The 142,227-nt window shown below is 39.2% G+C and overlaps 8 protein-coding genes, 5 long non-coding RNA genes and 2 pseudogenes across 19 annotated transcripts; 9 read left to right on the forward strand and 6 right to left on the reverse strand.

The window, feature by feature from the left end:
- Window positions 1–13,509: 13,509 nt before the first annotated feature.
- Window positions 13,510–15,833, reverse strand: LOC117498112. Of its 2 annotated transcripts, XR_004557540.1 has the most exons (4): window positions 15,750–15,833; window positions 14,237–14,284; window positions 13,759–13,914; window positions 13,510–13,565 (listed from the first exon to the last, which is right to left on the reverse strand). It is a non-coding gene; the product is annotated as an uncharacterized LOC117498112 (long non-coding RNA). The 2 variants fall into 2 exon arrangements; XR_004557539.1 differs by lacking the exon at window positions 15,750–15,833 and having other exon boundaries at window positions 14,237–14,650.
- Window positions 15,834–20,085: 4,252 nt separating this feature from the next.
- Window positions 20,086–42,317, forward strand: casq1b (calsequestrin 1b). 2 transcript variants are annotated; one of them, XM_034150010.1, is made up of 12 exons: window positions 20,086–20,483; window positions 34,503–34,535; window positions 35,933–36,026; window positions 36,756–36,856; window positions 37,321–37,432; window positions 37,531–37,604; window positions 37,730–37,860; window positions 39,642–39,687; window positions 39,784–39,838; window positions 39,978–40,078; window positions 40,221–40,295; window positions 41,450–42,317. In XM_034150010.1, the coding sequence occupies exons 1-12, from the start codon at window positions 20,247–20,249 to the stop codon at window positions 41,729–41,731; spliced, it is 1,341 nt and encodes a 446-aa protein (XP_034005901.1). In that variant the 5' UTR covers window positions 20,086–20,246; the 3' UTR covers window positions 41,732–42,317. The 2 variants fall into 2 exon arrangements, with proteins under 2 accessions (XP_034005901.1, XP_034005902.1); XM_034150011.1 differs by lacking the exon at window positions 34,503–34,535 and having other exon boundaries at window positions 20,088–20,483.
- Window positions 42,318–42,836: 519 nt separating this feature from the next.
- LOC117498027 lies at window positions 42,837–44,334 on the reverse strand. Its single transcript, XR_004557522.1, has 3 exons — window positions 44,250–44,334; window positions 43,961–44,123; window positions 42,837–43,491 (listed from the first exon to the last, which is right to left on the reverse strand). It is a non-coding gene; the product is annotated as an uncharacterized LOC117498027 (long non-coding RNA).
- Window positions 44,335–48,927: 4,593 nt separating this feature from the next.
- LOC117498022 (complement C1q-like protein 2) lies at window positions 48,928–50,430 on the forward strand. 2 transcript variants are annotated; one of them, XM_034150070.1, is made up of 4 exons: window positions 48,944–49,068; window positions 49,102–49,254; window positions 49,388–49,519; window positions 49,604–50,430. In XM_034150070.1, the coding sequence occupies exons 1-4, from the start codon at window positions 48,993–48,995 to the stop codon at window positions 49,882–49,884; spliced, it is 642 nt and encodes a 213-aa protein (XP_034005961.1). In that variant the 5' UTR covers window positions 48,944–48,992; the 3' UTR covers window positions 49,885–50,430. The 2 variants fall into 2 exon arrangements, with proteins under 2 accessions (XP_034005960.1, XP_034005961.1); XM_034150069.1 differs by having other exon boundaries at window positions 48,928–49,254.
- Window positions 50,431–52,992: 2,562 nt separating this feature from the next.
- Window positions 52,993–54,441, reverse strand: LOC117498029. Its single transcript, XR_004557523.1, has 3 exons — window positions 54,357–54,441; window positions 54,062–54,230; window positions 52,993–53,876 (listed from the first exon to the last, which is right to left on the reverse strand). It is a non-coding gene; the product is annotated as an uncharacterized LOC117498029 (long non-coding RNA).
- Window positions 54,442–57,999: 3,558 nt separating this feature from the next.
- Window positions 58,000–59,697, forward strand: LOC117498021. Its single transcript, XM_034150068.1, has 3 exons — window positions 58,000–58,254; window positions 58,727–58,895; window positions 59,078–59,697. Exons 1-3 carry the CDS (start codon window positions 58,035–58,037, stop codon window positions 59,400–59,402), a joined length of 714 nt encoding a protein of 237 aa, XP_034005959.1. The 5' UTR covers window positions 58,000–58,034; the 3' UTR covers window positions 59,403–59,697.
- Window positions 59,698–66,790: 7,093 nt separating this feature from the next.
- Window positions 66,791–80,493, reverse strand: LOC117498030. The gene is made up of 2 exons (XR_004557524.1): window positions 80,396–80,493; window positions 66,791–66,848 (listed from the first exon to the last, which is right to left on the reverse strand). It is a non-coding gene; the product is annotated as an uncharacterized LOC117498030 (long non-coding RNA).
- LOC117498020 (myosin-3-like) lies at window positions 70,983–73,105 on the forward strand. The gene is made up of 3 exons (XM_034150067.1): window positions 70,983–71,819; window positions 71,908–72,039; window positions 72,294–73,105. Exons 1-3 carry the CDS (start codon window positions 70,994–70,996, stop codon window positions 72,566–72,568), a joined length of 1,233 nt encoding a protein of 410 aa, XP_034005958.1. The 5' UTR covers window positions 70,983–70,993; the 3' UTR covers window positions 72,569–73,105.
- A 6,051-nt stretch (window positions 80,494–86,544) lies between the features above and the next one.
- Window positions 86,545–87,381, forward strand: LOC117498026 (annotated as a pseudogene).
- Window positions 87,382–88,571: 1,190 nt separating this feature from the next.
- Window positions 88,572–89,947, forward strand: LOC117498025 (complement C1q-like protein 3). Its single transcript, XM_034150072.1, has 3 exons — window positions 88,572–88,845; window positions 88,988–89,119; window positions 89,310–89,947. Exons 1-3 carry the CDS (start codon window positions 88,638–88,640, stop codon window positions 89,588–89,590), a joined length of 621 nt encoding a protein of 206 aa, XP_034005963.1. The 5' UTR covers window positions 88,572–88,637; the 3' UTR covers window positions 89,591–89,947.
- An 8,313-nt stretch (window positions 89,948–98,260) lies between these two features.
- LOC117498024 lies at window positions 98,261–99,674 on the forward strand (annotated as a pseudogene).
- A 1,357-nt stretch (window positions 99,675–101,031) lies between these two features.
- LOC117498023 (complement C1q-like protein 3) lies at window positions 101,032–102,506 on the forward strand. The gene is made up of 3 exons (XM_034150071.1): window positions 101,032–101,276; window positions 101,386–101,517; window positions 101,688–102,506. The coding sequence occupies exons 1-3, from the start codon at window positions 101,072–101,074 to the stop codon at window positions 101,966–101,968; spliced, it is 618 nt and encodes a 205-aa protein (XP_034005962.1). The 5' UTR covers window positions 101,032–101,071; the 3' UTR covers window positions 101,969–102,506.
- Window positions 102,507–103,933: 1,427 nt separating this feature from the next.
- On the reverse strand, window positions 103,934–105,696 carry LOC117498031. Its single transcript, XR_004557525.1, has 3 exons — window positions 105,597–105,696; window positions 104,935–105,106; window positions 103,934–104,744 (listed from the first exon to the last, which is right to left on the reverse strand). It is a non-coding gene; the product is annotated as an uncharacterized LOC117498031 (long non-coding RNA).
- A 16,958-nt stretch (window positions 105,697–122,654) lies between these two features.
- On the forward strand, window positions 122,655–123,846 carry LOC117498090 (complement C1q tumor necrosis factor-related protein 3-like). The gene is made up of 3 exons (XM_034150159.1): window positions 122,655–122,968; window positions 123,102–123,233; window positions 123,426–123,846. The coding sequence occupies exons 1-3, from the start codon at window positions 122,791–122,793 to the stop codon at window positions 123,704–123,706; spliced, it is 591 nt and encodes a 196-aa protein (XP_034006050.1). The 5' UTR covers window positions 122,655–122,790; the 3' UTR covers window positions 123,707–123,846.
- Window positions 123,847–128,022: 4,176 nt separating this feature from the next.
- Window positions 128,023–135,571, reverse strand: LOC117498081 (E3 ubiquitin-protein ligase TRIM21-like). Of its 4 annotated transcripts, none has more exons than XM_034150146.1 (10): window positions 135,546–135,571; window positions 132,420–132,569; window positions 131,836–132,123; window positions 131,533–131,655; window positions 130,752–130,847; window positions 130,567–130,670; window positions 130,355–130,463; window positions 129,593–129,737; window positions 129,355–129,381; window positions 128,023–128,763 (listed from the first exon to the last, which is right to left on the reverse strand). In XM_034150146.1, the coding sequence occupies exons 1-10, from the start codon at window positions 135,567–135,569 to the stop codon at window positions 128,216–128,218; spliced, it is 1,614 nt and encodes a 537-aa protein (XP_034006037.1). In that variant the 5' UTR covers window positions 135,570–135,571; the 3' UTR covers window positions 128,023–128,215. The 4 variants fall into 4 exon arrangements, with proteins under 4 accessions (XP_034006037.1, XP_034006034.1, XP_034006035.1 ...); XM_034150143.1 differs by having other exon boundaries at window positions 132,375–132,569; XM_034150144.1 differs by lacking the exon at window positions 135,546–135,571 and adding an exon at window positions 135,113–135,389 and having other exon boundaries at window positions 132,375–132,569.
- Window positions 135,572–142,227: the final 6,656 nt, after the last annotated feature.

The raw sequence follows: 142,227 nt of genomic DNA on the forward strand, positions 1-142,227 counted from the left end.
TTTGTCGTGAGGTCTCTGGTCCTGAGGCAAGGAGGAAGTCTTTTTTGTAACACCAATACATAAAAACACACATGCATGTACTAAGACACACATTTATGAAAACAAATCTAAGCCTTATGACTATATTTGATTTTATGAAATGATATTGACTTTATTTTTAGATTACTTTACGATCCTCACTCACATGATCAGCCATAAAAGATGGTCTTTGTGTGTCTGTGTTGGAAAAAGTGACCTTCGATATGTCTTCAACAACAAAACGTTTAGAGGCCGACTCTTTGCAACAGCTATCAGCTTTTAATGAGGACATGATGTGCTTTGCTTCAATGGTGATTCAGTACAGTAACATATTTGGTTTTAAAGACTTGTTTGTACTTCTAGTTACCGTCAGCGGGAAAAAATAAACGTGATTAGGACCTATTGGGTTTAAATGATATTCCTAACTAATTGTGTTTGGTTTCTTTAATTTATTTTGTGATATAGGGTTAGGGTTAGGGATAGAGGGCTACAAATATACTGATAAAACATCCAGGCAAATACTATTCCATCTTATTTAATTACTAAGAAGAATTCTGCTGAGTAATCACCTTGTTTACTTCCATTCTTTTTAAGTGCATTTCTGTAAAGCTGTGTGTTAAATAAACTGCAGTGGAAACACTTGAAATACTAGTAAAGTTTAAACCCTTTTTATGCCCGGATGAGGGTTAAAAGTTGGTGCATCAATGTTAACAGATTAAGCAAATGAATCATGAAACATGTGACATGAAAACATTCCTCATAGTGTTGCTAAATGAAGTCCTCTCACGGTGTGAATGACCTCCACCTGTGACCGGCTGAATGAAAAAGAGCGCTCTCACCGTCTGTTCCTCTGAGACAATGGGCACATTGTTGTTGCTCTATGCAAATAAGTCATTTGCATAGAGCAACAGAAATGACTCCTTAGATTCACATGGACGCTGATACACAAGCATCCGAATTTACGTACGCATTAAAAATCACATTTTTTGGAGGGTTTAACTTCGCCTTTTATAACGAATTAGAAATGCCAACATGTGTCCAAACTGAATACATGATGTATTGAAAAACAAACTATTTTTCATCAGATATTCAAATAGCTCTCCGTGGGAGATGTATGAGTCAGTTGATGATCTGTGGCTGCCTGCGAGGCCATATGTTGATTAGCATGCTGGGATTTATGGAAATGCTCTCAAGATTACAGACAGACAGGAGATCACAAACTTTGTAGAACAAGGAACAGAGTGAGATCTAAAAGGTATACAACCTGATTCTGCTACTGTATTAGCACGTACGGAAAAAAACTGTACATTTGTTCAAGCTTGCTTTTGTAACAAAAAGCTTCCACGTTGAGTTTGATTTATAGAAAGGGAAGTGTGAAAAGGGAACCTTACAGTGGAGAAAACACTGGCACAGTATGGAGCATTGATCCATTAGCCGCTCGACAGGAGTCTCACAACATGCTCAGTTTACAAAGGAGCGACTAAAGTTCCCTCTCTGCCCATTTCAGTCTTTCTTTAGCTCTTTAAAGCTCTGTTACCATGGGGAAAACAATGCTTATGTGTATAAAAAACATGCAGAAGACATCTACAATATGGTATTTTGATATCTGTGATGCAACCATGAAACTATGGACTTCCAAGTCTGAATATTTCTGGTAACAAAATGTAACTTCAACGGCTTAACCTAGCGTTTTGAAAAAATGAAACCCTATATTCATGTGTTTTTAAAGATTCATATAACAAAAACTAAGAAAATGGGCACTACGTTTGTAGAGGGGTATTTAAAGGGTCCATCCAATATTTTACAGAACTCTGGAACAAAGGAAAGCTATCAAGATTTCAATATCAAAAAAGAAAGTTCAGAAATAAACAAAGCATTCAATTCGTCCTATCAGAAGTGCTATTTGCACATCAAATGGGATGTGAGTGCGTGTGTGTGTGTGTGTGTGTGTGTGTGTTTACATCCTTGGGAATGTGGAATTAGCTGTTCTTAATGCCAAACAGGAAACATATCTAATACAAGCTCTCTTTCGCTCATACATAAATGACATTTAAAGGGGCCCTATTTGTATGTAGTGTCTCTACTGTGACATGTCTCCATGCTTTAATGTTCAAAAAGCTCTTTATTTTTCTCATACTGCCTGTGCTGCAGCACCTTTTTTCACCCTCTGTCTGAAACCAGAGCCCAGTCTGCTCTGATTGGTTAGCTGGGCGGCGCTGTTGTGATTGGTCAACTGCTTAGAGATGTCCCGCCCCTTAGCCTATCACGTACAATGTGTTGAATAGTGATGACACTATTCCACTTCACAAAGGAATCCAACAGAGGAAGGACCGTTTGGGGATTTGAGCTTTTGCAGACGATTCACAAAAACAAAATAACACACTACAGGAAAGGGAAAACCACACAAAGCATAATAAAGCCTGAGGAGTTTGGGTTCAACCACATTTAATAGAAAAGCACATGTACTGTGTGTGCCTAATGGCTCTTGAGTTTGTGTGTTTTCCCCCCAAAAAATAGGGAAGTTCCTGTTTTCTCATCACAAGACCGGTTCTTCTAAAGGAGGCGAGGAAAAAAGAGCCACAGAAAGGAAGTTCTCCCAAACAAAACAACTCTGGGGATTCAGCTGGAGAGAAAGGACGGAGGGAAAGAGAGAGGGAGATGGAGAGAAGCATTCAAGAGGAAGAGACGACAGGAAGGATGGAGGAAGGACAGAAAGAGAAAGGGAGACGTTGTGTCAGTGAGGGTGAATGTGCTCATTCAAAGGGATGAGTCACGAGAAAACAAAGAAAATGCAGAGTCACTGCACTTGTTTTTATTCAAATCTCTTATTCTGCTGCTCTGAGTTTCTCTACATCTGTTTTTTTTATTTTCTGTTGATCAAAGGCTTTACTCAGAGCTGAATGCTTCCCAATTTGGATTTTGTACAAAAGTTGCAAGTCATAGCAGGTTGAGTCCTATTTCTCCATTTCTGACTGGGCTCAGGTGGAAACCAAAAATATACCTTGACTTATATCACCTTTGGTCTTATAATCAGGCATGTCCTTTTAAATCGGGGTGCGCTGTTACCATTTGGACCTTTTTGGTTTGAATCAGTGATGGAAATGTCTAAAAAATTATGATGTGCTGATTCCTTAATTCGTGTTCAGGCCTCTAGTGTTCATTTTATCAGTTATTTATTTATTTCTATCCTTTGGTCTCTGCTTAATGTATTAGATCAACCTCACCCTGTTTTAAGCTGACCAAAAGTTTCGGTCTTAGTCCATTAGTCGATGAAAACCCTTATCATTTTAGTTTCACTCAATGAAATCTGATCATATTTGAGTCTTCTTTTAGTCATCAGATGATATTGAACATTTCAGTCATTCTAGTTTAGTTCAAATATCCTCTGTCTTCTTTCTCCTAAGCCTTTGTTGAGTTAACTTTGAGTTATTAAGTTACTCTGTGTCAACAAAACAAAGTAAGATAATGGTAACATTATTTTTAATAATCACTGAGCATGGCGCCTACATTACCCACAATGCAACTCAACCGCACCGCAGACAGTTTCCTAGGAGACTATTTGTAATGCTAGCAGCGGCTAATGAAGCCTCAAACTGCTAGCCTTTACCAGATGTATATCATTTTCAACTTCAGCCTTAATCGACGCTGACTAAACTGACATCACTCGAGGCAATTTATCTAACCGTATGCAGACAAAATACTTTTTACAACTATCACACATTCAGTAGGACTCCCAAATACCCATTGTAAAAATAAATAGGGTGTTTTAATTCAAAAATATAAGTTCAAGAGCTACCTTACATACATGAGTTGACTTAAAGGGGACCTATCATGCAAAATGCACTTTTGTACGTCTTTTATACATGAATATGTGTCCCCGGTATTCCAGGGAACTCACCAAGTGTCAGAAAACACAACCCTCTCTATTTTCCTCCATACCCAAATCTCTAAAAAAGGCGCTGCAACGGATCTGATAAAAACTGATCCAGATTTGAACACTGTCCTGACGTCAGGACGGTGGCGCTACGGCTATTGGGCCAATTCCACCAATCAGGAGGAGACAGCCACGGCCATTGCCGTTCGAAAGCGCTGGAGACGCTGTAGTACATATGCCAGGCCAGTAGATGGTGCTGTTCTCACAGAATCTGCCCTTGCAAAAACAGAGCTAAAAAATGTCAAATTGAGCAAAATGAGGCATGGCTAAAATGCATGATCTGTTTGGTATTTAAAAAAAAAAAAAGTATAAATATGCCTTATATAGGTATGGTGCTACACTATATTATTCAAATATAGCATGATAGGTCCACTTTAAAGTCAAAATGTACTTTGTTTCAACTCACTAAGTTAAGTTATACAAGTTGTTTTATTAATGATCATCCATTGTTATAACTTAATACTGAGTTAAAGAAACTTACAATTTTACATTCGCGATTCAAGAAATGTTCATTATCTAGTCAAATCAACTTTACATTTTACCTTATCTTAACTCACAATTTTAAGCAAGGAGAACTTGTAACTATATTTATTTCCAATTCACACATTCAAGGTATGTTGCCTCGTGTTTTTAAGGCAGCAATTGCACTTACATTTTCATACTAAGTAAACTAGTGTTTTTATATTTCCAACTCTTATTATAATGATAAGTTCACCAGTTTCCTTAAACTTCTTACTGACTCAATTTAGAAAATTAAACATCACCCAAATGTATATAAAAAGGAGATCAAGGCTTGAAGTTACTGCAAATGCATTTTTATTTTTGAAGTAGAACAAATAAATATACAGTACAAAACTGATATACATACATACACATGAATTATAACATTTCATTTTACAAATAGGACAGAGGGTGAAAAGAGGGCAGTATGAGAAAAATAAAGAGCTTTTTGAACATTAAAGAAGAATAGAATCCTATATTGTCATTAGACGGGTATGAGATGAGGAGAGCTACTCCTTTTTTTAAGGTGCCATCAAAAATACAAAAACCAACCAGAGACGTACACACTCAGACTTTAATGTGCAGAATTGACGATGCTCTTCTTTAAGAACATGCACAACAGCGATACAAATCATAAAAGGAGCGTTGGTTTCAGCATCATCAGGTACTTCGTCACACTGCAAGGAGCGTATCCCTTCTCTCTGTCATTTATCATTCTGCCATCCCGCCTGCCCGCAGTCATCACTCACTGTATGTGCCTTTTAACCCTCCCTTATAGAAGTTTCCCCCCGTTTTACTCACTAGAAATTCAACGTTTCTTAGCAGTACTAAGAGTATCTAATCTTTGTTCGCCACCTCATATTTTCATCCCCCGCCTTTCCAACATGATGACACGACTGCAGCAGATATTAAAGGCCGAGGTATAATGACTGACGGTACTAAGTGCAGACCAGCAGCTCAGGACATCATTCAGACCCATTATGAACACAGAGAGCGTCGGTAATGACAAACCTCACCAAGCAGTGTTCATAACAGAGAGACAAACATCCCTTGTTAAGCCGTGACACCGTTTAATGCTTTCTGCTGCGCTGCTTCTGCAATTAAATACAATATACTATTATTATGCACAATATAAAACGTTCTTGTAAATATGGCGCCCTTTTGAATTGGTATATTTACCAGGTGTGAATGTGAAGGATGATATTAAACGTGGCTATTTTGGTCGTTTTTCATAGTTTAACCCTATGAGGAAAAGCACATATTATCAACATACAGTAAGTAAGTCTTCCAGTTCAATTAACTGCAGCTCCACTTTCGAATAAAGCCTGATCAAATGAGTTATTTTAGGGATTAACATTATGCCTTTCTCAAATGATCGTCACAAGTCAAGATCAAATCCTCCTCGGGTCGACTTGAGTCATGGAGAGTTTAGTTTTGCCTCCTGAAATACTCGAGCCTCGTCTAAATGTGTCAGGCTCCTCGTTGTACTGTAGTTTGCTAATTGCATCCCTCTGACGCTACAATGAGTAATGACTGAATAAACTGAAGGATATTTATTTTGGGATCGTGTCATACAACGGGCCTCATCACACGTGACAATGAGGATATTTCGGGGGGGTTTTCTTCCATTGATACTTGGATTTGTATCCGTTTTTGGGGTTATTTTATGTTTTAATTGTACGCCAAATCAAAGTCAACTTTATTGTCAATCTTCCGGTTTGTGTGTACAGACAGAGAGATAGAAATACGGTTTCCCACAATCCCAAATATAAAACAAATATATATACAAATATGTATATATAAATATACAGAATCAAAGACACATTTTTACATGTGCTCACATTAAGACCTAAATAAAAACACAACAATCAATATACAAAATAACAGTCACTTCAATATTTGAGAATGTACATTAGTGCACAATTGTACATAGAAAGTGCAAAAATATTAGTGCAGGCCTTTTTTGACGTACTTTATAAAAATAATCTACAAGACAAACTGATTTGGACAAAGAAGTCAGATTTGATGATTTCTCCCGCTGTTCACATGAATTCTCGACACTTTTCCGAGCCTTTTTTCGTATTTATGATGAGTGCCTCTGCTGGCTCTGTCCCCCGCAGTGAGACCGCTGCATTAGGCCAGTTCGGGGGTCAGACATCTCTGCAATGATAACAGGTCTAAATTACCAGCAAGATTCTTAATTGTACCATCCCCTCAAGGCCAGTTAGCCAATTACAATTTGCAGTAATGGCCTGAAAAGGGGTGTCGCATTAGGTGTTGCTCCGAAACCTGCAGAGGTATTGATAGCAGCTCATTAATCACAACAGAGAAATGGCTGCTGCATTTTGTAGCTGTGTGTCTGGGGGAAAGGGGGTGTGTTGGAGAAATAATGTGCATTGATTCAACTTGTGTGTGTGAAAAGAAAGACAAACTTTAAGTGGTTGTCTTTTTCTGAACGAACAAGACTTTGGTGTTGGCTGATATTTATACCATTAGGTTCTCATAACTCATCATTAATGTTAAGCTAGCTACTGTTATACTTTGTTGACCTGATGTGTAAGTGTTTTGTATCGGACATTACGAATAGTTACTTTTTGATAATGGACTCATCTGCTGATTCATCTTCTCTCCGTTAGTTGCTTTATTTGTTTGGTTTGTAAAAATCAAAAGATAATTGAAAAGGAAAACAAGATAATAATCACACTTGTGAAGCTCGAACGACACGTATTTTTGGATGAAAAATGACTTTTGGAATAGCAGCTTCTTTCGCTTAGTCCTCAGCCTGGAACTGATACCAGCCAGCAATATGTGAGATGTTGGAAAACAGTCACTCATTTGTGTGAAAAATCTTGAAAGATGGAGGGTGTTGCTTCGGGAACCAATTTAAGGTTAACGGTATTCTAGATCGGAAAAGATAATAACACACCAGGCGAGCAGAAAGCTAATTCTGCATTATTTTCATTATTCTTTTTCAGATTCAAGACTATAACATCTCATCACCACATTATAAGTTTCCCAAATACAAAAATACATCTCTGGCTTCTGATTGAACCACCATCTTTCTATTGATTTTAGGCTTTTAAAAAAAAAAGTATTTTCTTTGGTTTGTAGTTTTCAGAACATTGGGACCAAGTGAACACAATGGCGGCCAGATTGTAGGCATTTTAAATGTTTGTATTTGCCCCTAAATGTCTCTCTACATTATTGCTGCATAATAATTGAACTTCGCAATCGCAATATGGACTAATAGAATGTTAAAATCGCAGGAAGTACGATGTTTGTTAAAGGCTTATTATGTGTTAAAATATGTTGGAGTTGCAGAGATATACCAGCCTTAAAATCATATTCGACAAACTAGGCAAACACGTATTTGTTTGGTACAGATTCTCCTGAGATTCTTTTTATTTTTCAATGATAGAGTTATTTGTAGGAAAAACAAGAATTATAATTGTTCAATGATAATGAGAGATATTTGTAAGAATGATCAACCCTTCTTAAATCAACTATCATATTGAATTGCAATATCAGTCATGTATTGCAGCACTGCTTCACACATTTACACAGCTCACACAGAACATGCACACTTACTATATACCCACACACATCAACACACACACACACACACACCAACTGTTCAATCTGTCAGTCGGTCACGTTTCTCGGTTACTAAGCAACATCTCATCCACCAACTGTCAGAGGCTCTTTTCATATTGACTTTTATTGACAGAGACTAACTAATCTCTCAGTATTACAAGAAGGAAAGACGCTAGAGAGTCGGAAAGTAACTTATGGCTCACAGCCTCACACACAGATGTCCTCAAGCATTCATAAAAAGATCATTATAAGCCACTTGAACACCTCAGATGAGGTTCGCTTTTAGTTCACGCTTCATTCACCGACTGACCCAATATTCATGGTGGATACAAATGCTGAAATGTTGCTGAGGTTTGCTGAGGTTTTCATCGGTTCTGCTACTTCTGTTTCTGGTCTGGACTGAGGTAAATTCAGGTCTTATTTACACGCTTAAATGTAGTATTGAATATTTCATAACGTCTAACGGCACTGCCCTTTCATTCAGTGTGATCCTGAAGGACAGGTGAAGTCTGGCAGATGTTCAAAAGCTACTCACCTGAAAGACTGAGACTTCTGAACTGTAAATAATCTCATTCCCTCACAGCCGCTGCACACACACTGCTTCCATTCTTCTGGAAATGTCAAGGCCTTACCTGCTAATGATACAAAATTGCACGTTAGGAAATCTTTACTTGTACGTCCTTGATGTGTGTGTGAAAGTACACTTGTTCTGCCCTGTCTGGTTGCTTGGATACCGAGAGGATTGTGTTTTACAAAGATGTGTGTGTGTGTGTTTTATCCTGTTTAAATATCTGTGTTGTGCATCCATGTGATTTTGGAACCAGTGCATCTTGTTCCGTGATTCCGTGAGGGAACGCTGGTGTGTGTCAGAGCAGGAGAGTGTGTGTGTGGAGACGCTGAGCAACAGTTATGGCAGCATACGGACCGTGGGAGTGGTGCAGAGAGGGAGTGAGCACCAGGGCCAGACTGTGTGTGTGTGTGTGTGTGTGTGTGTGTGTGTGTGTGTGTGTGTGTGTGTGTGTGTGTGGTGTGTGTGTGTGTGTGTGTGTGTGTGTGTGTGTGTGTGTGTGTGTGTTTGTGTGTGGGATCGTGACTCGACAACCCCACACACACACAGATCGTCTAATTTGGAAAAGTTACTCACATTTAATAGACAGCAGGTCCAAATCAAGTAAGAGTTTCCATCATCCACCTGCTTTTAAACTAAGGGGGATTCCGTCATTTCTCCTATTTTACTGTATTGATATTTTCCTACTGTTTTTATGTATATAGTTTTTGTTGTTCATGTTTATCTTTTTTTATATATATTTTCAACACAAGTGTAATGCCTGTTTAGATGCTTCCGTGTCAGAGAATTTCCCAATTTAGGATGAATAAAATCGACTTATAATTACTTGCGCTCCTATTGGCTAGCGCTCCAACACATTGTACGTGATTTCTAAACTGTTGACCAATCACAACAGAGCCGGCCAGTTAACCAATCAGAGCAGACTGGGCTCTGGTTTCAGACAGAGGGTGAAAAGAGGTGCTGCAGCACAGGCAGTATGAGAAAAATAAAGAGCTTTTTGAACATTAAAGCATGGAGACATGTCCCAGTGGAGACACTACATACTGATATACACCTGAACATCAGCAGGAGAGGACTCTTTAAAGTAGAGACACTACATACTGATATACACCTGAACATCAGCAGGAGAGGACTCTTTAAAGTAGAGACACTACATACTGATATACACCTGAACATCAGCAGGAGAGGACTCTTTAAAGTAGAGACACTACATACTGATATACACCTGAACATCAGCAGGAGAGGACTCTTTAAAGTAGAGACACTACATACTGATATACACCTGAACATCAGCAGGAGAGGACTCTTTAAAGTAGAGACACTACATACTGATATACACCTGAACATCAGCAGGAGAGGACTCTTTAAAGTAGAGACACTACATACTGATATACACCTGAACATCAGCAGGAGAGGACTCTTTAAAGTAGAGACACTACATACTGATATACACCTGAACATCAGCAGGAGAGGACTCTTTAAAGTAGAGACACTACATACTGATATACTCCTGAACATCAGCAGGAGAGGACTCTTTAAAGTAGAGACACTACATACTGATATACACCTGAACATCAGCAGGAGAGGACTCTTTAAAGTAGAGACACTACATACTGATATACTCCTGAACATCAGCAGGAGAGGACTCTTTAAAGTAGAGACACTACATACTGATATACACCTGAACATCAGCAGGAGAGGACTCTTTAAAGTAGAGGACACTACATACTGATATACACCTGAACATCAGCAGGAGAGGACTCTTTAAAGTAGAGACACTACATACTGATATACACCTGAACATCAGCAGGAGAGGACTCTTTAAAGTAGAGACACTACATACTGATATACACCTGAACATCAGCAGGAGAGGACTCTTTAAAGTAGAGACACTACATACTGATATACACCTGAACATCAGCAGGAGAGGACTCTTTAAAGTAGAGACACTACATACTGATATACTCCTGAACATCAGCAGGAGAGGACTCTTTAAAGTAGAGACACTACATACTGATATACACCTGAACATCAGCAGGAGAGGACTCTTTAAAGTAGAGACACTACATACTGATATACTCCTGAACATCAGCAGGAGAGGACTCTTTAAAGTAGAGACACTACATACTGATATACACCTGAACATCAGCAGGAGAGGACTCTTTAAAGTAGAGACACTACATACTGATATACTCCTGAACATCAGCAGGAGAGGACTCTTTCAAGTAGAGACACTACATACTGATATACACCAGAACATCAGCAGGAGAGGACTCTTTAAAGTAGAGACACTACATACTGATATACACCTGAACATCAGCAGGAGAGGACTCTTTAAAGTAGAGACACTACATACTGATATACAGCTGAACATCAGCAGGAGAGGACTCTTTAAAGTAGAGACACTACATAGTGATATACACCTGAACATCAGCTGGAGAGGACTCTTTAAAGTAGAGACACTAAATACTGATATACACCTGAACATCAGCAGGAGAGGACTCTTTAAAGTAGAGACACTACATACTGATATACACCTGAACATCAGCAGGAGAGGACTCTTTAAAGTAGAGACACTACATACTGATATACACCTGAACATCAGCTGGAGAGGACTCTTTAAAGTAGAGACACTACATACTGATATACACCTGAACATCAGCAGGAGAGGACTCTTTAAAGAAGAGACACTACATACTGATACACACCTGAACATCAGCAGGAGAGGACTCTTTAAAGTAAAGACACTACATACTGATATACACCTGAACATCAGCAGGAGAGGACTCTTTAAAGAAGATGCATCACACACTCAAAGAAATGATATGTTAGATTTACTTAATCTAGTTATGTCAACCGGCTGCACGTAACAAGGCTAAGTAAATAGGAAACAGACTAGTAAACTAATATTTACTTCTTGCATTTAAGTAAATCTTACCAAAGCATCTTAATTAAATGCTACATCATACAGTTATGTTGTATTTGCTTAACACAGTTATGTTGAATTTACTTAAAGTTTGCACTGATTTACCTAACACAGTTAGGTTGTAATTACTTAACACAAATTAGTTCCATTTATGTTGTAGGATTGTGTTATTTGCACTTAACATAATTTAATCCAAATTGCTCTATCAATATAAGTAATTCAAATGACTCCAACTCAGTAATTTGTATTCCGCTCACTTTATTTTAAATGTTCATTTTACACTTATAACATTGCATTTTGCAAACAACCATCTGAATTGCCACAACAATTCAACAACAAAAAAACACTTAACTCCAACAGCCCATTTGTGGTAGGTGCACATATTAGAATTTTAAAGCTCTTTGCGTAAAAAACCCATGACAGCTGCTGAACTTGACAGTGATGAGAAACACGAGTGACTCAAGAAGTTAACATGTGGGCTGAAAAGCTACAATAATGACTTATTATCTGAACATTTTATAAAATGCAACTTTACTATGAAGTATGGTGTTTTTATGTCTTTCCAAACACTTAGATGAAACGCATCACATAATATTGCTCAAGCACATAATGTGTTACAGTAGATCTTTGCCTCTGTTATACACATGAACATATGTCTTGAACTTTCAAAAGCAGAAATACAATTGTGAGTGTCTGTGTGTGTGGTGTGTCTCTCTGTGTGTGGTGTGTGTCTGTGTGTGTCTCTGTGTTTGTGGTGTCTCTCTGTGTGTGTGTGTGTGTGGTGTGGTGTGGTGTGTGTGTGTGTGTGAGAGAATGTACCGAGATGGAAATGAACTGGACGTTATCTCTGTCACAGTATTTTGTCCTTGGGATTACTCTTGTAATCTGTTTTTCAGAACCTGCACCTTGGTTGACAGTCTGTTGCCATCCAACCCCATCAATACTTTTTGAATGAATTCAAATGTATGTTTCAGGTCCTTGGGGTAGCTCAGATTGAGGCTGTAAATCAGTCCAAGCAATACTGCCCATCCATTTGCCAAGTATTTCAGCTCTCGCAGCACTCCAACACCCTCGATGATGGTCCATCATCCAACATCCGCAAGTGGTTCCCCGGGTTCTGCTCCTTCGTGTTTCACGAGATAGAGTCCCAATACCATTGGCTCCATTTGGGTTGTTGCAAGTTCAACATCCTAAAGTGGGATTAGAACATAGTATTCATGATTATCAGTATGAGAACCCTGACACACATCATTTTATAATATGAAACAAATGAGCAAATCCTTTTATTGGATCCATTGTAAATAAATACATGTAGTTGTAAATGTACATGAACAATATAACCAAAGTAGCAGCAAATACTTTGAATAAAAAACAAATTCAATTATTTTTATTTAAAGAGGACATATTATGCAAATGTTCAGGTTCAAATTAGTATGGAGTGTCTCTACTTTAAAGAGTCCTCTCCTGCTGATGTTCAGGTGTATATCAGTATGTCGTGTCTCTACTTTAAAGAGTCCTCTCCTGCTGATGTTCAGGTGTATATCAGTATGTAGTGTCTCTACTTTAAAGAGTCCTCTCCTGCTGATGTTCAGGTGTATATCAGTATGTAGTGTCTCTACTTTAAAGAGTCCTCTCCTGCTGATGTTCAGGTGTATATCAGTATGTAGTGTCTCTACTTTAAAGAGTCCTCTCCTGCTGATGTTCAGGTGTATATCAGTATGTAGTGTCTCTACTTTAAAGAGTCCTCTCCTGCTGATGTTCAGGTGTATATCAGTATGTAGTGTCTCTACTTTAAAGAGCCCTCTCCTGCTGATGTTCAGGTGTATATCAGTATGTAGTGTCTCCACTTTAAAGAGTCCTCTCCTGCTGATGTTCAGGTGTATATATATATATATATATATATATCTGTGTTTGGCTATGTTTCAACTTACCAAATATTCCTTTATGAAGCTCTCGGAACTTTCATTGAAGTAGACGCAGAGCGCTTTAAGGACACAGTCCCGTCGTGTTTCAACTGTGGGATCCTGAGGGACAAACACATTTTCAAAATCTTCACACAAGAATACTGATTATGCTTGTGTGCTGATTTTTGGCAAGTCAAAGAAAGGGGGTCAGAGAGGTTAAAATATATTTATATGAGAGGGACAACAAGAGAGAGAGATAAAGAGAATATGGTGTTGCAGTGCCCAAACTACACAATTTATTACAACTACATACCTTGTCCATGGCTGCCATGATCAGGCCCAAATTGCGTCCTGCTGTTCCCCCCTTCTTTTTGAAAACCTTCATCAACTGAGACGAATGGCGATCCAGTTGAGACATGAAGGTAGGCAGCAGCGGAACGGTGGTGATGCGGGTGAATTCTGCGTTTACCTGCAACACATTGTGATACAGGTTCAAATGTTTTGTTTAAAGCTAATAATATCCATCAAGTGTCATAGCAGAAAGGACAGGACATCTACTGGTGTAAACCAAACAAAGAATTTCAGCTGAGGTTCTTTTCTTATACATGTGCATCTATTAAAATAGCTCTGCACTTAATACAGGTAAAGATTCAACATGACATCTACTTAAATGTGTTTTAAGAGCATTCCATGTTTTGAAAGAGCATGGGCATTCATAGTATGTGCATGGATATGGGTGTCTCTGACCAAAATGGCCGTGTTTTAATTTATAGTGCTTCAGTAATTGGTACCTTGTAGATTGAGTCTCAGTACACTGTTTGCATCTCCACATTCAAAACCTAGAGAAAAAGAGAAATGTGTTAATGATCCAAATGTATTGTAAATAACAACTATTATTGCAGCCATTAACATAATTCAGGGTGTGAGGTGCAGGATATAGCAACCCATTACTGGATCTTAAGCAGTGGTGGAAAAAGTACTCAGATCCTGTACTAAAGTAAAAGTATAAATACTCCATTACTTGCTATAGTCCCAAGTTCAAAATAATACTTAAGGTAAAGTTCCAAAGTGTTATTAGCCAAATATAATAAAGTATCAAAAGAAAAAGTACTTTGTGCAGAAAGCCTTTTGTAAAAGGGTTGCATCATAGAATAAAAATGAATGTTCTTATAATAAAAAATCTACATATATACAAGATTTTTTTAATGTTGTGATTTGTTAATATAGAGCATATTTTGGAAAGAACCGAGTAAATTAGTAGTACATGTATATGAATATAAACATTATCTAAAAAGGTAACTACAAGTGTCAAATAAATGTAGTGTTGTAAAAGTACAATATTTCCCACTGAAATGTAATTGAGTAGAATTACAGAGTAGCAGAACATGGAAATACTTTTCCACGATAAATAACTGTTTAAACACAAGCAGTTGCCACGGCAGGTAAGTGGCAACTGCCACACACATTCGCTTGGCTCGGCACCCAGAGTAACACCCCTTCAGCAGCCGCAGTTGTCTCAGCAAATAGTGGCATCTGCGGCTGAAGTACCTGCCACTATTTAATCTTGCTCTCTCTCTCTGATTATTATAAAGAAACACGTTTTCGGGTGAATTACGTGTCTATTTAAGAGCTGTCTTAATGGAAGATGTGCTTGTTGAGTGTGTTCCTGTACATGCTTTAAATAATTCACACTTTGATATTCCTGGCCGACATAATTAACGTAACGACCAGGCACGGCTCCGGCTGACGCAACAGTACAGTGCACAGATGGGATTTTTATTTCTTCCAAATAAGCTTTACAATTGAACAAAAAAACCTCCCTCAGGGCGTTACACTTGATGAAGTTATTTTTAATAGACTTAGAAGACCTTAACTGACTATGACCTTTTTGGCACTGGAGATGTTTGCAACCAGGCTCTCAAATCTTTAAATCAAGCACATTTAAAAAAAAAAATTTAAAAAAAAGGAGGGAAAAAACGTGTCCACTTACTTTTGGTAAGAGCTAACATTACTATTATAACCACATCAAGCTAAAATCATTAAATACATAACGATTGACTTATACAGACAAAGCTTGAAATGTCACCTCTTTTGTGACATATTCTAACACTTTTAAGTGCAAGGGAACATAATTAAAAAGTGACCGTTAAGCTAGCTGTTAGCTAGCTGTTAGCTAGGCTGCACCGCTTTTCAAATCTATCATCAAAGTATACAGTTGGTAGCAGGGAAATCAAAAATACACATCAACTTTTGTATTTCAGGGACCGTTTGTGTTTAATATATGTTAATATTTAAGAAACTTACCATAACATCGCAGGATGGCACAGGAAAGGGAAAAAATGCGGTTCTGTCATCTCACAGTCACAGGATTCAAATGACACATGTCCCCAGTCTTACAGCGCATGTGCTGAGAAAGTACGGCAAGCACTTTGGGACAATCAGTGCGTTTTAAATAACTTTACCATTTAAATACAACACAACATGGTAATGTAATCCCAAAACTTTGAACTTTTACATAAATGCAATTAAAGTCTCTTGATTTAATTGTAAAAAGTGCATTTACTTAGTAGTTTCAATATAAAAAAAGCAATTAATGCAAACAACATCCATATTTCATTTCTAAGAGTGCATACATCGAGTCTTATCTTCATTCTATTTCTCTGTTGTTGACGTCAATCTTTAAAATATCTTTAAAAAGGAGAGAATATCGGATACTGGAACTAAAATATAGTGCTTTAATTTTACCTTCTGTTTTTTTACAATTGCCTTCAAGACCTTTTGTTTTTTTTGTGCAATTTAACTATTCTGCACCATTATATCCATGGAGCACAGTTACCCTGCAGTTATTATGCAGATGAATAAAGGCCTAGTAATTAGTCACACTGGCACATTTTCCTTTTTCAGACTCCCTTATTTAATTCCTCTCTCCGTCGTCACCGTGCCGTTGTTCCTTCATTTCCTCTTCTATACATGACTTCCCCTCTCAGCTCATTTTTCAATTTTGCCATTACACCTTTCTCTGTTCCCATTCGACCCCCCACCTCCACCCCGTTACCCCACGGACTCTGTCTTCCTGCCACGGAGGCTTCAGATCTCATTAGTGCCCCGACTCAGACGTGTCACATTCTCACCCTTCTGTCACGGCGGAGGAGGTGACGCATGACTTCCAGACCTGCAGCGAGGAACCGTTCAGTCATTACTGTAACAGGACGAAGCAATAAGGACTGTAATGTCATCTTAACCTCTTGAATTACAACTTAAGCTCTTATATGAAAGCCTGTACCATTTAATTGATCATGTTCTGATGAATAAATGTCCTTTTTTTTTTATCTAATCATGACAAATTGCTCAAGGTTAAAAACTAATAACACCTTCGTTTTTTCAGCCTGATGGATGGATTTAATTTGCTTTAATTGTATTCATTTTAATCTAATTTCCATCCCCCGCATGAAATTAATTTCCTGTTTGTGGGTCTCATACAGTCTATGGTCTCATCTAATAAAACAAGATGTTTGAGTAAACCCTCCGGTCGCCAAAACACACACACACACACACACACACACACACACACACACACACACACACACACACACACACACACACACACACACACACACACACACACACACACACACACACACACACACACACACACACACACACACACACACACACACCTTGTTTGTACCCCTCTCGCTTGAGGATAAAGAGATAATGCAACAGGAATTAGTTATTGCAACCGCCAGAGGAGGGTGCTGTTTACCTCAGAGGTCACACAGTTTCACATACACACACACACACACACACACACACATGCATACACACTGCCTTTAAAGAGTGGGGCCCTGAGCTGTCACATAACTGTTAATATTTGAGGGGAAATGTCAGTCAGAGTTCAGTTTTCAAACCTCTTTCTCGTGGCGATGAATAAAGTAAAAGGAGTCTATTTCTATCTCTGTGTCAAGTCTCTTCCACTCTCTGTCAGCATGCACTCTCACAGGTCTTTGAAATATGTAAAACCCTGCTGCTGTCTGCCACTCCGGCCTGCTGTTTGTCAAAAATGTTTCATACAGAGTTGTGTAACCTGAAGCCTTTCAGGCAGCTGAGATAGGAGAAATCATTTCTGTAGGAATAAAGACAGCACAAAGTAAGCCATCATTATATATCATTTGATATTGTACAATATACTGCACTATTAAATCATTTGGTGCAGTTTTGTTGAATAGATCTTAATCATGTTTCCATTGCTTTGTCAAATCACCTTATTCAACACTGTGCGACACTGCCATTTGTTTATATCCACTATCTTTTTCTTCTTTTCACGTAATGTTTTTCTATAAGGAAATGCTATAAATAGATACAGCTGATTTTTTAGGAAAACTTCTAGAAGCTGTAATAATATTTGCGGAGGTTGAAGTTTGCATTTTGGGTTCATAGCTTTAGTTTGTATTATATATGTATGACGCACTAGTCGTTTCAGGTATACGGGCTAGTTTTGCTTTGACGCTATTATGATCATAGGGCGGCTGTGGCTAAGTGGATAGAGTGCTGGACTTGGAATCAGGGGGTAGCAAGTTCGAGTCCCACTGCGGTCAGCATGTCGTTGTGTCCCTGGGCAAGACACTTCACCCCAAATTGCTCCTGTGGGGATTGTCCACAGTACTGAATGTATGCAAGTCACTTTGGATAAAAGGTTTAGCTTTCAAATTCTTCAATTTTAAAGGCTGTGAGTCGATGAGATAAAATCTAAATAGTCTTTGCAAAGATGAGGCATAGAGTACAACAACAAAAAACTACTGCTACCATAATTGCATCATGGGAAATGTAGTACGATTCTCAGTTTTTGAACTTTGTAAAGTCACTTAAGGTCACATCAATGCACAAATGATTAACTTTGTAATCCAACACTTTGACAGACACAAACGAGGAGATAAATATGTGTATATATACCTCACACAATCCTAATACTCTAATAAAGACCCCCAACCAATGCCCAGATCCCACCACTCCCTCACTGGCATTTAAATAAGCCAACACCCTTTCCGACCCACCATGCGGGCCGATCATATTACACCCCGTTATTAATAGCCCCCCACTCCCCTTCCTCATTGTAAACTAATAGCTGACATGATCTCACACTGTCTGCGTCTCCGTGCTCACATCAATCTTTCTCTCCCACCCCGGGTTTCTAGCTCTCTTTTCTCCGCTCAGATCAGGTCTACCAAAATATGCTCCACATGCACAACCTGACGTGTGCAGAATCATGACATACATGACATGTGTCTCATCTGTTTCACATGACACGGGGTATGACGTCTTTCTTCAATCTAACACAGAATTAATGTTGACTGTCTGAATTAATGAGGCCAGAAATGAGTGTATCTGAAATATAATAATGTAGTGACAGCATTGTGCCTCTGGTTTATTATTGGCAGGCCAACAGCCGGGTACAGCCCACTCGACATTAATTTATTTTCCAAAAAATTATTGCAATTGTACCAAAATGTGATAACTTAATTATTGTTATAGGCCTGACTTTCTTTTAACTACATTACTACATCATATTTATTTTTGATGAGGGATACAAGGTGCATTTTACAAGCATTTAAGGGCAATCTTATTGTAACTATTGGATTTATTTATAATTATGTCTTACAGAGTCAAAATAGAATCATGGTACATTAAAGTAGACAGATGTTTATAAAAACACAAAAGAATTATAAAAAATAATGTTAGACGTGCTATGTTTTGGGCGGGTCCTGATTTGTTGTCGTCTGTCTTTGGTTTGTTTACAACCAAACCTTATTAAAGTAAATTCAATAACAGTGTTTAAAACCAAGTTGATTAAATACTATCAGGGTTTTAGCTTAGCTTAGCTCTAGCCATGTATATATTTTGGCTTCAGAAGACCTTGCTAAAACTGATAAACAACGCTTAACATAATAAAACAAATGGAAAATAAGCTGTTAAAGCTATTCAATTTCACTGGGCCACAAGACACACATCCTGCCTGTATTTTCTTTAGCTGCACAAACAAGTGTTTTCATGACTGTCTCCATGTCTCTCCGTCCATCTGTGCCCACAGAGCACATCTACCCTCTGACCCTCTGCCTGGACGCCATCTTGTCCCCAGCGCTCTCGCCGAGGCCTTATTTTTAGCGAGAGCCATGCTCCTAATGCAAATCTTAATATGGGAATGGCATCTTGGATCTCTTCTTTCCTCAAGCTCCTGTCGTACATCCATCGATACCTTCAGTCCACCAAGACACTGAGCTGGTATCTGTAGGTCTCCAAACACCTGACACAACCGCCGCCCCTTTTCAGAGCCACCGCTTCAAAACAGGTGGCCCTGTGACCTAAGCTCGCTCCTCCCTTGGTACCACCCATGCTATTTTCCTGACTACTGCTTAGTAGTCACCCCGTCCCCCCCCCCCCCCCCCCCCCCCCCCACCGCTCTGACTGTCTGTCCTACTTTTTTGGCAGCCCTTCATGCTTGTGTGCTTTTGTACGAGTGGTGATCAGGGTCTCGCCTACTCGCATAACAATTTGTGTGCCCGAAAAAGAGCCCCTCCCCATTTCTTAGGCCAGAGGCGTCAGCAAAACCACGTGAAGCTCTTTTTTAAAGGGGGGGTCTCACTGTCGGACCCGCTCTTCTCTAGCCGGTGGGGAAAGGAAGCGGACATTGTTCCTAACTCTCCCTGTTTGACACCAACTTACCTTAGGGACAACGTTAAACCTCTAAAGTTTACTTTTCCCCCCGTCTACTTAAGGCTCTGAGAACAGGCGTTTTTCGCGATAGCCATGAAGTGGGGCTGGGTGTTTTTGGGGGTCTTCCTATCTTTGGGGACCCTGTCCTGGGGGGAGATGGGCTTGGAGATCCCCGAATACGATGGAAAAGACCGTGTCCACGACCTCAGCGTCAGAAACTACAAGTCCGTCATGAAGAAATACGATGTGATGGTGATCTACTACCACAAAAACGTGGATGGGAACCGCCTTGCCATGAAGCAGTTCGAGATTGAGGAGCTGGCTCTGGAGGTGGGTCTCCGCCAAAGCATGACAGTGGATGGATTTGTGGCCCAGGTGGGGGAAGGGTCACAGTATGGAAGATAGGAAGGAAGGGAAGGGTTTCACATGGAGAATTTGGCTCCAGTCAGGGATTCCTTTGGCACTTCTGATAGGTGGGTTCACAGCTGTTGACAGGTGAGAAGAAATGCAAACAGAACAAGTGGAAAAGATGGGGTGAGGTCCAGTTGTGTACCTGCCACGTGTGATGCTGACCTGAAGGAGGTAGATTGGAGAAGGTGGGAACTGGAGACACAGGATGGGCGAATTGACTGGTGATGGCCAATAAAATGGCCGAGCTCAGAGTCTTCCGCATAGTTTTTATCCTCCGTTCAAAACCTCAAGTCAAACCTGTGGTGAAATAATGTTGCTTACAGCATTTAAGTCTATCTATTGTGTAAGTTGTTCATCTCCAAGCCAATCACTGCCAACCAAAGTCTCTAAGCATGACTGTATTTCTGGGATAGGTTACCTACTTTACATTGGTTAAATATATACATCCATATTTACTGTAAATGGGAATCATCAACGTTTGCTTTATGGGTACAATTGGATCAAGGCGTGTCACTTCTGGATGGCCTTCAATCAACAAACTATTGTTTAATAAAATATATAATCCCACATTTGTCACATCATTAATCATACCTTGTAACACCTTTAAAATGAGCAAAAGGCCAGAGCAGTCTTCAATATGTTGTACTTCTTTAGTAGTTGTTTGTAGATATTTGCCGATATTGTGGGTCGCATTAAAGCAAGTTAATTAGAGACTGTATTATAGGGGGTTGTGACCAGTTTCTCTGTCACACTTGGGCAAGTACTGTAAATGGCAAGTGTTTATACTTTGAAGTTGCTCCAGTGGTAATCTAAAGAGTTTGCACGTTCTGGGAACTCTAATTGGATAAATAAATCGGACTCATTACCCTCGATGCACCTGGGCCGCACTGTCAGCCACTGTATTCACCACAGCAATTCTGTGCCTGTCAGAGCAGCAGTGTCTTCTTTCAGAGGCGCAGTGTACCTTACACTAGCCCACATAAGTCACCTCTGTAAATAGCCCAGGACAGCTCTGCATGCTTAGCAAGATGCTAAAAGCCCTCCTGGGATGGACACAGAGTTTAAGGCCATTTCTCACCTCAACTACTGCTGCCATTGCTCCGTCAGCTCTCTCAGGCAACACACCCTCTTCAGTCCGGTATTACGACACACATTTGGGTGCAGGCTGGTTTCCTAAACCATCATTTACACACACAGGTCATTGGATCTGATCAATTTCCTGTCTGTGCAGCCAAGTTGGGCGTCTTGGCTTGAGAAAGAGATGCATATTAGAGTAGGTCCCTGATGGACGGTTACTGACTTCCTGCCAGTTTTGAACACACACAGCCAATCAGAAAATATTGCAAGAGGTGCTAAGAGGGCACGCTTAAAATAGCTGGTCATTAACACAGATGAATCAGGAAGTATGAATTATTAAAGTGCAGCACTCGGGGAATTAAATCATATCTGCTTTTGTTTGGAGTGTGGCCCTTACATCTATGACGTCTTTCAACTTTAAAACCCCATACTGAGTATATGTCTTGCTAAAGAGGACGACTTGAAGTTATTCTGCCTGTAGCTATTTCCTTGGGTTTTAACTCATACTGCCAGACACACAGTAAATTAAATGGTCTGTCCACAGCTTCCTCTTTGATATTATTAGAGAGGATAAATCGTTGAGGCGCTGCCACAAGTAGAGGGTTTCATTTCCCTGCACTTTCCAGTAGTGCAATATTCCAGTAAGTATTTTATAGGAGACGTGTCAAAGGATTACAATATTTTAAATCCTTCAGATAAGAAAACTCACACACAATGTATAAAATCATTGAGTAAATGTGTGTAACTGGCAGAGATGTCTAGGTCCATTACAGGAAGACAAAACTGTTTAGCTCACAAAAACCTCACACGCTTACTTAAACAGATTTAAACTGCTGTCAATCTTGACTTCATGGAAATATGATGCCTGCAGAAACATGCTCAGTTTATGATACTACTGTGTGAATTATTGTGTATTTGTGTTTCTTGCAATAACAGAGTTAAAATTAAGACAGGACAGAAATGTAGACAGCCAAAACAGGTAGAGAAATGTCAAACTCAAAATGCTTGTGTGTTGAAAAGAGACACCCTGTCACGACCAAAATATGTCACCTTTGACCCCAGCTGGTAAATATCTTAGTCTGTGAAAAACAATCTAGTGTAGCCTCATAGCTACGATAGGCTAACGCAAGGTCAACTTTAGACTCCCTTGAAAGGTGTGGCAATATATTTTAATACAAATAAACCACTGATGGTGAGAAACTTGAATGAATTGGCCACTTTGCGTACCCTTTTTACAGAAGACATTGCCAAAGCAGGAAAACAAAGGTTAAATAATGATGGCTATATTCCATTCATGTGAGCCTGTTTAATGGCATGGTATTGTGAATGCTAATTTCATAACATGGCTTACTCAGACACTAAATGATGGTAATCATCGTTAATGAGATATTAACACCTGCACTTTTTCTGATTTGACAGGCCGAAATGCTGTTAAAAAAACGTCTATTTTGAATAAACAACCGCTTTCTTTTGTGTAGCTTCACCAAAATGGACCAATAGCTACAAATGGCGTAAATGTACTGAAGTCTGTGGACACTACAGCCAGTGCAACACATATTATATAGCCACAACAAATAGCCTTATTATAGAGTAAAATACATACTACCAAAACAAAAGCCTATAGCCTGAACTCCACATTAGATACAGCCAGAAACACATATTACAGGATGACACTTTGCAGTTTCTGTAAACAAAGCGTACACACACTACGATTTACAGTTAAATAAAGAGTGTGTAGTTGTACTCACCTGTATGAACGCAATTCTAGTTAACAGCAAAGTCCTCCAAAATAAGTCTCTCTGTCCCAGTATAACAAGTCCTCTTAGCCTTTAGCTGCATTGTTAACCTCTCAGTGTTGTAAAACAGTAGAAAAGTCTCAATAAATAAAGAAGTTCCTCAGGTAGAAAGCACCTGGAGCATCCCACATTAGCATATTATCAATTAGCATATCTAGCGTACACCTTGTCAGTGACGTAAACAAGTGGGTGCGTTTGTTTTTTTCAAAATACCAAACAGATCATGCATTTTAGCCATGTCTCATTTTGCTCAATTTGATATTTTTTAGCTCTGTTTTTGCAAGGGCAGATTATGTGAGAACAGCATCATCTACAGGCCTGGCATATGTACTACAGCGTCTCCAGCGCTTTCGAACGGAAATGGCCGTGGCTGTCTCCTCCTGATTGGTGGAGTTGGCCCAATAGCCGTAGCGCCACCGTCCTGACGTCAGGACAGTGTTCAAATCTGGATCAGTTTTTATCAGATCCGTTGCAGCCCCTTTTTTAGAGATTTGGGTATGGAGGAAAATAGAGAGGGTTGTGTTTTCTGACACTTGGTGAGTTCCCTGGAACACCGGGGACACATATTCATGTATAAAAGACGTACAGAAGTGCATTTTGCATGACAGGTCCCCTTTAAGTAAAAGTACCAGAGTGTAGGAATACTCTGTTACAAGTTAAAGTCCTGCATTCAAAATGTTACTCAGGTAAAAGTACTAAAGTATCATCATCAACATATAATTAAAGTACCAAAAGTTACTAATTTTCCAGTATGTAGTGAAGTAAGAATAAAGTAGCATAACAGAGAAATACTCAAGCGAAGTACTTTAAAATGAAGTACAGTACTTGAGTAAATGTACTTAGTTACATTCCACCATTGATTTGAAATAAATCTTACACAGTTCAAATGACTTTTTCATAATATTAGCTCAGCTGGGAAAGAAGATATTAAGTTTTAAAGAACTTTGAAGGAAGTTAGAATAGAGGTTTTGTGTTTGGCATTAATATCCCAGAGAGTAATTATAAAAAAGGTGTCAAATATTCAATCTGTGCATAATCCAAATCTTATAAAGTCATCCAAAGAAATTATAAAAGATTAACAGGCACGGTGCAAAATTAAAAACCATGCGCCAGAAGGCTGTGACTAAAAGAACGAGCGCTAAAAGCTAAACGCATTACTATTATTACATTTGCAATATAAGGAATGTCTATCCTCGTAAAATTGTGTGAATGCTGGTACTTAATATGTTTGTGACCCGTCTGCTGGCTGTATATTTATATTAGTTTTCTGTCTCTCAGTTTAAACTCTGACCTTTGACATACAGCATACTGTAAATGCCCGAACTCATCAATCACTGCACTCCTCACGGCTCAGATTGCAGGGATCTTTTACCTGTCACCCTCTCTACCACACACACACACACACACACACACACACACACACACACACACACACACACACACACACACACACACACACACACACACGCACACACACACACACACACGCACACACACACACACACACACACACACACACACACACACACACACACACACACACACACACACACACACACACACACACACACACACACACACACACACACACACACAAACATTTGTTGCCAAGGTTGCTGCGTACCATTCAGTAAACGATAGACTATGCAAATCTCTTGATGTTATTATGAGGTCAATTACATGCCTTCAAATGCAGTCCCTCTGCCATTTGGATAAGATAAGGCGAACAAGGCGGACAACTACATAAATGTACAGCAAGACACACCGAAAAATAAACATGATGCATCATAATATAGTGAATGCATAATCATCACATGCTGTATTGTATGTGATTACTTCCTTTAATTACTTATTTGAATAGAAAAAAAAACCATTTACATACATTTCAGGGTTTCATCTTCATCGTATTCATCTTTATGTCAGTCGGATGGTCCACCAGACTATTTAGCAGAAAAGTACACTGGGTATAATAGTAAAAAAGCTTAATTCATTGATTATAATCGCCACAAAACAACCCATTGTTGAAATGTTAAGAGAAGAGCTAAAGGGAAACACGTCTCAGGGCCTGTTTTTTCACCCATTTTTCTCCTCGGGTGGTAAACATTATGTTAATAGCTGAGAAAGGTGACACAGGTGCTCACAATGCAAGTCAACACGCAGTCCCATAATGTGCAGGGGATCTTTTAGAAGGGGGCTTTGTCTTTTCTAATATGTACAGAGAGATCTGGGGAAAGGTCAGACTGTCGCTGTGGAAACCGTTATCCAAACTGACTGTCGAAGCCCGTGTCTTTTTCTGCGACACAATACGTTTCATGTTCACATTTTTAATGGTGCTGGATGGCATTGATAGACAGAGGGAGATAATGTTTAATGTGCCTAGTGAGTCACTTTAATGTCGCTATGCTATGGCTACTGTTTGATTGTCTTCCAACAAAATACAAGCCGAAGATGTGTTTAATTTAAAGGTGGGGTAGGTAATTTTGAGAAACCGGCTCGAGATACACTTTTTGTTATATTCCATGGAATGCTCTTAACATCCCGATAGCAATGAATATCTGAAGTGCTTTGACAAAAAATCCATAAAAAAATGTCATCTGTGGAAGCCTTAGTACTGTAAAAAGCACGACCAATCATTTTAGCCGGCCCGGCTAAAATAACTGGATGTCCTACCTGCCTGTCAGCCTTCCATCTGTGCACAGACTTATCTCGTGCCCTCATTGGTCATGTGCACGTTCGTGTGTGTTGGAGGAGGGGCTCTGTGAGGAAGTGGCAGATTTTCTCCGGTTGTGTATTTTCAAATTCTAGCGATCTCGAGCTGGTTTCTCAAACTTACCTACCCTACCTTTAACTTATGTTAAGTCATGCTCCATTATTTGGAAGAATGAGTCATGAAGCTTGAAAGAAAACAATATTTTCTTGGCAGTATTTTACAGCTTTTTATATCAAATGAAAGAGAGAGAGGAAATGGATCAGATGTTTCTGAGTCAGGTTTCGTCGGAATGATATTCCATTCCTTATTTTTTCTGTGGTTGCGGAAGTGACTCAACACCAGACTTTCACATTTTGGGTACAGTTGAGTCAATTTACAGATTTCAGTTCGTTTTGAAAAGATGCTCTTCCCTGCATACTAATAAAAAGGAGTGAAAACTGTAACTACAATTGATTTTTTTAGGGTTGTCATCTGTGGAAGCCGTAATACTGTAAAAAGCACGACCAATCATTTTAGCCGGCTAAAATGATTGGATGGCCTACCTGCCTGTCAGCCTTCCATCGGGGCACAAACTTATCTCGTGCCCTCATTGGTCATGTGCCCGTTCGTGTGTGTTGGAGGAGGGGCTCTGTAAGGAAGTGGCAGATTTTTTCCGGCTGTGTATTTTCAAATTCTAGCGATCTCGAGCCGGTTTCTCCAAAATTACCTACCCCACCTTTAATCAAATGTAAAGTCAAGTTCTACAACAATTTTGTTTTTCAAAATAAGATGCAGATCCGTGAAAAAAGAACGTTCAGCTTATAGTTTGAGTTATGTATCTGAAAAGACTAATGCTTACAAGTTAAGGTTTGTTCAAAAGTCATTTAATTCTGTATTAAAACTTGAATGTCCAGTGCTAAGTGACTGAGTGGGATTCAATAGCAATTTGTTGTTGCATTACTTATTTCAAGATTGTAGAAATCGTATAATGATAAATAAATGTGTCTTCTTATATTAAGCGGAGGCCATCTAAGTGTGTTTTTCAATGTGCAGCGATGAGTAGTAAGGCAAAATCCAAAAAAGCAACATAAAGAAATTACTGTATTATGTATTGACGGGTAGTGAATTCGTTCTGGACGCATTTTGATAACGTTTCTTCATGTCGTTAGCAACATAGCAATGGAAAACTCCACCGTGCCATTTCAAGGCTAGCCGCTGCTACTGTAAACAGAGCAGAAAATCTGCCAGCTTTGCAATTTTTAGCCGACACAAGGTGTGAATAAGGGTCAATAATAACTCAAACGTCCTCCAAAGCAAGTCCATCCAATGCAGTGACCTCACAGAAAGCCAGATAGCTTTCATTGACTCACGAGTTATCTTGGAACCGTTCCCCTTGGCCCTTTTTACATCCTGACCTCCCAGATTAAGTACTTTAAGTTCAAGCCACTTTTGTTTCCTCCAGGATAAACTGTGAGGCTGTCCGACATTGTAAAGAGCTCCTTTTACTCCTCAGCCCCACACTCACAGTTTCACTCTTCTCCATCCACAGTTGTCGACACTTCACATCTCACTCCCGTGAAAGTGCCACCGCTATCACGTAGTGTGAGAGCAACATCACATCTTGATAGATCTCCTCTTACCCTCCCACATCTCCACATTTAACAGTGTGAAAGAGGCGCTAATTTAAGAACTAATTTGTCACATGTGATGGCATTTAATGTGACAGGAGCTATGTTTGGATTAAGTGTCATCGGTCCGCACATGCCACCTGTTTTTCTTGGCAGATTGAGGTATTGATTTGAGGGTCTCAGCTGCCTGATGCACACACAATATGGTTAAATGCTTCATGTGATAGTGCTAAGCTATCCAACATATTGTCTCTTCCTTTTTTCAAGTATACACCTCATTAATCACAAGCATGACTCTGCATCTTTGTCGTAAATAATGTATATCGCCTGAGGATACACACAGTAGAATTTGACACTAGGATATTTTCAAAAAATTGAGGAATCTCTCAAGTTCACGAAACTCTACCAGACATGAAGTCATCCCTCTGGATCTTTCTGATGAAGAAAGATGCATGAATTGAGATGTATCTATGTAAGAAGGGTTGTGATTTTATTATAAGCATCCTCTACAGAATACATGTGCACATTTGCCATCTAGTTTGGGAAAAACACTTAATGGCTTTAGTGCTCTATCAAGCATAAATGTTGCTCTTCAGTATACACTTATTTTTATTTATTTTACTTATTTTACTTATTTGATTTATTTTGTGATATAGGAGTTACAAGACAAGTGCGTACACGTACAGTGTCACATATACAGAAGACAATAAGGAGCATTTACAAGTAAAGACAAAATAGACATGGAGACAAAAAGAAAACAAAGACAGTGTGTGTGTGTGTGTGTGTGTGTGTGTGTGTGTGTGTGTGTGTGTGTGTGTGTGTGTGTGTGTGTGTGTGTGTGTGTGTGTGTGTGTGTGTGTGTGTGTGTGTGTGTGTGTCTGTGTGTGTCTGTGTGTGTCTGTGTGTGCGTTTGAGGGATTCGACACAATTATTAAAATGTTAAATTAAAATCATATGAGTAACAATATAATAGTCATGTATCCTGGGGGGGGCATGTCAATAGTAGCATGACCTTGATGCTAAAGATGTTAACATTCCTATAAAAGTTGGTACGAACCATGTCTAGATTAGGGGAATTGGATAAATAAATGATAACACTTTGGTGATTGCATTATGTAATTTAAATCAAATTTTCCAAAAAAGAGTCACATTTCTTCAACATTAGCTGAGGAGGGATCTGTCAGCAGCTCCCAACAGTTAACAGGCCAAAATAGTTCCTGTTGTGCATGCAAGAAAGCCTGCATGCCGTTTCTGTCGTGCTAAATTTACCCCACCGCCTCCCGACCCACCCCAATGTGGACTGACTTTCTTCATATTGAAATCCAATGTGCGCTATCCAAAAACACCAGGTGACAGTTAGTTACAGTATTTGTACTTTCTTGCTGTAATCATTAATAAATGGCCGTCTTAAGCTTGCTTTCTCCCTCAACATTATTTTATTGTTCCCTTTTTCCCCCTCATGTTCTGCTTCTTCTCTCCTTCTTAAACCAGTATCAATTATTCATGGGAGACAAATGTCAAGGAAAGGCAGGGGATCAAGGTGCATTATGACACATTTAAACAGGAAGGTTTTCAACGTTGAAACCCTGACCTTACGACTTTAAACCACCAAGTGATGGCCCTGATTAGATATAGCACAGTGTATTAGTGCTTAAAGGGAGCCTATTATGCTATTATGCTATCCTATAATGCTAATTTTCAGGTTCACATTTGTATTTTGTGTCTCTACTGTGACATGTCTCCATGCTTTAATGTTCAAAAAGCTCTTTATTCTTCTCATACTGCCTGTGCTGCAGCACCTCTTTTCACCCTCTGTCTGAAACCTGAGCGCAGTCTGCTCTGATTGGTTAGCTGGTCGGCTCTGTTGTGATTAGTCAACCGCTCAGAGATGTCCCGCCCCTTAGCCTATCGTAAAATGTGCTGGAGCGATAGCCAATAGAAGCGCAAGTGTTACGTGGTGATGTCACTATGTTCTTGAAGTATACAAAGGAGTCAAATGGAGGCGATTCAGGCGGGGGCTAAAAACACAGGGATTTAAGCCTTAGCAGACCATTTATGGCGCGTTTCCACTACAGCGCGAAGCACGGTTTAAGAGGGCTGTGACGTCAGCGGCCCGTCTTTGGTTGCGTTTCCACTTGGCCTAGTACCGGCCGGCGGGTCCTAATTCACAGTTTTTCTGGCCTCATAAAATCGCGGGTCTAGGGCCAGAGACAACGAGGTTGAGTCGGGCTGAGTATGCTAAACTAGAGAGAGCATCTCTGGCAAGGGGGCTACAACTACAACAAGATGGACATATTTGACCGTGATTTAATTGTAATACACGTTTTAAAATGATGCCGAAGTAACAACATACTGATACCGGTTAGTAAAAACCATGAATTAATGCTTTGTCAAGTCTGCAGACAGACGGCAGGCGAAAAACCTTTTAAAATGCTTGTTTTCTAAATGGAGATTGGCTAAGCTAACGCAGTATATGCTCCGACCGTCCACACTCACAACAACGGCCTATACAGACATAAATAAAGCAGCGACTGTATTCACCATGACACAGGCAGTCTGTGGTTTGTACTTGTTTAACTTTTGTCTAGTTTCTGAACATATATGAGGAGCTGTGAGCTCTGAGTGCTAACAGCTAACGGCTGTGTTGTTTTTCTGGGGTTCGCTGAAGATCACGTCACGGCTCCGCCTACACTGCGTTACTATAGATACTACCCCAGTTCCTAAACTGTAATGGAAATGCGCCATAAAGTGAGCCAGTCCTAACGAGGCCCAGCCATACCGAGCGGGGCCGAGCGAGGCCGTGTAGTGGAAACGCGCCATTACAGAACATGCACACAAACCTATATTAAAGAGCTACAATTTACCTTTTTTGTTTAGCGTATTTAACGTATATACTTGAGGAGAACACGTCTAATAACATTACATATCTCAATGACTTTGTTCCACGTCCCCAATCAAATCATAATGACTTAAATCAAATAAACAAGACTGTTTGTCTTTCGAAAATTGTGGTTTATTTAACACCTGCTGGCTTTTTAGTGACTCACAAAAACAAGCTTGAGAAACGCAGGAGTTAATTAGCCGAGATCGTTATGGGACGTGCTTGTAATACGGCTTGTTGCTGTCAAAGTGAGTCATTCACAGATGGTCCCGGACACTTCTGCCCTCACAGTGTCTTGTAGTGAGTCAGCGTGTGTGCCTGTGAGCTTCAAAAAGCTTTCCATCACATTGCCTGAAAGACCGTTTAAAAAAAAATGAGATTCTCAAAGTCTAAACATACAGACAGGATTTAATTAAAAACCTATAGGACACACACTCTTATTTCTGTGCAAAATCCTGGATGGCCTCCTTTAAAGCGACTCGGAGCGAGTGTTTTATACACCGTTGTGTCTGAATCTTTCATGACCGCCCGGGCGCAGTGTTATGTAACCGCCTGGTGTTGAACGTCCTGATGTGTTACAGCAGACATTATTAATGTACCTTCTGGCTGAAGGAAAGCTGGCTGAACTTCTAATGTTGCACAGACCCCAGGAAACCAGGAGGAAATCGTGATTGCTTTGAAAACCATTTGAATCATTCTTCATTTTACAGAATCAGGAATTATTTAGGGGTACATGTCAGAGAAATGTTGTTGAGATGGTTTTAATATGAAAAAACAAACTAAAATACCTCAACATAAAGTCATCGCAAATGTGCTTAACCTTGCAACATACAGTACATTGTCATCAGTTTACCTGCATTCATGGCTTATGTATAACCATTGCACACTGTAAATTGAATATTTACTACACAAATATAGATGCACTCTCCTTCACAGCTCTGAATATTCATGCTTTTGGTCACAAACATTAATGACAACAACGCTAACTGCAAAGCTAGCTGTTTCTGCAGCTGGTATGCAAGCGTTTACGACATGTGTGTGTGTGTGTGTCCCTGGGCTCTCACTGAGTGACTTACATCATACATAAGGTGACGCACACATACACATGTCTGACTCATAGACTGCTCTGTTGTTCAAACACACAAGGCCTACAACAAGCAAACTGAAGGACTTTGATTTAGATCGATGAAGCCGCACTGCATGTTCTTTACGTTAATGTTATATCAGCTTTCTTCAAAGTCCAATGACTGGCTTTGTTTGGGTAAATAACAGTGCTAGGTGGAAGTATATATACATTTGGCTTGTATGTCAAGTATTGGTACTCTTCTGGTATTTGGTGTACCATAGGAAAAACAAATTCTACTTTTTGGACATGCTTTACTTGAATGACAGAAAATCAATCAATTCCTGTTTGCCCTTTACAATGAACATTAGTCTATGGTTTATAACAGACATAATTATACATCCGATTTGTATCCTTTCCCCTATCATTTGTCTATGTTTAAAGGGGAAATAATAACTTAGATTTGCATCCGTGTGTATAGCAAAGAGATAGAATGTATTCCTTTTTACACCTGTGTTTGGACTCTTAGGGTTAGGGTTAGGGTTAGGGTTAGGGTTACGCTAAGGGTTAGAGTCTCCTTTTTAGAGTACTTTTTCCTTTTTACAATTGTTTCTCTTAGAAAAATGTTACTTTTCAAAGGTCCTCTTTGGAGAATTTGTGCAATTTTATCACTTATCATCGCTGGATCTAGTGTAGTTTGGATTTCACCTAATTTCTTTGTCTCTTTGAACTTAATCATCCATCAAATAAATGCATGTAAAGGTGAAATTTATTCTGAAGCTGACTACACTGTTTTCTGTCCAACCTGTTCTGAAATCAGTGAACAGTAGCAATGACAGCTACCACTCAAGTCCATTTTTACCAAATAACCAATACATGCTCTTGGCCAACTTGCAGTGACCAGTGTTGAGTAAGCATGTCAGTGGCTACATTTCAAGAAATGTGACGCCTCTCCTTCACTGTGACCCCTCCACCCTCTTCTACCTCATCATTGGGTGCAACCGCCAAGTCCAGCAGCGACCCCCGGGGCACGTTTTGGACAACTCACCATGGCACCCTGCCCTCATGTTGGGTCAACCTTCAAGCTGACACTGACTGGGCATTGGGAGACAGAGCCAAGTAATGACATCTCCCTTGGCGCACAAACAAATCGTAGACTTCTGGACCGTGTCGGGATGATAGCGAGGGAACAGACGAGGAAGGGTGTTCAGAAAGGAGAGATGTTTGAGGGGAAGGACACAACGAAGAGGAGATGAAGTGTTAAGTCGCGTTTCAAGTGTCTTCTTTCATTCATCAGCTGAGTCTGCCTTCCCCTCCTTTCCTTTCCACACCCATTTCTATATGTAACGGATCTTCTTTTCCTTTCTTACACGCCCTTAAATAGCTGTAGCACTCCCTGCTTCGCCTCCACCCCACTGCAAGCACCGAGAACTTCACCTCTTTTAAAAATACCCCAGTGTCACTTATATGGCCATACGCTGTGGTAACAGGGAGGGGGACCGATCTGAAAATTCAATCTGGAATTATAATTTTTTTTGCAGTATTGTTGGCACTGTGTGGTCAATTTTTAAAGATCAACTTTGCAGCAGTCCAATGTTTTATTTACAGGTTTTTGTTCGAAAATGTTTGAATTGTTTATGGGTTTAGTGTAACATACTGCAGAAGAACATGCAAACAAGTTATTGAATTTGTGTCTGTTGTGTTTCTCTATAACCTGACACACTTCTGCTTCCAGGCAGTGATTGAAAAGAATTAAAGAAATTCAAATTTTTCAATCATTGACGCACGCTACACTCAAAATAATTAAATAATCGTTTGATATCTTGTGTCAAGCCCTATTCACACTCAGCTAGCATTACCACAGGACCTCTGATACTGTTATACAGCAAAAACAAAGTCATATCTACCGACTAAATCCCATCCTTGTAGATTATCTATTATTATGTATCATATAAGTATTAATTTGTAATCAAAACTTCTTTCTAAATATTAAAAAGGACAAGGATTATCTGAGAGAGGTTAAATGAACTCCCATCTCAACATGTACATATCTTTTTGCATTAAATAAAGAAGCATTACCAATCTTGTCTGCTGATAAAACATGAGGTCCCCAGGTTATGGTAATCCAGTAACACTTGACCTTAAATGTACCTATTCAGCATTTACAAGCAGTATACACATATTTGATAAATGGTTAACAACCCAATGTATAGTATAATAATTTATTGGCAGATAGATATCAAGATGGTCTTTATTGTTTTTTATTTTTAAGGTCAGTACCATATTAACAGACAATACAACACGTAGATCGAGATAGACATCGACACTACAATTAACAAAAAAGAAAGAAAGAAATGATAAAGTACTGCCCTCTACTTATTAGGTGAAAACGTAAGTGATATGTGTGTTTCATGTTAATGAAAAAGCACTCATACTGTAAGTGGAGGCCGCTGTATGAAGGGATAATAATAGGAATGTATGATGAAACACAGTTGTAATAATGCAAGAAGTGGGGGGTTATTATTGCTAAGTAAACACTTACATGTCATTATTGAGTACATCTACATTATAAAGTGTTATTAAATGTATTATATATATGTGTACTGATTCTAAATGCTGAATAGGGGGACTTAAAGTAAGGTGTTACTTATAGACGTGTGTGAATGGGGTTTTAATGACCTGAGTACATTTTCAGTGTTTAAGTTTGGACCTATTTTGTCTCCTTTGAAGGCCACTCCTATTGGTTGTAAACCTGGAGGATGTGACTATTGTGCTCTGCCCTAAAGCGTTACCTCTTCTTGCAGTTGATCCCAGACATAGCAGCAAATACCTTCCAGGTATGTTAAGGTCTGCCTCCTTGTGCCTGTGAAGCTGGGCTGCGAAAAACACAGAATCTGACAGTTCTCTTCCACTCCTTGACTGCAGTTTAGTTTTAAAACAGGGACTATTAAAATAAGCAACTGAACTGCCATCAACGTCCAAAGAGAAAGGGAAGATAGTTTAAAAAAATGCTCCGCTCTAACTTATCTAACTTTAACATCCATCCATGCTTCCATCCATCCATCCATCCATCCATCCATCCATCCATCCATCCATCCATCCATCCATCCATCCATCCATCCATCCATCCATCCATCCATCCACACATCCATCCATCCACAAATCCATTACAAAGCAGTTAGTTTTGGTTTTATGTCAGCCGTTAGTCATTTCTATTTTCATTTTCTGCTGCTCAAAGCATTGTTAAATTACATGTGAGAAACTCAATGGTCCCAATGAAAACAGCACAAATGACACCACATTGACATCTATTGTAATGCGTTGGCACATAAATCAGAGAAATGTATAAGATTATTATTATAAGTATATTATTATCCATCAGCTGTTACATGCCAATTAACTTGCTTTAGTGTTTCAAGGCAAGTAGGCCAATCTAGTCAACTAGGTGAAAGAAAATTTGGCTTAGAGTCGAATCATGATCTAATATGTCTGGACTCTGGCAACAAAGATAACATTGCACATATTATACAATACTATATATACAGCACAGGCTATATTTTGCTGGTGCTATTTTGCAATGCTGCTTTGCAAGGCGCTAAATAACGCTTTTGACTCATCATCCAAAGTGTAACCTCACATTTAAAAGGGCTATCATCTCCCCATAATCCGCAAGCGCTAAGGCAATAAAATGGAGGGTACATTTGCATTGAAACGGAAACCTGTAAGTGTTTTTTTGAGTAGATCTTTGAGCAATACAGCCTATTTATAACTCTGTATAAGTGTATATTTACAGTACATATGCGCATGTATGCAGCGACTTCACTTCGCCAAAGTGTGAGCTCCTCTCCTTTCCAACGCACCTGTTGCAGCGTCTCTTCCCTTCGACATAGTTGGCTCAAGTTCTGCCCCTCTTGTTCTTCTGGAAACCCTGCTGTCTGTGCTCCTCTCACGCCGGCTATGAGGGCTGTCAATTGTTGGCTTCAGTTTCACTCCGATTTAGAAAGTGCAAGGCAGCAATCCAAAGCTTTTGCTTTTAAGGCTCTGAAATTAAGATGAAATGCCATGGGGTTGCTCGTGTAAATGAAGCTAAAAAAGTGTTTTCAATGAAGTTCTGAGATTATAAAATGTCGATCAGGGATGTACCATGATCAGTCTGATATCGAATCGTTTGATATTAAAAAAGACCTCCTGTTTATCTCCCCCATTTCCCCACCTTTTTCTTTTCTATGTCTAGCTTGCAGCCCAAGTTCTTGGCGATTTTGATGATGAGGACATTGGATTCGGCCTGGTGGATGAAAAGAAGGGCGCTGCTGTTGCTAAGAAGCTTGGTAAGCTTGCCAATCACTGACAGACACCTTGAAAACATGGCTTAGTTGTCAACAATACCCACAAAGAAAATCTTTGGCTAAGAACAAATCATCTCTTTCAATCACCACTTTTCTCAGGGTGTCTAATTGTGTGCAAATTATGAAGATTCTTTTTCCAATTAACACATAAATTATTGAAAAATAACAGTCTCCAGTCATATAATCAACATATAATCAGTATTCACGGGATTAGTGTTGATTGAAGTCTGGGGAAAAAAAGTTGTTTAAAGACATTCAAACTGTAGCATATGTATGGGTTTTCGATGTTCCATAATGCACAAGGGACCAATCAAAAGATGTTTGGATGAAAAGTACAATAATAGGTGTAAATATATTTTTAACATGGGGTTCTGCAGTCATAACAGACGGTAAATGAAGAAAGTCTGCCCTCAAGTGTTGACCAAAGATGTCACAGCTTCTTTGAAACAACAGCTGGGGGAAACCTACAAACATTACTTATTTTGTGTTAGATAAATTAGGCGTTTGATATTGACATTTGTCTTCTTTTTTGCAAATACTGCATCACCCATAGCACATTTTAATATTCAAATGGGAAGGTTATTTACAATGCTTATAAAAGAGTTCCTTTGCAACTTTACAGCAACGGAATTGTATAAATAAAGACTTGTTTTTTAAACGCAATTTAATGTACAAATATTCTTTGTGTTATAATGGCTTCTTCTTCTCCAGGTCTGGATGAGGTGGAGAGCATCTACATCTTTGCTGACAATGAAATCATCGAGTACGATGGAGAACTGGCGGCTGACACCCTGGTGGAGTTCCTCTATGATGTAAGTCGTATTTAAGTTTCAGGAAAAAAGATTCTCTCTCTTTTTGTCCTGATCCATTTATATAAATACCTGTCTGAAAATGAGCTGATCAGATTTTGGCCACTTTATGATGTCATAAACGATTTTGTTGTCTTGTGTAACCATTAGCCAATCACCAACCAAGGTAACCCCCCCCCCCCCTCCCACCTTATCACCTGAATCTCCTCCTAGAGTACCATTGTGTTATTTTTAACCAAATCTCTCTCGTGGGGAGGGGCTCCTTATTTTCATCTAAAGTAACAGACAGAGAATCAGCACTTTTGAAACAGGGCTGAAACAGAGGGGATTATGGGATGCTGCAATGATCTGTTTGGTGTTTCAGCCAATCAGAGACATGTTTTGTATATATCTGAGACCTATAATATATTGATGAAAAACAGTATAATAGGAGACCTTTAAAATATGATATAAACGTCTCTTGTCAGGTGATCGAGGAACCCGTGGAGGTCATCGACAACGAGCGCGAGCTGAAGGGCTTCCACCACATCGATGAGGTCATCAAGCTGGTTGGCTATTTCAAGAGCGAGAAATCTCCTCGTAAGTTTAATGTTATGATCTAAACACTGAGCTTAGAACAGACGATTATAAAAGAAACTGCTTCTATAAACTGACAATTTCCTTTTTTCTCCGGCCAGACTACATTGAGTTTGATGACGCTGCTGAGGAGTTCCACCCCTTCGTCAAATTCTTCGCCATATTTGACCCCAAGGTTTGAATTGTTTATTTGCAGTATTTCAATTGATTCTTTTGTGTTAAAAACTCTGCAGTGTGCTAGCTAACATTGTTTGTATTGTAATCATTGTCTGATTCTGTTCTCCCTTAACATGTTTTCAGATTGCCAAGAAACTGCAGATGAAGCTGAATGAAGTCGACTTCTATGAGCCTTTCATGGAGGAGCCCGTCACTATTCCAGGAAAACCCTACATCGAGTCTGAGCTGGTTGAATACATCGAGCAGCATGACAGGTGAGAGCCTGTGTGGTAGGAGGGCTAGGTAATGCTAGCTGTTTGCAGCCGGTGTGTAGCAACATCGACAAATAGCTAACGGCTAACGCTAAAGTGGGTAGCGTAGAGTTACAGTATATCAGTGGCGAACCGTGTCTATCACAACTGGACCTTCTGTAGACACCCTGAAAATGTGGGTGTTCTGGTCAGATGGACGGAGGCAGTCACTTTGCGTTGGATGTCCATCTTTTCACTGAATGATCGTCTTAAAAAAAGGGTACTAACAACAATCCCGGAACAACATCATCTTTACCTGTTGCCATTTCGACGTAAAAAAAACAATAAAACTTCATATGAATTGCTACGTAGCACTTACGCTGGATCCTCTGTCTCGACCCAGTGAACTACCGGGCCTTCTAGAGCAGTGGTTCTCAACTGGTTAGGCCTCGGGACCCACTTTTTACTTGGTCAATACATCGCGACCCAACATTTTCAAGCACTCAAATCTATTCAACAAAAAATCGTGCTGTAATATATACGCTTTTGAGCATACAATATTAATAAAAGTGAAGTACAGTGCATATATCCCTTATATCCCTTCACAGAACTAAAGTATGCTTTTAAAAAAGGTTTAATGAGATAATGGAATCAAAGCTGAACTATATAAAAAGGCACACATGCTGAAAACCCAACCCCAGCAGGGGGGTCTGGTCTCCCCCAGGAGATTTTTAGAAATACTAACATACTACGCATTCTGGTACACTCTGAGAAGAAAATAAATAAATCTATTACTACCCGACATATTAATAATATTTTATTTTATTTTTATTGTTAGTTTTTCACTTTGTTCTGACATCTTGCTGCGAGAAGAGTAAAGAGGAGATAGTCTGTGTGACTTACTTTAAATTGTGGATAAGGGTAGATAGCTCCCATTGTTCTGTGACCTGTCAATCATCAAACCGGGGGTCATATTTCATTATGTGTTCATTTTTTTCTGAAGTTGTACCCATGGATGTATAAAGATGTACAATCTTGATTCTGATTGGCCAGAAGACTCTAAAATATATTTTATTGAGAAGATGATCGTGACAGAAGTTTTCCAAACCGTTTATGGTCTCCGGTACTTCCAGTCCAACGCCGACTGCATGCACAGCGTTAGAAAATCGGGCCTTCAAAATAAAAGTTTGACTTTTTCCCCCAAAAAAAAAAAAGAAATTCCAATTTTTTTTTTAAACTTTTTTTTCTTCACTCACACATCCGCGACCCACTCGAAACGGGTCCGCGACCCACTTTTGGGTCGCGACCCACCAGTTGAGAACCATTGTTCTAGAGTACCCTGGAACCGAGGGAAACTCTGAAAGAATACGCCCATTGGCTACAAATCAAGATATGATTGGTTGATCAAACTGTCAGTCCAAAGGTACACTCTCATTCAGTGTAACGGCCAGGGCATTCTATCAAGGATATAGAATACCTTGGTTGAAGGATATTCTACCCAGAGACCCAGAAAAATATCTGATTGGTTGCATTTTTTTCTACCACTAAAATGCGTCGTGCATGGACCGAGAAAGACAAACAAATCAACGTAACACAGATACGATTCTCATGTATTCATTTTATTTACATTTTATAAAATTGTATTTATATAATTAATTCGATTTTTTGTTTGTTTTATCTGAGTGTTCCAGGGTATTCTGACGGTTCACCACTGCAATATATTATTACAATTTTCAGTTAAAATGTGTAGGTAAGTTATAGGCTAACGTTATCATGGCTTTATCTTTGATGTTTGAATGTTTCAGGCCCACACTGAGGAAGCTCGAGCCTCACAGCATGTATGAGATCTGGGTAAGAGATATTTCCTCTATCAAAACTTGTATTTATAATCAGTCAAGTGAAAATATAGAACATCCTTGTCTAATCTTTCTTTCTGTGGATCCACAGGAGGATGATATTGACGGAGAGCACATTGTTGCCTTTGCTGAGGAAGATGACCCAGGTACATTTATACCTTAGTGCCTCTTTATACGCTATTTTAGCATTAATATTATCTATTAATAGTGATTGAATCAGCAGGACGATCCAATATATAGCTAATTTTTTTGCACACCATATTTGACAATTGAACTTTTCTTTAGACGGTTTTGAATTCCTGGAAATCCTGAAGGAGGTGGCACGTGAGAACACAGACAACCCCAACCTCAGCATCATCTGGATCGACCCCGACAACTTCCCCCTGGTACGAATTTCTTTCACTTGCACTGTTTATTGTCTAACAGGCATTTTAAACTGTCGTGTTTGTTGCCTTATGTCTTCAAAAACATAATTGGAATTGCACCAGTATACATAAGCCTTACCATTTGTCTGTACTTTTCTTTTAGCTGGTGCCATACTGGGAGAAGACCTTCGGCATTGACCTCTCTTCTCCTCACATTGGAGTTGTAGACGTTGAGGATGTAAGTCACCTCTCCTACCCCTTTCAAAAACCTTAAATGATTAACTAATGTCAAGTTTTATTGAATTCCCGAACATTATACTGATGCTCTGGAGTGTTCTCTCACTTAAAATGTATTGAAAAAAGTAGAACAAAAACTCATAAAGGAACCCTACTATACTGTTTTTCATCAATATGTTATAGGTCTCAGATATATACAAACCTTGGTTGGTGATTGGCTAATGGTTACACAAGCCAAAAAATCGTTATGACATCATAAAGTGGCCAAAATCTGATCAGCTCATTTTCAGACAGGTTTTTATATAAATAGATCAGGACAAAAAGCGAGCGAATCTTTTTTCATGTAACTTTCAGAATCTTTTTACACAGAGGGGACACATGTTGATGTAGAAGAGACATGAAAGAGTGGATTTTGCACAATAGGTGACCTTTAAAGGGGACCTATCATGCAAAATGCACTTTTGTATGTCTTTTATACATGAATATGTGTCCCCGGTGTTCCAGGGAACTCACCAAGTGTCAGAAAACACAACCCTCTCTATTTTCCTCCAAACCCAAATCTCTAAAAAAGGGGCTGCAACGGATCTGATAAAAACTGATCCAGATTTGAACACTGTCCTGACGTCAGGACGGTGGCGCTACGGCTATTGGGCCAACTCCACCAATCAGGAGGAGACAGCCACGGCCATTGCCGTTCGAAAGCGCTGGAGATGCTGTAGTACATATGCCAGGCCTGTAGATGGTGCTGTTCTCACTGAATCTGCCCTTGCAAAAACAGAGCTAAAAAATGTCAAATTGAGCAAAATGAGGCATGGCTAAAATGCATGATCTGTTTGGTATTTTGAAAAAAAAAAAGTATAAATATGCCTTATAGGTATGGTCCTAGACTATATTATTCAAATATAGCATGATAGGTCCACTTTAAGCTACCTTTAAGCTACCTTTAGCAGCGACTTATCTAAAGAAATGGCCCTTTTTTGTAACCATGAACAACCTGTAAACAATACTATTCAACTATTTAGTACACTGTAAAAACACAAACGTTTTGGATTGCGTTAAAGGTTTATTACTATGTATATGATACGATATGTACAATTAACCTAAGTCACTATTTAAAGGGGGCTATTTTACATATACTGTGACTATCATTGGCAGGCTGACAGCGTGTGGATGGAAATGGACGATCAGGACGACATGCCCACAGCTGACGAGCTCGAGCAGTGGATCGAAGACGTTCTGTCCGGAAAGATCGACCCAGATGATGATGATGAAGACGATAATGACGATGATGATGACGATGATGACGACGATGAGGACGATGATGAGGACGATGATGATGAGGACGACAATGACGACGATGAAGACGATGATGACGACGATGATGATGATGATGATGATGATGAAGATGACGACGACGATGACGACGATGATGAATAAATGTTTACTACCATCTTCCACTTTACTTTAATGGAGCCAAACATGGCCGAAACCCAAAGGTAGCAGTTTTTTTCTTGCAGCAAACACATGTTGTGTAGTTTGCCTCCTGTATGGATTTCTGTAAGGGACAAACATAATGACCCTATGGGAATCTTTTACCGTGAGTCAGGGAAGGAGATTGTTAAAGAAGCAGAGGATTTGCATCTATAAGGGAACGGGGTGCAGCTAAAATGTTACTGTTACTGTTTAAAATGCTAATATCTCACCTCTGTGGTTCATAATGAATGCGAGCTAGGAGGCTAACAGAGGTTAACCTTCCTGACATTTTATACCTAATGTCACAAATTTTCCAATTTCTCCAATTTACTGATACCCTGATTCAATGTCATGTTTTCTACTTGATGAAGAGAAGAAACAAAAGTTCACTTGTACTATTTTCAAAGTGATTAAACCTAAACTCACTGGACAGTCTTAAGATTATTACAATCTTGGAAACTATTAAGAAACCGGAAAATGAAAAAAATACAAAATAAATTGTTTTCTGCTCTCATATTAAAAATGGAAGTTGAAAATATTTTAAAACCATTGTTGTTTGTTGTTGTCCTTTCTATGGGAAAAACATTACTTTTTATATGTGTGTGTGCTATGTGGGTCATTAAGTTTAACCATACATTTATGTGTCGTACTATTCAGGAATTAAATTCAATCAATATGCAACTTACTTACTTTTACAGTTGTACAGCTTATGAATAGACTTGTCTATTTAGTTACTTTGTTTCCTCACAAATTGAAGGGAAACATAACCCTAACCCTGACATTTCTAAGATGAAAAGTCAATACAATATCATACTTTTGGGTATAATTGGTAAAAAAAATGATCACCATTTAAACTGTAATCTTACATATAAAAGGTGACTATATTATTTTCCTATTTTTGCATTTTTTGAACAATAAACCAAGTTTAAAGCTTGACAGTGTTCATCAAATAGTTTCTACTTTCTCTGTTGTACTTACATTTGCCTTAACACTAAAAATTAGCTGAAAGTCGGAAAACTACAAAATTCAGAGGTAGAAATGTTTCTGTATCGCACAAAAGTACATACAGTATTGATAGATGCAGCTTCAAGCCCTTTATTTGACAATATTTTAAGAAACACAAACAGGATTTGAATACAGCTTCACAAACATTTTCAGTAACAGAGAAAGTACACACAGTTGTGGGGAATATTAAATTCTTAGAAAGGAAACTTTGATGGTGCTTGGTAGATCCTTTGATATGTGACCTTTTTGGGTCAAATAACGCTTAGTCTAGTTTGATAGATTTTCACAGACTGACATTTATCTGAATTGGCACATCACAAAAAATGATAACCAACAGTTTAATATAGACAATCAACCAATTTACTTTGAGGTAAGATGATGATAAACTTTCAACAAACAGGTGTGTGTACAGTTTCTGATTAAATTGAAAATAGCCGAGAATCTACGTGTTAATCCCATGTAGCCACAAGTTATAATGACCGAGGTCAATAAGTAACCGGTGTTATAATGCAGCATAAGAACAACATAACATATTGTCATGTAAGCAAAAAAGGCCTAATTAAGCTAAGCTTGACAGAGGTTTGGATCTGGACTCCAATGTCTTCTAACGCCTCTAAAAATGTTTTAACTCTTCAAGTAAGGACAGTGTGGACCAGTCCAGGTTGGCTTACTTGCGGTTTTCTTCTCCAAAATGGACAGGACGCCATTTGGTTTCAGATCTTGAAACATAAGATATTTTACAAATCAATACCACCTCTTTTTGCTTCTCTTTGTCTACACTTTTAATCGGGCATTCGTCGTCCAATGTGGCTTCGTCCAATTTGACTTCGTAAAGTACGGCCACGGTTGGCTTACTTCTACATTTTCCATGTCCTTTACATGAAGCACAGAATGTCAACACATTTGCAACAAAGAAAGACCTATTCAGTCCTTCATGACATCCACAGTCATGAAGGACTGAATAGGTCTTTCTTTGTTGCAGAGGCCATACCTCTCTAGGTACCTGTATAAACAAGATCATTGTTTCACTGCAAAGTAAATGGCATTGATAAAGTACAACACTTATAACTGAATCAGTAGTGTGGTACCTAAATGAAACAGTCCTGCCTTTAAATGCAGTTAATATGAATATCCATCTTATGCAAATGCATTTCTAAATAAGTGTATTGACTTAACCATTTAACTCACGTTTTCCAGGCAGCGTCATCTTTAGGAATGCTCCCCTGAATGTAGTGTTTGCATCGAAATTTGACGAACACATCGTTACTGTCTCTACAAGATGCAGGATTCAAACCATCAACAAGGGCAAGAGTGGCCATGAAGATGATAAAGACAGCGATGGTCATCTTGTCTAGAGCGGGAGAACGAGAAATATAAAAGTAAAATGTTAATGTATGAACATACAATAATGTATTAATTGTATTAATGTATCAAATAAAACACAACATATATTCTTCAATATGTTTTTATTACTTACGTGTTTGTAGGCGAGCGAGTAGAGATCTGTCCCACTTCGATCAGTCAGCTGGACGATTGAATCCTCAGCTGGATGGAGCTGCTTTAGTAGTTTCTAAAGAGGAAGTAGCCTTCATCTTCATCTTCTCAAACAAGCTGAGTCACTTTGTTCTAGTGAAAGACACACTAATACTGGGTTCCTCTTATCCCTCGCCTTGTCACGTAGTTAAAATGGAAAGAAAAACAGGCCCTTTCTTTGCAAGATTTACAAAGGAATAACGAGGCGTTCCAAAGCTTATTGAGATATTACATTTTGTAGTCCTGGCTTGGATAGGACGTGCCAGAGCTTCTTCTCCGAGCTCCTTCCTGATGTCTAAGCCCCTTTGAGGTGAGCCTGTCACGACCAAAAGACTGTGACCGTTGTTAATGATTGGAAGGGATAGGGTGAGGTTAGGAAAAAGGGAATCGCTCCTCCAGAGCTGCGTGGGGCACTGGCTCTCGGGGATAATATTATGGTTAAAAAACGTTCTAAAAAACTCCAAGAGAAATACATGCAATGTTTCTAAAAGCCCTGTTAAAATTAAGAATAAAAATAACTAAAATAAATTAAAAAAGTAAGAGGGGACCAGATCACAGAAGAGGCAGAGCAGCGGGACCTCGAGATCTCCTAACCTTCCGGGGACCCCTAAAGGATGTGGCTGACGAGGACCCGTCCTAAGGGAATCCTTCAAAAGGCCTGGCAATGGTGTAAAAACATTCATAAGACAATATCTTAAAAAAGCATGCAGGTAAATGATAAAATTAATAGAAAAGTGCTTAAGGTAAAAAGTGTTTTGTAAAGAATTCACACAACAAATCAAATTGATATTGAATAAATAAGTAAATAAATAAATAAAGAGATAGGAACGAATTGTCATAAAATGAAGTGTGATTAAAACCAGCATGACCCAGGTTCACAAATTAAAAGATTCCACATAGGACAGGCCGCAAGTATTTAAAATTACTTCTCTCTGCAGGTGGTTTTGAGGAATCCAGTGAAGGCGGAATACAAGGATAAAATAATAAAATGCAATACACAAAAACATTTTATTAAAAGAAGCAGGAAGAGGGAGGGATGGCCTCCTCATATGGACCCTTTGTTATTTGAAATCAAGCCATGCAAACAAGTGGTAAAATTAGAATAATTAAAATTAAAACTATTTACAAAATATATAAATATAAATAAAAACAACATATTCAAAAAGGCAAACCATGCTGGACAAAGGGTCCGGGTGAGGAAGGTCCCTTTATTCCTGCACGGATGAAACACATAATTCATAAATAATTAATAGTTCCATAAAACAAAAAATAAATAAAATTAGATAAATATTAGTATTCAAATAAATAAAAATGTAAAATAATATATTTGATAAAATTAATGGATAAAATATCAACAAAAAAAACAACTGGATATTGACTCGTGTCGCAGAGAGGGGAGTTCAAAAGGCCACCCAGAGGAGAGATAAGGGATGCAATGGGAAGGTTAGGAGACCAAAATCAGTTAAAGCGAGTTAAAAACAAGGGGAGGCGGATCCATCACCGGTACCTCTCGTTTAGACCGTTGGGGTCGATTGTTTTCAGTAGATTAATCCACCTCCTCTCCCCCGCCTGTCTCTGGACCGTGCAGTCCCTGTTGCTCTCCAGGCCCAAGGATTGTACCTTATCTGCGCCGTGGAGTTTAAAATGTGCATATAAAATGCTTGTGTCGTCACTGCTATTTATTTTATAAATGTGTTTGATTCTGAGACTGATCTCATTTTGTGTCTCCCCCACATAGAGTCTGTGGCAGGCCCTGCAACTAACAGCATACACTGCATTCTTTGTGTTAGGTGTCAGGGCCTGTCCAAGGTTTGCACCGGCTCTACTGAATGGGTTAAAAATGTGGGGGAGGCGGATGAAACCAACCTCAGAGACTCGAGGCGCCTCCCTGTTTGGTGTTTTCTTGTTAAAATTGGTGTGGACTAGGAGGTCCTTCAAGTTTTTATTTCTGCGGTAAGCGGAGATCAGCCGACATTGCCGCAACGCATCACTGTCCGCCCTCGCCCCCTCAAAGTTGGACCTGAGGTCGCCTAAAAGGCGCCCCAGGTCCTTGGAATAGGTGGTGATCGGGGGGACGAGTGTCAGACCGGAAGGCTGGGTTGAGATGGTGTTGTATTTATCTTTAAAAGTTCGGCCGACCTCCGCTTTGAGGCTTCTTCTTCTCCTAGCTCATTCCTGAGGTCTAAGCCCCTTTGAGGTGAGCCCCTCATGACCAAAATACCATGACCGTTGTTAATGGCTGGAAGGGATAGGGTTGGGGTCCGGGTTGAGTTTGGAAGGTTGATCAATGGGAAAGTTAAAATCTTTGCCTTCTGGCTCAGCTAGCTTTATATTCCCCAAAACTGTTCAGTGCAACGCTCCCACCACTACAGAAGCCAAACCAATTCACCTGTCGATTTTGCAATGCAACTATCCTCATCATGACCCCAGGATATTCAAACTCCATGATTTGGGGAGGCAATTGCTCCCAGTCGTCACAATAATTGGGAACAACCCTGAAGTTTCCCGGGAAGGACAGTTTTGTAAAATAATATATTTTGTAGTTGGATCTGTGTGAAAAAAAAATACCCAGCAGGAATTACTACTTTTTTTGGATATGTATTACTTGTCTAGATAAAATACATGTACTAAGTTATATCTGCATTTTGTTTTGCAACCCCATCTTGCAGAATGACAGCTGTAAAGTGGGGTTTCGTAACGTTTTTCACTATCATAAACCGTCAGCTTTTGTAGAAGTTGTCTGGAGAGCAGTTGATGTTACAGATTAACCGTTGAGCTCGTAGGAGAGATCTTAAAGATACATCTTGACTTGTTTATGGTCAGTCTGTAATTGGCCCACAATCTGCCTGCTATGCTCACAAGTGCGATTTTCCTTATTAATAATACCATCACCTTCCCTGTCAGAATCAGCATTGGGGTTGAGGGGGGTCCAGACAACTTGACTAAGAAGACAATATTTGGTCTAGACGGACAAAACAACACTCATCGTTGGGCAACCCCACATTGCAGAATCTTGGCTTGTTTTTGATCATGTTGCTGTTTTGCAGCCTTTCATTGGACCACAATCTGCCTATCATCCTGACATGGTTGATCTTTATTATTGATACAACCATCAACTTCCCTGTCAGAAGTCAGCATTGTGGTTGAGGGGGGTCCAGACAACTTGACTAAGAATACCATATTTGGTCTAAAGGGACAGTGAACAGTGAACAGTGAACAACTCCAAAACAACAGTCTTACTCAATAATGTTCTCGAACAAGTTTCTCTCAGGCAGTAATCGTCAGCTTTCACAAGAAGATGAACCCTGTGTCCTTGCATCAACTTTATCTTGGGGCAGTGGTGGAGAAGTCCGTGTTTTGGGACACGAAAGGTCACCGGTTCAAGTCCCTGAAAGACTAAGTGCTACAGAGGTGTCCCTGAGCAAGGCACCGTTCCCTACACTGCTCCCCGGGCACCGTACATAAGGCAGCCCACTGCTCCTAAAACTAGGGGGGGTCAAATGATGGTAAATGTCCCCAACTGTTAAACTGGACAGTTAACAGTTTGATTTTATTCAGTACGGCAACAAAAGGCAAAAGTCAACCCAACTGGATAGAAATGATTCTCATAGCTTACAAAGAGGTTTATCATCACGCTTGATCTTATCCTAAAGAGAGCAAACACTGCATTTATGTTGGGGATCTGGGCCTCCTTAGAATATATAGGTATTAAGTATTTAAATAACATCCTCAAAATATAAAGTAAATCAATTCTGACTCCCATTATGGTTTTTGAGCTTTAAAGTTAGGGGAGAGTGACTTTTTTTTGTTTGTAAAGGCAGGCCAAGTCTCCTACCTGCAAACCAAGGTCATTCCCTTCAGACTAATCTGTGCTTTGCACTGTACAGTTGTAGAATAATGCAGAGTATTGCCCAGATGAAGAATTGCACTGGTTATGTAGTCTCAGTATAGAAGTTATGTCTCAAAGCTGTGTCAGAACAAATATTTCCACAGGTATCAATTCACTTGTAATATGTTGCAAATGACATAACCACGTAAAACTAACTCTCCTTGAGAGAAATCAGCATATTGTGCCGACCTTTGACCACAGCACATTGCATGATGGGGCAGATAACTGGGCAAATACAGGGTTCATGCATCTGTAGACAGACACAGGACTAGTTGTTGGTGAACTTAAGTGCAAATACAAACGTTTGGGGAATCAATGACACCACCTTTAGTGTTTTTTGGTCAAACATAAGTTCCAGAAAAGAGTGAATAGGGATATGCAGCACAAAAAAACATAAAATATTGTGTCTGCATCTAAAACAAATTAGATGCAGACACAATTCTTTATGTTTTTTTGCTTCATGTCATTAGTCATATCTGTTGTCTGTGTTCTGTTTATGTGCCTGACCATAATCTACTTAGAGTGGATGAGCAGATATAGGGTTAAGGGAAGGGAGGGATAAAGGGATGTCAGAAAGTCGGGTTGAAGCCATTTGTTTTTGTTAACATTTCTCTCGGCTGTCAATGATTAACGGCTTGCCAGAAAATGCGGTCAATAGTATTTTCTTATTGCAAAATAACTCTTTTATCAAAACTGATGTTAAACATTAACAGGTCCCTATAAACAACATAAAAGCAGCCAGAGGGATCACACCATTTAAAGTTCAGGGGACTTAGCGACGTTGTATCAACTTACAAAATGAGATTGACCATTGTGCTGATTGTGTCGCTGTTTAGTGGCTTAATTTTGGCCCAGGAAGGTGATAATGTAAGTGGTACACAGTCATGTGATGCTTGTGAAGTAAGTGAGAAACTAAAGGCTATGGAAACCAGACTGGTGAACAGTGAAACCAGACTGGTGAACAGTGAAACCAGACTGATGGACACTGTAACCAGACTGATGGACACTGAAAACAGACTGAAGGAGAGTGAAAACCAGATTCTTGAACTGAAGAACAAAGGTAACGTGAAACTTTAGTTCTGATTTAAAGACCTCATACGGTAGAATAATGTGTGGTGATGGGATTATCAAATGAAAAATTGTTGAAATGCTAAATTTAAATGATGATGAGATTACGATGTGTCTTTGTATAGAACATAAGACGGTCATATTCAGTGCAGCAACAGGAGGAGGAGGGAATACCATTGGACCCTTCAACACAGACACAACTTTAATCTACAGAACCTTGATCACAAACATTGGAGCCGCCTACAGTCCATCCACAGGTAAAACTACTCCCATCCTGTTTAGAGGTCTTAAAATGCATTGAATGACCACTGATGGTGTGCGACACCCTGTTGTTTCCACAGGTATCTTTGTTGCCCCGGTTCCAGGTGTTTATTACTTTACCATCTTCTTTCATGTTGGACGGGACCATGGCACCATCTTACGGCTCTACAAGAACAATGAATTGATTATAAAGACACATGATTTCCCTTCAACCTCTGACCGGGCTGATAATGGAGGAAACACAGTTTTCCTGCAGCTTGTTCAAGGAGACCGGGTGTATGTGCAGCTGGGTGCAAACAAACATGTTTGGGGAACTGACTATGATACAACCTTCAGTGGTTTTTTGGTCACTGAAATGTGAGAATCTGTATCTCTGTTTTCATTCCTGCTTGAGGGTGGCTGAAAAAGATCTGAGCTCTCTATAAACTGAATATCTATCACAATGAAATGTTCAAATGTAATGAAACACATAGCTGTTGCTCATAGAATCATAAAATCAAGACTAAGTATGTCTTCTTCAATCATTGCTTTATTAAATTCATTATGCTGCAAAGTTGACAGTGAATTTCTTGTTTTCTGTTTCCTGAATATCTTAATATATTGAGTGTTGTGCATTTCAATTCAAAGCTCCATCTCATTGCAACAACCTCTCAACTTAGATGTCTAACCTGCCTGATAATGCATCAATGGAAGACACATGGAGCGAGAAATGAAGACGTGGAGAAGTTCCCATTTATTCAAATGTCAAGAAGTGCTACTTTGATACTAGCGAACCTATTTGCATTACAGTATTCAAAACTCACCTGCTTCATCTCAAACTTGCAAAGGTGGCTCGAGTTGTATCAGATAGAGATTCACTGGACTCTGTCCCTTAAAGGATCTTGGTAGATAAAGAAATACAACATCAGTCATGTTTTATTCATGTATTTTTTGGCAAACCTCTGAAAATATCTAGTAAATAGCCCTTTAACCCTTAATAATAATAAATGATCCCTAACCCTATGTCATCTCACTTTATACCTTAAGACATGTTGAATAAGGGAATTAAATACATAACTTGATAATCAGTAGACAGAAACATTTAATAGACTCATGATGATAAAATGATACATGTTACATTATATATAGATATGTGGTGAAATGAAACCTGCTACATTTGCTTTTAGAGAAAATACATTACCACATTGTTAAGGATACCTCGAGAAAAAATATTTGTCTCTTTCTTTTCTCATGGTCTCTCCTGGTGTTATTACTGAAGCTTAATGTGCAGATTTTAAATAACATATACATTAATGAACCAGTGGCCAGTCATATACTGTAAGCATAGTACCGGTGATGATTGTAACACAATCTGGATGGACAACATCTGATTATAAGTGCAATTTTGTAAGGAATATCCAATTGGGCATATGTTAATAAAAAGGCCTAATAGTACATGACAATGGGTTCTGAAGTAATGGTAGACAGTAAATGAAGAAAGTCTGCCATCAAGAGGGCAGAGTTTAGAGCCCTTATTTCGTGAGTAACTACTGTCCAACGAAAGACCTGATTTGTCCTTAAAAGACAAGTGACTGCTGTTTGTCTGTTTTTAGAGTGGGAGCCAAGCTGGAGGAGCGGGCGGTGTGCAGAAGTGTCCCCCCCTCATCGTGTGCCTGGATTTTAAAGAAAATACTTTTAAGCCCTTTTAGCTTGTGAAATTGTTTTGATTGTGTAGTTTTAGTTTTTAGTAAAGTTTTTATTTCCAATAATACATTATTTTAACCTTTTAAACTTGAGTAGTTTGGCTCTTGATTGCCCATCACGCTCTCTCCTCGATTTAGAAGAACCCTTCCTCTCTTCCTACATTTCCCCCCTTCCCCCCTCCTATATACAGTGTATGTCACATGCTGACACTTTTCTTCTTTTTTTCCAAATATTTCTCACTCACTTCTAGTATTGTAGAAGTGTAAATTCCAATAGCAAACTTATTTACCTTGCTTATAAAAGAGTGCCTCTGCAACTTCACAGCAACAGAGCAGGAAATCATAATCTGAAACCATAATCTTTGTAAATATTCAAGAACAAGTTCCTCTCAAGCAGAAAAGCGTCAGTTCCTCACAAGAAGTTGAACCTGGGGTCCTTGCATTAAACCTTATTTGCTGGAATGTGGTTTGTGTCTGTCAAAACGTACATGAGCGATAACATTGCTCATGTACCCACCCCTCCAACAGCCTCTTCAGCCTCCTGCCTTCAGGAAGAAGGTTCCTCAGCCTCAGCTCGCGCACCTCCAGGCTGGGCAACAGCTTCCTCCACCAGGCGGTCAGGATGCTGAACTATCTCCCCTCCCTCCCTCTCTCCCCCTCTCTGACATCTCTCCCCTGAACTCTCCACCCTGCCTCCGACCTTTCTCCCCTGCCCCAAATGGTCCTGGACTCTAACCCCCTAACTCACTTTTCTGCCCATCTCCGCTGCTACTGCACTGAAACTGTACTTTGAACACTTAAATTATATTATTAACATTTTAAACTGTATACCCCGGTTATCTAGGCCCTTTGTTTTGTTTAATGTATACCATGTTTATCTAGGCCCTTTTGTTGTTTGATGTATATAAGTCACACTGTAGGACTGCGGGAAACGATATTTCGAGATTTCTGGATGTACAACATGTAGAATTCTTGACAATAAAGCTGGCTTTGACTTTGACTTGACATGTCCCCGGTGCTTTGGGGGCCAACTTCATCTTCTTCACCTTTAGCCTTTCTCTCTGCAGCCGGTTGAGAAATATACCGTCCATGTCATCTTTGATTTAATATTGACACTTCTGTCACATTTGGCATCCATTTTGATGATAAGGAGAATAATGTTAAATGATTTTGGTTATACATTTTCCTTTTGAGTCGCCCTTAGTTACCTGTTGTCTTTCATTTCTCACACCCTTTCAGTCTTTTGAATTGCCATGTTGTTGAAAGGTGCAATACATATACATCTGTTTAGTGAGATCAATGTAATACTGAAACATTTTCAATCTTTGACCCCATATTAATGATAATAACATACATTTTCCAGAACATATATTAGTATTTCCTTATTTTCTATTACCTGGATAATAAAGCTGATTGGTTACCTGGCAGAATATGAAGTAAATACTGTTTCCTCATTGCAACATGAGCCTTGTTTCAAAGGGGATTTAAATAATTAACACATCATCATTTAAAAACATATAAAAGCAGCCAGACGAATCATATTAAAAAAAATGTGTCACCATTAATCTTTAGTCTTACATCTAAAATATGAAAATATTATTATCATATTTTTTTAACAATAAACCAAGTTTAAGGCTTGACAGTGTTCATCAAATAGTTTCTACTTTCTCTGTTGTACTTACATTTGCCTTAACACTAAAACAATGAGCTGAAAGTTGGAAAACTACAAAATTCAGAGGTAGAAATGTTTCTGTATCGCACAAAAGTACATATTACTCATGAACATATTGATTGATGCAGCTTCAAGCCATTTATTTGACAATATTTAAACAACACAAACAGGATTTGAATACAGCTTCACACAATTTTTCAGTAATAGAGAAAGTACACACAGTTGTGGGGAATATTAAACTCTTAGAAAGGACACTTTTTATGGTGCTTGGTAGATCCTTTGATATGTGACCTTTTTTGGTCAAATAATGCTTAGTCTAGTTTGACAGGTTTTCACAGACTGACAATTATCTGAATTGACACGTCACAAAAGATGATAACCAACAGTTTACTTTAGAGAATCAACCAATTTACTTTGAGGTAAGATGACGATAAACTTTCAACAAACAGGTGTGTGTACAGTTTCTGATTAAATTGAAAATAGCCGAGAATCTACATGTTAATCCCATGTAGCCATAAATTATAATGACCGAGGTCAATAAGTAACAGGTGTTATAATGCAGCAGAAGAACAACATAACATGTTGTCATGTAAGCAACAAATGCCTAATTAAGCTAAGCTTGACAGAGGTTTGGATCTGGACTCCAATGTCTTCTAACCCCTCTAAAAACGTTTTAACTCTTATAATAAGGACAGTGTGGACCAGTCCAGGTTGGCTTACTTGTGCTTGGGTTTTCCTAAATGGAAAGGACGCCATGTGGTTGTCGTAGGTTGCCCACAAATCACACCCACCGTTTTGCGGACCTCTCTTACATTTGTAGCATCGCAGTGGTTGTTGTCGAAGTTGACTGTGACAACGTAATGTGTCACGGTTGACTCACTGTAACATGGATTCCCTGTACATTCAGCACAGAAATTCGCATCACGTAAGCTTTGGCTCGTCATGAAGGACTGAGGAGTTCTACTTTTGTCGTAGCAGAGGCCATAGTCATCTAGGTACCTGTATAAACAAGATCATTGTTTCACTGCAAAGTAAATGGCATTGATAAAGTACAACACTTATAACTGAATCAGTAGTGTGGTACCTAAATGAAACAGTCCTGCCTTTAAATGCAGTTACTATGAATATCCATCTTATGCAAATGCATTTCTAAATAAGCGTATTGACTTAACCATTTAACTCACGTTGTCCAGGCAGCCAACTCGTTTGGGCGAGGAAAGGCACGCTGCAAGACATGCTTGCAAAGAAATCTCTTGAACTGATCTAAGTGTCTGTCACACTCTTCAGCAGTTAAACCATCAACAAGGGCAAGAGTGGCCATGAAGATGATAAAGACAGCGATGGTCATCTTGTCTAGAGCGGGAGAACGAGAAATATAAAAGTAAAATGTTAATGTATGAACATACAATAATGTATTAATTGTATTAATGTATCAATTAAAACACAACATATATTCTTCAATATGTTTTTATTACTTACGTATTTGTAGGCGAGCGAGCAGCGATCTGTCCCACTTCGATCAGTCAGCTGGACGATTGAGTCCTCAGCTGGATGGAGCTGCTTTAGTAGTTTCTAAAGAGGAAGTAGCCTTGATCTTCATCTTCTCAAACAAGCTGAGTCACTTTGTTCTAGTGAAAGCACTAATACTGGGTTCCTCTTATGCCTCCCCTTGTCACGTAGTTCAAATGGTAAGAAAAACAGGCCCTTTCCCCAGCAAGATTTACAGAGGAATACCGAGGTGTTCCCAAGCTCATTGACACATTACATTTTTGTAGTCTGAGCTTGGATAGGACGTGCCAGAGCGTCTTCTCTGAGCTCCTTCCTGAGGTCTAAGCCCCTTTGAGGTGAGCCCGTCACGACCAAAAGACCATGACTGTTGTTAATGGTTGGAAGGGTTAGGGTTTTGGGGAACGTGCGGCGCTCCGTATTTAAACCTATTTAAAAACTCCTGTAATAAAACCAATAAAAGTTTATAAAAGCCCTGTTTGGTCTGTGTTATTTTTTTTTAATGAAATAAAGAAAATGCAATAAAAGGGATAGAAGAGAGCAGCGGCTGAAGCACAGAGCGTATGCAGCGGGGTTAAAACCTGTACTCCTGCTCCCCCGGTGGGGTGTCCGAGGCTGTGTCCCACAACATCTGGTAAAAGACCTGGTAAGTGGCTTAAAAACATCTGGCTAAAAGTACCGAGGTTGACTTTTTTTTAAATCGGCATGCAGGTAAAATGAGTTTGAACAAATAAATGATAAATAAATACATAAAAGTGCTTAGTAAAATAAGTTATTTTAAAAGTCAGTGCTGGTAATAAAAATCACATCAACCCAAATGTTAAAATATGCAAGATATAAAACAATATGTAAATGTCAAATGTAGAATATAAAATATAAAATATAAAATACACACGTGTAGGCACACGGGGAGGGAAAATATTTTTAAAATAAAGTCAACCAAGTGTCCCTAAAAGTGTTTAAAACCCAGGCCGAGGTCTAGAGAGGTGGTGCAGGTGAGACATGGGACACGCCTCGGATGATGTTTAAAAATACTTTATTAAAGGGGTTATTTCAGGGTGTTTCCCTGCAGGAGGCTTCAACATCCATTTAAAATCAATTATATACCCCACAACTGTTCAGTGCAACGCTCCCACCACTACAGAAGCCAAACCAATTCACCTGTCGATTTCGCAATCCAACTACCCTCATCATGACCCCAGGATATTCAAACTCCATTGGGAGGCAATTGCTCCCAGTCGTCACAATAATGGGGAACAACCCTGAAGTTTCCCGGGAAGGACAGTCTTGTAAAATAATACATACATTTTTTTGTTGGATCTGTACAAAAAAAAATACCCAGCAGGAATTACTACTTTTTTTGGATATGTATTACTTGTCTAGATAGAATACATGTACTAAGTTATATCTGCATTTTGTTTTGCAACCCCATCTTGCAGAATGACAGCTGTAAAGTGGGGTTTCGTAACGTTTTTCGCTATCATAAACCGTCAGCTTTTGCAGAAGTTGTCTGGAGAGCAGTTGATGTTACAGATTAACTGTTGAGCTCGTAGGAGAGATCTTAAAGATACATCTTGACTTGTTTATGGTCAGTCTGTAATTGGCCCACAATCTGCCTGCTATGCTCACAAGTGTGATTTTCCTTATTAATAATACCATCACCTTCCCTGTCAGAATCAGCATTGGGGTTGAGGGGGGTCCAGACAACTTGACTAAGAAGACAATATTTGGTCTAGACGGACAAAACAACACTCATCGTTGGGCAACCCCACGTTGCAGAATCTTGGCTTGTGTTTGGTCATGTTGCTGTTTTGCAGCCTTTCATTGGACCACAATCTGCCTATCATCCTGACATGGTTGATCTTTATTATTGATACAACCATCAACTTCCCTGTCAGAAGTCAGCATTGTGGTTGAGGGGGGTCCAGACAACTTGACTAAGAATACCATATTTGGTCTAAGGGACAGTGAACAGCTCCAAAACAACAGTCTTACTCAATAATGTTCTCGAACAAGTTTCTCTCAGGCAGTAATCGTCAGCTTTCACAAGAAAATGAACCCTGTGTCCTTGCATCAACTTTATCTTGGGGCGGTGGTGGAGAAGTCCGTGTTTTGGGACCCGAAAGGTCAGGTTCAAGTCCCTGAAAGACCAAGTGCTACAGAGGTGTCCCTGAGCAAGGCACCGTTCCCTACACTGCTCCCCGGGCGCCGTGCATAAGGCAGCCCACTGCTCCTAACACTAGGGGGGGTCAAATGATGGTAAATGTCCCCTCTGTGGGACGATTAAGAGTTCCTTCTTCCTTTGCTGGAATGTGGTTTCTGTCTGTTGTCAGAAAGTCTGAGCTCTCCAAACATCTATTAACATGAAATGTTCAAATGTAATGAAACACAAAGCTGTTGCTCAAACAATAAAGAGTCTGAAAATGCCTTCTTTAGTGAATGCTTTTTTAAGTTCTTTATGCTGCAAAGTTCACAGTGACTTGTCATCTTTTACCCAGGATATCTAAAGCAACTGTTAAAAATGGACAGTTAACAGTTTGATTTTATTCAGTACGGCAACAAAAGGCAAAAGTCAACCCAACTGGATAGAAATGATTCTCATAGCTTACAAAGAGGTTCATCATCACGCTTGATCTTATCCTAAAGAGAGCAAACACTGCATTTATGTTGGGGATCTGGGCCTCCTTAGAATATATAGGTATTAAGTATTTCAATATTATCCATTTAAATACAGTATAGCACTTTGAGTTTTGTTCACGCAAATGAAAAGAGCGCTTATAAATACAATTAATTATTATTATCCATAAAATGTAAATTAAATAAATTCTGACTCCCATTATGGTTTTTGAGCTTTTAAAGTTAGGAGAGACTAACTTTTTTTTGTTTGTAAAGGTAGGCCAAGTCGCCTACCTGCAAACCAAGGTCATTCCCTTCAGACTAATCTGTACTTTGCACTGTACAGTTGTAGAATAATGCAGAGTATTGCCCAGATGAAGAATTACACTGGTTTTGTAGTCTAAGTATAGAAGTTATGTCTCAAAGCTGTGTCAGCACTAATATTTCCACAGGTATCAATGCACTTGTAATATGTTGCAAATTACATAACCACGTAAAACTAACTCTCCTTGAGAGAAATCAGCATATTGTGCCGACCTTTGACCACAGCACATTGCATGATGGGGCAGATAACTGGGCAAATACAGGGTCCATGCATCTGTAGACAGACACAGGACTAGTTGCTTGTGAACTTAAGAGCAAATACAAACGTTTGGGGAATCAATGACACCTTTAGTGTTTTTTGGTCCAAATAAGTTCCAGAAAGGAGAGAATAGGGATATGATTTATTTAGATGCAGACACAATGTTTTATGTTTTTTGTGCTGCATGTCATTTGTCATATCTGTAGTCTGTGTTCTGTTTATGTGCCTGACCATAATCCACTTAGAGTGTTTTTGTTAACATTTCTCTCGGCTGTCAATGATTAACGGATTGCCAGAAAATGCGGTCAATACTATTTTCTTATTGCAAAATAACCCTTTTATCAAAACTGATGTTAAACATTAACAGGTCACTTTAAACAACATAAAAGCAGCCAGAGGGATCACCTCCTTTAAAGTTCAGGGGACTGAGCGACTTTGTATCAACTTACAAAATGAGATTGACCATTGTGCTGATTGTGTCGCTGTTTAGTGGCTTAATTTTGGCCCAGGAAGTTGATAATGCCAGTGGTACACAGCCATGCGATGCTTGTGAAGTAAGTGAGAAACTAAAGGCTATGGAAACCAGACTGAATGACACTGAAACCACGCTGATGGGCACTGATAACAGGCTGAAGGAGAGTGAAAACCAGATTCTTGAAATGAAGAACAAAGGTAAAGTGAAACTTTAGTTCTGATTGATTTAAGGTATAAAGGGAGATGACATAGGGTTAGGGATCATTTATTATCATTAAGGGTTATAGGGCTATTTTCTAAATATTGTCAGAGGTTTGCCATAAAATACATGAATAAAACATGATAGAATATAATATAGATATAGATATAGAATCGGAGGGATTAGTAAATCTGCTGCTGTTGGGTCTTTATCTTTCAATGTGAAACAAGGAAGTGCAGCTTCAAAGGCCATGACTGGGTCCTTTTAAAATCTTCAACCCTTCTTATAATGAACCTATTCCTTATATATCATTAGGATGGTTATTTGACATAATATATAATTATTATACATTGGATTTCAACTTACACCTGGTATTTGATTTCAGTTTTGAGGGAGACTAAACAAATTGAGTTCTGTTTTTTTAACAAACACTAACTTCCTTACTTAAATATTCTCCTTCTCCCGCTCTAGAAAGCATGATCACCACTGCCCTGAGCCTCCTCACGATGGCTTTTGCCTTTGTTCATGCAAACAATCCACCTTGCCGGACGAGAAGGAATAACAATGCGTACAACAGCTTTTCTAGAAAACACATCCTTCGGGATGAATTTGACTACATGAACTACAATGAATGGGAAAGGTGAGTTAGGTCTTATGACTTATGTGAGTTCAAGTCAGTGTGTTAATTTAATATGGTTTTTAATAAGATCAAGATTCATCATGTAAAGTGAGTGAATTGTTTTATAACACAACTGCTTTATGAACATGCCTTGTGTTGTACTTTGTCCACGGCATTTACTTTGCAATGATCTCGTTGTGCAGATACATCAGGAACCATGGACTCACCGACAGACCTCTGCAGTCCTTCTTCACGAGCGGGGATGACGAAAGAGTCACGGACATCTGTAATGGCAAAGGACAACCGTTAAAAAGTAGTAGATACCGAGCTAACTTATGTATCAGTCACAGAACATTTCCGGTATTTCATGTCAAATTGGATCAAAATAACAGGGTTACAAATGTAGATCATGCCATACAATTTGTGGTTTTGGCTTGTGATGTTGTGGAAAACCAATGCCTTCCCGTTCATTATGAGAAGTACACCAACCAATTGCCAAACCGGTCAGTTGCACCCTGTCAACCTTAGTAGAGTAGAAACGTTTTTTGCTTACATGAAAACATGTTATATTGGATATCTGTTACATATTTGAGCCTGGTTATTATAACAAGTTGTTACATTAAGGAGATGACTTGTGATAACCGTATCATATTAAACTTATGTTACTGATAATTACATTCAGTTATTCTCAAGTCAGAAACGTTACACTTGTGTGTTCATTTACTGTCTATCATTACTACAGAAGCCTATGTCAAAAAGGTATTTACAATTAGGAACATTATTAACATATATGCTGCACTTATAAATGGATATACATTTACAATACACAGACGCTACTTCTTTCTTTGGGCCTTATGTTTAATGTTGTATTTCTTTATGTGCCAAGATCCTTTAACCTGTTAAGCACCAAGCCTGTTTTTCATGTTTCAGGCTCGAAAATGACATGCCCAAAACAAATGACTACAACTTAACTTCTAAAAGGGTTATATGAATAATTTCTTTTATCAAAGCAAGGCTACATCTGTGAGTTGGATGTAGAAGTGTCAGAATCAATATAGATGTTTTTTATTTTAAAGAAAATTCAGATTTTACATAGTAAAAAACTGTAAATTATAGTGTCCGTCCAAATATTATTGTTTACAGATAGTGAAAACTACCCTTGGATGATGGGTTAGTGACTAAAAGCTTTAGCAATCCAAAGTACAACATATAATAAGTACCCTGTATCAAGATTGATGCAAAACAAGTGACATTTGACCTTTTTAGAGAGGTTTAGCCAAAACCACCCCACCTCTGAGGTGATTTGGGTGAAAATGTTTTTTTTTCCATATCTCTGGGCCCCCTTGGTCGATTTGGATGGTTGACACCTCTTTCTGACCGTTAGAGCCAATAGAATCGAAGGGGGAGTCCCCCACACACACACGTTGTGAAGAGAAGAGGTGGAGGCTTCGCGCTAGAGATGGCAAATCCGGATCCTTTTACGGACTCAGGGTCTTCTGAGTCAGTCATTGAAGAGATCCGGATCATACGAGTCATTTGAGTCATATGAGTCAGCATCACCAAGACCGTAGAAATCCTATCGGTGAAACCGAAAAGTTGTTGCATTTCACGAGCATATTAAACTGACGTTATATTAACCTCCGCTACACAGTGTATTTTGCTTTAATAAAAAATGTTGATCACAAAAAAAAGGGTTATTTTGCGATTTGGCAAATCTGAGTCTGCTGTTGACTCGTGCATGAGGACGAGTCTGCTGGATCTCTGGATCTGCTGCTATATGGCTACGGCTCTGAGTCCGCACGAGTCTGCTGTGTTTTGCACAGTGAGTCAGGATTTGCGAATCTGAGTCTGTGAATTTCCGCTGACTAACTCGTAGGCTACTGGTCTCTCTCGATCATTGACCTGGATTCACGGATCCCGCGATTTTGATTAAGTCCATTATGTTTCCGGCTCTAAATGAAGTTTCAGTGTAGACTTCTAACAAAATTGTCATGTTGTGCAACAATGACAAATGATAGAAAATTGCAAAACAGTTAGAATATATAAAATGTCTTAATTATACAATTATTATTATTAAACATATAATTATATCTAATCATATGCCCCCCATATTTTCTCATGGACTGCGTAATCATTGCAATACTGGTGTTTGTATGTGTTAAATGTGTGTAAAGTGGTGTCTTTTGCCTTAATAAAACATATTGATCACAAAAAAAAGGTCATTTTGCGATTTAGCGAATCTGAGTCTGCTGTTGACTCGTGCATGACGACGAGTCTGCTGGATCTCTGGATCTGCTGCTATACAGTTACGGCTCTGAGTCCGCACGAGTCTGCTATGTTTTGCACAGTGAGTCAGGATTTGCGAATCTGCGAATCTGCGAATCTGCGAGTCTGCTGTTGACTCGTGCATAATATAGCCGCGGGAGCCGGGTGCTGGAGGAGGGGCTATGCTCGTGCACATGACGAGTATGGATCTCTGGATCTGCTATGCTATTACGGTTAGGAGCCGTCGGCTCCTCTGAGTCCCCACGAGTCTGCAGGAAGTTTCACTGATCCGTGTCCCCTCCCCTGAGCCAAACGATCACTTCTGGCAGCTATCCTACTTGCTAAAGGGTGGGCAGATGGACTGGGGTACGTTGTAATGTGATTTTACATGTTATAAAGAGAGTAGCGAGTGACGCAATTTATAGTTTTAATTTGTACGTCACACCAAGTGTGGGACTCAAAGGACTCGGGTTAATGGAGAGGGGAGACTCGTCACGACCAGCTCATTTCTAGGATCCGGGTTAATGATCCGGATGAATCAGGACTCGCCCATCTCTACTTCGCGCATGTAATTTTGCAGCAGGGTGGACCGATCTCTCGCTCTGACATTTGGAAACGAAAAAGCAGTTTTATTGCTTATGGATTATCAGAAATCATTTCAAAGAGGACACAGACACATTGGATTAACCCCTGGATTAACTGCAGCATCGTTTTTTTATCGTTTTAATGCCATTGAAGACCAGTTTTGAACAAAGTAAGCCATGTTAGCGTTTCTAGCTACCTAGCTCCACATGTTATGATGTACGCTTTCGTTTATAGCGTCGCAAATGTTTATCACTGAGTGTTGAGGTGGGCACCCCCAGATTTTGTGTCTCCAGGAGATGCAAAACGTGGGGTTGGCTGTGCATCTAGGATAAGTAATAAGGGAGTTATGAGTGAGTTTAGGTGCAGAGATAGGTTACATTTTTTCGCTCGTGGATAATTCAGAGGCTGAGTGCTAGCATTGTGGGGTTTTTTTGGAGAAAAAAAATTAAAAAGATCAGTTAGCTGAGTTTCTTCCCGTTACATGGATATAAAACATTCATAGTTTATTAAATATTAAGATTCCTTAGACGTTGTTTCCTGCAAATGACGCGTTTATCCGCCCGGTACCAGGGGGGGGGGCGGTCCGTAACAGGTTAAGGGACAGTGTCCAGTGAATCTCTATGTGATACAACTCGAGCCACCTTTGCAAGTTTGAGATGACGCAGGTGAGTTTTGAATACTGTAATGCAAATAGGTTCGCTAGTATCAAAGTAGCACTTCTTGACATTTGAATAAATGGGACCTTCTCCACGTCTTTATTTCTCGCTCCATGTGTCTTCCACTGATGCATTATCAGGGAGGTTAGACATCTAAGTTGACAGGTTGTTGCAATGAGATGGAGCTTTGAATTGAAAGGCACAACACTCGATATAATATATATAATGCTTGGCATTGGCAGAGGAAATTTGTCCCATTTTTCATGGGCGCAACCCACATACTCAGCTCTGCTGCTCATCCCACAAATGCTTGTTCCTCACAAATGTGACACCATTTGAAAGGTAAATAAACAGTCTTTCCAATGGCATAAGATGTATTGCCAAGAAGCATTGCTACAACAAAGAAATAATCGACCAAATACAGATTTCCTTACTTTTTTCGTTAAGTTTATTAAGATATTAAGGAAAAAGAAAACAAAATATTCCCTGTCAACTTTGCAGCATAATGAATTTAATATAGCAATGATTGAAGAAGGCATTTTTACATAGTAAAAAACTGTAAATGATAGTGTCCGTCCAAAAATTATTTTTTTATTTTATTTTTTACTAAATAATAAGGTTTTGTGAGTGATTTTCGGTGCAGTAATCTGTTAGCATTTTTCGGTCGTTGCTAATTCAGAGGCTCAGTGTTAGCATTGTGGGTTTTCTTTCGAAAAACAAATTTAAATGATCAGTTAGATGAGTGTCTTCCCGTTACATGGATATAAAACATTCATAGTTTATTAAATGAACATGCCCTCAGACACTGTTTCCTGCAAGATGTTGTGGCAGTGCCCCGGTACCGGGGTCTCTCGGGCTTAACAGGTTAAGACATGTTGAATAAGGGAATTAAATACATAACTTGATCATCAGTAGACAGAAACATGTAAGAGACTCATGATGATAAAATGATTTAACAGATGAGAAGTAAAAAGAGTGAAAACACAATGTTTATGTTATGAAATATAGATATGTGGTGAAATGAAACCTGCTACATTAGCCTTTAGAGGAAAATACATTAACACATTGTTAAGGATACCTCGAGAAAAAATATTTGTCTCTTTCTTTTCTCATGGTCTCTCCTGGTGTTATTACTGAAGCTTAATGTGCATATTTTAAATAACCTATACATTAATGAACCAGTGGCCAGTCATATACTGTAAGCATAGCACCGGTGATGATTGTAACAACATATGGATGGACAACATCTGATTATAAGTGCAATTTTGTAAGGAATATCCAATTGGGCATATGTTAATAAAAAGGCCTAATAGTACATGACAATGGGTTCTGAAGTAATGGTAGACAGTAAATGAAGAAAGTCTGCCATCAAGTGTTGACCAAAGATGTCACAGGTGCCACAGATGGAAACCCATAAGCATTACTTATTGTGTGTGAGGAAATACCAGGTGTGTATGTCACATGGTGAAGTATTTTAATTATATTGCTTGGTTTTTGTGTGTTTCATACTTTTTATTTTGTGCTTTTATTCTGAAGTATTTGCACTGTTGATATTTATCTGGTTTTACTTTTAAGCATGAATTTATTTATTTAACCTACTTCCACCATGATGACTGGGACGATTAGCAGCACCTGCCAATCATGGCCGACCTATACAGAGAACACAGGAGAGCAGGAGCACAAAGGAAGAAGACAGGAGGAGACGCAGCCGAGCAGACAGAAAATATCAAGAGACAAACGGCAGTCCAGAGTGTGAAGCCAAGGACAGAAGAGGGCAGAGTTTAGAGCCCTTATTTCGTGAGTAACTACTGTCCAACGAAAGACCTGATTTGTCCTTAAAAGACAAGTGACTGCTGTTTGTCTGTTTTTAGAGTGGGAGCCAAGCTGGAGGAGCGGGCGGTGTGCAGAAGTGTTCCCCCCTCATTGTGTGCCTGGATTTTAAAGAACTTTTAAGCCCTTTTAGCTTGTGAAATTGTTTTAATTGTATTTTAAGTAGTTTTAGTTTTTAGTCAAGTTTCTATGTCCAATAATAGATTATTTCAACCTTTTAAACTTGAGTAGTTTGGCTCTTGATTGCCCATCACAATCTCTCCCCGATTTAGAAAAACCCTTTCTCTCTTCCTACATTTCCACCCTTCCCCCCTCCTTTACATATATACAGTGTATGTCACATGCTGACACTTTTCTTCTTTTTTTCCAAATATTTCTCACTCACTTCTAGTATTGTAGAAGTGTAAATTCCAATAGCAAACTTATTTACCTTGCTTATAAAAGAGTGCCTCTGCAACTTCACAGCAACAGAGCAGGAAATCATAATCTGAAACCATAATCTTTGTAAATATTCAAGAACAAGTTCCTCTCAAGCAGAAAAGCGTCAGTTCCTCACAAGAACTTGAACCTGGGGTCCTTGCATTAAACCTCATTTGCTGGAATGTGGTTTGTGCCTGTTGTGGTAAAAACTGTTAACCAAAACGTCCATGAGCGATAACATGTACCCGGTGCTTTGGGGGCCAACTTCATCTCCTTTATCTCAAGCCTTTCTCTCTGCAGCCGGTTGAGAAATATACCGTCCATGTCATCTTTGACAATAATGTTATATAATTTTGGTTATACATTTTTATTTTGAGTCGCCCTTAGTTACCTGTTGTCTTTCATTTCTCACACCCTTTCAGTCTTTTGAATTGCCATGTTGTTGAAAGGTGCAATACATATACATCTGTTTAGTGAGATCAATGTAATACTGAAACATGTTCAATCTTTGACCCCATATTAATGATAACAACATACATTTTCCAGAACATATATTAGTATTTCCTTATTTTCTATTACCTGGATAATAAAGCTGATTGGTTACCTGGCAGAATATGAAGTAAATACTATTTCCTCATTGCAACATGAGCCTTGTTTCAAAGGGGATTTAAATAATTAACACGTCATCATTTAAAAAATATGTAAAAGCAGCCAGACGAATCATATTAAAAAAAGGAAATTGTAACCATTCGTCTTTAGTCTTACATCTAAAATATGAAAATATTATTTTCATATTTTTTTAACAATAACCAAGTTTAAGGCTTGACAAATAGTCAAATAGTTTTTACTTTCTCTGTTGTACTTACATTTGCCTTAACACTAAAACAACAAGAATGAGCTGAAAGTTGGAAAACTACAAAATTCAGAGGTAGAAATGTTTCTGTATCGCACAAAAATACATATTACTCATGAAAATATTGATTGATGCAGCTTCAAGCCATTTATTTGACAATATTTAAAGCAACACAAACAGGATTTGAATACAGCTTCACAAACATTTTCAGTAACAGAGAAAGTACACACAATTGTGGGGAATATTAAACTCTTAGAAAAGAAACTTTTGATGGTGCTTGGTAGATCCTTTGATATGTGACCTTTTTGGGTCAAATAACGCTTAGTCTAGTTTGACAGATTTTCACAGACTGACAATTATCTGAATTGACACATCACAAAAGATGATAACCAACAGTTTAATATACACAATCAACCAATTTACTTTGAGGTAAGATGACGATAAACTTTCAACAAACAGGTGTGTGTACAGTTTTCTGATTAAATTGTTAATGCCATGTAGCCACAAGTTATAATGACCGAGGTCAATAAGTAACAGGTGTTATAATGCAGCATAAGAACATCATAACATGTTTTCGTGTAAGCAAAAGAGGCCTAATTAAGCTAAGCTTGACAGAGGTTTAGAACTGGAATCCAATGTCTTCTAACCCCTCTGTCGTTAGAGTTTAACCCTGTCGTTAAACTCTAACGACAGGGTTGACCTTTCCAGTCTAGCCTGATATTCTCCGTCCGATCAAAATGGACAGGAAGGCATAGGTTATTAACATTCTGACAGCCCACAATCCCATAGAGTTGTTTTCGGGTTAGATGTGTAACCCTGCAGGTGCTGGTGTCGACTTGGACCTTGTAAAGGGTGATGGGTGAGTTACTGGTACATATAGTCATTTGGTTATTCGGATTGACTTCACTACATGTATAGACCGTATGGTTTTCATAGCCTTGACAGATCTTTTTGACAGTGTCTTTCAACATGAAGGTCTGACTTGGTCTCCGGCAGAGGCAATACTTCTCTATGTACCTGTATAAACAAGATTTATTGTTTCACTGAAGAGTAAATAGCATTGATAAAGTCATTGACATAATCAGTAGTGTGGTACCTAAATGAAACAGTCCTGCCTTTAAATGTAGTGAATATGAATCTCCATCTTATGCAAATGCATTTCTAAATAAACATATTGACTTAACCATTTAACTCACCTTTCCCAGTCAGCCTTATCTGTTTTGTCACCAATGCTCTCCTGAAGGACGTGTTTGCAAAGAAATCTGTCGTGCGGATCTTGTACCATTTCACAATATGAAGGAGTTAAACCATCAACAAGGGCAAGAGTGGCCATGAAGATGATAAAGACAGCGATGTTCATCTTTTCTAGAGCGGGAGAATGATAAATATATAAGTAAGAAAGGTTTTAGTTGTTAATGTTTCAACATACAATAATGTATTAATGTGTAAAAAAAAGCGTGTGATAGAAGTTTCAAATTTGAATTTTCTTTCTTTTTTACCTTTAAATTAAAATTAAAATTAAAACATTCTTCAATATGTTTTCAAATGTAACTATATAACATGTCTATAACCCTAAAACAACACATGTCATACACAGGTGCATCTCCACAGCGCCTATTATCTATGTAACACAAATCACAATATCAGCAAGTTTAATATTAACTCTACTATTAGCTTATTTTGGTCTTTTGCCACTAATCTTGCACCATACCACAATACATTTTCAGCCTCTTAGACGTTAGAAGACGAAGCAAGTATTTCAATAGTCCTAGCAACATTATTTAGGAAACCTGCAACAAGAAGAACAAGAGATCGACTCTAAGCTCCAGGAACAGTATACGTATATTAACCAAACCCATAAACATTTGCATTCATTCAGACAGCCTCGAAAGTTTTAGCACCATAGTTTGTCATTGTAGTATCAAAGATTAAAATCAATGATTATGAGTTACATGATAAACTACATCCTCCTTCCTTGTTGCCTGACTAGAAAAAAACAAAGTGTAATGCCAAGAAAGAAAAGTGATGAGTAAAAGATAAATTATTGTTGACTTGATCATTTGTTATATCCTCATTCCTTGTTGCTTGGCCAGAAAATTCCAGTGTAGCTCCAGTCAATAATTTAGAAGAAAACAAAGGCTTCTGCCAAGAAAGCGAGGTGTCAGAGGTGATAGTTAAAGCTCCCATGTCATGCTTTTCCGGTTATTACCCGTCCCCTTGTGTGTTATGAAGGTTTTTATGCATGTAAACGGTGTGCAGAGTCAAAACCCTCAAAGTACACCCTGTAGCGAGTAAAACTCTAACACAGAAAATACCTCCCCAAAACGCCTCGTTGGAGATACGTCACTGCCCATTTGAGTCTTCCATTTAGTTCCGGGTACCGCCTGATGTCATGCGGTACCCGGAACGAAATGGACCAATCCCGAAGAGCTATGGCCACACCAGCAGCGGCGTGTTCCTCCTCCAGAGGTTCGAAGAACCGGCATTTCACAGACGAAAGCTTCCAAAACATTGCCCAGTTTGAGGCCGGATATGCACAGCTTGTTTGGACCGTTTGGAGCAGGGGAAGATCTGGGTATACAACCTGTAAGTTTGCATTGTTATTTGTGTATTTATCAAACAAGACTGTTTAAATGTGTAAACTGTGTTGGACTGCTAAGCCATTGACACAGTGCTAACTGTGCTAACTAAGTTGCTAGAGTTTCCATATATCAACTCTAATATCAGCAGATGGCCTTGCATACATGTATCTCATAGCAGGAGAATGTCTGCATTCACACACAAAATACCTATTGACAGTATACTCCGGGTGATTTGCCGGTCAGTCGCGAAACTTAATTACATTATAGCTGGCGTAGCGATCTAACACACGGAGCTAGAGCTAGTTTTGGTCGGAAAAACATTTTTGTGATGCTACGTTGCTAGCGTTTAAATATATCAACTACAATGTCAGCAGATGGCCTTACATGTTTGTCATGGCAGGAGAATGTCTGCAGTCACACACACGGAATACTCATACAGTATATTGTACTGTGATTTACCGTACATTGTGACCGTACATATACTGCATGTAGCTAACGAGGCTAGCTGTATGCTAGCGCAAAACAATGTATTCATGCAAGTTACATTGTATGGTAGCAGAATACCCGTATACGATTGCAATTATAAACACGTTATTGCTAGCCTAATATGAACCACTAGCTTTTGTTCATAGTAGTTTTATTACACTGCATTATAGTTGCCTTTCCTCCAAGCTAACGTTCATATCGTGTTAGCTACCAAGGTAAACAAAGCTAGGTTAGCATATTAGCAGGCAAGCTGTTCATTACACAACTACTACTAACGAATCTAAAACAACTAAGTTTCTCTAATATTTTGTGATTTGCATTTGATTTCGTCCAGCCAGATCCTGGCGGACAATCCATGACGGGGAAGGGACTTCGACTACTACTGAGGGCTCGTGCTAAAAGGCACCGCACCGACTGGTCAAGATGCGAGGAGGAGGAATGAATGATATACCGTGTGTATATATGTATATTTATGTTCATTTTGTACATTTCTAAAAATAAAGTTTAATGGAAATACTTAGTAGGCCTATCCTTTCTTCCCTGAATTCATATATAGCAAACCATGATTTGATTTCTCATCAAACAGTAGTAGTTTATAACGGGTAAAAATAACTTACTCTTTGTTATGAGAGTAGCTCGTAGGCCACAACGGAAAGACAAGGAGACATACACGAGTTTACAAAACCACGGCACATTTATTGTGGTAAATGCAGAGATAGGTGGTTGAGAGGATCGCAGAGTTAGTCTTCCTGCAGCCGCTTTGGAGAGAGACTGTGTCCGGAGGTGTCCGTGATCGTGCTGATTAGCCTCTTCAGCTCCACCCCATCGTAAGACAAAGGCCCTGGGGCCGTCACACTCTTCTATAACAACAGTTAAAAATATATATGTATATAAAATATACCGCTGTACCGACGCCATGATAAGACTGATGTTACGCTGAGAGCAGCCGGGAAAAGCACTGACATGGGCGCAGCCTCTCTGGTGGTTGACTAATCAGAACGAGTGGCCGAGCTGACCAATCGGAGCACACTAGGCTCACAGGGAGGGGGGGGCAAGAGCTCCAACGAGTCGTTTAGTGGAGAAAGTGAATACTGCTGAATACACATGCTTGACAGAGATGCTGTATGCGAAACCAATGTGAGTTTGGAAAATTGCACAGTATAAATCTATTTTAGTATACCTCAACAATGTAATTATGATCAGTGGAAATGGCCATGACATGGGCCCTTTAAAAAATGAATATTTCACTGCTATCCTCCAAACAAGGAGGGGGCAGCATTTCACCTCTAATTGGGGGTCCTTACAATCTAAATGTACAATCATCAGACCAAAGTTGACCAACCTGCTGTGACTCAAAGCTTGCTATCTAATAATATTCATGCAGGCCTTTAGTTTATGTTACCTTTGTGTGTGTGTGCCACTAAACAGGGCTGTGTGTCAAAGATCACGATTCTGAGTCAGATCATTCATTATATCCTCATTCCTTGTTGGTTGTCTGGAAATCCAGCGGAAGTCCAATGAATTACTAAGACGCAAACAAAGTGTGATGCCAAGATAAATTAGGTGTCAGAGGATCTTTGCGTGGGCCTAAAGTTTACATTAGACATTTCTGTGTTTGTGCAACTAACCAGAGACTGTAAGATCCGTGTGCTTTGATCGCAGGTTTATTGGACCAAATTCAAGGACGAAGAATCACAAGGATCAAAAAGACCCAATACTCTTTTTCAACCCTTTGAATTTACTCCAATAAACTAACTGTCAATAAGCACATGGACCCTGGATGTAAGGTGATTGAAAACCTCTCGGGGCAGCTCTGGAACAAGTGGTATTACAAGACAGGATTTGCCAGCCTAGTCAGTTAAGATGCTAATTTCAGTAGATATCTCTACAAAGCAATACGTAGACATCTATGACATAACATCAAAACTGTTACTTGATTACTCAAATGTGAGCATCTATGACTGAAACGTAATAAACGACCTTGTTGGGATAAATAATCTACACATATACATATATCCGGTAAAAAATAAATAAAATATATTAATGTATTATTTAGTACTTGACTTTAAAATCAACATAGGCAGTTCCTTCTATTGTAAATTATTTCGGCTATCACTACTCATGTCATTGTTTCTTATGAAAGCATTGAAAGGGATTCACTTTATTTCTTGGTGCTCTGCGTCTGCCTTTGAAACACATGCACCGTTGCAGGGTTACTTTGAAAACAGGTAATATTTGAAACATAATTCTGTTAATCTTTCTCTAGGATGTCAGTAATTAACTGATTGCTAGAACACGCTGTTAATAGGGTTTTCTTATTGCAAAACAACTTAGTTTCAAAGCTGATTTTAAACATTAACAGGTTTCTAGACAATATAAAAGCAGTCAGAGGGATCACATCATTCAGAGTTCAGGACTGAGCGACTTTGTATCAACTTGAAGATGAGTTTGACCATTTTACTGATTGTGTCGCTGTTTTGCGGCCTGATTTTAGCCCAGGATGATGGTAATACTACTATATTAGATTATCCTGAAACAGAGGAACGCTATCCTGACATGTGCAACCTCCTGAGAGAGTTTGGTGCAGTAAGTGAGAAATTAAGAGTTATGGAGACCAGGATGAAAGATAGTGAAACAAGGCTCATGGACACTGAAACCCTGCTGAAAGACACCAAAACGAGAGTGATGGACACTGAAACCCAGCTGAACGACACCAAAACGAGAGTGATGGACACTGAAACCCAGCTGAACGACACCGAAACGAGAGTGATGGACACTGAAACCCAGCTGAACGACACCAAAACGAGAGTGATGGACACTGAAACCCAGCTGAACGACACCAAAACGAGAGTGATGGTGACTGAAACCCAGCTGAATGACACCGAAACGAGACTGATGGACACTGAAACCCAGCTGAAAGACACCGAAACGAGAGTGATGGACACTGAAACCCAGCTGAAAGACACCGAAACGAGACTGATGGACACTGAAACCCAGCTGAAAGACACCGAAACGAGACTGATGGACACTGAAACCCAGCTGAATGACACCAAAACGAGAGTGATGGACACTGAAACCCAGCTGAAAGACACCAAAACGAGAGTGATGGACACTGAAACCCAGCTGAAAGACACCGAAACGAGAGTGATGGACACTGAAACCCAGCTGAAAGACACCAAAACGAGACTGATGGACACTGAAACCCAGCTGAAAGACACCAAAACGAGACTGAAGAAGAGTGAAACCCAGATTCTTGAACTGAACAAAGGTAAAGTCAATTAAAAAAATAAGTAAATACTGCACAAAATAATAATTACAATAATAATAATATGGTTACACTGTTTTGCTTTGTACAGAAAAGAAGACGGTCGTATTCAGTGCAGCAACAGGAGGAGGAGAAAAAAAGATTGGACCCTTCAGCACTGACACAACTTTAATCTACATAAAGGAGATCACAAACATTGGAGCCGCCTACAGTCCATACACAGGTAAAACTCAGTCGTCTGCATGCTGCTAAATTCCACCTGATATGCTTAAACAAGGACAAAAAAAACAAAACCCTTCTTCTATCCTGTTTGATAAAACAGAGGTCTAAGAATGTGCTGAAACTGTACTAACCATTAACTTGTTTTTGGTGTATTTGGTTGGTAGGCAAAACAATTAAGTGCTTAAGACCACTAAAGGTTTGTTATTTGACTTTTTTATCAAAATAAATGTGACCAACACTCTGTTGTTTCCACAGGTATCTTTGTTGCCCCGGTTGCAGGTGTTTATTACTTTACCATCTTCTATCATAATGGAGGGGGCTATGGCAACATCTTAAAGCTCTACAAGAACAGTGAGTTAGTGCTCCTGACCCATGATTACGGTTCATACTACTACAATAATGGAGGAAACGCAGTGTTCCTGCAGCTGGAGCAAGGAGACCAGGTGTATGTGCGCCTGGTTGCGAAATCCTATGTTTCGGGAACAGACTATCATACAACATTCAGTGGGTTTTTAGTCACTGAAATGTGAGAATCTGTATCTCTGTCGTCATTCCTGCTTGAGGGGGACTGAAAAAGATCTGAGCTCTCTATAAACTGAATATCTATCACCATGACATGTTAAAATGTAATGAAACAAAAAACTGTTGCTCATAGAATCATAAAATCAAGACTAAAAATGTCTTCTTCAATCATTGCTTTATTAAACTCATTATGCTGCAAAGTTGAAAGTGAGTTTCTTGTTTTCTGTTTCTTGAATATCTTAATATATTGAGTGTTGTGCATTTCAATTCAAAGCTCCATCTCATTGCAACAACTTCTCAACTTAGATGTCTAACCTGCCTGATAATGCATCAATGGAAGACACATGGAGCGAGAAATGAAGACGTGGAGAAGGTCCCATTTATTCAAATGTCAAGAAGTGCTACTTTGATACTAGCGAACCTATTTGTATTACAGTATTCAAAACTCACCTGCTTCATCTCAAACTTGCAAAGGTGGCTCGAGTTGTATCAGATAGAGATTCACTGGACTCTGTCCCTTAAAGGATCTTGGTACATAAAGAAATACAGCGTCTCTCCTGGTGTTTTTACTGAAGCTTATTACGCCGATTTTAAATCACCTATACATTAAAGGTGGGGTAGGTAATTTTGGAGAAACCAGCTCGAGTGCGCTAGAATTTGAAAATACACAGCTGGAAAAAATCTGCCACTTCCTTACAGAGCCCCTCCTCCAACACACACGAACGTGCACATGACCAATGAGGGCACGAGATAAGTTTGTGCACAGATGGAAGGCTGACAGGCAGGTAGGCCATCCAGTTATTTTAGCCGGGCCGGCTAAAATGATTGGTCGTGCTTTTTACAGTACTACGGCTTCCACAGATGACATTTTTTCATGGATTTTTTGTCAAAGCATTTAAGATATTCATTGCTATCGGGATGTTAAGAGCATTCCATGGAATATAACAAAAAGTGTATCTCGAGCCGGTTTCTCAAACTTACCTACCCCACCTTTAATGAAGCAGTGTCCTGCCATATAAGCATATCATTAGCATATAATCATTATTTAGGGGACCAGTGTTGCTTGTAACAAAATATAGATACAATACAATACAGCTTTATTTACTGTACAAAGCACTTTAAAACCTCCAGACCAAAGTAGTGTACAGTCAAATAAGCAAACAAAAACATATACAAAGTCACACAGCACAGCTCACACTCCATAAAACAAGTACAAGTAAAAACAATAGACAATTTAAAGCAATAAAAGCAACAATCTAAAAGAGCTTCGACCTGGGCACATTCAGGAGCAGTTGATCAGCTGACCTGAGAGGGCGTTTGGGCGTGTTGGGGTGTAGCAGCTCAGAACGATATGGTGGGGTCATGCCATTTAGGGATTTAAAAGTAAATAAAAGGATTTTGAAATGAATCCTAAAATGTATTAGCCAATACAATACTGCAGCCAATGGAGCGAAGCCAAAATGGGGGAAATGTGGTCATATTTCCGTGTGCAAGTTAAAAGCCTTGCTGCTGCATTTGCATTGATGGACAGTATCCATTCAACCTTAAACCTAAAACAATCTTTGTACAACCTTAAACATAAGGCCCAAAGACGAAAAAATACAGAATCAAAAATCAAAGTCTCAGTTTGTTTAAGACCACGCAGAACGCTTCAACTGTAGATCCAGAAAGCCACACACACGTTTCTCCACACTGTGTGTATTTAACTTGCTGTGAAGTGTACATCAAACTCGCACTGCAAAAAAAAAGAATCTTTACATCCAAATATCAGTTTGTGTATTGTAAATGTATATCCATTTATAAGTGCAGCATACAGTATGTTAATAATGTTCCTAATTGTAAATACCTTTTTAACATAGGCTTCTGTAGTAATGATAGACAGTAAATGAAGAAAGTCTGTCATCAAGTGTTGACCAACACACACACAGGTGCCACAGATGGAAAACCCAAGCAGTACCTATTTTGTATTAGAGAAATAAGCTGTAGTTACGTTTCATACTGACACTTTGCAAATATTGCTCACTTGTAGTGTATCACCCATAGCACATTAGAATACTCCATTAGCAACCGTATTTACAAAGCTTTAGAAAGAGGTACTCTGCACCTTAACAGCAACAGAGAAGGAAATCATTACCTGTTATCATCCACAGTTGGAATTTTAGAAATACCATACCATAGAAATGTCCAAACAAATACAATAGAAACTCTAAAGACTTGCAAGGGTGGGGAATATCTTTTAATAGCACAAAAGCACATAATTCAATGTTAAAATAAAACATATTGATTAATGCAGCTTCAATTAATTAATTTGACACATATACAAAGCAACACTTCAGGATTTGATTACATTTTCACAAAGATTTTGTAGTAAAATGTAACAAAAAACACGAGTTTAAGAGTTTTTTACACAATAACAATACTATGAATTTAACGCATCACAGAAAAGTATAACCAACAGTTCAATAAAGAGAGAAACCAATTCACTTTGACATCATGTGACCATTTAGTTTCAACAAACACACAAGTGTAACGTTTCTGACTTGAGAATAACTGAATGTAATTATCAGTAAATATGTTTAATATGATACGTTTATCACAAGTCATCTCCTTAATGTAACAACTTGTTATAATAACCAGGCTCAAATATGTAACAGATATCCAAAATAACATGTTTTCATGTAAGAAAAAAACGTTTCTTCTCTACCGAGGTTGACAGGGTGCAACTGACCGGTTTGGCACTTGTCTGGTGTACCTCTCAAAATGAACAGGAAGGCATCGGTTTACCACAACATCACAAGCCAAAACCACAAATTGTGTCTCATAATATAAATTTGTAACCCTGTTATTTTGATTCAATGTGACATGATATACCAGAAATCTTGTGTACATACATAAGTTAGCTCGGTATCTACTACTTTCTAGCGGTTGTCCTTTGCCATTACAGATGTCCGTGACTCTTTCCTCATCCCCGCTCCTGAAGAAGGACTGCAGAGGTCTGTCGGTGAGTCCATGGTTCTCGATGTATCTGCACAACGAGATCATTGCCTTCTAGTTAGAGCGGAGCACGACTCCTGACTTTTCCCTGTGTTTTTTTTTATATATATCTGTTGTAATTTATTGTCTTTTATTGTGATTGTAGTAATGTGTTTTTATTACATGTACAGCACTTTGGCTCGACCAAAAATCGCTTTTAAATGTGCTTTATAAATAAAACTTGATTTGATTTGATTTGATTTGATTGCAAAGTAAATGCCGTGGACAAAGTACAACACAAGGCATGTTCATAAAGCAGTTGCGTTATAAAACAATTCTCACTGTACATGATATTAATATGAATCTTGATCTTATTAAAAACCATATTAAATTAACACACTGACTTGAACTCACATAAGTCATAAGACCTAACTCACCTTTCCCATTCATTGTAGTTCCTTCTGTCAAATCGGTCCCGAAGGATGTGTTTTCTAGAAAAGCTGTTGTACGCATTGTTATTCCTTATCGTCCGGCAAGGTGGATTGATCGCAACAAAGGCAAAAGCAATCGTGAGGAGGATCAGGGCAGTGGTGGTCATGCTTTCTAGAGCGGGAGAAGGAGAATATTTGAGTAAGGAAGTTAGTGTTTGTTTGTTTGTCAAAAAAACAGAACTCAATTTGTTTAGTCTCCCTCAAAACTGAAATCAAATACCAGGTGTAAGTTGAAATCCAATGTATAATAAATGATATATTATGCCAAATAACCATCCAAATGAAATATAAGGAATAGGTTCATTATAAGAAGGGTTGAAGATTTTAAAAGGACCCAGTCATGGCCTTTGAAGCTGCACTTCCTTGTTTCGCATTGAAAGATAAAGACCCAACAGCAGCAGATTTACTAATCCCTCCGATTCTATATCTATATCTATATCTATATCTCTATCTATATCTATATTCTATTCTATCATGTTTTATTTATGTATTTTTTAACAAAACTCTGAAAATATCTAGAGAATAGCCCTATAACCCTTAATAATAACAAATGATCCCTAACCCTATGTCATCTCACTTTATACCTTAAGACATGTTGAATAAGGAAATTAAATACATAACTTGATCATCAGTAGACAGACACATTTAAGAGACTCATGATGATAAAATTATTTAACAAATGAGAAGTAAAAAGAGTGAAAACAAAATGTTTATGTTACATTATATATAGATATGTGGTGAAATGAAACCTGCTTCATTTGCTTTTAGAGGAAAATACATTACCACATTGTTAAGGATACCTAGAGAAAAACATATTTGTCTCTTTCTTTTCTCATGGTCTCTCCTGGTGTTATTACTGAAGCTTAATGTTGATTTTAAATAACCTATACATTAATGAACCAGTGGCCAGTCATATACTGTAAGCATAGTACCGGTGATGATTGTAACAAAATCTGGATGGACAACATCTGATTATAAGTGCAATTTTGTAAGGAATATCCAATTGGGCATATGTTAATAAAAAGGCCTAATAGTACATGACAATGGGTTCTGAAGTAATGGTAGACAGTAAATGAAGAAAGTCTGCCATCAAGTGTTGACCAAAGATGTCACAGGTGCCACAGATGGAAACCCATAAGCATTACTTATTGTGTGTGAGGAAATACCAGGTGTGTATGTCACATGGCGAAGTATTTTAATTATATTGCTTGGTTTTTGTGTGTTTCATACTTTTTATTATGATTTTATTGTGTTTTTTTATTTTTGAAGTGTTGACACTGTTGAAGTTTATCTGGTTTTACTTTTAAGCATGCTTTTATTTGAAATGTTTTAACCTACTTCCACCATGATGACTGGGACAATTAGCAGCACCTGGGGCCAATCATGGCCGACCTATAAATGGAGAGAGAACACAGGAGAGCAGGAGCACAAAGGAAGAAGACAGGAGGATACGCAGCCGAGCAGACAGAAAATATCAAGAGACAAACGGCAGTCCAGAGTGTGAAGCCAAGGACACAAGAGGGCAGAGTTTAGAGCCCTTATTTCGTGAGTAACTACTGTCCAACGAAATACCTGATTTGTCCTTAAAAGACAAGTGACTGCTGTTTGTCTGTTTTTAGAGTGGGAGCCAAGCTGGAGGAGCGGGCGGTGTGCAGAAGTGTCCCCCCCCTCATCGTGTGCCTGGATTTTAAAGAACTTTTAAGCCCTTTTAGCTTGTGAAATTGTTTTGATTGTATTTTAAGTAGTTTTAGTTTTTAGTCAAGTTTTTATGTCCAATAATAGATTATTTTAACCTTTTAAACTTGAGTAGTTTGGCTCTTGATTGCCCATCACGCTCTCTCCTCGATTTAGAAGAACCCTTTCTCTCTTCCTACATTTCCACCCTTCCCCCCTCCTTTACATATATACAGTGTATGTCACATGCTGACACTTTTCTTCTTTTTCCAAATATTTCTCACTCACTTCTAGTATTGTAGAAGTGTAAATTCCAATAGCAAACTTATTTACCTTGCTTATAAAAGAGTGCCTCTGCAACTTCACAGCAACAGAGCAGGAAATCATAATCTGAAACCATAATCTTTGTAAATATTCAAGAACAAGTTCCTCTCAAGCAGAAAAGCGTCAGTTCCTCACAAGAACTTGAACCTGGGGTCCTTGCATTAAACCACATTTTCTGGAATGTGGTTTGTGCCTGTTGTGGTGAAAACTGTTAACCAAAACGTCCATGAGCAATAACATGTACCCGGTGCTTTGGGGGCCAACTTCATCTCCTTTATCTCAAGCCTTTCTCTCTGCAGCCGGTTGAGAAATATACCGTCCATGTCATCTTTGATTAATATTCACACTTCTGTCACATTTGGCATCCATTTTGATGATAAGGAGAATAATGTTATATAATTTTGGTTATACATTTTCCTTTTGAGTCACCCTTAGTTACCTGTTGTCTTTCATTTCTTACACCCTTTCAGTCTATTGAATTGCCATGTTGTTGAAAGGTGCAATACATATGTTTAGTGAGATCCTTGTAATACTGAAACATGTTCAATCTTTGACCCCATATTAATGATAATAACATGCATTTTCCAGAACATATATTAGTATTTCCTTATTTTCTATTACCTGGATAATAAAGCTGATTGGTTACCTGGCAGAATATGAAGTAAATACTGTTTCCTCATTGCAACATGAGCCTTGTTTCAAAGGGGATGTAAATAATTAACAAGCCATCATTTAAAAACATATAAAAGCAGCCAGACGAATCATATTAAAAAAAGTGTCACCATTAATCTTTAGTCTTACATCTAAAATATGAAAATATTATTTGCATATTTTTTGGAACAATAAACCAAGTTTAAGGCTTGACAGTCTTCATCAAATAGTCATGCTTTCTCTTTTGTACTTACATTTGCCTTAACACTAAAACAATGAGCTTAAAGTCGGAAAACTACAAATTTCAGAGGTGGAAATGTTTCTGTATCGCACAAAAGTACATATTACTCGTAAAAATATTGATTGATGCAGCTTCAAGCCATTTATTTGACAATATTTAAAGCAACACAAACAGGATTTGAATACAGCTTCACAAACATTTTCAGTAACAGAGAAAGTACACAGTTGTGGGGAATATTAAACTCTTAGAAAGGAAACTTTTGATGGTGCTTGGTAGATCCTTTGATATGTGACCTTTTTGGGTCAAATAACGCTTAGTCTAGTTTGACAGATTTTCACAGACTGACAATTATCTGAATTGACACATCACAAAAAATGATAACCAACATTTTACTTTAGACAATCAACCAATTACCTTTGAGGTAAGATGACGATAAACTTTCAACAAACAGGTGTGTGTATAGTTTTCTGATTAAATTGAAAATAGCCGAGAATCTACGTGTTAATGCCATGTAGCCACAAGTTATAATGACCGAGGTCAATAAGTAACAGGTGTTATAATGCAGCATAAGAACACATAAACAAGTTTTCATGTAAGCAAAAAAGGCCTAATTAAGCTAAACTTGACAGAGATTTAGAACTGGACTCCAATGTCTTCTAACGCCTCTAAAAACGTTTTAACTCCTCTAACACGGGGGTGGACGAGTCCAGTTTGGATTATCCGGGCGAGAATAAGCAAAATGGATAGGACTGCATCGTTGACCAACTAACTCACAATCCACAATCACAAACTTATTATGTGTGTCTACTCTTGTAGCCCTGCAGGTGTTGGCTTGGTATTCGACACTGACATCGTAAAGGTGTGTGGGATTGGAACTGGCACATTGTATCCATGAACATGTATCGCGTTGACAGAAACGCTTGTTTCTAAAGGTGTTCCACGACATGAAGGACTGAGTAAATCTAAATCTGCCGTTGCAGAGGCCATAGTCCCTTAGGTACCTGTATAAACAAGATAATGTTTTCACTGCAAAGTAAATGGCATTGATAAAGTATAACACTTATAACAGAATCAGTAGTGTGGTACCTAAATGAAACAGTCCTGCCTTAAAATGCAGTTAATATGAATCTCCATCTTATGCAAATGCCTTTCTAAATAAGCGTATTGACTTAACCATTTAACTCACGTTGTCCAGGCAGCCAAATTTGCTGGAATGGCACCATCCTGGAAGACATGCTTGCAAAGAAATCTGTTGAACCGATTTAAGTATCCGTTACACTCTTCAGGAGTTAAACGGACATCGACAAGGGCAAGAGTGGCCATGAAGATGATAAAGACAGCGATATTCATCTTGTCTAGAGCGGGAGAACGAGAAATATAAAAGTACGATTTTAATGTATGAACATACAATAATGTATTAATTGTATTAATGTATCAATTAAAACACAACATATATTCTTCAATATGTTTTTATTACTTACGTGTTTGTAGGCGAGCGAGCAGCGATCTGTCCCACTTCGATCAGTCAGCTGGACGATTGAATCCTCAGCTGGATGGAGCTGCTTTAGTAGTTTCTAAAGAGGAAGTAGCCTTGATCTTCATCTTCTCAAACAAGCTGAGTCACTTTGTTCTAGTGAAAGACACACTAATACTGGGTTCCTCTTATGCCTCGCCTTGTCACGTAGTTCAAATGGTAAGAAAAACAGGCCCTTTCCCCAGCAAGATTTACAGAGGAATACCGAGGTGTTCCCAAGCTCATTGAGATATTACTTTTTTGTAGTCTGAGCTTGGATAGGACGTGCCAGAGCGTCTTCTCTGAGCTCCTTCCTGAGGTCTAAGCCCCTTTGAGGTGAGCCCGTCACGACCAAAAGACCATGACTGTTGTTAATGGTTGGAAGGGTTAGGGTTTTGGGGAACGCGCGGCGCTCCATATTTAAACCTATTTAAAAACTCCTGTAATAAAACCAATACAAGTTTATAAAAGCCCTGTTTGGTCTGTGTTAATTTTTTTTAATGAAATAAAGAAAATGCAATAAAAGGGATAGAAGAGAGCAGCGGCTGAAGCACAGAGCGTATGCAGCGGGGTTAAAACCTGTACTCCTGCTCCCCCGGTGGGGTGTCCGAGGCTGTGTCCCACAACATCTGGTAAAAGACCTGGTAAGTGGCTTAAAAACATCTGGCTAAAAGTACCGAGGTTGACTTTTTTTTAAATCGGCATGCAGGTAAAATTAGTTTGAACAAATAAATGATAAATAAATACATAAAAGTGCTTAGTAAAATAAGTGCTTTTAAAAGTCAGTGCTGGTAATAAAAATCACATCAACCCAAATGTTAAAATATTCAAGATATAAAACAATATGTAAATGTCAAATGTAGAATATAAAATATAAAATATAAAATACACACAGGTTAGTAGGCACACGGGGAGGGAAAATATTTTTTAAATAAAGTCAACCAAGTGTCCCTAAAAGTGTTTAAAACCCAGGCCGAGGTCTAGAGAGGTGGTGCAGGTGAGACATGGGACACGCCTCGGATGATGTTTAAAAATACTTTATTAAAGGGGTTATTTCAGGGTGTATTTAAAATCGAATGGAAAGTAATAACTAAAATATAAATAAAATAATATAAACAATGTTTAAATCGGAAACGGGGGATTAATAATATATAAAAATGGGTTTGGAAGGTTGATCAATGGGAAAGTTAAAATCTTTGCCTTCTGGCTCAGCTAGCTTTCTATTCCCAACTGTTCAGTGCAACGCTCCCACCACTACAGAAGCCAAACCAATTCACCTGTCGATTTCGCAATCCAACTACCCTCATCATGACCCCAGGATATTCAAACTCCATGATTTGGGGAAGTAATTGCTCCCAGTCATCACAGTAATGGGGAACAACCCTGACGTTTCCCGGGAAGAACAGTCTTGTAAAATAATACATATATTTTTTTGTTGGATCTGTATGAAACTATTTGTATTTGTATTTGTATTTGTAATCACTATTTGTAATCAGATGCAATTTTCTACCTATCATATGTATGCTGATGACACTATTGTATACTCGTGTGCTCCTTCTCTGGATATGGCCGTTTCCAATTTAAAATCAGATTTTATCACGCTGCAGCATGCGCTTCTTGATTCTAAACTGCTATTGAACAGTAAGAAAACCAAAGCAATGCTTTTTGCTCCTAAGTCAGCGTCCTCCTCTTGCCTCTCCATTGACACCCTTGATGGCGTTTCTGTTGAATTTGTTGATACCTACAAATATCTGGGCTTTTGGTTGGACAGTAATCTGAACTTTAAACACCATATTGAAGTTTTAACAAAGAAATTGAAATTCACTCTTGGCTTCCTTTTCAGATTTAAATGTTGTTTTTCAATTTCATCCCGTAAAAGGTTGGTCTCTGGCTTATTCCTGTCCCAGCTGGACTACGGTGATACCATTTATAGATTTGCCTGTCCCACTGTTTTGGCCAAACTTGACCCACTTTACCATGCTGCACTGCGTTATATATCAAATGCACCCTATAGGACTCATCATTGCAAACTGTATAGCCTTACTGGATGGTCCTCACTTACTATGCGTAGGATGCAGCACTGGTTTTTATCAATGTATAAAGCCATTTTAGGAAAGCTTCCATTCTACATATGTGTCAGATTTGCCCCAGTTTGTGACTCTTACAAACTCAGATCCAGTGCCTGGATACGGTTCCAGGTACCTACTGTACGGACTGAGGCTGGAAAAAGGAGTCTTTCTTATTATGGTCCTTGGTCTTGGAATGACCTTCAATCACGCCTTAAACTGAGGGCACTTGTCTCTATTTCATGTTTTAAATTGAAGTTGTCTGAAGTCCTCACCACCAGCTGCTCTTGCAGTAACAAGTAGTGTACTTTTTTTATTGTCCTAATGTGCACAATGTAGTGACTGCTTTTTCGTCTTTTGTTTTCTTTATGTTCTCTGTATTTTATATGTTTGTGTTATGTGTTATGTGTAACGTTGCTGCCTTCTTGGCCAGGTCAGCATTGAAAATGAGATTTTATCTCAATGTTTTTTATCTGGTTAAATAAAGGTTAAATAAAAAAATAAAAATAAAATGAAAAGAAAACCCAGCAGGAATTACTACTTTTTTTGGATATGTATTACTTGTCTAGATAGAATACATGTACTAAGTTATATCTGCATTTTGTATTGCAACCCCATCTTGCAGAATGACAGCTGTAAAGTGGGGTTTCGTAAAGTTTTTCGCTATCATAAACCGTCAGCTTTTGCAGAAGTTGTCTGGAGAGCAGTTGATGTTACAGATTAACTGTTGAGCTCGTAGGAGAGATCTTAAAGATACATCTTGACTTGTTTATGGTCAGTCTGTAATTGGCCCACAATCTGCCTGCTATGCTCACAAGTGCGATTTTCCTTATTAATAATACCATCACCTTCCCTGTCAGAATCAGCATTGGGGTTGAGGGGGGTCCAGACAACTTGACTAAGAAGACAATATTTGGTGTAGACGGACAAAACAACACTCATCGTTGGGCAACCCCACGTTGCAGAATCTTGGCTTGTGTTTGGTCATGTTGCTGTTTTGCAGCCTTTCATTGGACCACAATCTGCCTATCATCCTGACATGGTTGATCTTTATTATTGATACAACCATCAACTTCCCTGTCAGAAGTCAGCATTGTGGTTGAGGGGGGTCCAGACAACTTTACTAAGAATACCATATTTGGTCTAAAGGGACAGTGAACAGTGAACAGCTCCAAAACAACAGTCTTACTCAATAATGTTCTCGAACAAGTTTCTCTCAGGCAGTAATCGTCAGCTTTCACAAGAAAATGAACCCTGTGTCCTTGCATCAACTTTATCTTGGGGCAGTGGTGGAGAAGTCTGTGTTTTGGGACACGAAAGGTCACCGGTTCAAGTCCCTGAAAGACTAAGTGCTACAGAGGTGTCCCTGAGCAAGGCACCGTTCCCTACACTGCTCCCCGGGCGCCGTACATAAGGCAGCCCACTGCTCCTAAAACTAGGGGGGGTCAAATGATGGTAAATGTCCCCAACTGTTAAACTGGACAGTTAACAGTTTGATTTTATTCAGTACGGCAACAAAAAGTCAACCCAACTGGATAGAAATGATTCTCATAGCTTACAAAGAGGTTTATCATCACGCTTGATCTTATCCTAAAGAGAGCAAAAACTGCATTTATGTTGGGGATCTGGGCCTCCTTAGAATATATAGGTATTAAGTATTTAAATAACATCCTCAAAATATAAAGTAAATACATTCTGACTCCCATTATGGTTTTTGAGCTTTAAAGTTAGGGGAGAGTGACTTTTTTTTGTTTGTAAAGGCAGGCCAAGTCTCCTACCTGCAAACCAAGGTCATTCCCTTCAGACTAATCTGTACTTTGCACTGTACAGTTGTAGAATAATGCAGAGTATTGCCCAGATGAAGAATTACACTGGTTATGTAGTCTCAGTATAGAAGTTATGTCTCAAAGCTGTGTCAGCACTAATATTTCCACAGGTATCAATTCACTTTTAATATGTTGCAAATGACATAAACACGTAAAACTAACTCTCCTTGAGAGAAATCAGCATATTGTGCCGACCTTTGACCACAGCACATTGCATGATGGGGCAGATAATTGGGCAAATACAGGGTCCATGCATCTGTAGACAGACACAGGACTAGTTGTTGGTGAACTTAAGAGCAAATACAAACGTTTGGGGAATCAATGACACCACCTTTAGTGTTTTTTGGTCCAAATAAGTTCCAGAAAGGAGAGAATAGGGATATGATTTATTTAGATGCAGACACAATGTTTTATGTTTTTTGTGCTGCATGTCATTAGTCATATCTGTTGTCTGTGTTCTGTTTATGTGCCTGACCATAATCTACTTGAGTGGATGAGCAGATAGGGTATTTGTTTTAGTTAACATTTTTCTCGGCTGTCAATGATTAACGGATTGCCAGAAAATGCGGTTAATACTATTTTCTCATTGCAAAATAACCCTTTTATCAAATAGGATGTTAAACATTAACAGGTCACTTTAAACAACATTAAAGCAGCCAGAGGGATCACATCCTTTAAAGTTCAGGGGACTGAGCGACGTTGTATCAACTTGGAAGATGAGTTTGACAATTTTACTGATTGTGTCGCTGTTTAGTGCCTTAATTTAAAAGTTATTACATCTTTCAGATAATAATAATAATAATTAATAATAATAATTCATTATATTTAGAGGCGCCTTTCAAAGCACCCAAGGACAGCTTACAATTAATAAAATATTCTAAGGAAAGGTTTAAGACAGTACAAAAGGACCGTGACAGGGAACATGTTGGGAAACAGGAGACATGTCGCATTACAGTGAGCAGGCTTATCTGAACAGGTGGGATTTGAGGAGGGACGTGAATGTGGTGATTGTGTCAGACTGTCGGATGTGAAGGGGGAGAGAGTTCCATAGTATGGGAGCAGCTAAAAGCCAGAGCCCCCATCGTGACTATAGGCGTGGGGTCAGGACAGTTAGCAGGCCAGCAGAGGAGGAGGGAGAGAGCGAGACGGGGTGTAGGAGGTCAGCTAGATAGGTGGGGGCCAGGAGAGAGAAAGAGAGAGAGAGAGAGAGAGAGAGAGAGAGAGAGAGAGAGAGAGAGAGAGAGAGAGAGAGAGAGAGGGGGTGTAGGAGGTCAGCCAGATAGGTGGGGGCCAGGAGAGAGAGAGAGAGAGAGAGAGAGGAGAGAGAGAGAGAGAGAGAGAGAGAGAGAGAGAGAGAGAGAGAGAGAGAGAGAGAGAGAGAGAGGAGAGGAGAGAGGAGAGATGAGAGAGAGAGGGGGTATAGGAGGTCAGCCAGATAGGTGGGGGCCAGGAGAGAGAGAGGGAGAGAGGAGAGAGAGAGTGGGTGTACTCCTGTAGGTCAGCCAGATAGGTGGGGGCCAGGAGAAAGAGAGGGAGAGAGAGAGGAGAGAGAGAGGAGAGGGAGAGGGGGTGTACTCCTGTAGGTCAGCCAGATAGGTGGGGGCCAGGTTGTGGAGGGCTTTGAATGTGAGCAGAAGGGTTTTGAAGTCTATCCGGTATTTTACAGGTAGCCAATGTAGACGGATGAGGATGGGGGTGATGTGGTCAGAGGATTTGGTGCGGGTGATGATCCGGGCAGCAGAGTTCTGAATGATTTGAAGTTTATTGAGGAGTTTGATGGGAAGGCCTGAGAGCATGGTATTACAATAGTCAATACGGGATGTGACGAATGCATGAACCAGGACTTCAGTGCTGGATTGAGACAGGGCGGAGTCTGGAGAAGAATGCAGTCCGGGTGATGTTTTTTATGTGGGGTGCAGATGAGAGGGAGCGGTCCAGAATGACACCAAGATGTTGTGTTTGAGTTGTGCTCTTGATAAGCCATTAAAACAGTAGAATAAGTGTCTCCTGTGCACCAAAACATACCCATCTGTTATGGAAAAATAAAGTATTCCAAAAGTATTCTAAAAGTAATCTGAATACTTTTTTAAGACACGTAACTGTATTCAGATTCGGATTACTTTCAGAGCCATGTATTCAGTATTCAGGAACTAATTACATGTACAAAGTAACCCTCCCAACCCTGGTCATGTCATGCTTGTGAAGTAAGTGAGAAACTAAAGGCTATGGAAACCAGACTGATAGACACTGAAAACAGGCTGAAGGAGAGTGAAAACCAGATTCTTGAAATGAAGAACAAAGGTTGAGCGAAACTTTAGTTCTGATTGATTTAAAGACCTCACACGGTAGAATAATGTGTGGTGATGGGATTATAAAATGGAAATGTTTTGAAATGCTACGCTAAATTTAAATGATAATGAGATTACGATGTGTCTTTGTATAAAAGAAGACGGTCATATTCAGTGCAGCAACAGGATGAGGAGAAAATACCATTGGACCCTTCAACACACACACAACTTTAATCTACAGAACCTTGATCACAAACATTGGAGGTGCCTACAGTCCATCCACAGGTAAAACTACTTCCATCATAATTACAGGTCTTAAAATGCATTGAATGACCACTGATGGTTTTTGTTTTGACTTTTTAATCAAAATAAATGTGACCAACACCCTGTTGTTTCCACAGGTATCTTTGCTGCCCCGGTTCCAGGTGTTTATAACTTTACCATCTTCTATCATGCTAGATGGAGCTATGGCACTCACTTACAGATCTTCAAGAACAATGAATTGATGATATGGACACATGATCACTCTTCAACCTCTGACACAGCTGATAATGGAGGAAACGCAGTGTTCCTGCAGCTTGTTCAAGGAGACCAGGTGTACGTGCAGCTGGCTGCAAGCACGCATGTTTGGGGAAGCGACCATCATACAACCTTCAGTGGTTTTCTGGTCACTGAAATGTGAGAATCTGTATCTCTGTAGTAATTCTTGAGGGTGGCTGACACAGTCTGAGCTCTCCAAACATCTATTAACATGAACTGTTCAAATGTAATGAAACACAAAGCTGTTGCTCAAACAATAAAGAGTCTGAAAATGCCTTCTTTAGTGATTGCTTTTGTAAGTTCTTTATCCTGCAAAGTTCACAGTGACTTTTCTTTTTTTACCCAGGACATCTAAAGCAACTGTTAAAAATGGACAGTTAACAGTTTGATTTTATTCAGTACGGCAACAAAAGGCAAAAGTCAACCCAACTGGATAGAAATGATTCTCATAGCTTACAAAGAGGTTCATCATCACGCTTGATCTTATCCTAAAGAGAGCATACACTGCATTTATTTTGGGGATCTGGGCCTCCTTAGAATATATAGGTATTAAGTATTTAAATATTATCCATTTAAATATAGCACTTTGAGTTTTGTTCACGCAAATGAAAAGAGCGCTTATAAATAAAATTAATTATTATTATTATTATTATCCATAAAATGTAAATTAAATAAATTCTGACTCCCATTATGGTTTATGAGCTTTTAAAGTTAGGAGAGACTAACTTTTTTTTGTTTGGAAAGGCAGGCGAAGTCGCCTACCTGCAAATCAAGGTCATTCCCTTCAGACTAATCTGTGCTTTGCACTGTACAGTTGTAGAATAATGCAGAGTATTGCCCAGATGAAGAATTGCACTGGTTATGTAGTCGAAGTATAGAAGTTATGTCTCAAAGCTGTGTCAGAACTAATATTTCCACAGGTATCAATTCACTTTTAATATGTTGCAAATTACATAAAACAAACTTGAGAGAAATCAGCATATTGTGCCGACCTTTGACCACAGCACATTGCATGATGGGGCAGATAACTGGGCAAATACAGGGTCCATGCATCTGTAGACAGACACAGGACTAGTTGCTTGTGAACTTAAGAGCAAATACAAACGTTTGGGGAATCAATGACACCTTTAGTGTTTTTTGGTCAAAATAAGTTCCAGAAAGGAGTGAATAGGGATATGATTTATTTAGATGCAGACACAATGTTTTATGTTTTTTGTGCTGCATGTCATTAGTCATATCTGTAGTCTGTGTTCTGTTTATGTGCCTGACCATAATCCACTTAGAGTGTTTTTGTTAACATTTCTCTCGGCTGTCAATGATTAACGGATTGCCAGAAAATGCGGTCAATACTATTTTCTTATTGCAAAATAACCCTTTTATCAAAACTGATGTTAAACATTAACAGGTCACTTTAAACAACATAAAAGCAGCCAGAGGGATCACATCATTTAGAGTTCAGGGGACTGAGCGACGTTGTATCAATTTACAAAATGAGATTGACCATTGTGCTGATTGTGTCGCTGTTTAGTGGCTTAATTTTGGCCCAGGAAGGTGATAATGTAAGTGAGAAACTAAAGGCTATGGAAACCAGACTGGTGAACAGTGAAACCAGACTGGTGAACACTGAAACCAGACTGATGGACACTGAAAACAGGCTGAAGGAGAGTGAAAACCAGATTCTTGAACTGAAGAACAAAGGTAACGTGAAACTTTAGTTCTGATTGATTTAAAGACTTCAGTGTAGAATAATGTGTGGTGATGGGATTATCGAATAGAGAAGTGTGGAAATACTACGCTAGATTTAAATAATAATGAGATTGCAATGTTTTGCTTTGTATAGAAAAGAAGACGGTCATATTCAGTGCAGCAACAGGAGGAGGAGGTAATCACATTGGACCCTTCAACACAGACACAACTTTAATCTACAGAACCATGATTACTGACATTGGTGGTGCCTACAGTCCATCCACAGGTAACTCAGTCAACTGCATTCAGTTAAATAACACCTATTACGTTCTAACAAGAATCAAGAATCTACAGTATTTCCATCCTGTCTGATAAAATACAGGTCGAAAACGTATTGAATACTTAAGAATACTGATGGTTTGAGATAATACTTTTTAATCAAAAGAAATGTGACCAACACCCTGTTGTTTCCACAGGTGTCTTCGTTGCCCCGGTTGCAGGTGTTTATTACTTTACCATCTTCTTTCATGCTGGAGGGAACCTTGCAGCTAAGTTAACGCTCAACAAGAACAATGACTTAGTGGTCATGACCCAGGATCACCCTTCAACCTTTGACACAGCTGATAATGGAGGAAACGCAGTGTTCCTGCAGCTTGTTCAAGGAGACCAGGTGTATGTGCGCCTGATTGCAAAGACGTTTGTTTGGGGAACTGACCATCATACAACCTTCAGTGGTTTTTTGGTCACTGAAATGTGAAAATCAGTATCTCTGTAGTAATTCTTGCTTGAGGGTGGCTGAAAAAGATCTGAGCTCTCTATAAACTGAATATCTATCACCATGACATGTTCAAATGTAATGAAACACAAAGCTGTTGCTCATAGAATTATAAAATGAAGTTTAAACATTTTTCTTCGATCATTGCTATATTAAATTTGACAGTGAATTTCTTGTTTTCTGTTTCCTGAATATCTTAATATATTGAGTGTTGGGCCTCTCAATTAAAAGCTCCATCTCATTGCAACAACCTCTCAACTTAGATGTCTAACCTGCCTGATAATGCATCAATGGAAGACACATGGAGCGAGAAATAAAGACATGGAGAAGTTCCATTTATTCAAATGTCAAGAAGTGCTACTTTGATATTAGCGAACCTATTTGCATTACAGTATTCAAAACTCACCTGCTTCATCTCAAACTTGCAAAGGTGGCTCGAGTTGTATCAGATAGAGATTCACTGGACTCTGTCCCTTAAAGGATCTTGGTAGATAAAGAAATACAGCATCTCTCCTGGTGTTTTTACTGAAACTTATTACGCCGATTTTAAATAACCTATACATTAAAGGTGGGGAAGGTAATTTTGGAGAAACCAGCTCGAGATCGCTAGAATTTGAAAATACACAGCCGGACAAAATCTGCCACTTCCTTACAGAGCCCCTCCTCCAACACACACGAACGCGCACATGACCAATGAGGGCACGAGATAAGTTTGTGCACAGATGGAAGGCTGACAGGCAGGTAGGCCATCCAGTTACTTTAGCCGGGCCGGCTAAAATGATTGGTCGTGCTTTTTACAGTACTACGGCTTCCACAGATGAAATCTTTTTATGGATTTGTTGTCAAATCATTTAAGATATTCATTGCTATCGGGATGTTAAGAGCATTCCATGGAATATAACAAAAAGTGTATCTCGAGCCGGTTTCTCAAACTTACCTACCCCACCTTTAATGAAGCAGTGTGCCATATAAGCATATCATTAGCATATAATCATTATTTAGGGGACCAGTGTTGCTTGTAACAAAATATAGATACAATACAATACAGCTTTATTTACAAAGCACTTGAATACCTCCAGACCAAAGTGCTGTACAGTCAAATAAACAAACAAAAACATACAAAAAGTCACACAGCACAGCTCACACTCCATAAAACAAGAACAAGTAAGAACAATAGACAATTTAATAGCAATAAAAGCAACAATCTAAAAGAGCTTAGACCTGGGCACATTCAGGAGCAGTTGATCAGCTGACCTGAGAGGGCGGTTGGGCGTGTTGGGGTGTAGCAGCTCAGAAATATATGGTGGGGTCATGCCATTTAGGGATTTAAAAGTAAATAAAAGGATTTTGAAATGAATCCTAAAATGTATTAGCCAATACAATACTGCAGCCAATGGAGCGAAGCCAAAATGGGGGAAATGTGGTCATATTTCCGTGTGCAAGTTAAAAGCCTTGCTGCTGCATTTGCATTGATGGACAGTATCCATTCAACCTTAAACCTAAAACAATCTTTGTACAACCTTAAACATAAGGCCCAAAGAAAGAAGACGAAAAAATACAGAATCAAAAATCAAAGTCTCAGTTTGTTTAAGACCACGCAGAACGCTTCAACTGTAGATCCAGAAAGCCACACACACGTTTCTCCACACTGTGTGTATTTAACTTGCTGTGAAGTGTACATCAAACTCGCACTGCAAAAAAAAAGAATCTTTACATCCAAATATCAGTTTGTGTATTGTAAATGTATATCCATTTATAAGTGCAGCAGACAGTATGTTAATAATGTTCCTAATTGTAAATACCTTTTTGACATAGGCTTCTGTAGTAACGATAGACAGTAAATGAAGAAAGTCTGTCATCAAGTGTTGACCAACACACACACAGGTGCCACAGATGGAAAACCCAAGCAGTACTTATTTTGTATTAGAGAAATAAGCTGTAGTTACGTTTCATACTGACACTTTGCAAATATTGCTCACTTGTAGTGTATCACCCATAGCTCATTAGAATATTCCATTAGCAACCGTATTTACAAAGCTTTAGAAAGAGGTACTCTGCACCTTAACAGCATCAGAGAAGGAAATCATTACCTGTTATCATCCACAGTTGGAATTTTAGAAATACCATACCATAGAAATGTCCAAACAAATACAATAGAAACTCTAAAGACTTGCAAGGGTGGGAAATATCTTTTAATAGCACAAAAGCACATCATTCAATGTTAAAATAAAACATATTGATTAATGCTGCTTAAATTAATTAATTGGACACATATACAAAGCAACACTTCAGGATTTGATTACATTTTCACAAAGATTTTGTAGTAAAATGTAACAAAAAACACGAGTTTAAGAGTTTTTTACACAATAACAATACTATGAACTTAACGCATCACAGAAAAGTATAACCAACAGTTCAATAAAGAGAGAAACCAATTCACTTTGACATAATGTGACAATTTAGTTTCAACAAACACACAAGTGTAACGTTTCTGACTTGAGAATAACTGAATGTAATTATCAGTAACATATGTTTAATATGATACGTTTATCACAAGTCATCTCCTTAATGTAACAACTTGTTATAATAACCAGGCTCAAATATGTAACAGATATCCAAAATAACATGTTTTCATGTAAGCAAAAAACGTTTCTCCTCTACCGAGGTTGACAGGGTGCAGCTGACAGGTTTGGCACTTGGTCGGTGTACCTCTCAAAATGAACAGGAAGGCATTGGTTTTCCACAATATCACAAATCAAAACCACAAATTGTGTCTCATAATATACATTTCTAACCCTGTTATTTTGATCCAATTTGACATGATATACCAGACATCTTGTGTACATACATAAGTTAGCTCGGTATCTACTTCTTTCTAGCGGTTGTCCTTTGCCATTACAGATGTCCGTGACTCTTTCCTCATCCCCGCTCTTGAAGAAGGACTGCAGAGGTCTGTTGATGAGTCCATGGTTCTCGATGTATCTGCACAACGAGATCATTGCCTTCTAGTTAGAGCGGAGCACGACTCCTGACTTTTCCCTGTGTTTTTTTTTATATATATCTGTTGTAATTTATTGTCTTTTATTGTGATTGTAGTAATGTGTTTTTATTACATGTACAGCACTTTGGCTCGACCAAAAATCGCTTTTAAATGTGCTTTATAAATAAAACTTGATTTGATTTGATTTGATTTGATTGCAAAGTAAATGCCGTGGACAAAGTACAACACAAGGCATGTTCATAAAGCAGTTGCGTTATAAAACAATTCTCACTGTACATGATATTAATATGAATCTTGATCTTATTAAAAACCATATTAAATTAACACACTGACTTGAACTCACATAAGTCATAAGACCTAACTCACCTTTCCCATTCATTGTAGTTCCTTCTGTCAAATCGGTCCCGAAGGATGTGTTTTCTAGAAAAGCTGTTGTACGCATTGTTATTCCTTATCGTCCGGCAAGGTGGATTGATCGCATGAACAAAGGCAAAAGCAATCGTGAGGAGGATCAGGGCAGTGGTGATCATGCTTTCTAGAGCGGGAGAAGGAGAATATTTAAGTAAGGAAGTTAGTGTTTGTTTGTTTGTCAAAAAAACAGAACTCAATTTGTTTAGTCTCCCTCAAAACTGAAATCAAATACCAGGTTTAAGTTGAAATCCAATGTATAATAAATGATATATTATGCCAAATAACCATCCAAATGAAATATAAGGAATAGGTTCATTATAAGAAGGGTTGAAGATTTTAAAAGGACCCAGTCATGGCCTTTGAAGCTGCACTTCCTTGTTTCGCATTGAAAGATAAAGACCCAACAGCAGCAGATTTACTAATCCCTCCAATTCTATATCTCTATCTATATCTATATCTCTATCTATATCTATATTCTATTCTATCATGTTTTATTTATGTATTTTTTAACAAAACTCTGAAAATATCTAGAGAATAGCCCTATAACCCTTAATAATAACAAATGATCCCTAACCCTATGTCATCTCACTTTATACCTTAAGACATGTTGAATAAGGGAATTAAATACATAACTTGATCATCAGTAGACAGACACATTTAAGAGACTCATGATGATAAAATTATTTAACAAATGAGAAGTAAAAAGAGTGAAAACAAAATGTTTATGTTACATTATATATAGATATGTGGTGAAATGAAACCTGCTTCATTTGCTTTTAGAGGAAAATACATTACCACATTGTTAAGGATACCTCGAGAAAAAATATTTGTCTCTTTCTTTTCTCATGGTCTCTCCTGGTGTTTTTACTGAAGCTTAATATTGATTTTAAATAACCTATACATTAATGAACCGGTGGCCAGTCATATACTGTAAGCATAGCACCGGTGATGATTGTAACAACATATGGATGGACAACATCTGATTATAAGTGCAATTTTGTAAGGAATATCCAATTGGGCATATGTTAATAAAAAGGCCTAATAGTACATGACAATGGGTTCTGAAGTAATGGTAGACAGTAAATGAAGAAAGTCTGCCATCAAGTGTTGACCAAAGATGTCACAGGTGCCACAGATGGAAACCCATAAGCATTACTTATTGTGTGTGAGGAAATACCAGGTGTGTATGTCACATGGCGAAGTATTTTAATTATATTGCTTGGTTTTTGTGTGTTTCATACTTTTTATTTTGTGCTTTTATTCCGAAGTGTTTGCACTGTTGATATTTATCTGGTTTTACTTTTAAGCATGAATTTATTTATTTAACCTACTTCCACCATGATGACTGGGACGATTAGCAGCACCTGCCAATCATGGCCGACCTATAAATGGAGAGAGAACACAGGAGAGCAGGAGCACAAAGGAAGAAGACAGGAGGAGACGCAGCCGAGCAGACAGAAAATATCAAGAGACAAACGGCAGTCCAGAGTGTGAAGCCAAGGACACAAGAGGGCAGAGTTTAGAGCCCTTATTTCGTGAGTAACTACTGTCCAACGAAATACCTGATTTGTCCTTAAAAGACAAGTGACTACTGTTTGTCTGAGTGGGAGCCAAGCTGGAGGAGCGGGCGGTGTGCAGAAGTGTCCCCCCCTCATTGTGTGCCTGGATTTTAAAGAACTTTTAAGCCCTTTTAGCTTGTGAAATTGTTTTAATTGTATTTTAAGTAGTTTTAGTTTTTAGTCAAGTTTCTATGTCCAATAATAGATTATTTCAACCTTTTAAACTTGAGTAGTTTGGCTCTTGATTGCCCATCACAATCTCTCCCCGATTTAGAAAAACCCTTTCTCTCTTCCTACATTTCCACCCTTCCCCCCTCCTATATACAGTGTATGTCACATGCTGACACTTTTCTTCTTTTTTTCCAAATATTTCTCACTCCCTTCTAGTATTGTAGAAGTGTAAATTCCAATAGCAAACTTATTTACCTTGCTTATAAAAGAGTGCCTCTGCAACTTCACAGCAACAGAGCAGGAAATCATAATCTGAAACCATAATCTTTGTAAATATTCAAGAACAAGTTCCTCTCAAGCAGAAAAGCGTCAGTTCTTCACAAGAACTTGAACCTGGGGTCCTTGCATTAAACCACATTTTCTGGAATGTGGTTTGTGCCTGTTGTGGTAAAAACTGTTAACCAAAACGTCCATGAGCGATAACATGTACCCGGTGCTTTGGGGGCCAACTTCATCTCCTTTATCTCAAGCCTTTCTCTCTGCAGCCGGTTGAGAAATATATCGTCCATGTCATCTTTGATTAATATTCACACTTCTGTCACATTTGGCATCCATTTTGATGATAAGGAGAATAATGTTATATAATTTTGGTTATACATTTTCCTTTTGAGTCGCCCTTAGTTACTTTTTGTCTTTCATTTCTTACACCCTTTCAGTCTTTTGAATTGCCATGTTGTTGAAAGGTGCAATACATATGTTTAGTGAGATCATTGTAATACTGAAACATGTTCAATCTTTGACCCCATATTAATGATAACAACATACATTTTCCAGAACATATATTAGTATTTCCTTATTTTCTATTACCTGGATAATAAAGCTGATTGGTTACCTGGCAGAATATGAAGTAAATACTATTTCCTCATTGCAACATGAGCCTTGTTTCAAAGGGGATGTAAATAATGAACAAGTCATAATTTAAAAATATGTAAAAGCAGCCAGACGAATCATATTAAAAAAAGGAAATTGTAACCATTCGTCTTTAGTCTTACATCTAAAATATGAAAATATTATTTTCATATTTTTTTAACAATAACCAAGTTTAAGGCTTGACAAATAGTCAAATAGTTTTTACTTTCTCTGTTGTACTTACATTTGCCTTAACACTAAAACAACAAGAATGAGCTGAAAGTCGGAAAACTACAAAATGAAGAGGTGGAAATGTTTCTGTATCGCACAAAAATACATATTACTCATGAAAATATTGATTGATGCAGCTTCAAGCCATTTATTTGACAATATTTAAAGCAACACAAACAGGATTTGAATACAGCTTCACAAACATTTTCAGTAACAGAGGAAGTACACACAATTGTAGGGAATATTAAACTCTTAGAAAAGAAACTTTTGATGGTGCTTGGTAGATCTTTTGATATGTGACCTTTTTTGGTCAAATAACGCTTAGTCTAGTTTGACAGGTTTTCACAGACTGACAATTATCTGAATTGACACATCACAAAAGATGATAACCAACAGTTTAATATACACAATCAACCAATTTACTTTGAGGTAAGATGACGATAAACTTTCAACAAACAGGTGTGTGTACAGTTTTCTGATTAAATTGTTAATGCCATGTAGCCACAAGTTATAATGACCGAGGTCAATAAGTAACAGGTGTTATAATGCAGCATAAGAACATCATAACATGTTTTCGTGTAAGCAAAAGAGGCCTAATTAAGCTAAGCTTGACAGAGGTTTAGAACTGGAATCCAATGTCTTCTAACCCCTCTGTCGTTAGAGTTTAACCCTGTCGTTAAACTCTAACGACAGGGTTGACCTTTCCAGTCTAGCCTGATATTCTCCGTCCGATCAAAATGGACAGGAAGGCATAGGTTATTAACATTCTGACAGCCCACAATCCCATAGAGTTGTTTTCGGGTTAGATGTGTAACCCTGCAGGTGCTGGTGTCGACTTGGACCTTGTAAAGGGTGATGGGTGAGTTACTGGTACATATAGTCATTTGGTTATTCGGATTGACTTCACTACATGTATAGACCGTATGGTTTTCATAGCCTTGACAGATCTTTTTGACAGTGTCTTTCAACATGAAGGTCTGACTTGGTCTCCGGCAGAGGCCATACTTCTCTATGTACCTGTATAAACAAGATTTATTGTTTCACTGAAGAGTAAATAGCATTGATAAAGTCATTGACATAATCAGTAGTGTGGTACCTAAATGAAACAGTCCTGCCTTTAAATGTAGTGAATATGAATCTCCATCTTATGCAAATGCATTTCTAAATAAACATATTGACTTAACCATTTAACTCACCTTTCCCAGTCAGCCTTATCTGTTTTGTCACCAATGCTCTCCTGAAGGACGTGTTTGCAAAGAAATCTGTCGTGCGGATCTTGTACCATTTCACAATATGAAGGAGTTAAACCATCAACAAGGGCAAGAGTGGACATGAAGATGATAAAGACAGCGATGTTCATCTTTTCTAGAGCGGGAGAACGATAAATATATAAGTAAGAAAGGTTTTAGTTGTTAATGTTTCAACATACAATAATGTATTAATGTGTAAAAAAAAAAGCGTGTGATAGAAGTTTCAAATTTGAATTTTCTTTCTTTTTTACCTTTAAATTAAAATTAAAATTAAAACATTCTTCAATATGTTTTCAAATGTAACTATATAACATGTCTATAACCCTAAAACAACACGTGTCATACACAGGTGCATCTCCACAGCGCCTATTATCTATGTGACACAAATCACAATATCAGCAAGTTTAATATTAACTCTACTATTAGCTTATTTTGGTCTTTTGCCACTAATCTTGCACCATACCACAATACATTTTCAGCCTCTTAGACGTTAGAACACGAAGCAAGTATTTCAATAGTCCCAGCAACATTATTTAGGAAACCTGCAACAAGAAGAACAAGAGATCGACTCTAAGCTCCAGGAACAGAATAAGTATATTAACCAAACCCATAAACATTTGCATTCATTCAGACAGCCTCGAAAGTTTTAGCACCATAGTTTGTCATTGTAGTATCAAAGATTAAAATCAATGATTGTGAGTTACATGATAAACTACATCCTCCTTCCTTGTTGCCTGGCTAGAAAAAAACAAAGTGTAATGCCAAGAAAGAAAAGTGATGAGTAAAAGATAAATTATTGTTGACTTGATCATTTGTTATATCCTCATTCCTTGTTGCTTGGCTAGAAAATTCCAGTGTAGCTCCAGTCAATAATTTAGATGAAAACAAAGCCTTCTGGCAAGAAAGCGAGGTGTCAGAGGTGTATATTTGGTAAAAAAAATAATATATATAATGTATTATTTAGTACTTGACTTTAAAATCAACATAGGCAGTTCCTTCTATTGTAAATCATTTCTGCTATCCCTACTCATTTCATTGTTTCTAAAGAAAGCATGGAAAGGGATTCACTTTATTTCTTGGTGCTCTGCGTCTGCCTTTGAAACACATGCATCGTTGCAGGGTTACTTTGAAAACAGTTAATATTTGAAACATAATTCTGTTAATCTTTCTCTAGGATGTCAGTAATTAACTGATTGCTAGAACATGTTGTTAATAGGGTTTTTTTATTGCAAAAAACTTTGTTTCAAAGTTGATTTTAAACATTAACAGGTTTCTAGACAATATAAAAGCAGTCAGAGGGATCACGTCATTCAGAGTTCGAGGACTGAGCGACTTTGTATCAACTTGAAGATGAGTTTGACCATTTTACTGATTGTGTCGCTGTTTTGCGGCCTGATTTCAGCCCAGGATGATGGTAATACTACTATATTAATACAGGAATGCTCTCCTGACATGTGTGACCTCCTGAGAGAGTTTGGTGCAGTAAGTGCGAAATTAAGAGTTATGGAGACCAGGATGGAAGATAGTGAAACCCAGATTCTTGAACTGAACAAAGGTAAAGTCAAACTTTACGATTAAAAGGTATCAGTGTAAAATAATGTTGGGTGATTAACAAAATAAGTAAATACTGCACAAAATAATAATTACAATAATAATAATAAGATTCCAATGTTTTGCTTTGTACAGAAAAGAAGACGGTCGTATTCAGTGCAGCAACAGGAGGAGGAGGAAAAAATATTGGACCCTTCAACACTGACACAACTTTAATCTACAGAAAGGAGATCACAAACATTGGAGCCGCCTACAGTCCAGACACAGGTAAAACTCAGTCGTCTGCATGCTGCTTAATTCCACCTGATATGCTTAAACAAGAACAAAAAACAAAAAACCCTTCTTCTATCCTGTTTGATAAAACAGAGGTCTAAGAATGTGCTGAAACTGTACTAACCACTAACTTCTTTTTGGTGTATTTGGTTGGTAGGCAAAACAATTAAGTGCTTAAGACCACTAAAGGTTTGTTATTTGACTTTTTAATCAAAATTAATGTGACCAACACTCTGTTGTTTCCACAGGTATCTTCTTTGCCCCGGTTGCAGGTGTTTATTACTTTACCATCTTCTATCATGCTGGAGGGAGATGTGGCAAAATGTTGAAGCTCTACATGAACAATGTCTTAGTGGTCATGACCCATGATCACGGTTCATAATGGGACTCAGCTGATAATGGAGGAAACGCAGTGTTCATGCAGCTGGAGCAAGGAGACCAGGTGTATGTGCGCCTGGTTGCGAACACAGTTGTTTGGGGAACTGACTATCATACAACCTTCAGTGGTTTTCTGGTCACTGAAATGTGAGAGTATGTATATATCTCTGTTGTCATTTCTGCTTGAGGTTGGCTGAAAAAGATCAGAGCTCTCTATGAACTGAATATCTATCACCATGAAATGTTGAAATGTAATGAAACACAAAGCTGTTGCTCATAAAATCATAAAAGGTATTCTAAAAATGTCTTCTTCAATCATTGCTTTATTCAATTTATTATGCTGCAAAGTTGACAGTGAAGTTTTCTTTTTCCTGAATATCTTAATAAACTTAACACAAAAAGTAAAGAAATCTGTGTTTGGTTGGTTATTTATTTGTTGTAGCAATGCTTCTTGGCAATAAATCTTATGCCGTTGGAAAGACTTTTTATTTACGTTTCAAATGGTGTCACATTTGTGAGGAACAAGCATTTGTGGGATGAGCAGCAGAGCTGAGTATGTGGGTTGCGCCCATGAAAAATGGGACTAGTCTCCTCTGCCAATGCCAAGCATTATATATATTATATTGAGTGTTGTGCCTTTCAATTCAAAGCTCCATCTCATTGCAACAACCTCTCAACTTAGATGTCTAACCTGCCTGATAATGCATCAATGGAAGACACATGGAGCGAGAAATAAAGACGTGGAGAAGGTCCCATTTATTCAAATGTCAAGAAGTGCTACTTTGATACTAGCGAACCTATTTGCATAACAGTTTTCAAAACTCACCTGCGTCATCTCAAACTTACAAAGGTGGCTCGAGTTGTATCACATAGAGATTCACTGGACACTGTCCCTTAAAGGATCTTGGCACATAAAGAAATACAACATCAATCATGTTTTATTTTATTTTTTCAAAACCCGTTGAAATATCTAGAAAATAACTCTATAACCCTAAATAAATAATCCCTAACCCTATTTTCTCACCGTATACCGTAAAACATGTTGAATTAGGGTTAGGGTTATTTTAAAAGTATGTTTATTGAACTAAATTCAAAATGGAAGAATTGCCAAAAGTACACAAATAGATCAAATAACAGGTTTATTATTTTTTTGTAACTCTGAAATTACTTCAATTGACTACCCATCAAATGTACACGGACCCACTCATCCCATCAGGAAAACAGACACTGACTGAAAAAGAGAATTGGACAGGTTTTTCATTTGTGTATTTAGAACTAAATCGAAAGTTCTTTGTCCTACCTCAGTTGAGACAGCTTGGACATCTTTAATTAGAAACATATTGACACTCCTGTCACATTTGGTATACATTTTGATGATTGGAAGAATAATGTTATATGATTTTGGTGATATATTTGGTTGCCTTTTGTTTCTTTTTTACAATATTGTCTTTAAATCCTAACACAAAGCCCTTTGAATTGCCATGTTGTTGAAAGGTGCAATACAAATAAACCTGTTTTGTAAGATCATTGTAAAACTGAGACATTTTTTAACTTTGACCCCCATATAATTTTACATTATTATTTCCTCGTCTCTTATCAACTGCTTTACAATAGGATAATAAAGCAACTTGTAGAATGGGATGTTAAAATTTAACAGGTATTCTTTAAACAACATAAAAAGGGATGTCATCAGTCAGAGTTTGTAACAGAGCGGTCGTGAATCAACAACATGAGTTTGACCAATGTATTGTTTGTGTTGCTGTTGAGCGGCTTCACTTTGGCCCAGGATGATGGTAACGCCAATGAAACACTGTCATGCGATCCTGACAGGGGGGATCTCCTGAGAGAGTTTGGTGCTATGAGAGAAACATTTGGAGCTATGGAAACCAGGCTGAAGGAGAGTGAAACCCAGATTCTTGAACTGAAGAACAAAGGTAAACCATCCATTAAAAAGTCTCTGTAATATAGAAATGAATGACTCTTTGACTAGTTTTTCGTGAGAACCCGCAAATATGTGTGATCAGCATGTTTTGTATTACGCAGAAAGAACCAACGTGATATTCAGTGCAGCAACAGGAGGAGGAGGAACTCACATTGGACCCTTCAACACAGACATCACTTTAATCTACAGAACCGTGATTACAAACATTGGTGGAGCCTACAGTCCATTCACAGGTAAAACCCAGTTACTTATTTACTTTCAATAGCCAAACTGACTTCCTGTCTCATAATATATATTTTTACTGAGGCAATAAAATAAATAGAATAACATAAAGTGGTTAATGGTAATTTGTGATTTGACTTCTTAAAAAATAAATATGACCAGCACCCTGTTGTTTCCACAGGTGTCTTCTTTGCCCCAGTGCCAGGTGTTTATTACTTTACCATTTTCTTTCATGCTGGATTGACTCATGGCACCAACTTACTTCTTTACAAAAACAATCAACTAATGCTCGCGACCAGTGATCACGGGTCGAGCTCAGACACAGCTGATAATGGAGGAAACGCAGTGTTCCTGCAGCTGAAGCAAGGAGACCAGGTGTATGTGGTTTTGGCTGAAAACTCCTATGTTTGGGGGACTGACCATCATACAACCTTCAGTGGTTTTCTGGTCACTGAAATGTGAGAATATGTATCTCTGTCGCACTTTCTGCTTAGGGGTGGCTGAACAATTCTAAGCTCCCTAAATATCTAACACCATGACATGTTCAAATGTAATGAAACACATAGCTGTTGCTCATAGAATCATAAAATCAAGACTAAAAATGTCTTCTTCAATCATTGCTTTATTAAATTCATTATGCTGCAAAGTTGACAGTGAATTTCTTGTTTTCTGTTTCCTGAATATCTTAATATATTGAGTGTTGTGCATTTCAATTAAAAGCTCCATCTCATTGCAACAACCTCTCAACTGAGATGTCTAACCTGCCTGATAATGCATCAGAGGAAGACACATGGAGCGAGAAATAAAGACGTGGAGAAGTTCCCATTTATTCAAATGTCAAGAAGTGCTACTTTGATACTAGCGAACCTATTTGCATTACAGTATTCAAAACTCACCTGCTTTATCTCAAACTTGCAAAGGTGGCTCGAGTTGTATCAGATAGAGATTCACTGGACTCTGTCCCTTAAAGGATCTTGGCACATAAAGAAATACAACATCAGTCATGTTTCATTCATGTATTTTTTAACAAAACTCTGAAAATATCTAGTAAATAGCCCTATAACCCTTAATATTAACAAATGATCCCTAACCCTATGTCATCTCACTTTATATCTTAAGACATGTTGAATAAGGGAATTAAATACATAACTTGATCATCAGTAGACAGAAACATTTAAGAGACTCATGATGATAAAATGATACATGTTACATTATATATAGATATGTGGTGAAATGAAACCTGCTTGCTTTTAGAGGAAATACATTACCACATTGTTAAGGATACCTCGAGAAAGAAATATTTGTCTCACGGTAAATCCCCTCTTTCTTTTCTCATGGTCTCTCGTGGTGTTATTACTGAAGCTTAATATGCAGATGTTAAATAACCTATACATTAATGAAGCAGTGTGCCATATAAGCATATCATTAGAATATAATCATTATTTAGGGGACCAGTGTTGCTTGTAACAAAATATAGATACAATACAATACAGCTTTATTTACAAAGCACTTGAATACCTCCAGACCAAAGTGCTGTACAGTCAAATAAACAAACAAAAACATGCAAAAAGTCACACAGAACAGCTCACACTCCATAAAACAAGAACAAGTAAAAACAATAGACAATTTAAAAGCAATAAAAGCAACAATCTAAAAGAGCTTAGACCTGGTTCACATTCAGGAGCAGTTGATCAGCTGACCTGAGAGGGCGGTTGGGCGTGTTGGGGTGTAGCAGCTCAGAAAGATATGGGGCAACGCCATTTAGGGATTTAAAAGTAAATAAAAGGATTTTGAAATGAATCCTAAAATGTATTGGCAGCCAGTGGAGCGAAGCCAAAGTGGGGGAAATGTGCTCATATTTCCGTATGCAAGTTAAAAGCCTTGCTGCTGTATTTGCATAGATGGACAATATCCATTAAACCTTAAACCTAAATCAATCTTTGAACAACCTGAAACATAAGGCCCAAAGAAAGAAGTAGCGTATGTGTATTGTAAATGTATATCCATTTATAAGTGCAGCAGACAGTATGTTAATAATGTTCCTAATTGTAAATACCTTTTTGACATAGGCTTCTGTAGTAATGATAGACAGTAAATGAAGAAAGTCTGCCATCAAGTGTTGAACAGAGATGTCACAGGTGCCACAGATGGAAACCCAAGCAGTACTTATTTTGTATTAGAGAAATAAGCTGTAGTTACGTTTCATACTGACACTTTGCAAATATTGCTCACTTGTAGTGTATCACCCATAGCTCATTAGAATATTCCATTAGCAACCGTCTTCACAAAGCTTTAGAAAGAGGTACTCTGCACCTTAACAGCATCAGAGAAGGAAATCATTACCTGTTATCATACACAGTTGGAATTTTAGAAATACCATACCATAGAAATGTCCAAACAAATACAATAGAAACTCTAAAGACTTGCAAGGGTGGGAAATATCTTTTAATAGCACAAAAGCACATCATTCAATGTTAAAATAAAACATATTGATTAATGCTGCTTCAATTAATTTATTTGACACATATACAAAGCAACACTTCAGGATTTGATTACATTTTCACAAAGATGTTGTAGTAAAATGTAACAAAAAACACGAGTTTAAGGGTTTTTTACACAATAACAATACTATGAATTTAACACATCACAGAAAAGTATAACCAACAGTTCAATAAAGAGAGAAACCAATTCACTTTGACATCATGTGACCATTTAGTTTCAACAAACACACAAGTGTAACGTTTCTGACTTGAGAATAACTGAATGTAATTATCAGTAACATATGTTTAATATGATACGGTTATCACAAGTCATCTCCTTAATGTAACAACTTGTTATAATAACCAGGCTCAAATATGTAACAGATATCCAAAATAACATGTTTTCATGTAAGCCAAAAACGTTTCTACTCTACCGAGGTTGACAGGGTGCAGCTGACCGGTTTGGCACTTGTCTGGTGTACTTCTGATAATGAACGGGAAGGCATTGGTTTTCCACAATATCACAAGCCAAAACCACAAATTGTTTGGCAATATTTACTTTTGTAACCCTGTTATTTTGATCCAATTTGACATGATATACCAGAAATGTTCTGTGACTGATACATAAGTTAGCTCGGTATCTACTTCTTTTTAACGGTTGTCCTTTGCCATTACAGATGTCCGTGACTCTTTCCTCATCCCCGCTCCTGAAGAAGGACTGCAGAGGTCTGTCGGTGAGTCCATGGTTCCTGATGTATCTGCACAACGAGATCATTGCAAAGTAAATGCCGTGGACAAAGTACAACACAAGGCATGTTCATAAAGCAGTTGTGTTATAAAACAATTCTATCACTTTACATGATATCAATATGAATCTTGATCTTATTAAAAACCATATTAAATTAACACACTGACTTGAACTCACATAAGTCATAAGACCTAACTCACCTTTCCCATTCATTGTAGTTCCTTCTGTCAAATCGGTCCCGAAGGATGTGTTTTCTAGAAAAGCTGTTGTACGCATTGTTATTCCTTATCGTCCGGCAAGGTGGTGGATTGATCGCATGAACAAAGGCAAAAGCAATCGTGAGGATGATCAGGGCAGTGGTGGTCATGCTTTCTAGAGCGGGAGAAGGAGAATATTTAAGTAAGGAAGTTAGTGTTTGTTTGTTGGTCAAAAAAACAAAACTCAATTTGTTTAGTCTCCCTCAAAACTGAAATCAAATACCAGGTTTAAGTTGAAATCCAATGTATAATAAATGATATATTATCTCAAATAACCATCCAAATGAAATATAAGGAATAGGTTCATTATAAGAAGGGTTGAAGATTTTAAAAGGACCCAGTCATGGCCTTTGAAGCTGCACTTCCTTGTTTTGCATTGAAAGACAAAGACCCAACAGCAGCAGATTTACTAACGTGGAGAAATGTTTATAACAACTCATCATATGATCAACCGAACTAACATTGATGGAGAAAGGTGAAAAATAAGTAAAAAACGTTTCTCTTCACCTTATTGTCTTGTTGTTTACTAAAAATACAAGAAGTATTACAGTTAAAAGACAACACAAACGGTGAGTCCTATGCTCGAATATGTTTTTATTACTTACGTGTTTGTAGGCGAGCGAGCAGCGATCTGTCCCACTTCGATCCGTCAGCTGGACGATTGAATCCTCAGCTGGATGGAGCTGCTTTAGTAGTTTCTAAAGAGGAAGTAGCCTTGATCTTCATCTTCTCAAACAAGCTGAGTCACTTTGTTCTAGTGAAAGACACACTAATACTGGGTTCCTCTTATGCCTCGCCTTGTCACGTAGTTCAAATGGTAAGAAAAACAGGCCCTTTACCCAGCAAGATTTACAGAGGAATACCGAGACGTTCCCAAGCTCATTGAGACATTACATTTTTGTAGTCTGAGCTTGGATAGGACGTGCCAGAGCTTCTTCTCCGTGCTCATTCCTGAGGTCTAAGCCCCTTTGAGGTGAGCCCGTCACGACCAAAAGACCATGACCATTGTTAATGGTTGGAAGGGTTAGGTTGTGGAAGAGCGTAGGGCTCCTCCGGAGCCCTGCGTGGTGCACTGGCTCTCGGTAAATAGGCGTTTAAAAAAACATTAAAAAACTCCATAAACATAGCCCTACTAAGACCTTATAAAAACCCTTTTAAAAGCATTATAAAAGCTCTGTGAGGACAATACCGTTTTAAAAGACTGGTTAAAAAGTGCAGGACGGGGCTGGACCACGGAACGGCGGCAGAGTATGTTAAAAAGCAGATCTTCCCAACCCAGGGTCTCTGGAGGGGGGCGTGTATGTGTGTGTGTGTGTGTGTGTGTGTGTGTGTGTGTGTGTGTGTGTGTGTGTGTGTGTGTGTGTGTGTGTGTGTGTGTGTGTGTGTGTGTGTGTGTGTGTGTGTGTGTGTGTGTGTGTGTGTGTCAATCAATCAATCAATCAATGTTTATTTATATAGCCCAATATCACACATGTTACATTTGTCTCAGTGGACTTCACAGTTTGTACAGAATATCAGTATGACAATACGACACCCTCTGTCCTTAGACCCTCACATCGTACAAGGAAAAACTTCCGGAGAAAACCCCCAGTTTAAAGGGAAAAATGGGAGAAACCTCAGGGAGAGCAACAGAGGAGGGATCCCTCTCCCAGGGCGGACAGACTTGCAATAGATGCCGTGTGTAAATTGAAAAGATAATACATTTGCATCATAGGTAGTCCAAATGTTTGGAAATGCATGTGTCTATAATAATAAGATGAATCCACGAGGATATCCATCCAGGACTTATGATCCAGGACCACAGCAGCAGGCACAGCCACGACTCAAGATCCAGTGCTCGCGATCCAGGACTCAGGACCACAGCAACAGGATCAGCCATGACTCCGGATCCCGGCGTATATAGACACCAAAAAAGAAATTTGGGGAAGCTGGGTTATTCGGAACATGAGAGTACACAGGTACAGACAGAGAGAAGGAAGAAGTAAGGTGTCCCCCGACAGACTAAGCCTATAGCAGCAAAACTAGGGGCTGAATCTAATCAGCCCTAACTATAAGCTTTATCAAAAAGGAAGGTCTTAAGCGTACTCTTAACGGATAGGCTGTCTGCCGCCCGAACACAAACTGGAAGCTGATTCCACAAAAGTGGAGCTTGATACGAAAAGGCTCTGGCTCCCATTGTACTTTTAGAGACTCTAGGAACAACCAACAACCCTGCATTCTTGGAACGCAATGCCCTAGTAGGACAGTAGGGTATAATGAGTTTTTTAAGGTAAGATGGCGCCTGCCCATTAACCTGTTACGCACGGCCCCCCGGTACCGGGCGGATAAATGCGTCATTTGCAGGAAACAACGTCTAAGGAATCTTAATATTTAATAAACTATGAATGTTTTATATCCATGTAACGGGAAGAAACTCAGCTAACTGATCTTTAAAAAAAAAAATCCAAAAAAACCCCACAATGCTAACACTCAGCCTCTGAATTATCCACGTGTGAAAAAATGTAACCTAAAACGGCACCTAAACTCACAATAACTCCCTTATTACTTATCCTAGATGCACAGCCAACCACTCGTTTTTGGTCTCCTGGAGACACAGAATCTGGGTGTGCCCACCTCAACACTCAGTGATAAACATTTGCGACGCTATAAACGAAAGCGTACATCATAACATGTGGAGCTAGGTAGCTAGAAATGCTAACATGGTTTACCTTGGTCAAAACTGGTCTTCAAGTGGGCCGGCGGTACCGAAGTGGGCCAGTCGAGAGTCCCGGGCTGATTTGTAGTCCCAGTCCGCCCCTGTGTGTGTGTGTGTGTGTGTGTGTGTGTGTGTGTGTGTGTGTGTGTGTGTGTGTGTGTGTGTGTGTGTGTGTGTGTGTGTGTGTGGATGTGTGCAGGTGTGTATGCGTGTGTGCATGCGTGTGCAGGTGTTGTGTGCATGTATGGAGCTCGTCCCAATGGAATCAGTAAAAGACCTTAAAGTGGACCTATCATGCTATATTTAAATGATATATTGTAGGGCCATACCTATATAAGGTATATTTATACGTTTCTGTTTTCAAAATACCAAACAGATCATGCATTTTAGCCATGCCTCATTTCGCTCTATGTGCTGTTTGCTGTCTACGGGTCTGATTCTGCTGACCACGCCCCCCTGCAGGAGAGGGGAGACGTGCTCTGATCAGCTGCTGGGCTGTCAGAAGAGGGGGAGAAAAAGAGATCTCCGTCCTCCGTGTTTTATTATATAGAGTCGTTATTCATTTGTTTTAAAGCTCAATAAATAACAAAGAAGACCTTTGACCGGCACTTTTCTAATTTTGTCCGCAAGATTTAAACTTTAACGGACATCTTGACCGGCGAAAGTAACTAAAACTGAAACTCTGCCGCACGGTCCCCTCGTTCCTTGGAAGAGGCGGAGAGGTGGGTGTTTGTCATCTGCTGGTGGACTAACCGGAGAGAATTACAGTGCTTGCCTCGACGGGGAGGGATTGCATTGAATTAAAGCAGCGGGAGCAAACGCTTGCCTCGGGGAGGGAGAAAAAAAGCCACAGCGGAGAATAAACAGAAGGGTAACCATGGTAACTATGGGCGGGAAGTCTTCTTCGCTGCTTTTGTGGCAGACTACAGCGCCACTTACAGGCCTGGCATATGTACTACAGCGTCTCCAGCGCTTTCGAGCAGCAATGGCCGGCTGTGGCCCAACCCCACATTCCCCTGATAGGTGGAGAGTTGGCCCAATTTATTTTTTAGAGATTTGGGTATGGAGGAAAATAGAGAGGGTTGTGTTTTCTGACACTTGGTGAGTTCCCTGGAACACCGGGGACACATATTCATGTATAAAAGACGTACAAAAGTGCATTTTGCATGATAGGTCCCCTTTAAATGAGAAGGGGATCTAAAATGGTTAATTTAAAAGTGATTATAGTTCTGTTAGTTAAAACCATGCATAAAATACATTTAAAAGTGAAAGTGCAAGTATTAAAACACAAGTGCAATAATAAAAATAAGAATAAGCTAGCTTTCTATTCCCCACAACGGTCCAGTGCAACGCTCCCACCACTACAGAAGCCAAACCAATTCACCTGTCGATTTCGCAATCCAATTACCCTAACCCCAGGATATTCAAAATCCATGATTTGGGGAGGCAATTGCTCCCAGTCGTCACAATAATGGGGAACAACCCTGAAGTTTCCCGGGAAGGACAGTCTTGTAAAATAATATCTTTTTGTTTTGTTGGATCTGTATGAAAAAAAATACCCAGCAGGAATTACTACTTTTTTTGGATATGTATTACTTGTCTAGATATAATACATGTACTAAGTTATATCTGCATTTTGTTTTGCAACCCCATCTTGCAGAATGACAGCTGTAAAGTGGGGTTTCGTAACGTTTTTCGCTAGCTTAAAACGTCAGCTTTTGCAGAAGTTGTCTGGAGAGCAGTTGATGTTACAGATTAACCGTTGAGCTCGTAGGAGAGATCTTAAAGATACATCTTCACTTGTTTATGGTCAGTCTGTAATTGGCCCACAATCTGCCTGCTATGCTCACAAGTGCGATTTTCCTTATTAATAATACCATCAACTTCCCTGTCAGAATCAGCATTGGGGTTGAGGGTGGTCCAGACAACTTGACTAAGAAGACAATATTTGGTCTAGACCAGGGGTCGGCAACCCCTGGCACGCGTGCCACCAATGGCATGCGGCACCGTAACCAGTGGCACACTAGGAATAAGTGGAATAAGTGTGCAAAATATTTAAATTTTATTTTCGGATCCTGAACGAGACCGCCGCCAGAGCGCGTCTCTCCGTTACCTGCAGAAGGAAGCCACGCACGCAATGCAGCCCCGCTCTCTTTAACTCCAGGCGACTTTCTGTCGCTTTCCTCCGTAATGCAGTGCTGATAATTTCACCACAGAGGAAAGCACTTCACAAATTGCATTACCCATAAGGAGCTGTAAAAATGCTGCAGTTTTTGCGTGGCGATCGATATCGGCCGATACTCACTCTCTGCCGATCGAGCGGTGCTCTCTAAAAAGGCCGATCGCGAGACGTAAAATACATGATACTTTTCTCTGTGTGCGGCAAAACAAGCTCGCCAAAATCGCTTCACCAGTCTGGCAGTATTTTAAGGTGTCCGAAAATGACAATAAAATAGCGGTTTGCAACGTGTGTGAAGCAGAAATCCTGCAGCTCTACCCGCTGTGACGGACCGGTGAGCGGAGCAAAACACACAAGAGTTAGACCTAACACACTTAGCTATTTTATCTACCTCTGGAACTAGTTATAAATATATTTATTCTTCACTGGTTCAAGGTTCAAGGTTCTTTATTGTCAATCTGACATAGCTACAGAGTAATTATGCAGTTGAAAATCTTATGTCACAGGCTTCTCCAACAATGCAACATAATAACATAATAACAATAAGAGCATGAGCATTACAAAAATAATAATAGTTATAAAATGAAAGTTATAAAAATGAAATAAAGTTATGATGTGGAATAGTGCAGTACGAGTCTATATACAAGTTATTGGAATGATATATATATATATTAGGTATTAGATACATACTACTGAGTAGCAGATGAATGTTTGATGTTGTTTCAACAGTTCAATTTTTTAACAGTCTCACTGCCCGCGGGAAGAAACTGTCTCCGAATCTTCTTGTCCTTGCCAGGATGCTGCGGTAACGTCTGCCAGACGGCAACAGAAAGAACAGTTTGTGGCTGGGGTGATGGGGGTCTTTGATAATCCGTAGTGATTTCTTCCTGAGCCGCTGGGAGTAAAGGTCCTCCATGGATGGCAGCTCCGTCCTGGTGATGTGCTGTGCAGTTTTCACCACCCTCTGTAAAGCCTTACGATCGAGGTCGGTGCAGCTGCCGTACCAGGCCGTCATGCTGCCAGTGAGGATACTCTCTATCGTGCACCTGTAGAAGTTGCAGAGTATCCTGGAATCCATTTTGAACCTCCTCAACCTGCGGAGGAAGAAGAGCCGCTGTCGAGCTTTCTTGGTGATGGTGGTGGTGTGAAGAGACCATGTCAGGTCCTCAGTGATGTGGACCCCAAGGAACCTGAAGCTTTTGACTCTCTCCACCGTAGTCCCAATGATGACGATGGGGGCGTGTCCCTCTCACTGCTGCTTCCTGTAGTCAACAATCAGCTCCTTTGTTTTGCTGATGTTGAGATGGAGGTTGTTATCCTGGCACCAAGATGTCAGGTTTTCGACCTCCTCTCTGTACGCCGTCTCGTCATCGTCTGTGATCTGGCCGATGACGGTCGTGTCATCAGCAAACTTCACAATGGTGTTGGAGCTGTGTGTGGCCACGCAGTCGTGGGTGAACAGGGAGTAGAGGAGAGGGCTGAGCACGCAGCCTTGATGGGCACCGGTGTTGAGAATCAGGGTGGAGGATGTGATATTTCCCACCCGCACTGCCTGGGGTCTGCCCGTCAGGAAGTTCAGGATCCAGTCGCAGAGGGCACTGTTGAGCCCGAGATCTCTGAGCTTGATGGCCAGCTTGGAGGGCACAATGGTATTGAATGCTGAACTGTAGTCAATGAACAGCATTCTCACATATGTGTTCCTGTTCTTCGGGTCCAGGTGTGAGAGGGCAGTGTGGAGGGTGAGGGCTATGGCGTCGTCTGTGGACCTGTTTGCTCTGTAGGCAAACTGCAGGGGGTCCAGAGATTCAGGGAGGGAGGAGGTGATGAATAATTTGACTAACCGCTCAAAGCACTTCATTATGATGGAGGTGAGTGCTACTGGGCGGTAGTCGTTGGGGCAGGTGATTTTTGTCTTTTTGGGGACAGGAATGATGGTGGAGTGTTTAAAACATGTGGGGACTACAGACTGCAGCAGGGACCTGTTGAAGATGTCTGTGAACACCTCTGCCAGCTGAACTGCACACACCCTGAGAACACGGCCAGGGATGCCATCAGGTCCAGGAGCCTTGTGTGGGTTAACCCTTTTAAAGGATTTACACACATCTGCCCTATTTAAAACAAAAGGGCAGTGTAGCTCCTGGTCCCTCTGTACCTCCACAGCCCGGCTGCTCTCAAAGCGTGCAAAAAAACTGTTTAGCTCATCTGGGAGAGATGCGCACGCAGACACTCCCGCAGCACCCCCCGCTGCTCCTTTGTAGTCAGTCATTGTCCTTAGTCCCGCCCACATATTCCTAGTGTTACAGCCTTTGAAGTCAGATTCCACCTTGTCTTTGTACTGTCTCTTTGCATTTTTAATTGCTCTCCGGAGATCATACCTAGACTTCCTGTACTCCTCCAAATCTCCCGCTGTGTGCGCGAGAGTGCGCGCTTTCAGCTTGCAGCGCACCTCACCGTTTACCCAGGGCTTTTGATTTGGGAATGTCCGTACAGAAACCTTCGGTACCACGTCATCGATGCATTTCCCAATGTAGCAGATGACAGTGTCCGTGTGTGTGTTGATGTTATTGTCCTCAAACACACTCCAATCCGTGGATGCAAAGCAATCCTGCAGTGCTGAATCTGACTCCTCGCTCCATCGTTGTACTGTTCTTGTAATCGGTCTGTCCCTTTTAAGTTTCTGCTTGTACGCAGGCAACAACAGTAGTGAGATATGGTCTGATTTGCCGAAGGGAGGGCGAGGGAGAGCCTTATATCCATTCCGGAAAGGGGAATAAACATGGTCCAGTATGTTTCCCCCGCACGTCGGGAAGTTGATGTGTTGGTAATATTTTGGCAAAACCTTCTTCATGTTGGCGGTGTTGAAATCTCCGGCCACAACGAACGCCGCATCTGGCCGTGAAGTCTTGGTTTTATCAATAATCCCAAACAGCTGATCGAGTGCCGTGTTGTTGTCGGCGGGTGGCTGCGGCGGGTTATACACTGCTGTTATCACAACAGATGTGAATTCCCTCGGCAGATGGAAGGCCCGACATGAGATCATGAGGTGCTCTAGCTGTGCGGAACAGTCCGATGAAATAATCTTCACATCTGAGCACCAGTTGTTGTTAGTCATTACACACACACCGCCTCCCTTACTTTTCCCCGAGTTTGCAGTCCGGTCCTGACGAAAAATAGAGAATCCATCAGGGGCAATGGCGGAGTCCGGGATAGCGGGGTTGAGCCAAGTCTCACTGAGAATTAACACGTTACAGTTCTTAATGTCCCGTTGAAAAGCAATCCGGCTTCTGAGTTCATCTAGCTTATTTTCAATGGATTGAACATTAGCCAGAAGAATACTCGGAAGAGGGGCCGATTCTCTCGTTTCCTCAGTCTGACCAGCAACCCGGCCCGGCATCCGCGCTTTGTCCTCTTCTTGCGTCTCTCAGGTAGAACAGCAACAGGTAGCCATGGTGAATCTCCATTGTTTGTCGGAGGGTTATTATTGTCCACGAAGTTTCGCAATTGGAGAAGTTCCTCTCTGCTATATTGTATGGCAGAGTAGGTGCGGTCGGCTAGCATGTTGCGAACCATGTTAAAAGTAAAACGGCAAAAGTAAAAAAAATATGTACAAAATACGAAAATGGGCAAAGTTGGAGAGGAGCACATAGACGATGCGGCCATCTTCACCGGCGCATCACTGTCACTCATTACTGGATCAGTGAGCTGCATGAGATACTGACAGGCTGTCAGGAGAGGGAGAGAGGGGGAGAGAGGAAAAGAGAGCGCTTCCGCCCATTTTTCCCGTGTTATTATCCAAAGTTAATGTAAACTTGAATAATGTAGGCTACTTCATTTGAATCTAACAATTACGTTGGTTGTTGTTTGTGGAAGCGCCAGTGAATGAGCCCCATTAACTGAGCCCCATTAACTGAGTTTTAAACATCACTTTTCACGAGTGTTTTCGTCGAGCTCTTCACCCCCCCCCCCCCGTTGATGATTCACGGTCGTCGGCACGCTGATAAAAAAAAAATTTGAATGGCACTTCATATCAGAAAGGTTGCCGACCCCTGGTCTAGACAGACAAAACAACACTCGTCGTTGGGCAACCCCACATTGCAGAATCTTGGCTTGTTTTTGGTCATGTTGCTGTTTTGCAGCCTTTCATTGGACCACAATCTGCCTATCATCCTGACATGGTTGATCTTTATTATTGATACAACCATCAACTTCCCTGTCAGAAGTCAGCATTGTGGTTGAGGGGGGTCCAGACAACTTGACTAAGAATCTCATATTTGGTCTAAAGGGAAAGTGAACAGTGAACAGTGAACAGCTCCAAAACAACACTCTTATTCAATAATGTTCTCGAACAAGTTTCCCTTAGGCCAGGGGTGCCCAACCTTTTTTGAACCGAGAGCTACTTTTAAAGTTGCCAGTCTGCCGAGATCTACCAGTCCAAATAGAGAGGTGTAGCCATTACTGACAGCCTACTACCAGGTAAATACACACTTCTACTTGTATAAAACTGACCTTTGTACGATTAATACTTCATAAAATACTGCAGATCCTTTATCTTACCTCTTTCTAATCTACACACATACAAGTATTTAACTGAAGCTACACAACAGTGTTGTTGATACAGAGTTGGAGTTTATTCACACGTCACATACTACAGTGGGTAATGTTTTCAAGAAACATTGAACAGTGCTGCCACATATGACACAGGAAAAAAAGAAAAGACTCTGAACCCTTCCTTTGCCATTATATACAAATAGTGTTGCTACAAAAGTATAAATTAGGCTTACTAATAATAAGACAACTCAGATCTGAAGCTACACAGGAATCTGCTGCCAACGTGCAATAAAAAAGACAAGATTAATAGAATCAAACCCTTTTTTTGTTGCATTTTAGTAGAGTATAAAAAGAAATGCCTTTAAAATAGGATGCAAGCAACACCAGTTTCTTAACCTGAATTGATAATAGACTATAATCAATTTAAGTTTGCATTCTTATACCATTGTGTACAATAATTATAATGAATAAGTTCAAACAAACTAAAACTTACAGCTGATTAATAACGGTATCTAACTTGAGTTTTTATTATATCAAAAACCTGTTGAAATGCTACTGTTATTTTTACTGTCCCCAAAAGTGAGGTGAGCTTCCGGTTTCGCTATGAGTGGTCGCATTTTCGAGAGCTCCCGCTTTGGAGGTTATTCCTCACGATTTTTTACATATTTCATCCTCCTGACAATATGGATTATGGACTCCTACCTCAACTCATCAATGAGGCAACATCACTTAGAGAAGGAGAGTAGTGAAAGCAGGGATAAAATGAACCACAATGACTTTTACCTTCTCAACGGCTGGGAAAGGAAACACCTCGCTTTTGGAAGTGCAAGCATTCATGCATTATTAACTGCAAACCCGACGCGAAAGTACTTACCCCCGTCAGGCAAACTAGACCGAAGAAGTATGATCGTCTTGGTCTTATTGTTAGCGGGAGACATCCATCTGAATCCGGGCCCGGTGCAGACAAGAAGCCATTCCTGCAGGCTCGAGGAGCTAGCATCACAACTAGCATCACAACTAGCATCTCTTCCGCTACAGCAACAACTACGCGACGACAACAGAGACCATGGAGACAGCGGAGACCGAGGAATCAACGGAGACTTCGACATTCCCCCGGGGACGCCTCGGCAGACAGACACGCATGAGGCAGTGACGAGAGGAAGAGAACCGAGATCCGAGGGAACAAATATCCACCATGTTGTTAGCCACCCTGCTAGCATATCGACGGCTAAAGCTACAACGGAGCCTCCCTCCCCCCACCACCCCACCGCTCCAAGCACCCACGGCAGGCCGCAAGCCGTTTGCTGTAACGGACAAAGACAAATATCTTCAAGCTGACGACATTATGCATTAAACAACAAAAATGGACTACATATTTTTCATCTGAACACTAACAGCCTGAGACACAAACTGGCTGAACTCAGGCAACTGTTCATGAACGGTAAGGCAAGCATATTATGCTTTTTCTGAGACCAAATTGGACAATTCCATTACAGATTCAGAGATTGAAATTGAAGATTATCTTGTAGTGAGAAGGGACAGGAACGTGAATGGAGGTGGTGTCTGCATGTACATACATAAAGACACCAATTTCAAAAACCGTACTGACCTGCATCATGAAAATATTGAATCTGTGTGGGTTGAAATTCTTTTTGACAATGCTAAATCTGTAATAGTCGGGACAATCTATAGACCACCGGAACAGAGTGACTTTTATGATACATTAGATGGGTGTTTGGCTGATGTGGGGGATGTAGAGACAATTATTATTGGAGACTGGAACACGGATATGCAACGTAAAGACACGTCCGTCTTCAAGTCCTTCAGTAGGATTTGTGATCTGCACGGCTTCAGCCAGCTAATCACCCAATCCACCCGGGTATGTGAAACAACACAAACTACCATTGATCTCATTCTGACCTCTGACAGGTCCAGGATCTCCAATAAAGGGGTTATAGCATGCGGTTTAAGTGATCATTATATGATATTCTGTACCCGCAAAAAGCTAAACAAAAGGCCGGCTGTCACAAAACAGTCATATCTAGAGACCTCAAAAACTACTCTAGCGAGGCCTTTAACCTAGAACTGGAGAGCCTGGACTGGTCAGATGAGCTCAGTGGTACACAAGTTGAAGAAACATGGCTTGGTTTCAAAAACAAATTCTCTGCAATACTCAATGATTTGGCCCCCCTAAGAACAACCAGGGTAAAAAATCGCGCTGAGCCGTGGATGCACTCCGGCATACTGACCGCCATGAAAACCAGAGACAAAAAATGCTCTGAGTTTCATAAAAGTCAGTCAATGCTTTCCAAAAGCACGAGCAGTGAACTCCAGGCCCACGTGACTGAACTAAAAATTGAAAGAAACAGACTAAGAAATGACGTAAGCTCCATGATCAAAACTGCCAAAAGAATTTCATCAATGACAAAACTGAGGAAAACAAAAATAAACCCCGTGAACTTTGGAAATTACTCAATAACCAGCTTGGCTGCAGTAAAAAACTCAAAACGAGATTTTCAAACGTAAACATAAAGACAGATAACAGGCTCATCACAGACAAACTGGATGTGGCCAAGTACTTGAACATTTTTTTTCACTACATAGCCACAACTCTTGTAAATAAATTACCCTCCCACTCAGGGCTTTTTGGAGTAGATCACATCATGACCTACTACAAAAACCTAGGGGTACGCAAAGATGATTTCAGTCTAGCAAGGGTAACAACAGCAGAGGTACTCATTAAACTGAGCGCCCTCAAACCTAACAAGGCCACTGGCCACGACAATATCCCCTCCAAATTCCTCAGAGACACAGCAACCGCCATCTCACCAGTCATAGCTCACATAATTAACCTCTCCATAAAACAGGGAAAAGTACCCAAAGACTTCAAAATTGCAAGAGTAACCCCCCTGCACAAAAAGGGCAGCAAATTGGACCCAGGCAACTACCGCCCTGTTTCTATACTTACCTCCATCTCGAAAGTCATGGAAAAAATAGTATATGAACAGGTCGAAAAGTACCTCGCAGAAAAGAAACTAATCTATGAATTTCAATCTGGCTTTAGAACATCCCACTCCACTGACACATGCCTTCTTTATTTGAACGACCACATCAAACAAGAGGTGGACGAGGGTAAATACTGCGGCATGGTGATGCTGGACCTACAAAAGGCTTTCGACACTGTCAATCACCCCATTCTGATTGACAAGCTAAAAGCAATTGGTTTTGATAAACTATCGGTGAGCTGGATGCAATCCTACCTGGAGGGGAGAGAACAGATGGTGGAGGTAAACGGTACTCTGTCCCCCCCCCTCCCAGTGAGCTGTGGTGTTCCACAAGGAAGCATATTAGGTCCGTTACTGTTCCTAATTTATGCAAATGACATGTCATCAGCATGTGACTGCAACTTGTTCCTGTTCGCGGACGACTCAGCCCTGCTGGTCTCTGACAGGAGCAGATTGCAGGTTGAAAAAACCCTCAGCTCCGAGCTCGGCAGAATCTGCACCTGGCTCGCCGATAATAAATTATCATTACACCTGGGTAAAACAGAGTCCATTCTCTTCGGTTCGAAACATAATCTCAGCAAATCCGACGACTTCTCAGTTGCAGTGGGTGACATTATTGTCACAAGTAAGAAGGAAATTACATACCTAGGATCTATTCTTGAGGCAAACCTCTCCTGTGACAAAATGGCATCCAATGTAATAAAAAAGTCAATCAAAGAACTAGATTCCTATACCGGATCTCCTCTCTGGTAAACAAAAACACCCTGAAAAACTCTGGCAGGAGCACTCATTCAAGGGTACTATGACTATGCTTGCACGTCATGGTACCATAGCACCTCCAAGGCGCTAAAAATAAAACTTCAAACATCGCAAAATAAACTGGTCAGACTACTGCTTGACCTTTCATCTAGAACCCACCTCACCTCTGCCCACTTTGACAACCTAGGATGGCTTAGAGTAGACGACAGAGTACAGCTACTTGCAATGGGCCTGGTCTACAAGATCCACTACACCTCTATGGTACCCATGTACATGTCAAAATTCTTCCCAAAGGTCAAGGAATACCATGATCATAACACCAGAGGGAGCTCCACAAATCATGTAAAACCCAGATTTGGCACAAAAAAAGGGGAATACACGTTTCGCAATTATGCCACATCAAGGTGGAACGCTCTTCCCACAACTGTAAAGGAAAGTAAAACTATACTTACCTTCAAAACCTCTCTTAAAGAGCACCTTCGGGGGAAAGCATTGCAAAACTGGCCCCGGTAATGGTACAAATCTCAACCTGTCGTACAATGGACAGCTTCCCCCCCCCCATCTATGTATATACTCGCATTTTAGACTCTGTTACTAACTGTATATCTGTAGACTTGGTATGTCTTAAATGTCCGGTTAGGATGTATTAGAACGAAATCTAAAATGAAAATTGTAAATAAGCCATCTGTATGTAAAAAACCACCTGTATGTAAATTGTAAATAAGCCATCTGTATGTCAAATATGTCTTATATGTCTTAAATGATATGATCAGTGGCGGCTGGTGGAAAATATTTTAGGTGGGGCTGTGGAAATGGTGATCAAACAATACTAGAGGGGTCCGGGGGGATGCTCCCCCGGTAATTTTTTTTGAGAAAAGACCCCTTAAATCATGACTTCTGGTGATGTTAGAGGGGGGGAGAAGGACAATTTGAGGCTTAAAATTATGAGAAGACTGATCAATACCTCCATAACTTCAGTGTGGTTAGCTATGAATCTTCCAAAACTTCCAAACACCTTGTCCTGGACATAGTTTCTACAGCATAAACTGTGCAACAGTACAGTAGGCCCACACAAACTGCAGAACACCGGGGCTTTGGGAATACTGATTTAATTCCCATTTAACCTGTTAAGGGGCTTTTTTTCCCCCATTTTTTTTCTCACGAAACTGTGTCTCAGGGCTTCTTAAAATGTAATAAACTATTCATGTGTCCTACTCAGAGGAAACGCATCTAACTGATGATATGAACCATGTTTACCGAAACAAAACACAAGTCTCACAAGAAGCGTCTAAATGAGCCCTGAGCGAAAAAATGCTAACGCACTCTAGGTATAAATCAATCGATATACTTATCGGATATGCACAAACAAGTTTACAAGCTGAGATTCCACATATTCTAGAAATATAAGTATCATCACTGAGCGTTCAGAACTCGCGACAGGGGAAGCAAATACAGACATCACACGATGTAGCTTTAGGTAGCAAAACATGGAGATATGCTCACCTTTTGCAGAATAACAATTCTGATCAAAACGAGAAAAACGCAGCTGAAGGTTAATCCATAGGTTAATCCAATGTGTCTGTCACTTTGAAAAATGATTGATGATCCATAATTCCATTTTTATGTCAAAAACTTAGTTTTCATTAGCTGTAGCTTCCAGAGTGTATGACAGCTTCCTGTTTTGTCTCCTTGGATACGAGTCCAAACAACTCACAGACTGCACCGGGCGCTCACGTAGGAGCCCTGTGACCATCATATTTGACGACGCTGATTGGCTGAAATTATGTTTTCGCGGCATAGTTTACACGTTACAGATAGCAACAGTCAGCTGCTAGTGGCTGCTGCTGCACTGGTTGAGGGCTCCTCTCTTAGCGCCCAGACGAGAGAAGGTACACGGGCAAGGCCAGGCAGGAAACATGTGACTTATCAGTAACTTTAGACATCGTAACACAATTTTAAACGAGATTTTATTGTAGATTATACATTTTACTGATACCAATTATATAATATTTACCTTGTTCATTAAAAATAAAAATAAAAAAAAATATTTTTTTTTAAATATATTTTTTGTTTTTATTTTTATTTTTATTTTTTAATATGGGAAGAGGTGGGGCGGCGCCCCTAGCGCCCCTATGGACCGGCCGCCACTGGATATGATGAATTGGAAATGGGGGACCCTGATGTAAACAAGACGAAAGTCTTTCTCTGGTCTGCATCCCCTTAACAATTGTATGTTTTGAGCTGTACTGTACTGTACCCAATATACAAGCTGTTAATAAACTTTTCAATCAATCAATCAATCAAAAAGCGCGTCGGCAGCCTCCAGGAATGCTTCTTTCACAACTTCGCCGTCTTTGAAAGACTTCATGTGTTTCGCAAGAACGTGACTGACACGATAAGATGCTATGGTAGCAGCCTTGCTCTTGTTGTTGGGCCTGGTGAAAATGGACTGCGGTGCATTTAGCTGTCCTTTCAGGTCCCTCACCTTTGGGAGCGTAGGGCAGAATTAGGAGGGAATTCCATCTCGTAGCGTTTGTGCACTGTTTTGAAATGCCGCTCCTAAATTACCCTTCTTCGGTAAAGCCACGCTCGCATTGCAGATGAGACAGATGGACTTTGAATTGGAATAGATACAAAAATAATCATCCTCCCACTCGGAGTGAAAATTATATATTTTGGGCTTTTTTGCTTCTGCCATAATTGCGGTCTTGTGTGTGTGGGGACTGTCACTCCTGTTGACACGGACAACGTCAGCAAAATAGTGCCCACTGCCTACCAGCCACGCCCCGACACATGGGGTCACGCCGGCCAATCACAAAGCTTTGATGTGTTCATGTGCATTATTCTGGCACAGGAAGATTATGTTATAGGACATTAACGATAAAACTGAATATTGTTGTTCTATTTTTAGACACATCTCGCGATCGACTGGGAATCTCCCCGCGATCGACTGGTTGGGCACCCCTGCCTTAGGCAGTAATCGTCAGCTTTCACAAGAAAATGATCCCTGTGTCCTTGCATCAACTTTATCTTGGGGCAGTGGTGGAAAAGTCTGTGTTTTGGGACACGAAAGGTCACCGGTTCAAGTCCCTGAAAGACCAAGTGCTACAGAGGTGTCCCTGAGCAAGGCACCGTTCCCTACACTGCTCCCCGGGCGCCGTACATAAGGCAGCCCACTGCTCCTAACACTAGGGGGGGGGGTCAAATTATGGTAAATGTCCCCTCTGTGGGACGATTAAGGGTTCCTTCTTCCTTTGCTGGAATGTGGTTTCTGTCTGTTGTCAGAAAGTCTGAGCTATCCAAACATCTATTAACATGAAATGTTCAAATGTAATGAAACACAAAGCTGTTGCTCAAACAATAAAGAGTCTGAAAATGCCTTCTTTAGTGATTGCTTTGTTAAGTTCTTTATGCTGCAAAGTTCACAGTGACTTGTCATCTTTTACCCAGGATATCTAAAGCAACTGTTAAAAATGGACAGTTAACAGTTTGATTTTATTCAGTACGGCAACAAAAGGCAAAAGTCAACCCAACTGGATAGAAATGATTCTCATAGCTTACAAAGAGGTTTATCATCACGCTTGATCTTATCCTAAAGAGAGCAAACACTGCATTTATTTTGGGGATCTGGGCCTCCTTAGATTATATAGGTATTAAGTATTTAAATATTATCCATTTAAATATAGCACTTTGAGTTTTGTTCACGCAAATGAAAAGAGCGCTTATAAATACAATTAATTATTATTATTATTATTATCCATAAAATGTAAATTAAATAAATTCTGACTCCCATTATGGTTTATGAGCTTTTAAAGTTAGGAGAGACTAACTTTTTTTTGTTTGGAAAGGCAGGCGAAGTCGCCTACCTGCAAACCAAGGTCATTCCCTTCAGACTAATCTGTGCTTTGCACTGTACAGTTGTAGAATAATGCAGAGTATTGCCCAGATGAAGAATTGCACTGGTTATGTAGTCGAAGTATAGAAGTTATGTCTCAAAGCTGTGTCAGAACTAATATTTCCACAGGTATCAATTCACTTTTAATATGTTGCAAATTACATAAAACGAACTTGAGAGAAATCAGCATATTGTGCCGACCTTTGACCACAGCACATTGCATGATGGGGCAGATAACTGGGCAAATACAGGGTCCATGCATCTGTAGACAGACACAGGACTAGTTGTTGGTGAACTTAAGTGCAAATACAAACGTTTGGGGAATCAATGACACCTTTAGTGTTTTTGGTTCAAATAAGTTCCAGAAAAGAGTGAATAGGGATATGATTTATTTAGATGCAGACACAATGTTTTATGTTTGTTGTGCTGCATGTCATTAGTCATACCTGTAGTCTGTGTTCTGTTTATGTGCCTGACCATAATCCACTTGAGTGGATGAGCAGATAGGGTATTTGTTTTAGTTAACATTTCTCTCGGCTGTCAATGATTAACGGCTTGCCAGAAAATGCGGTCAATACTATTTTCTCATTGCAAAATAACCCTTTTATCAAAACTGATGTTAAACATTAACAGGTCACTTTAAACAACATAAAAGCAGCCAGAGGGATCACATCATTTAAAGTTCAGGTGACTTAGCGACGTTGTATCAACTTACAAAATGAGATTGACCATTGTGCTGATTGTGTCGCTGTTTAGTGGCTTAATTTTGGCCCCAGATGATGGTAATGCCAGTGGTACACAGTCATGCGATGCTTGTGAAGTAAGTGAGAAACTAAAGGCTATGGAAACCAGACTGATGGAGAGTGAAAACCAGATTGTTGAACTGAAGAACAAAGGTAGAGTGAAACTTTTACCCGGGAATATTTAAAGGCGTTAGTGTTGGATGTTTTGTGATCTAATTAACAACTGGAAAAGTGTGGAAATACACAAAATAATAATAATGTGATAACAATGTTTTGTTTTGTATAGAAAAGAAAACAGTAGTATTCAGTGCAGCAACAGGAGGAGGAAATACAGCCATTGGACCCTTCAACACAGAAACAACTGTAATCTTCAGAATTGTGATTACAAACATTGGTGGTGCCTACAGTCCATCCACAGGTAACTCAGTCACTTGCATGCTGTTAATTACCAGCTACTGTGCTATAACAGAATCAGGGAAAAAAAGAAGACTTCCATCCTGACTGATAAAATACAGGTCGAAAAACGTATTGAATGCTTAAGAATACTGATGGTTTGTGATAATAGTTTTTAATCAAAAGCAATGTGACCAACACCCTGTTATTTCCACAGGTGTCTTTGTTGCCCCGGTTGCAGGTGTTTATTACTTTACCATCTTCTTTCATGCCGGAGGGAGCCAACAAGCTGGGTTAAGGCTCCACAAGAACAATGACTTAGTGGTCGCAACCTTTGATCACCGTTGTACCTCTGACGTATCTGACAATGGAGGAAACGCAGTGTTCCTGCAGCTTGTTCAAGGAGACCAGGTGTATGTGCGCCTGGGTGTAAACATGAATGTTTGGGGAAGCGACCATCATACAACCTTCAGTGGTTTTTTGGTCACTGAAATGTGAGAATCTGTATCTCTGTAGTCATTCCTGCTTGAGGGTGGCTGACAAAGTCTGAGCTCTCCAAACATCTATTAACATGAAATGTTAAAATGTAATGAAACACAAAGCTGTTGCTCATACAATAAAAAGTCTAAAAAAATGTCTTCATTAGTTATTGATTTATTGTGTTCCATATGTTGCAAAGTTGGCAGTCCTTTTTCAGAATATCTGCAGAAATAGGGCATTGTGCCTTTACATTTGAAGCTCCATCAGATTCAAACAATCAGCCCTACTCCATACATTTTACTTCTATCATTTTTACTTTTTATTTGAAATCTACACTAGTGTATACATGTTTATTACATGGTTTAGTTGAATACTCGATTCTGATTGGTTAATTCAGAACACGTGACACATTGTTAATCCAGAACAGACAGACCGCTGTCAAGGATTTATTGACCGTTGTTAAGGACGCTCACATCTGCACAAAGAATTCCGGTCGATTTATCTGTATACAGTTTGGCTGAAAAGCAAACTGCATGCAGCTGAACACCTTCATGCAGATCTAGATCCCTCCGCTTCACATCGGGCTCCTGATCTGCCTGTCGGTGTTCTTTTCCCCATAATGACCGCCTCGCTGCACATTATCCCTTACATATTACATGCTCTGCAAAGGTGAAAACAAAGGTAACACACATGCATTCATGTGTTGTTTGAATGAATGTTTTAGCTCCACATTATCACTCTGTAGTATCAAGAATTAAAATCAATGATTGTTAACAAGTCATTTATTATATCCTCATTCCTTGTCGCTTGTCTGTACATTTTCAAGTGGAACTCCAGGGAGTTATTTTGAAAAGAAATTTTCTGCCATTAAAGTTAGGTTTCAGAACAGATAAATAAATAAAAAAGATCTAACCACTATTCCCCAAAGAAATATAGGGCAGCATCTCACCTGGAGTACTGGGTCCTTACAATCTAAATTGCCAGGTTTTTAAAAGCCTATAACACGACCCAGCATTGCAAGAAAATGCAAAAGTTAACTAAGCTGAAGATAATTTAAAAAAAAAATGTTAAGCCTACAAGGTCCTTGATGGTCAGGCACCATCTTAGTAACCTAAGGCTCTCAACCTTGCCATAAATTCACGAATATTAGTTGTTTGGAGAAACTAATGACATAATGGTAATCTAAGTTATTATTTTCTTGCCTGAAAAAGTGTTTTAACTAAATATCAGTTTGTCTAAAAGCTTAAAAACAGTTTGTTTGGCAGGTAAGGGTTTATAAAGCTACCAATGCTATGCTACTTGGAAGATCTTACTGGATCTGCCTTTGTTTTAATATACGTTCAAATTATAATTTTTCTCATTCGGATTGTCTGTTGCAGTTTGATTATTTTCAAATAATCTATACACAAAACCCATATTGCACGTCTGTCGTCTTTCTATCTTCCATCCCTTTTAACCGTGGGGTTTCCTCTCTAAGGGTCTAAGGACAGATAGTTTTGTATGCTGTAACGCTAGATTTTAGTTTACATTGTAAGGGTTCATCTCACAGACTGAAAATGTATATTTCGGGGAAATTATTAAGTTATTCTTTAAGCAGTCATGTAATAAGTGGGATAATTATACAGGTTTGTTAGTGTAAAATGAACCCATTCAGTGTCATGCATCACCTTGTATGGCTAGTTTCGGCAATAAAGACCTTCTAACTGTACATGGACACATTTTTGTTAACATTCCTCTAGGAGGCCATTGATTAACTGATTGCCAAAAAATGCAGTAAATACTTGTTGTTCTCTTTGCAAGAAAAGCCTTGTTTCAAAGCTGATGTTAAACATGAACAGGTCTCTATAAACCATATAAAAGCAGCCAGACAGAGGGATCACATCATTCAGAGTTTTGGGGATTGATTGACTTTGTATCAACTTGGAAGATGAGTTTGATCAATTTACTGATTCTGTCGCTGTTTTGCGGCCATATTTCGGCCCATAATGATGGTAATACTACTATATTAGGAAGTCACTTAGAAACACAGGAATGCTTTCCTGACATGTGCAAGCTCCTGAGAGAGTTTGATGCAGTAAGTGAGAAATCAAGAGTTATGGAGACCAGGATGGAAGATGGTGAAACGAGGCTGAAGGACACCGAAACGAGACTGATGGACACTGAAACGAGACGAGACTGATGGACACTGAAACGAGACTGATGGACACTGAAAACCAGACTGATGGACACTGAAACGAGACTGATGGACACTGAAACGAGACTGATGGACACTGAAAACCAGACTCTTGGACTGATGAACAAAGGTAAAGTGAAACTTTTGTTCTGATTCATTTAAAGACCTCTCGGTAGAATTATGTTCGGATTATCCAATGGAAAATTGTTGAAATGCTACGCTAAATGTAAATGATAATGACATTATAATGTGTCTTTGTACAGAAATGAAGACGGTCATATTCAGTGCAGCAACAGGAGGAGGAAATAAAGACATCGGACCCTTCAACACAAACATCACGTTTTACATTACAGTACATTACATTACATTTCAATTAGCTGACGCTTTTATCCAAAGCGACTTACAATTACCAATTACAGGGACATTCTCCCTGGAGTAACTAAGGACCTTACTCAAGGGCACACTAGTGGTGGTGTTCCTGGCGGGATTTGAACTCACAACCTTCCGACCGGACTGAGACCACTTATTTTTAAAGGACCTTGGTACATCAACAAATACAACGTCAATCATGTTTTATTGCTTTAGTTTTTACAAAACCCCTGAAGAGATATATAAAAAGTTTCACAAATATAACTTGTAATAATGGCTTTTCACTTAATAACATAAAACATTTTGTTATAACTGTCAATAGTTATATGTAGAGAGAGTCATGCATGGCGGTGTAACAGATAATCTGGAACTACAAAAAAGGATCTGTAAAATGTAATTTAAAAAATAAAGAAAATACAGTGTGCAAGAGTTAGGGGTTATATCAAGTAAAGATAAATGGTAGAATGTAAACAAGTACATTTTCTATTGCATAGTACTTAATTTAACCATTTGAGGAATGTTATGCTTTTTAGTCGAAGCAGTTGACAGCTAAAGTTAATTCCAAAATGTGGATTTTGCATACAAAACATCAAATCCATCTGTGTGGTTGCAAGCTAACCGCTAACATTAGCTTTTTCTGTTTGTCTGATAATTCTAAGATCCTGTTCAGGAGGAATTAAAAGCGAGTGAACTGGTCTGTATAGGGTCTCCTACTCTAAACAATAAACAGTCCTTCTTATAATGACCGATGGAAACACAGATTAAAGTTTGAAGTTAAAAAAATGTGTTTTTCGGATGCTATTCTGCTCCTGCTAATGTTAGCTTAGCTAGTGTGTCTGTTAGCTTAAGATACACATGTCTGATAACAGAAATTCTCCATTTAGTTAAAAGATATAGTTAGAAACGAACAAGATTTAAAAAGTGTCCATTTATGACAGCTAGCAGGAGCGACCATGCTGACTCATACCGAAAGGGGATAGCCTACAACCCGTTTGAAGTGACCGAAGTGAACAAACTGTTACTGATTATTCAAGGCTTTGGACATTATTAAAATATCATTAAGGATAATGTAGGTACACACACTAATCGTTTTAAAAGTTTAAATTCAAACTATTTAACACGTAAAACTGATCGTAGACTATCTCAGATGGCCAGACCAAAACCCTAGATTTAAACCCTTTGGTAGTGTCATTAAATATCATGTACACCTGGACTGATATTTACAGTGAGTGGTGCATTTTAAAGTGGACCTATTATGCTATATTGGAACATATATTGTAGGGTCATACCTATACAAAACATGTCTGTGAAGTTTTTTGCTTAAAATACCAAACAGATCACCCATTGTAGCCATGCCTCATACTGCTCATTCCCCTCTTTTGCAGCCTTGTTAGAGAAACGCGGATTTTGGGTCCTTAGCTTAAAAAAATAAAAGAAAGAGGAGGCGGAGCTAATGCCTGATCAGAATTCTACCGGAGATAAAGTTAAATTCTGCTGTGATAAAACGCCATCCTGTTCTAAACCAAATCAAGGATTATTTCGGAAACAGTATGGAGCTCAAATGCTTTTTCTCTTGCGGGTTCATCACAAGGTGAGTTCCTTTTTTTATATCCTGCTTTTTAAACACATGTGCTCTACAGTACAGGTTGGCTCTGAGTGTTAGCGAGGCTTGCTAATGTAAAAAAAGACGAAATTACGTCCAAAACACGTCAGGCATTGTTTCTGATGGCAACTTTCTGTGGGTCCGCCGCCGATTTGACGTCATATCGGCAGCGAATCTGTATCCGCTCGTTGTACCACAGTTTTTAAAAGATTTGGGTACGGAGGAAAAGAGAAAGGGTTTTATTTTCTGATGCTGCGTGAGTTCCCCAAACTCACGCAGCGAACTTTACACATATTTATGTATAAAATACATAAAAAAGTGAATTTTGCATGATAGGTCCCCTTTAACTTTTAGTGCACCGGTAACTATTCACTTCATATAACTACAACTGCTTCTTCACAGGAGAGATAATCAGAGGATGGGAGTTTTTCTCATTTTGTTTAGGATGTGGACTGAAATATGGAAGAATCAGATCGCTGAACATGCACTCGGTAAACGTGTAGATGTGAGATTGAGCCATCACATTGTAGAAGGACACGAGACGTTCCTCGTAATCCACAAACACTCCGACCTTTTCAGGTTTCTCTTTCAGGGGGAGGCTGACTGGTGGTACTGTCAGGGCTGCGTACTTTTTGTCTTCGTAATGCACGACTACCCAGTAACCGCTCTCCGAGTTCACAGAGAGTTTCCCCTTGCGATTTGCATTGCGTCGTGCCACACCCAGGTCCCACCCCGACTTGTTGGTGACCTCCACCTCCCAGTATGACTTCCCAGAAGTCAACCTGTTGATCCCCAGGATGCTGCCCAACACGTCGAACCTCTGCGGAGCATCGGGTACTTTTTGGTCATTTCCTCCATCACTAACTGTCTTTCCATCGGGGGAAAGCACAAGGCACTGGTGGGCTGTGGTTGGGTCCAGCTTTACATCCACTGTGGTTGAGGAGATAAATAGAAACAGGGTCATCATGCACTTCATATGGATGACACAAACTACATGCTGATGCTTTTAATTTTAACTTGTTAAATTCAAGTATAACTACTTCATAAAGAAAGCAAATATTAAGAAGTCTTGAGAGGTTTTAAAGCTTTAAAATGTATAACTTCCACAATATTGCTCTACAAGTAGGACCAAATCATTGTTTAAGGTCACAGCTTGTTCATAGCACAAGGTGGAGATTGTCCTCCCTAGAAAAAACACTGTTTCATATTTTAAGAAAATGCCTCTAGTGACTAAGTGGAGAGTTATGTGATCAAAAAGTCTAACTTTAAGACTGCAAAGAGTTTGTTTGTGGAAAATGTTTTACCAAAAATGGAGGGGTATGCTCAGTGGGTCAGACATGAAATGCTCTCAACAAACAAATGCTGATGAAACTGAATTCAACCATTCAACAGATCTGCTTAATATCTATATAGGATATTATCACTCCTCTTGTGAGTGCCTAGACGTGTTTTCTTTCAAACCATGACCAGGTTTCAATGTTTAATTACTGCCATTTTCTCTTTATATTCTGGGTCACACACCTGCATATCTGGGAATCCTCTTGAGTTCTGTGGATAGAGAAATCTTGTTACTATGATTTAAAAACATTACATTATATGCAATAGGCAATGGATAGGCTTTTGCTTTAAATGTAACGCCTGTAGAATAAGAAAAACATCTTCATTCAGATTGGTTCCCGATGATTCGTGTTTTATTATTTGCGAAACTCAAAGAAAGCAATGGTGCTTGAGTTTTCACGTTTTAAAGTCAAGAACATACCAACAGAAGAGAGTTTTTCCAGTTCCTGGTGAATTTGTTCCATCATGCTTGATATTGTAGTTCTCAGTGACCCAAAGGAGAATGAAGTGTCAACAGTGAAATTTTTCCAATCTCGAGATTCATCCAGGAATGTTTTAGGAAGAGCCTGTGGGATAAATGTCACATTCTCAGTATACACCTTTTAGTGTCCCCTGGATCTGGATATTTTCCGTGCATACTGAGATATGGGGCGAAGCCTGCGAGCTAGTTCAGGCAGTCAACTCGGGCACCAATGAAACATTAACACGTGACGCACCTCGTCCTCTTACAACCAACCAAACACATTCTCCTAAACATGCCGCTCTATTTAAGCTGCCAGGTCTTCCTGCCTCTGCCTCGCTATGCTGCTGCTGCCACTGCTGTGTTCACTTGCTATTGCTGCGTTCATGTTCATGTTCCTGCTGCTGTGTGTCATGTTGCTGCTGCTTGCCTGACCCACCACCACCCCAGCTCCACCCCAGCTCCACCCCAGCTCCACCCCAGCTCCATCCCAGCTCCACCCCAGCTTCCACCTGTAGGCTCGGGGGATAGTTATCTAATCATCACTCAATGTTCTTTGTAAATCTGTGGAGTGATGAGGCCCGAGCCTAGACGCCAAACTCAAACTATATGCTGCTATAATAAACATATTAAGAACACGTGAGTTGTCTGACTGAACTAGCATTATAGAGGCCAAATGACTTGTTTAATGGTAGAAAAATGCCAAAAGCTTGGATGTCTTACCTGCAAGTCGGCATTTTTGTCCAACTCATCAATGGTCTTCCTGATTTTGTCAATTTCATTCTGCAGCTTCTTGACCTGATCAAGTCCTTCTCTACTCACTCTCTGTCTCCTAAAATAACATATAGTAACAATAGGCAGTGTCATTTATTGATGACCTTAACATCGGTGCAGTTAATGTCATAAATCACTGCAATATTTACTGAGCCACCCACCTCTCCTCCAGAGGTTGAAGGGCTTTCTTCCGAGAGTCCTCCACGACTTTCATCACTTCTGAGAAAACGCTGTTGATCTCCAGCCATTCGGCATCCAAGCCGCCCTGAAAAGAGTAACGGATGATGAGGATGTTGAAAAAAACCTTAATCAAAGGAGAAAATGTAAATAATCTGCTTCGGCTCACCATGCAGTCTTTTACAGATGATGTGACTTCAGAAATCTTCTGTTCTCTTAGTTGAATTTTCTGCTGTAAATCAGCCCTTATCCTGTCTTGCCTCATCTTGAGTAAAGACACAAAGTACTTTTATTAGATTGCCAATACAGTAAGGTCCAATAAAAGCTAAGGGGAGCATAACTGTCATTTAAACCCATCCGAAGCTCATGGGACAATACCTTAAAACAACAAATATGCACCTGCTGGTGGCACTAGAAGATGGGAACTGGGAAACACCGATGGCCCAAGGATATAACATCTATTGACCAGAAATGTCTTCAATAGCAATTTGGCCAATGCATCTTGTAGATGTTTAAAAACGGTACCAGTAATCCTTGATATCATGGTACGAAAAGTGATGACTATGCTAAATTCTTTAAACAGGTATTCTTTCAAATGGCCAGTAGGGGGTGACAACAAAGGTTAGAAGCCTATGAGTTTGAAACAATTGAGCTAATGAGCAGCTTTCATATGAATACACGGCTCAAACACTGACTACTTTCACTTCTTATATACCAGATATAGCATTACATCAAAAGTCAAAGTTCGACCAAAGGCTGTAGGATTCTTCCTGTGGGCACCGTGGATATCAGTACCACATTTCATGAAGCTTCATTTGAGACTAGTTGAAATATTTAAGACCAGACCATAGTGGTGAACCAACAGACCTAACAATAGGCAAACATGTCACAAATAGAGCCACACTGCTAGGTTTATCCAATTAAACATTGTATAATTTAAAGTTAAGTACCTTTTGTAGTTTTTGAGCCTCCCTCTCTTTCTCCATCTCCTTCTCCGTCTCCCTTTCTCTCTCCCTCTCCTTTAACTGGAAGGCAATTGAAGTTGTTGGAAGTTCCCAGTACAACTGCTCCACCTAAAGGAAGAAGGCACTTAGTGCAAGCTAGACCCAAAGATAGTATACATTTCAGGCTGCAATGGATCTATTAAAGAAGGTACATTTATAAGCGTTACAACAAGGAATTCTCTAAACTCCATCAATCAGGTAGGATGTACTCTCCAGCGGGACATTAAAATAAAATGAAACCTGTTGTACCTGCTGTGCACCGGTGGAGAAATCGAGCGCTCTACGAACGTTGTTGGTGTTTTGATGAGTTTTGCTGTGTTGGGGGGGAGTCAAAGTTTTGTCTATTTTGATTGAAGGTCCACTGTCAGCATTTGTATACTTGTAACCTTTGAATCTGAATTGGTCACTCTCAGGGATACCCATTCCCTTCGGTGTGCATCCCATCTTCCCCTGGTGAATCCTCAGACCCTGGTAGGTGGTGACGTTGGACCATCCGCAGTAGCAAATCTGCATGCTCTTGTCTGATGTGCTGGTTATCTTTAGAGGTCACACACATAAACAAAGCACTTACTCCACATTTATAGAAACAGCAATTGCTTCTCAACATCTTCAGGAACAATGTAAAGCTAAGGTGACATGATAATTATTCTCACGGTCCACAATAGTGTAATTCGTAATTGTGGTTTGAACCAAGACATCGTGTTTGTCATTATGTTTACTAAAAGTCAAAGTTTATTTGTTTTTATAATGTATAGGAACTCATAATCTATACATTTGTTAGAATGTACCTCCTTCCGGACTGGAGTAATCCAGCTATTGGATCCAATGTTGGAAGATGTAATGTAATTTGGAAATCCGATTTGTTCCCTCTCAGGGATACCCATTCCCCTCGGTGTGCATCCCATCTTCCCCTGGTGAATCCTCAGACCCTGGTAGGTGGTGACTTTGGACCATCCGCAGTAGCAAACCTGCATGCTGGACATCTGTAGAGGTCACACACAGACATTAGGAAAGGACGTGCTCCACATAGAAGCAACACATGCCACCCAAGATGTTCAGAGTCCACAGGAGGCCTCTGCTTTGTATTTATTAACACTTATTTGCATTTTAGGCAAATCACCTTTTTCCTTAGATTGAAAGTAAATAAAGATTTATACTTTTGTTTTATGCCAACACTTAATTGTTATGGGGACATTTGAAGAAGAAATTAAAACCCAATTTTAAGATCTTAATTGTCACCTGATGAGTCCCCAAAAGTCATTATTGATGTGATTAAAGATGTGTAGGACTGAGAATAGACAGTGATTAGTCGCCCTCTAGACGTACTCTACAGTACTTTGTGTTCAATTGACTAATACTTACCTAAAAGTAATCTAAAATAGCGTAGATACAGCATATAAGGGATACTTATCTATTAGTATGCAGAAAAAGCATTATTTTAAAACAGTATACAACTTAAAATAGGGTTAGATCAATTAGTGAATAAGTAAATAAATAAAAATATGAATAAATAATGCAACACTTCAAGATAGAAGACATATCAAAGACAGGTTATAAAATGAGAACAAAATATTTTATTAGTCATCATTTCTCATTTATGTATTCAATCATTATTTCTTATATACATTGTAACTATTTTGCATCTTAAAAAAATGCTACTATGTGTGTAAGATATGTTTGAACAAACTGGGAAATTAAAAACATTAATCATAGGAAACTTTATTTACATATTTTTGACATCTTAAGAGCAGTCTATTAAACGATTATATTTTCCACACACACCCCACTTTGTTTATTGTAGTGTGGGCAGGGTTGGGTTGTAGTGATGTGTCGGTCGCGAACGAGCCGGCTCAAAGAGCCGGCTCTTTTAAGTGAACGACGGGAGCCGGCTCGCGCCCGCGATGAGCCGTTTTTTTGTTTTTGTTATTTTTTGTTAAGTAATACAAGACAGAATGATATGATGATCTCCGCGCTACAGCTGCTCCGTGCATGCATGCAGTGACATGTAATATCCAAGGATTAGAGACGGTTGGATGCTGCTGTTTTGAGCATTGCAATATATTTATTTTCACTATGTTATTTATTTATGATTATCTTTGGGCTCAGCAAAGATTTGATGTCAGCTGTTGCTGTCTTTTTTTCTATAGTTAGGACTGAAATAGAGCCCTGCTGTTTTGTCAGGGCCTTTTCTTTAAATATAATTTTAAAATGTCGATACAGTAGCCCCTTTTTTAAAATGTCTATGCTTAAGTTTTTATAGGTGTTGCTATCTGCTTTGTGTAGCGTGGTTCTACAAGCAAGTCAGTGCATTCATTGGGTGGTATCAGAGAGATACAAGGGTCTGTAAATGCAATGAAAACAATTGGCCACAGCAAATAATTGATATTAAACATGTAATTTTTACTTTTGAATACTTCAGTACAAAGGATGTATTGAATAATTTAAGTGATATGTGTACACATATAAATCATTAGTCAAAACAGGGCTACATTTGATTGAATTATAAAAGGTATAATATGTGGTAAACTGAAGAGCCGTTTGGGAGCCGAAAGAGCCGGCTCTTCTTGGTGAGCCGAGCCAAATGATCCGGCTCACCAAGAAGAGCCGGAATTCCCATCACTATTGGGTTGTAACGGAATACATGTAGATATCTGTGTGCACGGCGCTGCAGAGAGAGAGAGAGAGAGAGAGAGAGAGAGAGAGAGAGAGCAATGTATTATATGAATTAAAATGAATCAGTATTCCTTGTAAAAAACACAAATAAAAACATGTTCTTGCTGTTCAAATTCTTAGCAGTTTGTTTATGTATTTGTGTATAGATGTTGCAACTATACAGAGCTTTGGCAATACTGTATGTAACTATGGTCATGCTAATCAAGCTATTGAATTGAATTGAGAGAGAGAGAGAGAGAGAGATAGATAGAGAGAGAGAAATGCAGCGTGTCTGTGAGCGAGCACACAGACGAGAGAGGGATCTATTTTGTGGAGTGATGAGAGCGGAATAATGATATTGGTTATTAGAAACGGAGTTGGTTCGATACAATGTGCAAGATAACGTTTATGTAGCATTTCTTTATTGTTGAAATGATGATATTTCATAACGGGATACAATCAAAGTGAATAGCCTGCTGCTGCTGCTGAATGCATGGGGCAAGTGACTGGAAAAAGTTTTAAAAGTTAGAACATCGTTTCAGATGTTTTGTTCGAGTTGTGCTCTTGATAAGCCATTAAAACAGTAAAATAACTTTCAGTTTCCTTTAGCTTTGTGTGTCTCCTGTACACCCAAACATACACATATCTGATGGAAAAGTAAAGTATTCCAAAAGTATTCTAAAAGTAATCTGAATAGGCCTACGTTACTTTTTTAAAACACGTAACTGTATTCGGAGTAGGCCTGTTAGTTTGTTTGCACGAATGTTATACAACCTCGACAGCGACTGTATGACTGTTGTGTTACGTTGTATTAAAATCCATTGCATTTTTAAATAATAAAATGAATCAGATTAGCAGTCAAGCTGCATTTTACCTTGTCTCTCTCCTCGCGATTCTCTCAATGATCTGTCTTTCTCCTCCTATTTGTTCATTCTGAACAGTTTCAGTTTCGTTTCTGACAAAATAAGACTGACGCGTTCTTTAAAATCTGCACACGATATCCTATTGAGCAACACCTATCGAAAATAAAGAGGAAACCAATCTCTTTTTGTCCGCAACCTGGGTGTCATCCTTGACTCCACCCTTTCCTTCCATTCCCACGTCAAATCTGTGACCAAATCGGCCTTTTTCCACCTGAGGAACATTGCCAGACTCCGACCGTCACTTTCGGAGTCGGTTGCCGAAACCCTAATACATGCATTTGTCACCACCCGCTTGGACTACTGCAATGGTGTCCTGTTCGGGGTTCCCAAAAACCCCCTGGACAGGCTCCAGTATGTCCAAAACTGTGCTGCTAGGGTACTCACACACACAAAGCCGTGGCAGCACATCACTCCCACCCTCATCCACCTACACTGGTTGCCGGTCAAGTCCCGTATATCTTACAAAGTACTCCTCCTCACCTACAAGTCCCTCCATGCCCTTGCCCCCCAGTACCTATCGGACATCCTTCACCCACATGCCCCACCCCGGAACCTGCGGTCCTCAGACTCTGGCCTGCTCACCACCCCCCCGCACCAAACTGCGAACCTTCGGGGACAGAGCCTACAGTGTGGCAGCCCCCACCCTCTGGAACGCTCTCCCTGCGGAGATTCGCAACATCCCCACACTCGACGCCTTCAAAAGGGCCCTCAAGACCCATCTGTTTGCCAAGGCTTTCGGCCCCTAATCGATCTGTTGTTTTGTCTGTCTGACTTTTGTTTTGTTATGTTTGTTTTTGCCCTATTACTGTACAGCGACCTTGGGTCCCTTGAAAGGCGCTATATAAATGCAAGCTATTATTATTATTATTTTTCATTCTCTGTGCATCTAATATAATAAATCATTATTTGCTGTAGCAAAGAGCTAACACAAAATTAATAAATCTATAATGTTTTTCGGAATTTAAACATATATAATGTTCATTAGTAACCAGAGGTGGAAGAAGTATTCAGATTATTGACATAAGTAAAAGTTAAAGTCCTCCATTCAAAATGATACTTAAAGGGGACCTATCATGCACAATGCACTTTTTTATATCTTTTATACATAAATATGTTTCCCCGGTGTGTGAGGGAAATCACAAAGTGTCAGAAAACAAAACCCTCTCTCTTTTCCTCCGTATCCACATCCAGTGGGTACGGTCAAAGCCCCGAATGTTTTTTCTGTAGCCCCGGACAATTCTCCCTCAATAATATATAATACATTAACCGTGCTTAGCCTGAACCTCATCAAGACACTAGAAAGGACGGCAGTCGGCAGGATTGTAATTTCACGTGTTCAGTGAATGCAACAGAGGCAAGACACCAGACCAATCAGAGAGTTGCATGGAAATAAACGTGTCTTATTGGCTGACAGGTACCTATCCTGTGACAATGTTTAAACTGTCATTCGGACTCGGAGTTATTCAATATGATGGACCTAAGAAAAATGTTTCATAAAAAAAACGAAAAAATACGACAATTCTCAAGCGGTGGAGAATATCAAATCAAATCAAATCAAATCAAGTTTTATTCATATAGCACATTTTTAAACGATTTTTGGTCGAGCCAAAGTGCTGTACATATAATACAAATACCCTACAGTAAAGACACTTTACAGCAGGGGTACTCAAATACAAATCTTAAAGGTCCAAAAAAAATGTTTCAATAAGACAAGCTTACAATAAAGGCAGCTGCACCCTCTTTCATTCAGCATTCCCATTATTGCTTTATAAATGTCTTGCCCCCTTGTGTGTCCACTGAGGTTCGTCAGGCCCAACACATCTTCAACAAACTCCCCCTTTGCCTCATCATAAAAATTCAAAGACCAGCAACTGAGCATTGTCAGTGGTGTCAGTGGACTCATCCACAGCTAAGGAAATGCACTGTGCATTTTGTATTCCATCACAAAGCTGATTAATCAAATCACCAGCTAGTATTTATGTTCTTCTGGTTGCTGTGGAATCTGAGAGGGGGATTTGCTTGATTTGACCTGTTATTTCCTCTTTTTGTTTGCCTTCAAACATGGTCCCCATCACTTCAGTCATGCATTCTTTTATACTTCAGTTATTATCCAGTGGAATGCCCTTACCTACTGGCCTAGTTAAATCAAAGTGGTTCCTTTTTTTTGGCTGGGCAGTGTAGTTTTACACACCATCTTATTTGACTTTCGCAGGACTTAAAACTGTTTTTTGGGGGCAGACCCCCACAAAGAAAAAAATATATTTACACACGTAAGGTCATCATCTTAACAGTTTTGTATGCTCATCCGTGAGCAGAGCATCAAGTTGACATGTCTAATACAGCTGAATGCAGCGATTACCATTTTGTTCAGCAAAACGCCTCACAAACTTATTAAGATCAACAGCTTTAGTGCGTTTTGATTCAATGCTGAGTACAGCCAAACTTGACAGTCTCTTCTCTGTCATTGTAGACCGCAAATACCTCATTCCTTCGGTACTTGCCTGGGTCCGAATCATAGACTGTATATATAAATGGACGTAGGGTCCGTGACGTCACCCATAGGATTCTGCAGAGTTGCCGAGAAGCCCTTAGTAGGCGGAGTCGGCCACTAACGGCTCGACAGTGACGTCTGAGTCTAACTCCCGCCTGCTACATCCTGATCCAAATAAGGGCAAAGAGGCGGAGCCGTGGCGGAGTCGAGGCGGGACAGGGCGGGACCTTCTGCCAACGGCCGTGAAGTTCCAGACCTAGCTCAGGCTAAGAAGCTAAGCTAACATGCTCACAGTATTAAGCTAACAACCCAGCTTCCGGTCACTGCTCCTCGTTCCCGGCGTTCTGAAGGTAACTTTACAAAACTTGTCCTTTTGATTTAAATGTTCTTGAACCTACACTATACAATTGTTTTTTAAGTGCTTCACCGTTTTTCAAATATAAATGTCATTTGTAACAACTTTGTAAACTAGCAGAGATATGGCCAGTGTTGCGTGAATTAGCCTATGGAATTAGCCATAAACTGTGGCCTATACAGTATGTAAAGGAATTAGCGTATTGTGAATTAAACAAAGCTTTTCCCTATGATTTAACTGTTCTTGATATTACACTATACAAGTTTAAAAACGCTTGTCCATGATTCAAATATAAACAGTGTAATATGCATGGGCTAACAAATGCAAAATTTGCATATTTATACTTTTTGACCATCAATTGTATATACATTTAATCCAACGTTACTGTTTCAACAGCGCTGTGAGAGTATAAATTAAATATGACTGTAGAAAAAGAAAGGCGCTTTTATATTGATTAAACCATTTTTATTTATTTCAGCATTAAGAAAAAAAGATGGCAACCTCCTCCACAACCTGTAAGTTGATGGTCCTGGCTTACTTTACATGACTTCAGATGGTTGACATTACACACAAACATACTATATATATATACATATATATATATATATATATATATATATATATATATATATATATATATATATATATACGTCAGGTGTGATTTCATATGTTATGTTGTATGTTATTGTCAAAGGAACAAAATGAGCAACCCTTTATACTTAATTTGATATTCCTCATTATCTGAAGCATTTGTTACTCTCATTTATTTTCCTCCCATAGTGACTGTATGGATAATCGGACAGCTATGTCCGGCGTGGAGCCCAGAGAGCTACAGAGACCATCGGCAGCAACCTTGGCCTCGACCTTCGCGCCTGCTGGTTCGGTTGGGGTGGACTGCGCTGGAGAGGTCTCCTCCCCTTCTTTTCCAACTCCCTGCGAGGAAGAGCAGCCCCGGATGTCCTCCTCATCCACTGTGGCGGCAACGACTTGGGGGATGTGCCCAGTGTTCACTTGGTGAATCAGATGAAGGAGGACCTGCACCAGCTTCACCATCGGCACCCTGGCATGAAGATCATGCTCTCCCAGATCAACCAGAGGTGCCGATGGAGGGCTGGTGCAAATCCTGTCAAAATTGACAAGGCCCGGAAGTTTGTTAACAGTGTTATCGCTACTTTTGTTCATAGCCTAAATGGTGCCATTGTTGACCACTCCAACATTAGACATGACAGTCCTGGGCTTTTTTTGCGAGATAGAGTTCATTTCACCCCTAGGGGAAATGATATTTTTTTAAAGTCACTAGCCAATTGCCTGAAAGACCATCTCCAAAGACTGTGAACTGCTAAAATGTCAGTATCACTGTTTTTGGATTTGGCCTTTAGAGTATGTTTTCTAAGGCCCTTGCTAAGCCCAGACTGTCATGGCTAATGTTGAGTTAGATATTACATCTGTAGCCATAACACTGTTAACATGGCTGCTCTTCCTCTTCCCCACATCCCACCCCCCCCCTCTTCCCCCCAATGGACTATGTAGCTCTCCAGGCCCATGCTGGGCATGGCTGTCTGTCAAACTTTTTTTTTAAATTTGTTATTATGTTTTTTGTTATTTTATTTGTTAAAATAATTCTGTAAATATTTAAAATAAATCACATTCATATTTTCACTTCTTTTGTCTACTGCTTACTGAAAATGTTAGCTATCACATCCAAATCTGACTATCAAATGAAAGGATAAGCTAACCATACAATACAGAAAACATTACACATTAAGGCTCAAATCTTTTCCCAAGCCGTAGCAGTCTGAAAAGAGTCCCAAGTTTAAAAACACAAAATCTTGACAATGAATACTACCTTGTCATTTATCAGTGACAATGCAAACACCAAGAAGGTCTCCCCTAATCCCATGTATTTTGGCATCAAATATGTCATAAGCATACCATAGAATGTAATTATGAAATGCAATACCCACAATCCCTACAGGGTCGTAACATCACAGAAAATAATACCTTTTAGAGAGTTTCTAAATTGTTCAGTATGCAGATAATTATTTGTTTTACAATAGAAACATTTTTCTCAATAAATGTTCCCACATGTTGTGAGCATCAACTTTAAATCTTTTGTCAACAAATAAAAAACATCTTAATTTCCTTTACGACAACATTTTGTTTATAACACCACTACATTAACAATAAGCATAGGAAAATTATAAATGTATAATTTAAGATTGTGCTTTTACTCTATATTTAATCCGATCTATTTCACATTGAAAATGTACGACTTAAGTACACTAGAAAATAAATTAAAGATGTGCAACAACTGTATCAGTAATTAAAATGATGTAACTTATGTACAGGGTTGGGAGGGCTACTTGCCAAAAACGCAACCAGTAACTTAATGTGAGTATCAAGATATAAAAACTAATGTACTGTAACCTGATAACTTTATTTTTCTTTTGGATTACCTCAATATCAAATGCAATGCAAATAAACACAGGAGAGAAGAAATATTAATATGATTCTTTTACTTAAATGTATAATATACATAAAGCTGACTCAGGCAGTAGGTGTATAGATTCACAATTAAAGTATTAGCCTACAGAACAGTACCGCTTCCAGAGAAGAGAGAACATCTGATCATTTTACAACAAACACTATATGCTCTTTTCAGGTTTTGAATAAGATTGTAATCCTGAGTTTCCCTATTATTAAAAAAAGTCAAACTAATCCGATTACATCTTTTCCCATGTAACTAAGGATTACACTTTCCTTTTTTTCTATACGATCTTGATTCGTGTTGGATGTAATCCATTACTACCTAAGCCAATAAAAGTCATAACTTTTGGAAAATTGTCTCAAGTTATAAATTATGCCTTCAATCTCTTTCACGTGGGGAAGACATCACATTGGCCGAGGCGTTGCAACTTCCCTCAAGCGTCCTACATGAAAGAAAGATCACATGTTAAAAATGTGTGCACAGACTATTCAGTATGACCCGTCTTAGTTTAAAGCCCACTCACCACGACAAGGTCAATCAGCAATTTTATATGTTCAAATGTCTACTGTGAAGGATATCATAAATCCTTAATGCAATCGAATGTAAAACAAAAAAGTTATGATTGATGAAAGTAGTAAATCGGTCAGATTTGACCCGAAGACAACAGGAGGGTTAATGCCATATTCACTTAATAACACATGAACAACTTTTACAAATATTTCTATATAGTCTGTGTTGGTAAATGTCATCTAGGTTGCACATTTCCTGCTGAAATACATGCATACCAAGTTACTGCGTGGCACTTTGGTTTTGATAAAACAGTGTAGTTCCACTATATAAACGTTACATTCATAATCAAACGAGACAATCTGCAAGATAATGAGCTATTTGTTGTTATGTTTAATGCTTGTCATTCACACGTTAATAAAATAAAATAAGTACCGATACATAGCAGAACAATTGTGGCGATGTTCAGCTTAATAAGCCTTGTTCAACATAATTTATTTAGCTAATACTACAGCGGGCTGCAGGCGAACCAAGTCTGCGTTTCGCTGCATACCTTGATCTCCAGTTATAATGCCGGACTCCGCCGGCGTGGACTCCGGCGGCCACCACTGGGATAATTGGGTCCCCTTTTAACATTTGCTCCCGTTTAGCATTATGGGCGTCACAGCCATATACTATAAAAGGCTGAATCATAAACTAAACTGTATATATATATATACACATGTATAAAGGGTTACGTCCTTAGCTGGCTAATAAGCTACATAATAAGCTACATAACAAGCTACATAACAAGCTAAACTAACAAGCACACAAACACCTGCTAACGGGATTAACATGTATAATATTATCATTTTACTCACCGAAAAAAGCTGAGAGTAGACTTCTTGGAAGGTCTGTTAGTACATTCAAGCGCACAGCACGACATTTTAATTGTCTGGTATTTGTAACAATATTCCCTAAAAGGCACAATCACCACGAACACGGCTAAAGGGTCAAGTACAGCAACTACAACTAACTAACGTTGTAGCCTAGCAGAGTGGACAAATTGCTGTTAGCTGACAGTGAGGCACGTACCTGTCCATCAAAGTGACCACGCCCTAATTTATGCAAAAACTTTAAGACCTAATATAAATAAAAGGGTCGCGTTAGAAAACAATTCACTCACAGATTCATAATCACGAAGGTGGAATCTAACTATATACATAATAAAATGTATTGGAGCCAG

This window comes from Trematomus bernacchii, unplaced genomic scaffold (assembly GCF_902827165.1).
Source record: "Trematomus bernacchii unplaced genomic scaffold, fTreBer1.1, whole genome shotgun sequence".
Classification (NCBI taxonomy): domain Eukaryota; kingdom Metazoa; phylum Chordata; class Actinopteri; order Perciformes; family Nototheniidae; genus Trematomus; species Trematomus bernacchii.

Bases quoted from the DNA above. Each gene is read 5' to 3' on its own strand.
- LOC117498081 (XM_034150143.1), bottom strand. From the start codon at position 135,569: ATGTGCTGCCACGGCTTTGTGTGT. The intron at 132,570-135,545 runs GTGAGTACCCTA...TGACCTCTACAG, and splicing joins GCTGCCACGGCTTTGTGTGT to ATGTCCAGCATGCAGGTTTG. The intron at 130,464-130,566 runs GTGGGTGGCTCA...ATGTTATTTTAG, and splicing joins CTTCAACCTCTGGAGGAGAG to GAGACAGAGAGTGAGTAGAG.
- LOC117498023 (XM_034150071.1), top strand. From the start codon at position 101,072: ATGAGTTTGACCAATGTATTGTTTGTGTTGCTGTTGAGCGGCTTCACT. The intron at 101,277-101,385 runs GTAAACCATCCA...TGTATTACGCAG, and splicing joins TCTTGAACTGAAGAACAAAG to AAAGAACCAACGTGATATTC. The intron at 101,518-101,687 runs GTAAAACCCAGT...TTGTTTCCACAG, and splicing joins AGCCTACAGTCCATTCACAG to GTGTCTTCTTTGCCCCAGTG.
- LOC117498022 (XM_034150069.1), top strand. From the start codon at position 48,993: ATGAGATTGACCATTGTGCTGATTGTGTCGCTGTTTAGTGGCTTAATT. The intron at 49,255-49,387 runs GTAACGTGAAAC...GTCTTTGTATAG, and splicing joins TCTTGAACTGAAGAACAAAG to AACATAAGACGGTCATATTC. The intron at 49,520-49,603 runs GTAAAACTACTC...TTGTTTCCACAG, and splicing joins CGCCTACAGTCCATCCACAG to GTATCTTTGTTGCCCCGGTT.
- LOC117498020 (XM_034150067.1), top strand. From the start codon at position 70,994: ATGAGTTTGACCATTTTACTGATTGTGTCGCTGTTTTGCGGCCTGATT. The intron at 71,820-71,907 runs GTAAAGTCAATT...TGCTTTGTACAG, and splicing joins GATTCTTGAACTGAACAAAG to AAAAGAAGACGGTCGTATTC. The intron at 72,040-72,293 runs GTAAAACTCAGT...TTGTTTCCACAG, and splicing joins CGCCTACAGTCCATACACAG to GTATCTTTGTTGCCCCGGTT.
- LOC117498025 (XM_034150072.1), top strand. From the start codon at position 88,638: ATGAGATTGACCATTGTGCTGATTGTGTCGCTGTTTAGTGGCTTAATT. The intron at 88,846-88,987 runs GTAACGTGAAAC...TGCTTTGTATAG, and splicing joins TCTTGAACTGAAGAACAAAG to AAAAGAAGACGGTCATATTC. The intron at 89,120-89,309 runs GTAACTCAGTCA...TTGTTTCCACAG, and splicing joins TGCCTACAGTCCATCCACAG to GTGTCTTCGTTGCCCCGGTT.
- LOC117498021 (XM_034150068.1), top strand. From the start codon at position 58,035: ATGAGATTGACCATTGTGCTGATTGTGTCGCTGTTTAGTGGCTTAATT. The intron at 58,255-58,726 runs GTAAAGTGAAAC...CTCCCGCTCTAG, and splicing joins TCTTGAAATGAAGAACAAAG to AAAGCATGATCACCACTGCC. The intron at 58,896-59,077 runs GTGAGTTAGGTC...CTCGTTGTGCAG, and splicing joins AACTACAATGAATGGGAAAG to ATACATCAGGAACCATGGAC.
- LOC117498090 (XM_034150159.1), top strand. From the start codon at position 122,791: ATGAGATTGACCATTGTGCTGATTGTGTCGCTGTTTAGTGGCTTAATT. The intron at 122,969-123,101 runs GTAGAGTGAAAC...TGTTTTGTATAG, and splicing joins TGTTGAACTGAAGAACAAAG to AAAAGAAAACAGTAGTATTC. The intron at 123,234-123,425 runs GTAACTCAGTCA...TTATTTCCACAG, and splicing joins TGCCTACAGTCCATCCACAG to GTGTCTTTGTTGCCCCGGTT.
- casq1b (XM_034150010.1), top strand. From the start codon at position 20,247: ATGAAGTGGGGCTGGGTGTTTTTGGGGGTCTTCCTATCTTTGGGGACC. The intron at 37,433-37,530 runs GTAAGTTTAATG...TTCTCCGGCCAG, and splicing joins CAAGAGCGAGAAATCTCCTC to ACTACATTGAGTTTGATGAC. The intron at 39,839-39,977 runs GTACATTTATAC...ACTTTTCTTTAG, and splicing joins TGCTGAGGAAGATGACCCAG to ACGGTTTTGAATTCCTGGAA.